The 130,695-nt window shown below is 39.1% G+C and overlaps 3 protein-coding genes, 1 long non-coding RNA gene, 2 other non-coding genes and 1 pseudogene across 7 annotated transcripts; 4 read left to right on the top strand and 3 right to left on the bottom strand.

The window, feature by feature from the left end:
- Positions 1 to 8,202: 8,202 nt before the first annotated feature.
- Positions 8,203 to 17,424, bottom strand: LOC132110377 (transmembrane protein 41B). Of its 2 annotated transcripts, XM_059516941.1 has the most exons (8): positions 17,338 to 17,424; positions 17,132 to 17,231; positions 14,563 to 14,680; positions 14,340 to 14,468; positions 14,046 to 14,139; positions 13,823 to 13,927; positions 13,597 to 13,735; positions 8,203 to 9,782 (listed from the first exon to the last, which is right to left on the bottom strand). In XM_059516941.1, the coding sequence occupies exons 2-8, from the start codon at positions 17,223 to 17,225 to the stop codon at positions 9,613 to 9,615; spliced, it is 849 nt and encodes a 282-aa protein (XP_059372924.1). In that variant the 5' UTR covers positions 17,226 to 17,231; positions 17,338 to 17,424; the 3' UTR covers positions 8,203 to 9,612. The 2 variants fall into 2 exon arrangements, with proteins under 2 accessions (XP_059372924.1, XP_059372915.1); XM_059516932.1 differs by lacking the exon at positions 17,338 to 17,424 and having other exon boundaries at positions 17,132 to 17,331.
- Positions 17,425 to 39,695: 22,271 nt separating this feature from the next.
- LOC132110368 (importin-7-like) lies at positions 39,696 to 62,809 on the top strand. The gene is made up of 25 exons (XM_059516919.1): positions 39,696 to 39,959; positions 41,963 to 42,044; positions 44,471 to 44,624; positions 44,707 to 44,865; positions 46,695 to 46,851; positions 46,955 to 47,044; positions 49,024 to 49,118; positions 49,300 to 49,384; positions 49,471 to 49,605; positions 49,910 to 50,009; positions 50,113 to 50,189; positions 51,777 to 51,893; positions 52,496 to 52,585; positions 52,710 to 52,875; positions 52,970 to 53,130; positions 56,948 to 57,076; positions 57,585 to 57,651; positions 57,734 to 57,859; positions 58,023 to 58,120; positions 60,015 to 60,110; positions 60,222 to 60,442; positions 60,555 to 60,763; positions 61,212 to 61,418; positions 61,500 to 61,616; positions 62,283 to 62,809. The coding sequence occupies exons 1-25, from the start codon at positions 39,876 to 39,878 to the stop codon at positions 62,378 to 62,380; spliced, it is 3,120 nt and encodes a 1,039-aa protein (XP_059372902.1). The 5' UTR covers positions 39,696 to 39,875; the 3' UTR covers positions 62,381 to 62,809.
- On the top strand, positions 48,648 to 48,828 carry LOC132112529 (small nucleolar RNA SNORA23). Its single transcript, XR_009424978.1, has one exon. It is a non-coding gene; the product is annotated as a small nucleolar RNA SNORA23 (small nucleolar RNA).
- LOC132112522 (small nucleolar RNA SNORA23) lies at positions 51,523 to 51,703 on the top strand. Its single transcript, XR_009424976.1, has one exon. It is a non-coding gene; the product is annotated as a small nucleolar RNA SNORA23 (small nucleolar RNA).
- Positions 62,810 to 66,355: 3,546 nt separating the features above from the next.
- Positions 66,356 to 95,561, bottom strand: pkd1l2a (polycystic kidney disease 1 like 2a). The gene is made up of 41 exons (XM_059516953.1): positions 95,155 to 95,561; positions 93,178 to 93,336; positions 92,905 to 93,096; positions 91,740 to 91,850; positions 91,289 to 91,436; positions 86,031 to 86,257; positions 83,728 to 84,135; positions 83,480 to 83,595; positions 80,773 to 80,908; positions 80,255 to 80,435; positions 80,041 to 80,149; positions 78,768 to 78,897; positions 77,709 to 77,999; positions 77,460 to 77,605; positions 76,617 to 76,799; positions 76,400 to 76,537; positions 76,164 to 76,319; positions 75,955 to 76,079; positions 75,485 to 75,602; positions 73,691 to 73,822; positions 73,385 to 73,610; positions 73,108 to 73,298; positions 72,743 to 72,973; positions 72,507 to 72,608; positions 72,239 to 72,417; positions 71,981 to 72,127; positions 71,683 to 71,882; positions 71,178 to 71,422; positions 70,883 to 71,096; positions 70,068 to 70,522; positions 69,788 to 69,884; positions 69,549 to 69,689; positions 69,292 to 69,477; positions 68,848 to 69,178; positions 68,633 to 68,766; positions 68,423 to 68,550; positions 68,176 to 68,336; positions 67,844 to 68,054; positions 67,043 to 67,144; positions 66,819 to 66,950; positions 66,356 to 66,734 (listed from the first exon to the last, which is right to left on the bottom strand). Exons 1-41 carry the CDS (start codon positions 95,537 to 95,539, stop codon positions 66,609 to 66,611), a joined length of 7,530 nt encoding a protein of 2,509 aa, XP_059372936.1. The 5' UTR covers positions 95,540 to 95,561; the 3' UTR covers positions 66,356 to 66,608.
- On the bottom strand, positions 87,771 to 88,756 carry LOC132110394 (uncharacterized). Its single transcript, XR_009424644.1, has 2 exons — positions 88,491 to 88,756; positions 87,771 to 88,137 (listed from the first exon to the last, which is right to left on the bottom strand). It is a non-coding gene; the product is annotated as an uncharacterized LOC132110394 (long non-coding RNA).
- Positions 95,562 to 108,549: 12,988 nt separating the features above from the next.
- LOC132099085 (beta,beta-carotene 15,15'-dioxygenase-like) lies at positions 108,550 to 116,028 on the top strand (annotated as a pseudogene).
- The last annotated feature ends 14,667 nt before the right edge of the window (positions 116,029 to 130,695 follow it).

Raw genomic sequence — 130,695 nt, forward strand, 5'->3', positions numbered from 1 at the left:
TCTTCTGCGCCACCCTGGTGGGCTTCTGTCACGACCGCACGGTTGTGGTGGTCTTCTGCGCCGCCCTGGTGGGCTTCTGTTTCGACCGCACGGATGTGGTGGTCTTCTGTGCCGCCCTGGTGGGTTTCTGACTCAACCGCATGGCTCCAGTTCCAACCTGCTCCACCCTGGATTACTGCCCTGTCGGTTCGGCCCTGGGCCACTGAACTTTCTATCCTTCCTGGACTTGTGTTTTGTTGTTGTTTTGTTTTGTTTTGTGTTTTGCCCTTTTCTCTCTGTTTCCTTCTATGGACCTGGCCCTCCGTTCCTCCCCCTGATCCTCCGCCGGTCCACCTCCCTCCTGGGCTCCCTGTTTTTGTTTTGCACTTCTTGTCTCTGTTTTCCCATTTTTACCTGGCCCTCTATCCCTCCCCCTGGTCCTCCTCCGCTCCACCTCCCTCCTGGTCTCTGTGTTCCTTGGTCTCGTCTTGGGTTCGGGTGGAGCATCTGGTAGTTTCTGGTGTCCACTAGTGGTCTCACTTCCCCATAGGCACCTCACCGCAGGCACTACAATTCCCACAAAGCCTTGTCCCTTCATCACAGTAATTGCACTCAGGTGTCTTCACTTGATAGTCATTACCCTGCCTATATAATCCGGTCTGTTTCCTATTGTCTTTATGGAGTCCTTACTTTCCGTCACCTAGTTTCCTCGCGTTTCCTAGTCCTTGAGTTCCTGTTCTTGTTCCTGTTTGTTTGTTTGTTTGTTTCTGTTTGGATTGATGTTGGTTACGACCCCGGCTTGTTTTTGACTCTGATTTGGATTACCCTTAATAAACCACACTGCACTTGGATCTTCCGTCTCCTGTGTTCCCGTACATGACATCACATTCCTAAAAAGTAAATATGAATAATATGAATAATCAGTCAAATTTCATTTTTGTCACATCTCTGGGTTCTTCCAGATGCTGGCTTTTACAAGTGAGATCTTCCAGGAACCACTTTAATGTTAACAGAGCTTACAGTAACCCTTTTAAAAATGTGAGTTCCTCCAGGAACCTCCAGAGCACTTTGAGGTCTCCGTGGAATGAAAGGGTGACTCCAGAACCTCAGAACTGGAAACAAAGTGCTTCAAGGATCCCATGAGTTCCTGCATGAACTGCAAAGACTATAAGGGTTCCTCCAGGAACCCTATTATTTGAAAAAGAGCTTTGAGACACTTAAAATACATTTTAAGGTTCCTGGAGTACTCAAAAGGATACCTGAGGCACCTTTAGTTTTTACAGTGTAGTCGATCACTCAACTACTCGACTAGTCTATGCAAGCCCTAATATATATATATATATATATATATACACACACACACACAACACACATCCATAAATACATAAACACATACAAAGAAAACAAGTAGATATAATCGAAAAAGAATACAGAAAATGAATGAAGAGTGCCAGAGGGTGCCAAGTGATTTTTCATCTTTTTTTTTTAAATAAAATTAATAAAAATAGATCAAATATAATTAGAATAGACAGTTCTAGAGTTCAAGGGTCAAATAAAGATGGAAGAAATGTATTTTTAGATGTTTCTTGAAGATGCATGTACTGCATGTAAAATATATTTTGCGTTATACTTTGCAATATAACAATTTTAAAGGTAACGATGTAAATAAAAAGGAAATGGTTGACAATGTAATAATGTTTGTAATGGTACTTTACCTGACAATTACTGTATCAGTTTAATATATATTACACACTTTCATTATACTGAACTTATAGAATAGAACACCTTTATTACATAGTTTACTTTGAAATTTATCAGTCAGAAATTTTCTTTCCCATTAAGGGGAACTGATTTTTATTAACCATTTAAACAGAATGTTGTATTAGGCCTAAATAGGTATGTCATCCTTAATGTTAAATTATTAAATGATAATGTTAAATTAGAATACATATAATATGACAATAGGCTGTTACCAATTAAATCAGTATTAATCAATCCTTCAGAGATAGAAGCTGCTTCTGAAGCTGCTTTTAGATGTATTTACAGTTTAATGCTGGGCTGTACATTCATTTACAACTGTATAATGAAATGAGATTAATGTTTAATACAACATTTTAAACACAGAAATATGTAATGACAAAATGAAATGATAGGCCTACTTTATGATACTTATGCAAGTTATATTTCTACTAGGTGTCGGTAAGTCACTGTGTTAATAAAGAAGCCTTTTATTCAATCTATTCGTCCGAGATTCTGATTCATTCAGGAATAAATTCAAGTGTGTCTTTAATAAATTGTCACTGAATTATCTATGATAATGGGTCTTTCAAAGACTGATTCATATCAGTGCTACTTGCTACTTTAACTGCATTGAGCTAATCGAGACTTGTCATAGCATCTGCATTTTATTGCTCTTTTGTTAGTTTTGACTGCTTTTATTGATCTCATTAGTAAAACAATAGTCTGCTAATATAAATGTAATAATTAATGATCTACTTAAAATGTCCCACATACCAAAACAAGTGACTAGCGTTATTTTTAAAGGACATTTAAACCATCTCTGATTTTCTTATATCGTGTTATATTGTTATTGGACAGGACATAAATGCAGGCGATCCGAAAACACGAAGGAACATTGTGCTTCGCGAGCAGTGTTGCCAGATTCGAAATGCCCAAGTGTCATACCAGAAGTTCAAAATTATCGTATTTGGAAGAAAATTATCGTACACGAGTCAAAAGAGTTATTTATCTATTCTAAACCAACAACATTTCGACACGACCTGCAAATTACCACAATATATAACAAGCCGTATTGTTGGACGGAAGCAGTGAGACAAAATACTATTCCCATTTGTGGGAAGTCGTGGCCTAATGGTTAGAGAGTCGGACTCCCAATCGAAAGGTTGTGAGTTCGAGTCTCGGGCCGGCAGGAATTGTGGGTGGGGGGAGTGCATGTACAGTTCTCTCTCTCCACCCTCAATACCACGACTTAGGTGCCCTTGAGCAAGGCATTGAACCCCCAACTGCTCCCTGGGCGCCGCAGCATAAATGGCTGCCCACTGCTCCGGGTGTGTGCTCACAGTGTGTGTGTGTGTGTGTTCACTGCTCTGTGTGTGTGCATTTCGGATGGGTTAAATGCAGAGCACAAATTCTGAGTATGGGTCACCATACTTGGCTGAATGTCACTTCACATTGTTTTCAGTGACTGTCTCCGGCGTGGAGACATATAATATAATATATATTAAAACATATTTAAATGATTTTTAACACTTGCTTTGTTGCATCCAGTGAAGAAGGAATTTAGCTGTTTCTGCGTGGTGCAGTTAACTCCACATCTGAGCCGCTGTCACACGAAGACTGCGTGTTCCCAGATGTTGAAGGGGTTCTTTCTGTCATGGACCGCAACTAGTGCTCGTTGGCTTTAAAGCAGGGCACCCTCCTGCATTCTTAACACACCCTGAGGTGCACACGAATGCATTTAGAGTGTCTGTAATGAGCCGATTCCGTGTATGAGTAAAGAAGCCATATGACTGCAACTACCTTCATTTAAATTTTCATAAAATTCTGAAATTATCGTACATTACGGGATTTTTTTCATTATTGATCAGAGCAATGAGTCATTTTTTAAGTTTGTTCAAAAATCAGACTTTTATCCGTTTGTAAATTATTCCAAAGAAATGGAAAATGAAAGTTTGATGCCAATTTTTCATTTTGTTCATTTTGATAGTGCAAATTGAACAAAGCACTGCAAAGCGTTACACGGACCGACTTCAGTTATTTGTCACTTTTTCAATTATGTTTTAAATGCCAAATAAATTAAAATGTGTTTTATAAGTTGTTTTGCTCTTGATATTATAAAATATTTATTCAGACATTAACATTTATAAGGTCTGTGTTGTAGACAAGATCCAGAGCCATAACAGCAAAATGCCAGGGAATTTTTTCTTTAAAAATATGTCTCTTAACTTATAAAAACATGTATGTATGTATTTATGTATGTATGTATGTATGTGTGTATGTATGTATATATATATATATATATATATATATATATATATATATATATATATATATATATATATATATATATACAGGTGCTGGTCATATAATTAGAATATCATCAAAAAGTTGATTTCACTAATTCCATTCAAAAAGTGAAACTTTTATATTCATTCATTAATCACAGACTGATATATTTCAAATGTTTAACTGAAAACTAGAATATTGTGAAAATGTTCAATATTGAAGACACCTGGTGCCACACTCTTATCAGCTAATTAACTCAAAACACCTCCAAAGGCCTTTAAATGGTCTCTCAGTCTAGTTCTGTAGGCTACACAATCATGGGGAAGACTGCTGACTTTACAGTTGTCCAAAAGACGGCCATTGACACCTTGCACAAGGAGGGCAAGACACCAAAGATTATTGCAAAAGAGGCTGGCTGTTCACAGAGCTCTGTGTCCAAGCACATTAATAGAGAGGTAAAGGGAAGGAAAAGATGTGGTAGAAAAAAGGTGTACAAGCAATAGGGATAACCGCACCCTGGAGAGGATTGTGAAACAAAACCCATTCAAAAATGTGGGGGAGATTCACAAAGAGTGGACTGCAGCTGGAGTCAGTGCTTCAAGAATCACTACACACAGACATATGCAAGAGATGGGTTTCAGCTGTCGCATTCCTTGTGTCAAGCCACTCTTGAACAACAGACAGCGTCAGAAGCATCTCGCTTCAAAAAGGACTGCTGGACTGCTTCTGAGTGGTCCACAGTTATGTTCTCTGATGAAAGTAAATTTTGCATTTCCTTTGGAAGTCAGGTTCCCAGAGTCTAGAGGAAGAGAGGAGAGGCACAAAATCCACGCTGCTTGAGGTCCAGTGTAAAGTTTCCACAGTCAGTGATGGTTTGCAGTGCCATGTCATCTGCTGGTGTTGGTCCACTGTGTTTTCTGAGGTCAAAGGTCAACACAGCCGTATACCAGGAAGTTTTAGAGCACTTCATGCTTCCTGCTGCTGACCAACTTTATGGAGATGGAGATTTCATTTTCCAACAGGACTTGGCACCTGCACACAGTGCCAAAGCTACGAGTACCTGGTTTAAGGACCATGGTATCCCTGTTCTTAATTGGCCAGCAAACTCGCCTGACCTTAACCCCATAGAAAATCTATTGGGTATTGTGAAGGGGAAGATGCGATATGCCAGACCCAAGAATGCAGAAGAGCTGAAGGCCACTATCAGAGCAACCTGGGCTCTCATAACACCTGAGCAGTGCCACAGACTGTTCGACTCCATGCCACACCGCATTGCTGCAGTAATTCAGGCAAAAGGAGCCCCAACTAAGTATTAAGTGCTGTACATGCTCATACTTTTCATTTTTATACTTTTTAGTTGGTCAAGATTTCTAAAAATCCTTCCTTTGTATCGGTCTTAAGTTATATTCTAATTTTCTGAGATACTGAATTTGGGAATTTGGGGATTTTTCTTAGTTGTCAGTTATAATCATCAAAATTAAAAGAAATAAACATTTGAAATATATCAGTCCGTATTTAATGAATGAATATAATATACACGTTTCACTTTTTGAATGGAATTAGTGAAATCAACTTTTTGAGGATATTTTAATTATATGACCAACACCTGTATATATATATACAGGTCCTTCTCAAAAAATTTGCATATTGTGATAAAGGTTATTATTTTCCATAATGTAATGATAAAAATTTAACTTTCATATATTTTAGATTCATTGCACACCAACTGAAATATTTCAGGTCTTTTATTGTTTTAATACTGATGATTTTGGCATACAGCTCATGAAAACCCAAAATTTCTATCTTAAAAAATTTGCATATCATGAAAAGGTTCTCTAAACGAGCTATTAACCTAATCATCTGAATCAACTAATTAACTCTAAACACCTGCAAAAGATTCCTGAGGCTTTTAAAAACTCCCAGCCTGATTCATTACTCAAAACCGCAACCGCAATCCAGTGTCAAGTACCCACAGTCAGTGATGGTCTGGGGTGCCATGTCAGCTGCTGGTGTTGGTCCACTGTGTTTTATCAAGGGCAGGGTCAATGCAGCTAGCTATCAGGAGATTTTGGAGCACTTCATGCTTCCATCTGCTGAAAAGCTTTATGGAGATGAAGATTTCGTTTTTCAGCACGACCTGGCACCTGCTCACAGTGCCAAAACCACTGGTAAATGGTTTACTGACCATGGTATTACTGTGCTCAATTGGCCTGCCAACTCTCCTGACCTGAACCCCATAGAGAATCTGTGGGATATTGTGAAGAGAAAGTTGAGAGACACAAGACCCAACACTCTGGATGAGCTTAAGGCTGCTATCGAAGCATCCTGGGCCTCCATAACACCTCAGCAGTGCCACAGGCTGATTGCCTCCAATCCACGCCACATTGAAGCAGTCATTTCTGCAAAAGGATTCCCGACCAAGTATTGAGTGCATAACTGAACATAATTATCTGAAGGTTGACTTTTTTTGTATTAACTGAAGGTTGACTTTTTTTGTATTAAAAACACTTTTCTTTTATTGGTCGGATGAAATATGCTAATTTTTTTAGATAATAAAAGACCTGAAATATTTCAGTTGGTGTGCAATGAATCTTAAATATATGAAAGTTTAATTTTTATCATTACATTATGGAAAATAATGAACTTTATCACAATATGCTAATTTTTTGAGAAGGACCTGTATATATATATACATATATGTGTGTGTGTGTGTGTGTGATTTAATTCAAAGTGTGAGTCATACCCCTATAAAAATGTATAATTAAAATAATTACATTTTAAAATAACTTATGTCAAAAGGTCTACACTACATGCAGTGATTTGTCTATTAAAATTATTACAATAAACACAGGTTGTCCTTACAAAAAAATAAAATGCATTATGAGAGCTCTTTAAGGAAATTCATATATGATTTAAGTCAATTTTTAGCAGATACTATGGTTTCTTTTATGGTTACTTCATTTAAAACAGCCTTCATTTCAAGGTGTTATTATAAAACACACACAGAATCACCGTGATTCAGTTAAAATGATGAAAAGGCAAATTCAAAAGAGGCAAATGTTACTCATGTATTTAATCATGTCATCATAAATATATTATGTTTCAAGAAGACGGACAGACATGAATGAATAGATTTTAAAAATAAAGGACACAACAATACATTGTCAATTAAATATTACGTAATACTATAATCAGTAGCCTTAATTTATTGATGAGTTCTGTAAAAAAAACAAAATTGCTGGAGAAAAATCAGGATGAGTACAACTTGGTAAATTACTCCTCATCATCATAACAAATACAGCTTGCTGAAGCTTGAAACTGTTGCAGAACAACTGAATAACTCAGTCACTTCCGCTCTCTCGGCTTAGTGCCATGTAACGTCAAGAGCTGCTGAGAACATTTAGACATTTACAGATGACAAAAACTAAATGTTAGGTTTGACATTCAGACAGAAACTGCAAAAATAAATTAATGCAACATGAGAGAACAATTCAAAAGAGGTAACAGGGTAATGAAATCTGGAATAAGAGCCGTCCCTCATCACACCATACCAAGTAAGAGAAATTACAGTGCAGGTGGTTTATTTATCCCATTGTACACATTTCATTTTCATTTTCAGTCAAGAAACTAATATATTGAAGGTTTAATGACTATTATATTCAGAAAAAAAGGAAAACAATATTATAGTCATTTTTTAAGACTGATTTGATTTACTGAAAGGCAAATTTAACTGCAGAGAGTTTAACTGCATAAAGTCCCACTGAGTTGTGTCAATTAAATGAATAGTTCACCCACACATGAAAATGCCTCACCCTCAGTACATCCAAGTTGTAGATGAGTTTGTTTCTTCATTGGAACAGATTTGGAGAAGATTAGCATTACATTACTTGCTCACCAATGGATCCTTCTGCAGTGAATGGGTGCCGTCAGAATGAGAGTCCGAACACCTGATAAAAACAACACAATAATCCACAAGTAATCCACACGAGTCCAGTCCATCAGTTAATGTCTTGTGAAGCGAAAATCTGTGTGTTTGTAAGAAACAAATTCAGCATTAAACTTAAACATTCGCTTCTGGCCAAAATACCAGTCCATAATTCGCAGTAATGCTTCCTCCATTTAAAAAGTTCATCCCCTGTTGTCCTCTCACATTAAAATCCTTCAACATACAACTGTTTTGGACTGTTTTCACTTGGAAACAGTGCTTGATCGAAGCATATTTCTCTCTCAATTCAGACAATACAGGCTTTTCACAGAAAAAAGCAATATCATGGACAGAGGGAGTAAAATAAAATTTTAGCCGGAAGCAACGGTTTGAAATTAAAAATGTCTTAATCTTGGATTTGTTTCTTATAAACATGCAGCTTTTCACTCCACAAGACTTTAACTGATGGACTGGAGTCGTATGGATTACTTTCAGATTATTGTCGTGTTTTTATCAGCTGTTTGGACCCTCATTCTGACGGCACCCATTTATTCACTGCAAAGGATCAATTGGTGAGCAAGTAATGTAATGCTACATTTCTACAAATCTGCTCAGATAAAGAAACAAACTCATCTACTCATCTCTGATGGCCTGAGGGTGAATGAATTCTCAGCAAATTTACATTTTCGGGTGAATTATTCCATTAAATAGACATGCGCTTGATTAAACCGACTGTAACAGTTACAAATCTCATATATTTCCAGAATTTAATACTTCCCTCTGCCACGTGGCTTAAACGAAAAACAAACAAAACCCAATATTATTTTACTTAAATTATAAAATATTTGATAAAAATAAAAAAAAAACTATAATTCGGCATTTTGACTACTTCAAAAACCTGCGTCCAAATAAAAAGAATTAAAAATAGTCTGAAATGCTAAAATAGGTGTTAATGGTTCAGTATGCGTGACATCAGGATATTGGTGCCATTTCTTTTACTTCAATTAAGTTAACTAGTTATATTAAGGCAGAACCTATCAATATGCTTTCTACAGTTTTGATCTGTAATACTAATGTGGCATCATCCATATTTATCAGTTTTGGGGGAAAATAAAGTCTATAACAACAGCTAAGCACTATCATCTACAGTTAGCAGCAGTACACAGGGAACTGTCAAGAGATCGTCCATTCAGATCCCTACTGCAGTCTCAGCTGGCATGAGAAATAAGAAAAAGTAGTAGTAAACCCACAAAGCTCACCCGCAAAAGGTTTCTGATGCATGTAATACCTCATTCTCAAACACATTTGAACATTAAATCAACAGTAAAAAAAGGTTGAAATTGGCACTTTCCATTTTAGCTCAGCAACTTCAGAGGGAGTGAAAATATGCCTCTTCCAGTGTATCTCACATAAATCATTGCTGTTTTGTGGAAAATATTGAGAAACTGAAAATCCACTGAAGACATCAATATTGAAAATATTGCTTAAATGGAAAAATTTTCATTCCATGGAAGTACAGTCGAATCAATGGAAGGCCAGTCCTGACTCTGACAGCCACTGGCTGTCCGTTATATGATGAAATGAGGGTTTGTTGTACATGCATAAAAGAGGAGAAGAAAGCAATGATAAGTTTAGAGGACCAGTATCATTCCTGAGTTGAATCAAGCAGGGGGTGATGATCTCTACTCAAGTTTCTGCTGGATTTTCTTCTGGAAGCAGACAGGAAGGATGGAGACCACAGCTAAAAGCCCCAACACGAGAAGAGAGTTCCAGGACACGGCCTCGCCAGCTGTGGTCAGTTTGTACAAAGTCGTCCCTGCGTTAATCGCCACGAAGGATGGAGGAGCCACTCCTATAGAAGAGATCAGATAACAGCTATTAGATGATTTACTTATACTAGCATGCAATGTCGTAGTTATTTCATCAGTTAAGTCATGTTACCAAAAAGGCAATTAAAGCTGCCTTAAAACTGTGCATGTATGTACGTATTTGTTATATGTATATAAGTCACATTTAAGAACTTGTCTCTGAAATGCAGCGGTTTGCAAAACTGTCTCCCTCCTCTAACACACTCAATTCTACTCGTCAGCTCATTAGTAAAGAGTGAGGTTGGTCAGAATAGGTAAAGAGTTGCATATCAAATCTGTGTCTTGATCACCAGCAGCAGCTCTTAAAGTAATAGCAGCCAAAAAAACTAAACAAATTCCCCAGCTGCTGTGATGTCTGTTAATCAAATAGCAAAAGAAAAACAAGCTTTTATAGCTTTAAGGATTCATCTATTTTTTATCTAAAAAATAAAATTTTGAAAGTTTGAAAATTTTATTCAATTTCTGCATATTTCTTACTTGCTGAAGGGCACATGTAGCTAAATATGAAAATATTACGATGCGGTTATACAAAAACTGAAAATATATTGTCTTTATGTTGTTTGTACATTAATTTGAAGACTGAACGTGAAATTATTGCAAGTATTTTTAAAAACTTTAATGATGTCAGGTGGGATTAATCACGATTAATTTCAGAAAAAAATTGCAATTAATTAGTTTTTTTTTTTTTGATAGACAGCATTAATATATATACCTTTGTATATAAAAAGATATACATGGGCTGCCAAATGGTGGACTTGTGAGATGCGTGCATCCTGACCACGAAGCCTTTTGACATAATGAAATAAATAGATGCCAGACGCTATTTTATAACAAAATCAAATTTATATCAAGTACATCAAGGTCAGCTTGGGTCATACGACGCTACGGGTTAATGTTATTAATAACTTACCCTCATGTCGTTCCAAACCCATGAGACCTCCGTTCATCTTCGGGACACAGTTTAAGATATTTTAGATTTAGTCCGAGAGCTCTCAGTCCCTCCATTGAAACTGTGTGTACGGTCTACTGTCCACGTCCAGAAAGGTCAGAAAAACATCATCAAAGTAGTCCATGTGACATCAGAGGTTCGCGAACGAATCATTCGATGTAACCGGATCTTCTTGAACCAGTTCACCAAATCAAACTAAATCGTTTTAAACGGTTCGCATCTCTAATACGCATTAATCCACAAATTACTTAAGCTGTTAACTTTTTTAATGTGGCTGACACTCCCTCCGAGTTCAAATAAACCAATATCCCGGAGTAATGCATGCACTCAAACAGTACACTGTCTGAACTGCTGTGAAGAGAGAACTGACGATGAACACCGAGATATTGGTTTGTTTTAACTCAGAAGGAGTGTCAGCCACATTAAGAAAGTTAAGAGCTTAAGTCATTTGTGGATTAATGCATATTGGAGACGTGAACCGTTTAAAACGATTCAGTTCGATTTGGTGAACTGGTTCAAGAAGATCCGGTTACATCGAATGATTCGTTCGCGAAACGGATATCACAAACTGCTTTGTTTTGAACTCTCTCTCACAACAGACACGGAAGAGAAGACAATGCTGAATAAAGTCCTAGTTTTTGCTTTTTTTGGACCAAAATGTATTTTTGATGCTTCAAAAAATTCTAACTGACCCTCTGATGTCACATGGACTACTTTGATGATGTTTTTCTTACCTTTCTGGACATGGACAGTATACCGTACACACAGCTTCAATGGAGGGACTGAGAGCTCTCGGACTAAATCTAAAATATCTTAAACTGTGTCCCGAAGATAAATGGAGGTCTTACTGGTTTGGAACGACATAATTTTGCTATTTGGGTGAACTATCCCTTTAACTATTGCTATGGTCAGACATGAGGTTGTGCGTGCAGTGAAGAGAGCAGAAAGCAGAGCACAGAGAAGTAAAAGAGAAGAAAAAAAACAATGGCATTCTTAAAAATTAGGAAAGTTGGCGGGTCTTTGAAAAGTCTTAAATTTAGTTGTATCAAACTGAAGTCCATAAAAAGGCTTAAAAAGATACAAGAAATTCTTTATAATTTCAGGAGGTTTTAAATTTGGGGACGGAGAGACAAGAATTACGATATGGCTGAATGTGACAATTAAACTTGAAAAGGCTGTGATTTAATTGAATAAACATGAGTGCTCCACGTTTCAAAGTCCAGTGCTGTGCTGCTTTGTATACAGCCATTACCAGGGAAACATATTTCTATGGATCTTAAAATATGACAAAACTATTTGAATTTGAACTGTGTAAATTTGAATTATTGACAAGTTTCATATCACAAAACTGAATATTATGTGGCATTTAACCGTTTTGAATTAGATTTTTTTTTTTTTTACTTTAATATTGAACATTTGAAATTTAACACAATTTGATTTATTTTTCATGGTAGGGTTTTATACATTTACATTTAGTCATTTAGAAGATGCTTTTATCCAAGCGACTTACAAATGAGGACAATGGAAGCAATCAAAATCAACAAGAGAGCAAAGATATGTAGAAGTCAGAAGTGCGGGTATGTACAAAAAAGTGCTCATGCATCATCTAAATAGTAAAATATAGAAGTGCTGGTACTGCATAACGGTCCATACAGGCCCACTTCAACCACTGTTGTTCCCTCAACATAAGCTCTGGCCACTAGAAATGGATGTTGTATCCTCAACATAGCATCTCAGGCCACAACTTAACATCACATGGCCAAGACTTAAGGATATCGTTACTACAACAAAATGATCTTGTGGCCATGACCTATTACTATATTCCCACAAGTTGGACATGATAAACTAAGTTATATGTCCTCTCCCTGTCACCTTAATAACTGACCAATTGATTCGTTCCACTATTCGACGATCATCTACTCTTCCCTGTGTATGACCTCTGACCTACTTTCTATGCAATCTGAATTTATGAGTTTTGAATTTTAGAATACTGAATTTGATGTTCTGAATTTCTTCAGCTTGAAAACTTGAAGCTGTATTTTTAAACACCTCATATATGCAGTCTAAGAATTCAGAACAAAAAATCCGTACATACATGTCTATGAAAAAATATTTATTGTGTTAAATTTCAAATGTTCAGTATTCAAGTAAAAAAAAAAACTTAACATTGAATAACATTCAAAACTTTGTTAAATGCCACATAATATTCAGTTGAGTTAAATGCCACTTGTCAATAATTCAATTTTACACAACTCAAATTCAAATAGTTTTGTCCTATTTTAAGCTCCACATATTTCTGCCGTTCCTAAAGCACCTCCTGCTGGCAGAGAATGAGATTTCAATAAACCCATCTGCTGTTTCTGGTCAGACCAATGATGTTTGTACGCTACAAATACGCAGAGTTGTAAATGTGAACTGGTGGAACGAAGAAAATTTATCAGAAAAGTTTTAACAATTTAAACAGCAACATATATTTGTCATATAAAAGATATAATAATCGATTGCTAATATATTTTTAAAAAAAAATGTTTATAGGCTGAAATGTGAAGTATAAAACTTTTAGTTTTTTTATGAAAACCTGTATCTGAACTACAAATCATAATTTTTACAGTCATTTTAATTTAATTTGTGCAGGTCTTAAGAAGTTTTATCTTAAATTTTAGCTTATATATATACTGCAGATTCCCTGGTCTGGTAAAAACTATCAATTCATGTTTTTAGGTCAATATTTTTCTGGACCTCAGCTGGTGAGGAGTGTTCATTAATGGACCTCAAGCAATTTTAGTTACTAGGTAGTATTACAGTACACATATGACTGCAGCGTTACCAACAAACTTGAATTATCTTACCAAGAAAGGTCCCCAGGAAGAAGACACCCAGAGGCACATTAATGACCGGCGAGGTGATGTTGATGAACCAGTTTGGAAGGAAAGGAGTTATTCTCAAAAAAATGATGTAGTTAATGAGGTGCTCTCTGTGCTTGTCCACCTGCAGTGACATTAAACGACATTGGCACAACATTATAACCAGTCAATTTACATACAAAAATGAAAGCTATTCATATGAAAATCTCACCTGTTGTGACCATTTCTGAGCTCTCTCTGTGAGGTACTTGTACACCATCGGCCTCCCGACTAAATAAGACAACATATAGCAAAAAGACGCTCCAAGGCCAGAACACTGTTAACCATAAAACACAACATATTTACAGAACAAAGACTCACTTTTTTGTACTAGAAGATGTTGTTTGGCAGACAGACTGTTTTGAAATGAAATTTACTACAAACAAGGAACATACCAGACAGACCAGGAAGAGAGCTAATGGAAAAGGGTAGAGATAACCAGAGAGTATACTGAGAAATATGGAGCCTGGGATGGCAAACGTCTGAAGGCTGAGTAAGGCTTAGTTAAGGCTTTAACGCAATAGTGAATAAACACGCAAGTCGGGCCAAATGTTTTACGTAGCTTATACAAAGATGAAAAATAGATACTCCAAGAAACTGTTTGTTAACATGGGTCTAATCTGACCCATTTTAAAAAATAAAGTTCTGAAAAAAGTTAATTTTATAATTAATCATGGCACAAAGGATACAAGATGTATGTTGCAAAGTATGCTAAAAGCACTTGAGTGTAATATGTGTCCTTGTATTTGGACAGCACTATGCCCAATGCCTTGGCATCATCCATGTCTTTAGGGATTTTGATTTTTTCTCTCTCGTCTCTGCATGGGAAAAAGAAAGACGTCAAACCTTTGTCGAGTCACCGTAAAACACTCTTTATGTTCAGTACACAAATCTAAGGGGTGGTAGACTTACTCGCTCAGTTCTGGGAAATTTCTGAACAGCAGATACATGACACAAGCCGAACAGGCAAAGATAGTGATGAGGAGGAGGATTGACATGCGTGCGGAGGCTCCTCCTGACGACTGGGCTCCTGAGGGAATAATTCAAAAACACTTCATGAATAACCTCTATCAACAATCATGCAACATACCGCATATATTTGCATCACTTGTTCACAATCCTCGGGGAGATCCAGGCCCGTGAGAGCTCTCGTGTGTGGTGAGCAAGAGAACTACAAAGCCAAAAATCACATATGATAATGTGACATCATCTTAAAGGAGCAGTGTGTAAATTCTGGCCTATTATCAACACCAAACTGATTTACAAAAACAGCTAGATCTTTAAACACAGGAAAATCTGAGGGGCTCTTTCATATGCAAAGATGTTTACAGGCTTAAGCACAAGTCATCAACATTGTGATCTTTACGTTAAACATTAATACAATTAATTGGAAAGAAATTATCATTAGGCTGAAGATGTTTTTTATTTCATTTGCATTCTTTGCATCATACAATCAAGGCATAAATCTAGTAGGTTTAATCTGGGGATGTTTCTGCTGTATTAAAAGACACTCGGTTCACTCAGAATCATTATGAAATAGAAAAATACAATGTTAATTTAGATCAATTCAGTCCGACTCCTAAATGTAAAATCACACGCAGTGTTTTTAATTTGCCCTGTGACGTTCACATGATGTTGAAAGGTTTTGGCCAGTTTAATATCTACTGGGACAAATTATGAAACATTCAAAACTAATTTTGTACCAACAGCAAAATTAATAAAGTATCCTACAAGCATACAACTGTCCACTTGAGCATGTTTTGGAAAGATTTCAGCTGAACATATACCCATGAATTTTGAGTACTGGAAAAAGAAACATTTTTGCATTCGTTTTAACATTGTATTTACTCAAGATTATTTTGGAAGGATTAAGAAACACATATTAACAGAAAACTGTCATGTATGACAGAAATGTATGTATTTGGATGTGATTTTTTGTTTTAAGAATGGCATTTTGAAATGTAAAAAATAATATATTATATATTTTAAGTAAATAAAATTCATAAGTAGTTTTTACATTTTAAAGCAATATTTGTTTTACATTTTATATATTTTAAATTACTTCAAATTTTAAATATACCTTTTTGTTACAAGCTCTGTCATTTATCAACTGTATTTTTTTTCCCACTAGCAGCTAATCTAATTAATAATGTGACTAAGCAGGCCCGAAGCCAGCTATGAGGTAAATTTTTAATGTTCCAAAATAAAAATTGTTCTTTGATTAACTAATTTGCTGCTAAACTCCTCATATGAATGGCTGCATGTATAATTCAGAATGTTTAGCGTCCGTGGTATGAAAATGATCATTGCGAGACACTTCCGAAGTGAACGAGTCTTTGAAAAGTTCGAGAGATGCAGCCTCCGTGTCGCCAGATCCAGCTATTATAAGCGTTTTTTTACTTATAATAAAATAAAAAGTAATAAAAAAAAGGCAGCGGCTATTTACACTAAGTGAAAATAACAGCATTTTTTACTGATATGCTATTTACACTAAGTGCAAATAGCTATAGATTCTATTTATACTATGTTAATTACATTATAATATACATTACATTATAAAAGTACATTATATAACAATATGCAATAATAACTTATTGAGTGTAATTAAATGGGTGCCACCTTATTGGGTCAATAAAGCCCTCCCTACACCTACCCACCCAATACTTTATTTTCAACTTTTTGAGTACATACTTCATTTACTTCAAAATGCTTTTCTGATGTGATTTGAAATTTGAAAAGGGAGAAAAGAAGTTCGCCAAAAGGCAGATTCGAATATGACATACGTTTGACCTTGACGTTTGGTGGGCAGAATGTATGATTGCATGAATAATAAACAACTAATAAATTATCCACCCCATAAATATAGTATTAACAAACTTTGATGCAATAAATAGGGTATGATTTAAAAATGAGCATCCCTCCAAAAACATCTACATGTCTCTCTTTTTTCAAGTGTTAGTGTATACAATTATTTGTATTTATAGGGGTTATTATAGCACTATTCTATAGTATTCTACGGCCATGTGACTAAGTAATAGCTCTTGTTCATGTGGCATTGAACAAAAAGATCAGTTTAAAGGTTGAATGCTGAAAGCATGAGTAATGCGAATTAAACGAAGCAGATATCACTGCATTACACAATCCTTCACTCCATTTGACTAGCCAAATAAGTCATAACATGTCATGAATCAAAACAAGTCACATTTAGATCCATTTCCGATGAAGGTTTGCTGTAGATTGTGTTGATTTCTATAATTGTAAGCCACACTTCAGAGTCTATTATTAACCGACAAAAGCTTTGATCGTTCAACTGAAGTGTTAATCAATATTACATTAACCTTAGTCCTGGATGTTCAAGCTCCAGCTGCCAGGTTGTCTGGTCTTCGTAAACAACAATTTCTCAGTGAATATCTATTATTCCGCCTCCGGATAATCGTGGAAAGCTACAACTGTGTGAGACTGATATTATATATAAAATCACCTTTGAGGACCGGAGTTTGTTTGGAGGGCCTCGGCTCCGGCTCTACCAGCGGACTGCTCTCTGTCTCGCGGTTTCCGCTTCTCTTCTTGGCCATGATTATCTGTTTTGAAAAATTAAAATAATGAACGTCGATCTCAGATGTCAACCGAGAACATATGTCAATGTAAAAGCTGAACGCAAGGCTTCAGCCGGCTTTCTCCTCCTACTTCTTGGGATACCGGTGACCTGTGACTGTTTTCTTCTTCCTCGGTGCTGTTTCAGTTCTGATCAACGTAATTGTTGTGGCGCTACTGCCATCTAGTAAAGATATCGAGACATTAGATGAATGGATAATAAAAAGTACCATGGTATTTCTGAAGCAATTCTAGGTATACAAAACTTTTGTTTATTTTCAGCTATTCGTATGTCGACCTGATGTTTATTATCGATCACTTTGGACATTCTTATGAATTGTCTGGTAGGCTATATAGTATAATTCAAGGGTCAAATGATGAGTCGACTCGTCTGTCCCTAATATTATCCCAAATTATCATCCAGATGCTTTGTGGAAAAAAATGAGATTAACTACTCTTTATGATGTGTAGTGGTTTTTGACTTGCATAGGGAAGTCCACGTCACAATTATAATGATAACAACAAAGAGGAATTATATCATTGGAGTCACTTTCAGAAGTTTAATTTGAGCTAATGAATGATACAAATGTTGACAGCCGATCAGAATCTACCTAACTTCAAAGCACTTGAGTATTTTAAGCAGCAGTTGACAGAACTGTGTATGCTTCAGATTAACAGAATGCTTTTAATCTGTTGATGTAAATGTTAATGTAGATATTATTATAGTAATCATAATACTTATCGTTCTTGGCACGAACAGGCCTTAAAGGGTCATATAATGGTGCTAAAAAGAACATTATTTTGTGTAATGAAATTTATGGGGTTTAAGGTTAAAAAAACACATTATTTTCCACATACTGTACAGTATTGTACATGGTCCCTACACAGTGTTCATTGCTCCCTACTCCCTGAGCAGGGGAAATCTGTTTAAATCTGTACTTCACTTCCGAACATTCATTCACGGATGTATGCTGCATAATGTCTCCACACACGGGCAAGTGTGAATCATAAACCCCTGTAAATAAATACAATTAAAATTCACGTCTCACACACTTCAATGCTCGCTTCAAACTGGAATCATGGATGTATATCCATTGATGTCCACATCCCAGGGCACTTACGTTCGAATAGAAGAAACGCCTGAAGCCATAAGAGAAACATACAAAATGTGCAGAGCACAGGACTGAAATTGAGCTGCTCTACATTGTTCAAAACATGCGTTCATGTGTCAGTGGCAAATCCTTTACATATGTAAACATACTTACAGACTGTCAGAACAGAGTCAGAGTCAGAACAGAACAGGCATTGTAGTCTTCTCTCCCAGGATCAGGAAACAGTCCTCCATGAAATGAGTAGGCTGAATTTCTGGTTTAAATTGTTCTGTAAAAGTGTTGTAAATACAACTTAAGCACTGATTTCTAGTTGTGTCCAATTTTGGAAGGCCAAACAAAGTAGTTTCCCTTTTACAATGAAACAGCGTCTCCACAACATGGCGCCAGTGGCAACACCGAGAATTAAAGTTATGCATTCTTTCTTTGCCTGAACATTTGGGCGGTGTTATGCAAATCTTTCCACATTGTGACATAGACAACTGGGGCATGTTTAAATTAGGCATTTCAGGAGGGTGTGGATGATTCTTAACATTTATAAAGAATTTGAGGGTATGAGATTTCAGTTTTTGCCACTTTAGGGATCTAATCTATTCACAAACAGCTTGTAACCCTCCAAAGAGAAAGGAAAACTTGAAAACCTATCATATGACCTCTTTAAGCCAGGGCTTCTCTTTTGAACGGTCTCTCCCATTGCATTGCTGACGTTTATGGGGAAACTCCTGTTTACTCTGATACTGAAGCCTGATTTGTTCACGTTCTTGTAGCTGCAAAAAATTCTCCTTCAGTAACAAAGATCATCTCCTCATTGACTCTGCAAGCAAAAAGCCAAAGAAGAAAGAGAGAAGAACCTAAGCCTTCTTCTTGCCATCGTGAGAAGAAGACACATGCAGCAGAAGAAGCCAGAAGCCTTCCTTTGTAGCCATCCCATGCCTATTAGAGCAAATTTCTGAGCAAATTCACCAGCGACGTTGTTGCGATTGTTGTGCTGTGAGTGTGGTCTCATGCAGGGAAACTCTGCATAATGCAGCACCCACAGCGAGGCTGCACTCACTGGGATAGAATATTCTCACTGCAAGAGCATGAGTCTCACCCTTATCTGCTCACATATTGTATTCTTCCACAAAAGCAGTCCTCCCCGGCCAGCAATTCCATTTCCTCTCATCTTTGGGAGGAAGAAACGTCCGAGCAGTGAGGCTCAAACACCGGACTTGAGTGAACTCATGCCGGCACAGGTCCCACGTGCTTCACTTTCTCTGCAACGACTCAACTCGCCTGTGCCCACCCATCTAAGCACTGCAGGATTACTTAGGCCCTAGCGAACAGGCCTTTTTCAGTGACAGGCTAGCTCAGTGCTTCACACGATGGCAGTGCTCCAAGTGTTCCAGGCCAAACTTCTCCACACCATGGACTTATCATGCTAGAGTTCTGATGTCTTCAGAGTGCTGTGCACAGTGACTGACTTGGCTCTGTGCACTACTAAGGCTACAGCGCAGACGATCTGCAAGGCCATTGCCAACTTGGTGGTGCTGGAGTGCCACCTTTGGCTAAATCTAATGGAGATCAGGGATGCTGACAAGGTCACCTTACCAGTTTTTCCCAAGAGACTGTTTGGCCCAGCCGTGGATGGCATTGCTGAGTAGTTTACAGTGACACAGAAGTCATCGCAAGCAATGCATATCTTCCTGCCACAGTGCTCCAGTGTGGTTGCTGTTTCAATTTACCAGAGGGCTCCATCCTTTCAGCAGCCTCCCAAGCCAGTGCCACCTCAGCCCCAGCCTAAATCAGAGCTTGGGCTTCAGCAGTGCCCCCAGATGACAAAACATTACTTGTTTCCTACCTTGATGATTGGTTGGTTTTAGCCCATTCAGAACAGGAACCTGGAGTGGCTGGGATTGAGAATCAATTTAGCCAAGAGCTTTTTGTCTCCCAGCCAGAGAGTAGTATTTCTAGGCACAGTTATTGATTCAGCCTGAATGCGGCATGGATTACGCAAGAACCTCTCTGAGCTTTCCAGAGGATGCTCAGCCTCATGTCAATCACTTCCTCTGTGCTTCCTCCGGGCCTGCTTCACATACGGCCCCTCCATTATTGGCTCAAAGCCCATGACCCATCCCATGCTTGGAGCCTGGGACGTTTTCATTTCAGGATAACCCACCGCTGCATCAGAGCTGTGGCCCCTTGGAAAACTCCTTGTCTGTTTCACTCAGATGTCACGTTGGGAGCTCCAGAAGGATGGTGATCATGACCGATGCCTCCAACTCGGGTTGGGGAGCTCTGTATGAGGGTAGACCTGTGTTCGGCTCCTGGTCAAACCTGGAGCAATGCTTTCACATCAACTGTCTTGAGATGATGGTGGTTTTTCTAGCCCTGAAAGCTTTCCAGCTGGCCTTAAATGGGCACCCTGGTCCATTCAGACAAAAAGATGGTGGTAGGCTTTATCAATCAGCAAGGCGGTCTCGCAAATCCGGTAAATCTGCAAACAGCAGCGTGCTTGATAACATCAGTCGGCTGACCATGGCTACTGCAGTTTTCCTCACTGTACATTTACAATAAAATGAAACAGGATATCAAATACCACTGCCTCCTTTCATTTTCATTTAAACATAATAACAGCTGCAGAAATGTACTTAGTTCAGGGAAATGTATATATATACAGCCATTACAATGAAAAGAAATATTATATGAATTGCTTCTTTTTATTTTCATTTTAACATATAGATAAATTGAATACAGACCAAAGATAACCTGTTAGATTTACCCAAAACGAATTATATTTTATGTTTAACCACTAAAGAAACATCAGACCCAGCGGCACATACTAGAAAGTCTGGCCAAGGTGAGGCTGCCCTCGGCGGATACATAAGGACTGAGCTCCCGCTGATCGCGTGGAGCTCACCGTCTCCAAGATTGGCGAAAATAGGCGCTGTATTATAAATAAACCACAGATTTGAGTTTTAAACAACTACATTCTCACCTGAAATACTTTTAAAATTACATTTCATGACACAATAACAGTTATATTTTGAAAATGATCCGAATAAATGGTGGTTGAACTCAACCAATGCTGCGAGAACTCAACCAATCAGGATGTTTAGCTCCCAAGTCCTGCTCCCGAAAGTTCCGGAACTTGGAAAAAGTACTACCTCGCCAGAAGGGACATTCTGAGGGGCATTTTTTAACCCGGAACTTTATTTAGTTCCTGGTTCCTGCGGCGGAAACACACCGAGTACCAGGCCAAAGTCCCTAGTTCTTGTGTAAAGTTCCTGCGGTGGAAATGCGGCAACAGCTGCTATTGGCAGCCCCCTGCCCAATACCACTTAAGACGGACATTCTCTCGCTAGAACGGGGGATTTTGGCATTCCCAGCCAGAGCTGTGGAGCCTTCAAGTTTGGCCCCTCGACAGGAGTCTTTGCAGCTCCCTGCGAGTGTAACTGATACCATTTTTGAGACTAGAGCCCTGTCCACAAGACTTATGTATGCCCTTAAATGGTCAGTCTTCTCTGACTGGTGTGCAGTGTGGTACGAGTCCCTGTCCTCTTGTGACGTGTCCTACGTGCTAACATTTCTACAAGAGCTGCTGGATAAGCGCACCCCTTCAACACTCAAAGTATATTAGGGTGACCATATGAGCCATTTTCCCAGGACCCGTCCTTGCCAGGATTTCTATATTGCCTAAAACATCCAAAGTAGTTTGACCAATAACATGCAGGTATGTTACATAATCAACCAATCATGGCGTGTGAGAAGGTGAGATCTACAGAGAATGATCAAAGCAATGCAAATACATGTACATGTTAGGTGTCTGTTCGTTCATTCAACTTGAAGCGTCGCTCCGCTCTGATCATTGTATGACACCAAAGTACCAAGAGAGTGATTTAAATGCATAAGGAGCCGTCTGCTCTGCTTTCTGTAGCTCTTATGAATGTCATACAATGATTGAACTGCATAGCACAAACAGCCAAAATCTGGATATTTTAGGCAATATAAAAATCCTGGCAAGGACGCGTTGTAATAATAAAAACTCCATAATCATCGGGAAGAAGGAGGCGGGAACCGGCGGACAATCAAATGAAACTTTAATAATTCAAAATAAACACAAAACATCGCATCAGCCCCTAACGGACGACTGATGCGCACAAAATAAAACCAAAACATAAAATAAAGCCCAGGCCTGGTCCTCTCTCGTCCTTCACTGTTGTCGCTCCAGTTTTATATCCTTCCATCTCTTCTGTGGGACTCAAGACCGGTGGTGGGTCGCAGGTGTCGCTGATTTCCCAATCACTCCACTGGCCTCGCTCGTGTTCCCACATCCCTCGGCCCCGCCCTACTTGTCACATACCCCCATCGCCCCTCGCCGGCCTGGGGGTACCCTCGAGACTGCGCTCTACTCCCCCCCCCCCGTCCCTGGGGGTAGGACAGACGAGGCGAGAGAAAAGGAGATGGAAGGAGGAGCGACAGAGACGAGAGAGGGGAGAGAGGAAAAAAAAAAATTCCGGTTCCCAGACGCACTGCTGCTCGGCCTTCCACCAACTGGGTGATCTCCTCCACGGTGCCTGGCGGTGGCACTGGACGGCCCTCGGTGGACGGCACGACACTCCTCCGCCGCCCGGTGGACGGCGACGGCGACGGCTCCTCCGGTTTTGGGCAGCCGGCAGGAGTCCCCCGTTCCCTGCTCCTCCCCGTTCAAGCGGACGGCGCCGACTCCTCAGCTCCCTCACAGACGGCAGCCGCCCCTCCACATCGCGGGCGGCCGGTAGCGAGCTCGCCCGTCCCCGGCAACTCTCTCCAGTCCACTGCCTCGAGCGTCCATGGCGGCACACTCCTCGCCTGCTCGATGGCACCGCGGATTCACCACAGCGGCGAGGGATCTTCAGCAGCACGTCCCTCCTTCTCCCGAGTTTCGGCACCACTGTAATAATAAAACCTTCACAATCATCAGGAAGAAGGAGGCGGGAACCGGCGGACAATCAAAATGACATTTTAATAATTCAAAATAAACACAAAACAGCGCATCAGCCCCTCACGGACGACTGATTCGCACAAATAAAACCCAAACCATAAAATAAAGCCCAGGCCTGGTCCTCTCTCGTCCTTCACTGTCGTCGCTCCAGTTTTATATCCTTCCATCTCCTCTGTGGGACTCAAGACCGGTGGTGGGTCGCAGGTGTCGCTGATTTCCCAATCACTCCACCGGCCTCGCTCGTGTTCCCACATGCCTCGGCCCCGCCCCACTCGTCACACGCGTCCTGGGAAAATGGCTCATATGGTCACCGTAAAGTATATGTGGCAGCCATCGTGCTGAATCATTCTCTCGTGGCTGCCCAGTCAATCGGCAGAAAGCAACCTAGTCATTACATTTGTGAAGGGAGCTTGAAGATTGAATCTGCCTTGCCCTCATACCGTGCCAACTTATCTATAGTCCTAGGAGAGACTGTTCGAAAGGGAATGCTCTGGTTACTAATGTAACCTTGGTTCCCTGAGATGAGGGAATGAGTATTGTGTAGGCTGCCGTGCCATAAGGTTGCTTGCAAATCTATAACTGTCGCTTTAGTCGAAAGATTCTGAAAGATGCCACTCAGATCTGACCTATGTAGTGGACCCCTTTTGGCAGATTGAATCTAAATTGGTTTGTGCAGCTACAAGAACTTGAAAAAATCAGGTGTCAGTATCAGAGTAAACAGAAGTTTCCCCATAAGTGTCAGCAACACACTGCTTGTTTCCTTATTCAATTCAAGTTTATTTGTGTAGCGCTTTTTACAATACAAATCGTTACAAAGCAACTTTACAGAAAACTATGTTTCTACAATATTTAGTAATAGCTTATAAGTGGTGACTGTCAGTTTGTGCACGTATGACAGGATTTGTAGAAAAATTTATACAAGTTGTAGTCAGCTAGATGATGAACATTATTAATATTATTAATAATTAATAATTATTATATGATGCAGTCACACTTGTAGCAATATGTGTTAGTTCTGTTGTTGATTCAGGGTTAGCATCATCTGGGGTCCTCTGAGGGTCAGCATCATCTCTTCTCAGGTGTTCTGGATCCAGACTGGAGCTTGTGTAAATCCTAGTTACCACAGGATGTAAATCCCGTGGCAAAACATAGAAACAAATAGAGACATCATTAGCACAGCTTCTGTTCCAACAAAGTAAAATTAATTAGTTTAACCCAAGCTAAAGAATAGGAATGCACATTTGATCAGATACAACTATACTCACAATTTAAGATACATTATTCAAATGCTTGGCGAAAGAGATGCGTCTTTTAATCTAGATTTAAACAGAGAGAGTGTGTCTGAACCCCGAACATTATCAGGAAGGCTATTCCAGAGTTTGGGAGCCAAATGTGAAAAAGCTCTACCTCCTTTAGTGGACTTTGCTATCCTAGGAACTACCAAAAGTCCAGCGTTTTGTGACCTTAGGGAGCGTGATGGATTGTAGCGTGGTAGAAGGCTAGTTAGATACGCAGGAGCTAAACCATTTAGGGCCTTATAGGTAAGTAATGAAAATTTGTAACTGATACGGAACTTAATAGGTAGCCAGTGCAGAGACTGTAAAATTGGGGTAATATGATCATATTTTCTTGACCTGGTAAGGACTCTAGCCACTGTATTTTGGACTACCTGTAGCTTGTTTATTGAAAAAGCAGGACAACCACCTAGAAGTACATTACAATAGTCCAGTCTAGAGGTCATGAATGCATGAACTAGCTTTTCTGCATCAGAAACAGGCAACATGTTTCGTAGCTTGGCAATGTTTCTAAGATGGAAGAATGCAGTTTTTGTAACATGGGAAATATGATTTTCAAAAGACAAAATGCTGTCTAATATAACACCCAGATTTTTGACTCTAGAAGAAGTAACAGTACATCCGTCTGGTTGCAGATTGTAATCTACAAGATTCTGTATAGTGTTTTTTGGTCCAATAATTAATATCTCTGTCTTATCCGAATTTAATTGGAGAAATTATTGGTCATCCTATTTTTTCATTTTTAACACACTCTGTTAGCTTAGATAATTTAGAGGTTTCATCTGGTCTCGTTGAGATATATAGCTGAGTATCATCAGCATAACAGTGGAAGCTAATTCCGTATTTTCTAATAATATTACCAAGGGGCAACATGTATATTGAAAATAGAAGGGGACCTAGGACCGATCCTTGTGGCACTCCATATTTTACTGATGATAAATGAGATGACTCCTCATTTAAGTAAACAAAATGGTAGCGATCGGACAGGTAGGATCTAAACCATCTTAGAGCCTGCCCTTGAATACCTGTATAGTTTTGTAATCGATCTATGAGTATGTCATGATCTATGGTGTCAAACGCAGCACTAAGATCAAGTAAAACTAGAAATGAGATGCAGCCTTGATCTGACGCAAGAAGCAGGTCATTTGTAATTTTAACAAGTGCAGTTTCTGTGTTATGGTGGGGCCTGAAACCGACTGAAATTCTTAATACAGATCATTTTTGTGCAGGAAGGTGCTCAATTGAGCAGACACAACTTTTTCTAAAATTTTAGACATAAATGGAAGATTTGAAATAGGCCTATAATTTGCCAGTTCACTAGGATCTAGTTTTGGTTTCTTAATAAGAGGCTTAATAACCGCCAGCTTGAATGGTTTTGGGACATGACCTAAAGATAACGACGAGTTAATAATATTGAGAAGCGGTTCTTCGGCTACAGGTAACAACTCTTTCAGTAATTTAGTGGGTACAGGATCTAATAAACATGTTGTTGGTTTAGATACAGTGTTAAGTTTATTTAGCTCTTCCTGTCCTATAGTTGTAAAGCACTGCAGTTTATCTTTGGGTGCGATGGATGAAACTGAAGTGTTAGACGCTGTTGAATCTACATTCGCTTTTGTATATTTCTAATGTTATCTATTTTATCAGTGAAGAAATTCATAAAGTCATTACTATTTACCGTTGGTGGAATATTTGAATCAGGTGGCGTCTGGTAATTTGTTAATTTAGCCACTGTGCTAAATAAAAACCTTGGATTGTTTTGGTTATTTTCTATGAGTTTGTGGATATGCTCTGCCCTAGCAGTTTTTAGTGCCTGTCTATAGCTGGACATACTGTGTTTCCATGCAATTCTAAAAACTTCCAAGTTAGTTTTTCTCCATTTGCGTTCAAGACTACGAGTTACTTTCTTGAGAGAGTGAGTATTACTGTTATACCATGGCAGAGTACGTTTTTCTCTAACCTTTTTCAGTTTGATGGGGGCAACAGCTTCTAATGTATTAGAGAAAATAGTGCCCATGTTGTCAGTCATTTCGTCTAATTCATGTGTATTTTTGGGTACAAATGGCAGTTGAGATAGATCAGGCAGGTTATTTGCGAATCTGTCTTTGGTGACTGGAACAATAGTTCTGCCCAGACGGTAACGCTGAGACATATAGTTAATATCAGTGATATGCAGCATGCACGATACAAGGAAATGGTCTGTAATATCATCACATTTAGGTACGATATCTATAGCAGTAAGATCGATTCCATGCAATATAATTAAATCTAGTGTATGATTAAAACGATGAGTGGGCCTGGTGATATTTTGCTTGACTCCAAAAGAGTTTATTAGGTCAGTAAACGCAAGTCCTAATGCATCATTTGTATTATCAACTTGAATATTAAAATCTCCCATGATTAGCGCCTTATCAACTGTAACCAGAAGGTCTGAGAGGAAATCTCAAACAAAAGTCATCATAATAGTTATTTGAGAATTGTCTTACTAGTCACATGGAGCGAAGTGTCCTGGAGATGTTGTCAGAGAGCAGCTCCGCTCCGACTCTGCTGGGGTGCAAGCCATCAGCGCGAAACAGCTTAGGACACTCCCAGAAAAGATTCCAGTTATTAACAAATAGCAGTTTCTGTTCTTTACACCATGACAACAACCATTCATTTAAAGCAAAAAGTCTACTGAACTTTTCGTGTCCTCGTCGATACGTTGGCAGTGGTCCTGACACGATGATCGTCGTCGCGGGTGTTGTTGTAGCACGCCTGCAGTCCGGCTGGCGGTACTGCAGTAAATGTTCTGTTTGATTAAAACAAAGAGACACAGACAGTTATGCTGTTGTTAGCCACGAGTCGCTCTTGTAATCTTTATTACAATAATTCAATATTATATGTATTGTATAATCAAATCACAATATCTTGTCACCATACATGTGACTGACTCAAACAAAACACCAATAAAACATGTGTAACATCACTCTTGTGACTTGAGTCTTTCTTCTTATACTCAATTAGTATTTTCCTCAGTTAACTTAATACTTTCTCTGTAGCCCATTCATCTCAATGTATTACCGTCTTTATAGTCTGAGCAAAAGTGTCATAGTACATACTGTATAACTAAGTAGTAGAGCGAACCATAGATTAGATCCTATAACCATTTAAACTTAATTCCTAAATACAGTACTCAGGCTATACTTAATCAAAAGATCAATAAAACATATTATAAAATACAAATATCAACAATAACCAATCTTGTATGCAAATATTATATAAGTATAATATTAAACAATTACATAAACTTCAGTCTTTAAACCCAGGCGATTGCTCAAAACATCGCTCTTTCTACTATAAACACAATTATGACACTATTAACATTATAAACATTACGCTACCTTAGGGATTCAGTGTGTTGGAGCCTTAAACCATTCAGATTAAATTATATTAATACAAGGCCGGCCGCGGCACAACCGCGAATGCACCGTCATTTTCATAAACATATCACCATCTCTATTCGACGTCTTAACTACTCAGGAAATGTATATAACCCTCTTAAAACAGTGTAACCACGTTATCAACACATTGTTTCATGTTATATTGTCCATGGTGTTTGACTTCACCCACCTGTTTGATTAAAACAAAGAGACACAGACAGTTATGCTGTTGTTAGCCACGAGTCGCTCTCGTAAAGGCGTCTTCTTCCACGCGACTCAAAGTTACCCTCAAACTTTCCACTCAGCACATGGTCTCCCCCTAATGTCCGCTGAGGGTATTACGCACCAACAGTACGGCATACCTAATTGTCTCTGAGCATACTCACAGTAGTTGAAACAATATCATCAAAATAATAAAATAAATCAAACACATCAAGAGAAAATAATTATTCCTGTGACTATACATACAGGGTGTCACACTCTCCCCGACAAAAGAAATGGCTCCAAACAACACTGACCCTTTTAAATCTTAAACATCTTTCTCAGTAACACAAACATTCTCCTCACATTGTAAACAATTTAAAGACCTCTGTGCCAATGCGCAATGTATATGTGTGTGTGTTAACCCTGTTTTCTTTTAGGTACTAATTCTCTAGTATCCACTAAAGGCAGCATAAGATTGTAAAGTAGGATAGGACCCTATCTGATAAGGCAGTGTAGGTGGGATGTGAGCACAAGTTACATATACTGGCCCCTGTACCCCAGAATAATACGGTAACTGCTGTGCCTGCATAAGTTGAGCAGCCCCTATCTCCGTAGGCAGTTCATAATTAGGCTGACCCAATGAGGGGTAAGTGAAGACCCGTGTGGGCTTTCGTTCTCTGCTAGATCTTCTGACATATCCATCTCCTGCAGCCTTTCCAATTGGACTAACCATTTGTCTTTCTTCCTCACTAGGTACCATCTCTCCCATCTCATCATTCATCCCATCAGATTCTGGTGCAGCAGGTAAGTCAGTCAAGGAGTGAGTTGTCACTGGCTCAGGTAAGTATTCTTCCTCTACCCCTCGAGCAATCTCTCCATATCTCGCAGGTCCATCCTCACCACTTCTCCGTCTCCAACCTCCTCTTTCGTAAGTGTCAGATATAGTCCTTCTCTGCTTAGATCTCTGCTGTCCAGAGGACCGCAACCAGTAGTAAGCTCTCGGAGCATCGCTGTCATCTGAACATGAATCACTTGAATTTGCTCCTTCAGGTTCCCTTGCTGATCTTAACAACCTCTGTTTTCTTCCCTTAGGTCTACACGAGTCATTTGTTCCAAGAGGTGGCGGGTCTACAGGTAGGTCATTAACCAGATGGAGCAGGTTCCGATGCAAGGTACGTATCACTGCTGGATTTTCACCTCCACTAGACTCAGGGTACACTTGATAGACTGGTCCATCACCTATCCTCTCTTTGACCACGTGCACTGTTCTCTCCCAGTATGATCTTAGTTTTCCAGGCCCGCCCCGTTCACTTAAGTTACGGACCAGAACTCGATCTCCTGGCTGCAGCACAACACCTCGAAGATGCCGGTCATAGTAATTCTTGTTCCGTGCGCTCGCTTGCTTGCTGTTGTCCGAGGCTAGTTTATACGCTTCAGCCATCCGTTGTGCCCACTTCTCTGCATAATCCCGAGGTGAGTATTGGTCTTCCTCTGCTCTCAGACCAAACAACAAGTCAACGGGCAAACGCGGATGACGTCCATACAGGCGGAAGAATGGAGAGTACCCCGTCGATTCATGCTTAGTGCAATTATAAGCGTGCACAACCTTCGGGAGGTGGTCTTTCCATCGATCCTTTTCCTTCTCTTCCAGCGTCCTCAACATCTGTAACAAGGTGCGATTAAACCGTTCTGCCGGGTTTGCTTGTGGGTGATAAGGCGTCGTTCTGGAGATACTGACACCTGTTAACCGCTGCAAAGTCGCCAAGAGATGATTCTCGAATTCACGGCCTTGGTCGTGATGAAGCCGGCAAGGGTAGCTGAATCTCGGGATAAAGTCGTTAAATATCCTCTCAGCCGCCGTCCTTCCATACTTATCTCTGGTCGGGTACGCCTGGGCAAATCTGGTGAAATGGTCCACCAGCACCAGAATATATTCATATCCACCCCGACTTTGCTCCAGGTGCAAATAATCAATGGACACTAGATCCAGTGGACAACATGAGGTAAGACTCCCCATCGGAGCTCTGATCTGCACCACAGGTTTCTTTTGTTTCACGCATCGGCATTGCTGGGTGACATAGTGCTAGATCTCCTTCTTCATAAAAGGCCAGTAGAATCTCCTCCTTGCTAAGTCTAGAACTCGTTCTGTCCCTACATGACCCATGTCGTTGTGCAACTGTTTTAATGCCCACTGCTTAAACTTAGCTGGGAGAACAAGTTGAGCTCAGTGGTTGGACTTACGATAGAGCAGTCCCTCTTCAAGATAAAGTTTTCTCCACTCATACAACAGTCTCTTTAGGCCTCCCTTAACAGTTTTCGTCATCTCAGATGTCAGTTCTCCACCACTCTCCTTTAATTCGATCACCTTCCCAACAACAGGATCTTCCCGTTGGGCGGCTGCATTCTCTAAACGTGCATTCAGAGCCGCCTCCCAGGCAACTTCATTCTCTTGGTCAGCCTGACTTCCTTCCCATGTAGCCCTGACCACCTCCTCTGTGATAACTTCGGTGCACGCGGTCATAAACTTAGTGATGTCAAGGGGACAACGAGAGAGCATATCTGCATCCGCATTCATTTTGCCTGGTCTGTAACGAATGTCAAATCTGAAGTCCGCCAATTCTCCTACCCACCTATGTCCAACAGCATTGAGTTTAGCCGTTCTGAGGACATACGTCAATGGGTTGTTGTCTGTCAAGACTGTAAAGTGTGGCGCATAGAACAGATAATCACGGAACTTCTCGCAGACAGCCCATTTAAGTGCCAGGAACTCCAGCTTTCCGGAGTGGAGTCTGTAACTTTTCTCGGCGGGGGTCAAGGTTCTGGATCCATACCCAATAACTCTGAGCCTTCCCTCTTGCTGTTGGTACAGCACCGCCCCAACCCCATGTTCGGACACATCTGTATGGAGCACAAATGGGAGTTCGAAGTTTGGGTAAGCAAGTATCGGAGGAGTAGTTAGAGCCTCAATGAGTCTTTCCAACACACATTGGTGCATACTTGTCCACTCTACTTTCGTGCAAGATGGTAACTGGTTCCCCCTCTTCTCAGCTTTACTCAACTTATTCTGCTCTCCAGAGGCTACTGATCCCCGGTACTGAAGGAGTTCGTACAGTGGTTTCGCAATTCGTGAAAAGTCCTGGATAAAAGCATGGTAGTAATTGAGGAACCCCAACAATTGCCGCAACTCCCCGACAGTAGTGGGCTTCTGGTCTTTCAGAGAGGCGACTGCTTCTAGATCTTTTGGGTCGATACGGATACCGTCCTTCGAAACTAGTCTCCCCACATACCTGACCTCTCTCTTGAAGAGTTCGCACTTTGCTGGTCTCAACTTTACTCCATGACTCCGCAGTACCCTGAGGACTCTCCTTAATCCCTGAACATGGTCACTGAACGTTTTGCCAAAGCAAAGTATGTCATCGAGATACGGGATACATAACTCATCTCTCAAGGAGTCCAGCATTCCCTCCATACTCCTCTGAAACGCCGCTGGTGCATTCGCCAATCCGAAGGGTATGCGCACCCACTCATATAGGCCCCAAGGAGTTGTGAATGCCGTAAGGTGTCGATATCCCTCCGCCATGAATCCTTGATGGTAGGCCTTCCCCTGATCCAGGATTGAAAACCATCGGTAGCCTCCCAGGGTGTCAATGAGGTCCTGAATCCAGGGAAGTGGATGTCGGTCTGGAACTGTCTTCTGGTTCAACAACCTGTAGTCTATGCACAGTCTCAGCGTGCCATCTTTCTTCCTAACACACACCACCAGGGCTGTGTAAGGAGACTTTGACTTGACTACCCACCCTCGAGCCAGTAAATCCTGAACGTATTCCTTCACCTCTTTATATAGGGGTTTCGGGATGGAGGCATAAGCTCGCTGAACAGGGATGTCGTCCTTCAGATTAATCGTCATCTGTAAGCTCGGGATGCACCCAATATCATCATCTCCACGAGCAAACACGTTGGATTCTTCATACAGCATGTCTTTGACTAATTTCTGCTGTTCATCTTCCAGATGACTCACATCGACTGGCGGTTCCACAAGCTGTCTACCCTGCAAGCGTTCTCATGTTCTAGGGAACCTGGTTCTTCTCCGCTGTTCACTGGTAAGTCGTCTCTGTTTACCGTGTCTTGCTGCTCCGTTTCGATAATGCTTGAGATTGGCTGAATACTCCCTAAAGGTGTATGTCGTCTGATCGTAACCTCACAAGCAGTAGGGTTTCCCAGGGGAATCCTAACATAAGGCCGGTCTGTCCCCTCTAATTCCATTAGACCTACCACGTCTAGCTGATTTAACAATGCACTCTCCTCACTGGTCTCGAACAAGACTACTGGCTCACTGCATTCCAAGCCAACCGGAACTTCACACTTCATATGAGTCACCTGACCGGGTGGTACAACAACATCTCTAGGGCCGACTGTGACAATAGCTCCTAGCTTCACATGGGGTAGTTCCTGAATGAAGCTCACTATCGCATTAGCTTGTTCCTCTTTGATGTCAAGGGCCATCTTTAGGAGTTCTGCAAAAGCACATAGACCCTGTTCAGCGTCATTCTTTCCTCTTATTATCTCCTCGACCACATTAAACCCCAGCAATGGTCGTTCTAACGGCATCTTCCCCACGAGGAAAGGTACTTGAATAGCCATACTTGGGTCATTATTTCCAGGCAGGTTCACTGTCAATTCTACCCATCCCTCGAATGGCAATGGTTCTCCATTAACAGCTGAGACATTGACGTTGCCCCCATTGACTATTTCTGACAGTGGTCGCAGAGCTTGATCTGGTAAGTATTTACTCTTCCAATTGCAGTCAATTATACTAACTTGTGCTCCTGTGTCTAGTAGAGCGGTTACTGCGAACCCATGAATGTGGCACTTGAGAGCGGCTTTCTTCCCAATGAGCTGGGCTACTCGATCACAGGGACTTTGTCTTTGGTTTGGTGTATCAACGAACCTACCCATACGTGCTGCTCTCTCCTTAGGCTGGGACTTTGGTTTCTCGGTCACTGGTCGCCCCTCTACAGTGGCCGCTGATCGTTTCCAGACACCTTTTTCTCTTCTTAGACAGCCCACCGCACGATGCCCTTCCTCACCACACACGAAGCAATGACTGCAAGAGGTGACATCCTTGTTAGTACATTTGGGACACATTCGTCGGCGTTGCCTTCGCTGCAGCTGGGAATCAACTTGGCACTGATCCTCTGTCGTTCTCGCCTTTGCAAGTGATTCAACAGTCTTTGTAAGAGCTTCAATTTGTGCACTCAACCGACGAATCGTCTCAGTTTGGTCATGTTGTCTGCTTCAATCTACCTCTTTACCTCGGCTGGACTCACACTGCGTGCTGAGGGCATTTGACACTCTCTGCCGTGCAGCTTGTCCCAACCGACGTTGTCGTTCGCTCTCGTCACTGGCTATCTGGGTTACTTGGCGCAAGAGTGCCTCATCTGTCACCAGGCGGTTTGTAAGTAAGGGTTTCAATTCAGTGCGAAACTGGTTGTACTTTGCACCCATGCCCTGATAAATTGTCCTTAAAAACACATTTTGAATGGTTTGTTCATCGTACTCCAGATCTGTGACAGCTTGTTTGGACAGAAAAATTAGTTTCTGTTTTAGTCCGATCAGCCTATACAGGAACTGTTGAGGAGTTTCACTGTCATTCTGCTTAGCGCACATTAATTCCTGGAAGAGCTCAGAGTTACTCCTCTCATTCAGATGCGACTGAAGGAAACTTTTCAGTTCTGGAATTGTCAGTCCTTCCTTGTTCACTAACATGTCCTTGAAGTTTCCTGGCTTAATGACTCTCAAGACCCCTCTGATAATGTCATTCTCACTATGGTTAGCTGCCAGTCCCTCATCTATCTGTTTGTTTACACTTGTGTAACTAATATCAGAAGTACTATCACCAATCTGCCCCCCTTGAACTTTGAATTCTCTATGCTGAAATGGCAGAAGCTGTAGGTCACGGAGAGAGATCATACTTTCCCTTTTTCCACTACTGGGCTCACCAGCTACATTCACAGGTAAGCTACGGCTACTTTTGGGAGATTTTGCTCTATTTGGGTTAACTTCAATCTTGTATTGTGCTAATTTCCGCCCTAACTCTTCATAGCAGTCTACCAATCTGTTATACTCCGTTGGTTGTGTCTGTGTGTCAGGGGTGTGTGCAAGTAGTTGTGGTGTAAATGACTCAGTGTCCTGCAGAACTGTTCTAACACTCTGTTTCTGAATCAACACATTCACATTGTCTTTTAACAGTAACAATTGAGACAACCCTTCATCTTCTAACTCCATGAGAACATCACTGTTCATGTACTCAACAATGTACTCGAAACAACACTCCTCATCAGTTGTATCCAACCTGTGCTTTCCGGGTGCTGCAGTTGGCTCCAGACCATCCAACAGGCTGATCAGTCCATCATGGGTGAGTTGATGAAGTCTTTTCTTGATTTCCCAAACCGTTGCTTTTCTCTCGCTCTAAGTCATCTCGTCGACAATGCAGCTGCTGATGGGTTTACACTTGGCTCGTACCACACCGCACTACTCCTCAGCCAGGAAAGCTTCTCACTGCCGTGCTCTGGTTCTCCTGCCGCCGTTAAGCTGCCCTCTGTGGTCCTCACGCTGATCACCCGTCACTCAGCCGCTCTGTGGTTCAATTGGATTGGATCTGCATACCAGCAGGTGGCGCTAGATCCCGGACGAGCCCCCAAAATCTGTAGCACGCCAGCCGTCCGGCTGGCAGTACTGCAGTAAATGTTCTGTTTGATTAAAACAAAGAGACACAGACAGTTATGCTGTTGTTAGCCATGAGTCGCTCTTGTAATCTTTATTACAATAATTCAATATTATATGTATTGTATAATCAAATCACAATATCTTGTCACCATACATGTGACTCACTCAAACAAAACACCAATAAAACATGTGTAACATCACTCTTGTGACTTGAGTCTTTCTTCTTATACTCAATTAGTATTTTCCTCAGTTAATTTAATACTTTCTCTGTAGCCCATTCATGTCAATGTATTACCGTCTTTATAGTCTGAGCAAAATTGTCATAGTACATACTGTATAACTAAGTAGTAGAGCGAACCATAAGTTAGATCCTATAATCATTTAAACTTAATTCATAAATACAGTACTCAGGCTATACTTAATCAAAAGATCAATAAAACATGTTATAAAATACAAATATCAACAATAACCAATCTTGTATGCAAATATTATATTATAATATAATATAATTATATAAGTATAATATTAAACAATTACATATACTTCAGTCTTTAAACCCAGGCGATTGCTCAAAACATCGCTCTTTCTACTATAAACACAATTATGACACTATTAACATTATAAACATTACGTTACCTTAGGGATTCAGTGTGTTGGAGCCTTAAACCATTCAGATTAAATTATATTAATACAAGGCCGGCCGCGGCACAACCGCGAATGCACCGTCATATTCATAAACATATCACCATCTCTATTCGACGTCTTAACTACTCAGGAAATGTATATAACCCTCTTAATTGTTTCATGTTATATTGTCCATGGTGTTTGACTTCACCCACCTGTTTGATTAAAACAAAGAGACACAGACAGTTATGCTGTTGTTAGCCACGAGTCGCTCTTGTAATGGCGTCTTCTTCCACGCGACTCAAAGTTACCCTCAAACTTTCCGCTCAGCACATGGTCTCCCCCTAATGTCCGCTGAGGGTATTACACACCAACAGTACAGCATACCTAATTGTCTCTGAGCATACTCACAGTAGTTGAAACAATATCATCAAAATAATAAAATAAATCATACACATCAAGAGAAAATAATTATTCCTGTGACTATACATACAGGGTGTCACATTGTGCTGTGAACCGTCTCGATCAGGCTCCTGAAGTCCCTCTTCAGCATCTCCGTCTGCCGCAGCATGGTGTCGTTAACCCCGGCATGAAGCACGACCGCTCTGGGGCTCTCGTCGCCCTTCAGGATCGCGGGTATCTGTGCAGAAACATCGAGAACACGAGCACCAGGGAAACAATGAGTGTGCACTTTACCTTCGGCTAACGTAGCACGGACGTGTCGGACGATGGAGTCTCCGATGATCACAGCGGCGCGTCCTATCTCGCGGAGGGGAGCGAAGCGGTTCCGTGTGGAGATCTCGAAGACTGGAGGGGGAGAAGTTGTCGCCCAGGGCCTGGCTCGCGTCCTCCACTGTGGATGCACCCAGGGTCCGTGGTGTCCCGGCGCAGAAGTGAAGGACATCTGGGAAGATCGCGTCCTGGGTGCACCGGACCTGTGCAGAGAAACACACGGAGTAGACGTGGTGGGACTGTTAACAGCATGCTGTATACTTACCCCGGACTTGTGAGCGTCAGCCCGGGATGATTCCAGCGCGGCTCTCCGCTCTCTCAGCTGGGCCTGCCTCACCTCCAGGTCGCAAATCTGCTTCCCCACGGCCTTGAGCTGTGTCCTCGCCTGCAATCTAAGGTAGACATTCATCCGCAATTAAAGCAAGTAACAGTGAGTACAGCAGTGATAATGTGTGTGATTAGAGTATTAGCAATGTAAGCGCAGTTAGCAGCAACCATGCCGCTGATGCTAACGTGCTATAAGCTAATAGCGGACCCAGGAGCTCAAAATAAAACTAGTGATAACGAGGCGCTCTGATTGTTTTTGTTGTAGAATACAATAGAGGATATATTCTCATGTTATATAAACGGAAACGATGGTGTAGAAAATAGATTTTTAAGATAAAAATAGTAGATAAAAAGAATATAGTGACGGAGCTCAAACGCAGTACGGGCGCCAACAACAAACTCTCTCTCTCTCTCACTCTCCTTATCTCAGGGAAGCGAGGTTACATTAGTAACTGGAGCGTTTCAATAAATTTTCATGCCAAGTCTTGCATAGAAAAAGGGTCTTAGTATTCTTGGCCAATTGATAAAATTTCCAACATTTTGACACAACTTAATTCATAACATGCGTCAGACTGGTACACTAGAATTTAGTGTACCAGTAGTAAACTAATAATAGTGTTTTTTTAATTGATCAAATAAAATGTGGACTGTATATGAGAGTGATACCTATGAAAGGATGAAAAGATGAAAAATTTACTAAAACCAAGTTCACAACTAAAATGCTGAATATGTGATGTAATCTGTGACAGGATGATTGACAAGTCAGTCACGGCTAACTTTGAGACAAGCCATAGAGGTTTAGTATTCTCGTCTGAAATTTTCTTGTAAGTTAAGTTGAAGGGGGGGTGGAGAAGCATCCATAATTATCGGAACTACTTTGTGTTATGTAAATTATCTATGCAAAGGAGGGTGGAGTTAGTGAAAATATCCTTTATTAGCCCATTTAAATAGACCCCCCCCCCACGTGTGTTGTCGAGTGGTTTTTGCATTGTTACTCTTCCATGAATTACATTTGACTCTTTCATATTGCTATTAAAGGCTGACTGAACGGCTGATCACACCAAGGACAATAAATATATATTTTAATAGTTGTATTAATAAGCTTTCTAATTCCTAACAGAATAAAGTGTAACAATAACTACTCAGAGGAACAATATCAATGTAATCACTTTTATTTATTTATTTTTCTCAGATGATGAATTGACAGTTCAGAATGGCCTAATGGTTAGAGAGTTGGACTCGCAATCGAAAGGTTGTGAGCTCGATTCTTGGGCTGGCAGGAATTGTCGGTGGGTGGAGTGCATGTACAGTGCTCTCTCCACCCTCAATACCACGACTGAGGTGCCCTTGAGCAAGGCACTGAACCCCCAACTGCTCCCCGGGCGCCGCAGCATAAATGGCTGCCCACTGCTGTGTGTGTGCACTTTGGATGGGTTAAAAGCAGAGCACGAATTCCTAGTATGGAACACCATACTTGGCTGAATGTCACGTCACTTTCACTTTCATAACTTGAGCCAGAATGGTACATTGGAATGTACTTATTGGGTTCATCTGCCAAGGCAATATATATATATAATATGGGTAGCACTGTACCTATTGGGAAATCTTGGCCTTCCTAGAAGCTGGTTAAACTTTAAACTAAAAGCCCCTGCCAACATACTGGCACCACCCTGCTCAAAGCTTTTAGTAACTTAGGACATGGCATGATAGGTGCCTACCTAGCATGGCCTTTTTGGAGTTTGAAATGTTTTTTGGCATGCCATTAATGCATAGATTCTAAAATGCAACTCCAGAGCTGTGCCCGCAGCCCCCCACATGGACATCTTGGAAATAAGAGTGCTTTTGAATCCAACAGATTATTGTGCTTCAGCCCCCTGTCATGAGATGAAGGGATTTTACAGGAGTGAAACAAGAGCGTTTCTTTCCAAAGAGCCTTTTTGGGCTTCACAACCAGAATTGCTGCAGCTCAATGAATATTGATGACACTGAGAGAGCTTCATTTCACAAATGTACTCCAAAATCTGCACTTTGACTTACCATCTCTAATAAGCTCAATGTATGTGGTTGTTGATCATGTTTAGGTGTGAATAAAAACCAAAATTAAAGTTGTACGTCATATAAAGCATCCATGTCATTTCATTTTTGCATGAAGTGCCAGTGTATGTTCCAATCATTCACAACACAATTTATACACTATGTGTATAAAAAGTCCTACGAACATGAAGCTAATGTCAAATGATATTGTAGAGGGCAAAGGAGAAAAAAAAATCATATAATAAATATGTAAACTGTATATGCCCACCAACAAACATGCTAATTACATTTAATAACTTTTTCATCATAATGCACCACTATTTTAACACATTTGATGAAAGCTCACCCACACACACCTACATCTTTCTGGGAGATGTTTATATATATGGTGTAAAATGGTTGTTACACTGTAAACTGTCTGAAGTTGTTACTGTACAAAGCACAGTAAACTATTTCTATAAAAATATCATTGCACTACTGTTATTTTGCATAGAATACATTGTTTAACAATACTATTGCACACTCATCCAACTGTATTTATTACCACTGTTCATAATGAATATATAATCCTTCATTGCTGCTGTTCATAATGTACATATAACCCCTACATTGCATTCCTATTTATATTCTGTACATATTCTGCTTAATACTGTACATAGCAACTCCACTGTACATTCTATAAATCATACCTTCACTTACTCTGCACTTATATGTATATAAAACACTATATTCTTGCACTTCTGGTTAGATGTTAACTGCATTTAAGTAGCTCTGTAACGTTAGTTGTATATATATATTTTTTACGTATCTTTTTTATACGTTTTTCGCATTAAATCCAACATATTAACACATTTATGATAGGGATACGAAAACAAAATGCATAAAATAAATTGTTATTGTGTACGCAACTACAGTGCAGTCACCATGGTAACATTTGTTTTTGTTTTGCATTAGGTGTTTTGGACCACTAGTGACGCTAACCAGCGCTAACGAGTCAACGACAAAAACTACAACTCCCTGCACGGTCTACCGTGGAGCGGAAGCTCGCTGTGGAGAAATTGGCGCTGATCTGTTCGGCCCATCTCCACTGTTCTTCCTTTCGCGCCGGTAGCCGAAGAACCGAGCGTCCATGTGCGCAGCGCCCGGGACTTCATAGATCACCGAGCCTTCCGCATCCGAGCCAGACCGCGACCTTGTGATGGATCTCAACTCTTTGATCGAGGCCCTTCGGGGCACGATGGACGCAAATCTGCGTGAGGCCGCAGAGAGACAACTGAACGAGGTGAAGTGATCTGATGATAATGATGGTGGTGGCGCGCCTCGGGCCTTGCGTAGCAGGGTGGCTGTAGCCGCAAGTAAATCTGTTAAAAATGTACTTTTGAAACAATTTTTGTTGGTGTGTAGCACTTCAGTAACACATTATATGAGTTGACACTCTATTAAAAGGCGAAGATAACGTATTTTTTAACGTTCTGTAACGCGCGCTAGCAGCTCGTATCCGTGTACTACGTCACCGCGATAATCGTTCGCGCAAATGTGATAATGTTAAACAGACGATACGGCGCTTAAATGTTACATAAATTAGAAAAGGTGTTTAGAACAGACACAGTTCGATGCGTCTCTATGTTTTGAGGTCCAATTCTGATGCGTCTGAGACTCTGAGCGTGTTAAAGCGGTTTATTTGGACTGCGCGAAAGTGCTAGCGCCTGAGATGCTAGGTGCTAGTCTCTCATGTGTCAACATGAGGCAGGAGGCTTGTTGTCATTTCTCTCTCTTCGTAAACCATTTAACCAATTTAACTCGCCAGGATATCCGATGAACACGCTAAACCTTTAAACCGACGTGACGATAGATTTCGATAGCTACTAATGTGTAAAACATAGGTGTAAAATCGATGTTTTGACACTGTTTGGGCCCGTTACGTTACAATAGTGACCTGCGTCAGTTTTAAAAGTATTGACGATGTGTACCATGTTTTTTTTATTTAATGGATTTCTTCGAAGTGTCAATACACAAAGGTCATATTATGCCATCGCTGTACCGCCACAGTACTAGTTTGTAAATAACATTAGCTAACTTATTAAAACCAAAATGTATGATGTAAGTTAAGGGTATTTTTAATGCAGTTTGTCATGAGCAAATTTGTCATGAAATGTTAATTTATTACAAAGCAGTTACAAAAGTGCTGATTTTCCAAGGACAGGGTTGTCTACTTTAAAAATTTAATTTGTTTTTTATTCACTGAAATTGATTGTCATTGTCATGTGTTCCTGTCTAAAGTAATAGCTGAGCTGGTGCTCTTGATTTCTGTGATGTGTTAGTTTGAGACCAGACATTTTTGGTATTTATGAGAGAGCGAGCATGTTTATTTAACATTTATTTATTGAAGAACATGAAGTATATAATTTTAATCAGAAGTGTTTATACTTCTAGTGTAACAACAATTTTTTTTAGGGCCTAGCATGAATTATTTAGAACAATCAAAAAAAAAATTATATTAACTTAATTGTCATGCAGTTTGGAGGTCTATGAGTCAAAAAAGGTTGATAACTCCTGAGGTCCAGGATCGATGCCTGCTGCGAGCTCCTGTGACTCAGTCACAGTCACATGTGGACGGCAGGCTCAGATTCCTGTGTGCTGACGCTTTGGTGGTTGGGTGAGAATGCTGTCATGGCATTTCAAGCTGTGTCCATTTATTCAGAGCTTGTTACAATGGAGTCACCGCAGGACATGTTAATCTCGGGACACGCTGTATTTAAAAGAATATATTCGAAGGAGAGAAAACACACTGAGATGGCCATAAATGGTGACGCTTCAAGTTGGCTAGATGTCAGCGGTTCTTTCCACAGAAATATTTGCTGACTAGTTCATTTTGGTATGTTTATGGGGTTTGGTATCAGAGGCCAGAAGCAGATGTGGTGTTTTTTTTGAAAGAGAACTGTCAAGGAGTTCCCTGAAATGCCGTTTCGTTTCATCCAGTGTAGCAGTACAGCTCTGTTTGCAAACCGTCCACCCTAGCAGTTAATATAAAGTCTGTTTCATGCCACACACTGAAGAACAAAAGCTGTATTTATACAATGGAATATTTCCTTGAACAATTTTTTTAATATTTTTTTTTTAATTATCCGGGTATCACAAACTTAATTTTCATGCAACCTGAACCACTTTTGCACATGATTGGTAGTAAATGTTTACAGAACCCAAACTGTACTTTAAATGATCAGGATTCAGTCAAATGCTGCATTGTACATTTCTCACATTTGTGATTTGTTTTCCGCTCCACAGGGCCATACCCAGGTGCGCTTTATGTCTACACTACTGCAGGTGACCATGTCTGATCAGTTGGATTTGCCTGTGCGGCAAGCAGGTATGGTTTATGGCTCTTTAAGACCTACATCCTCGTCCTCTCCTCAGCAGAAACCATTGTTACACTCAATGCTGCTGTCATATCATTTAGCATATTCAGTGGTTAAACTGCACACACAGACCTCCTCCTGTCAGTCTCTCTCTGTCCCGGTTCCATCTTTAGTATCAGATGTCATATGTTGACACAGAGCTGAGACATTCTGTCACCGTGTGTTTGAATACAGATTCAAGGGTGGAGTTGTTGCATTGGGTCTTGACAATTTCTCTTTTTCTATTTATATGCATCGGAAATGTTTGTTAGTGATCTTTCGGTTCTGTATGTGTGTGTACCGAACAAATAAAGCATTGTTTTACGTAGCATTTAATTTACCTCGAGAAGTCATCCATGTGCACAGCTCATTAGTGCGCTATAAATGAAGTCTAGAGAAGAGCGTGTTGCAAAATATTAATTATGCTCATTACATTTTACTTTACCTGTTATTGATGTCTTAGTCATTTAATGTATGTTTAAATATATTTTAAATATATTTGTTATGAGAGCCACTGTGTGAATCAATATATTTCAAATAACAAATATAATTTTTACAATATAGAAAAAAAAACTATTAAAAACTGCATTCTGTGCAATTTAAATGATTGAATAATTTTTTTTACGTGTTAATTATATTTTAAAATAGTAATGGGGTTTGGGATCTGTTGTTAATTGTAACCTTATAGTAATATAAAAGGCAATCCTATAGTTTAGAGTATAAGCTGAGGTTGATTTTTATTCCTAAGAAAATTTAATTCTAATTGAATTTAAAGAGAGCAGTTTGCTCAGTAAACAAAAAAAGTTGTACAGTTAATCAAATTGACATCTGATGTCTTCTTTAGAACTTCATTAGAAGTTTAAATTTTTTTTATAAACTTTTAAAATGATAAAAATAAAAAATGTAATTTAAATATCTATTATTTTTGTGAAATATAGCAGCAGTTTATTTGATGAAAGATGGTATAATCTAAAGGAATTATTTTCATTTAATTACATTTTAAAGATTCATTAGATTCCTTAAGTTTAAATTAATTTGACTGCCAGTGTTGGGGAAGATAAATGTTCAAGCATTTAAAAAAAATAAAACTGAATTTGATGCATAAAATAAAATGGATTTTCTAAAAAATAAAACCGTTCATGGAGTCTTTTAAATAAATTGTATGATGTTCAGGTGGTTAGTTTGTTCATATTAAATTTAATAATTGAAACTGAACCTAGAATAAGTATGGAAAGCACAAAATGTGGGAAATATTGCAGTTGTATTATTTCCTTGGAATCTTGAGTTGCCTCACAAAGAAAACTTCTAAATGTGAACAGACCTCTAACAGTCCTTTAGAAAAAAATCTGAAATATATTTAACTGGTTTTAAAAGAAAATTTACGAAAGGAAAGAATCATCTTTGCATTCTCTAAGTTCTTTTATTTATTGCATTATGCTGCATTTGAGACAGTTATACATCATGTGACTTAAATTTACTCCAACTATGTGAAGTTGCTCTAGTTGGTGAAAATGCCATTTAAAATGAAGTATCACCTGACTGCTATTTGACAGTTTGGCGGTCACATTCCCAATTTGTGGTTCACACCATTAGATTCGGGATAGAGGGAGGCATGAGAGGAGCTGCTGATTCAGCAGCAGCAGGCAGGATTACTGGTTTCCGGCTTTATAAACCTGTATTTCATCAGTCTGCTGTTTGTCTCTAGTCTAACTCGACCTCCCTGTCAACTAATGCTGGTTACATATTCAGCACTTGTGCTGGCAACTTTGTGTACTGAAACGCTTTATGGTCTGGCTGCCTGTGATGACTTTTTATTTCATTTAATTTTTTTTTTTATAAACCAAAGGAAGAGACTGTTGCTCCAGATGCTGAGTGTTTCTAAATATGTGAGCGTTTGTAGTGAAACTGAGTGAATAGAATTGAAAAAGCTGCTCTCTGGAGAGGCCTGAAGTGCACCTGCTGGGATTTTTCAACAGCTGCGTTGAGTGCCTGACATAGTTCAGGCTTCCTTGACATCACATGGGTATTCAAACAAAGCATGTTAACCTCAACCTTTCTTTGTACGAACTGGGATTGGTTTCAGGGCCAACAAGTTTTCAAATGTGTTCAGAATAACAGGCATTCATGCCACTCATACTAAATGTATTGGACAGAAAACATTATACTAATATTCCAATCTTAGAGACCCATTAATTTGTATTTTTTTTCTGGTTTCCATTTTGATGTTTGAATAATTTTTGTAATTTTAATTTAATCATTAAATGCAAATTCTGTGACTTTCTGCAAATTACGATTTTATGACTGGATTTGGCAATTGGCCCTGCAATCCAAACATAGCCTTTAGGACTCTAGGATCTCTAGGCCTTTAGGATCTCTGACCTCTTTTGTTGTTGTTCAGGTGTGATCTACCTGAAGAATATGGTGACACAGCACTGGAGTGAAGGAGATAATGCAAACACCGAAGGCCCTACCAGTAACATCCCAGAAGAGGACAAGCAGTTCATTCGAGACCACATAGTGGAGGCCATCATCCAATCCCCAGAGCGCCTCAGGTAACACAGCGGTACACAGTCGGGGAGGGGGTGAAAGACCACTTTCTTTTATAACCTTTTTTTTGTCTTCTCACTTTCATAGAGTGCAACTCACAACTTGCATTCACCACATGATCAAGCATGACTACCCCGCTAGATGGACTGCTATCGTGGAGAAGATCGGCTTTTACCTGCAGTCTGATAACAGTGGCTGCTGGCTGGGCATCCTGCTGTGCCTCTACCAGCTGGTCAAGAATTACGAGTAAGAGAGCCGTGAAACACTAACAGGTGGTGTTAAAACTGAGCATAATTTCTGAATGGATTTGAGAAACCAGGATTGGCACTGAGGGTCTGATTTAGATTTTTTGAGGTTGCTTAAATCGGATAAATTCAGACAGTGCATTTAGTTTGTTTGGCCATCCTAAAAAATATTTTGGTTTGCAGTGACAGTAATTAAAAAAAAGGGTCGGTCTATATATATTTTTTTCAAGTTTCAATGTAAAAAAAAAAAAAAAAAATTATGGTGACGTAGGTATGAATTTAAACAAATTAGCATATCGTGACGTCATTGACTGGGTCTTCAACCCGTGCCTTTGGGCACATAATTGCAAACCTCATTTTGATGCAGGCTTTATAGACCACAAACAAATTTACCGTATTTTTCGGACTATAAGTCGCATTTTATTCATATTTAAGTAAAAAATTCGAATTTAGTTTTTCAGCTATTTTGACAGCCCTAGGCGATTCTAGCCCACATCTGTATGAGACTGAATACCGGCTGAATTCACATTTCTGTTGTAAAAAGAGAAACATTGTGCAGAAGTATTATTTGCTGTTATGCGTGTGTGTCCGAAGCTGCAGTTGCTGTGTGACGCATGTTCAAAAAAAAAAAAAAAAAAAAACTAGATGCGCTCTGAGAGAGGATCGTTAAAATCAATTTCCTATTTTCGTTTTCGAAACTTGTGTTGGTTGATTTGTGCAATAGATTTTCGAACATAAAGTGACAGTCGACACGGTCAAGGTTTTAGACTAGACGGGAGAAGGGATGGGAAATGATCTGGGCACAGTTTTTCCAGAACTTCGTAACGAGTTAAAGCGGTGTCGAGCTGTTGAACAGTGACTGCGAACATTTTGTTTACTGCAGCCGCAGCCATCATTACCAAACATACATGACGTCACGGGGGTTTTTTTTAAAGAAAGAACGTAGTCTTCGTTTGTAGGCCTAGGCAATTTATATATTTACAATACTTAAATATAATTAATATTATTTTATTGCTCTTGTATAAGTTGTTTGAAGAGTAAAAAAAAATTGGTCAGTCTTAATGCAAATTTACAATCGGCAAGTCGGTCGGACTAAAAGCAAAAATAAATAAATAATTGAGTCGGTCCTAAATTGACAGGGTCGGTCGGGTTACGGCAAACAAGAATATTTTTAAGGATGGCCTTATGGGAAAAAAGTGTAGCCATCAACATTGATGCCAAGTGACATGGTTCTAAAATGGAAATTTGTAAATTTTGCTCTGCCAATACCCATCGTAGCATAGAAGACTGTTTACATGTTGCATATTGAGATGAAAATCATTCTGGATTTGTTTTAATTGGAACGTTGACCCATTGGATCTGCACAATTCTGACAAATCATAATCACAATTTCCACTGAATGATGTTTATACCATTCTTTGAAGCAAATGCATACCATATTGTTATATGAAAATAAACAAGCTGAAAACATTTAAGCTGAAAAACTTTAATTGCTTTTATATAGTATTAAACCTCAAATGTCAACTATACATTGGATTGGTTTCTTCTAAAATTAAAATAAAAAAGTAAAACTGAATGGTATTATAATGTTATAATGGGAAAAAAACAGCATCTTAAATGTGCAGAATAACATAAGTAAACTGAACAATTAATTGCCGCTTTGAACGATTATGTAGTTGTAATCTTGATTTAGAAATTCGATTCATTGTGCAGCCCTATGACACATACACTTTAAATAAGCAAATAATGTATTGCATTTGCTTTTCTGTCAATGCAAAATTTAGGTAATAAGCCATACTAACTTTTTTTTTCTTTTTTTTCTTTTTCAAGGTACAAGAAGCCTGAGGAGCGCCAGCCATTGGTCGCTGCCATGCAGATCTTTATGCCCATGTTGAAGGACCGATTCATACAGCTTTTGCCCGACCAATCCAGTGATTCTGCCCTGGTGCAGAAACAGATCTTCAAGATCCTTTACGCTCTCTTCCAGGTGTTACCATCACTTCTGATGCCTATACTAAAGGAGCTTGCAACTTTTTCACAATGAAGCTTTTGTGGTTTGGTCTCATGAATTGATTGGTCTGTTTTTACAGTATAACCTCCCTCTGGAACTGATCAATCGGCAGATTCTGACCGAGTGGATGGATATTCTGAAGACTGTCGTGGACCGAGATGTTCCTCCAGTAAGACGTTGTTTTGTTTATAATGCCTGTTGTGTTTGGGCTCGCATGAGAGTTTTGCATAATTGAAGGGTTGGCTTTAATGGGCTCATAGTGTGTGTAGATTAGTGTTGCATGGTGCACCGATACTTCAAAAGTATCGCGATTCTCGGAAATGAAAAACGTCACGATTCCTAAATTTATAAGTATCGATACTTCAAAGAATGACTGCGTTCCAGATTTGTAAGAGACGAATTTCAGGTTGGTGTGTGCCACACACGCTTCCAGTGCCTCCCTATGGGCGTCTGTGTTTTTTCTCCTCACGCAAGCAGAAAAAACATTACAGCGTGATTGCTGCATTACTGGCTTTACTAAACTGATTTGGCTTTACTAAAATGTGTGCATAATCGCATTAAATAGTTTAAATAAGTTGTTCAGATGAACAAAGCACATGTTTTCTTGCATAATTAGCATTTTAATTGTTTGGTCAGACAGTTAATATATAATGTTCACATTAATCGGGGATTAAACGTGGAGTTATGTTTTGTATGCTAAATATGAAAAAGAGCATATCTGCACAGCACCTATAACTGCGCTTTGTATCTGCTGATTGCTGATCGAGATTTACATGCTTTGCTCACTGACCCTGTATACTCATTCATTTCGTTCATAAACGAGATGTATCAGTTCATTCAACTCTTTCACGAATGAGAAGATCTCTCGATCTCGTTCAGTGAAGGGCGTATGGGTTCACTACATTCAACAAATCACATGCTCCGTCACATCTTGAGTAACTCTTTGACAGGATTAAACCGTTCACAGAGCTGTTCACGAGCTGCGCATGTGCTGCTAATAGCGCCTCGCTCGCGCGCTGCTGTTGAGGGAGGAACTTCAGTGAACGAGAAATGAGAAAATAAATTTGACTTTATTTGCGGGCTGTGGCGGGCCAAATAATTTCATAAAAGCGGGACCCGTCGGTTGGAAAAAAAACCAGATCCGCGCATCACTAGGCCGCATGTGCGAGCACAAGTGATACTGTGGCCGCCGTTCGACGACTGGTAGAAAAAGATGACGCTCATTAAAGCTCACTGGCTGAGTTTTCTCCTCTGAAAGAAAAGGTTGCACAACTGACAGAATAAGTTACAATATCTGAGATATTGCTGCTAAATTTTATTTGCTTTTTTTTTTTACTTGAATGCCATTGCTTAAATTGATATTATTTATCTTTTGACATTTAATCTTCTGAGTTCAGAAACATTGTTTAATATAATCGCTGTTCATATTTTTATTCAAAGTTCAGAATCAAGATAAATTTATTACTCTTGTGTTTCTTATGATAACTGAGATAATGCTGCTAAATTTATTCTTTCTTTACCTTGAATGTCATTGCTCTAATTTATTTCTTATATTTTGATATTTCATATTTTGTTAAAATGTTAAATATATCTGCTGTTCATATGTTCATTTATTAGTGCGTTATATGATTAGAATGTTGTCCCGGTTTTAAAATAAAGCACAGCAATGATATTTGAGTGTATTTTCACGTTTCAGGAAAAGTATCGAAAAAGTATCGAAATCACAATTCTTGACTAGGTATCGGTATCGAAACAATAATTTTGGTATCGTGGGTGGATGGTGTGCGTAGTGTCAGTCTACATCTAGAGCCGTCTCCAGTCTGTCTCTTACAGGCTATGAAATGGTTCTTACACCACACTCGCAGCCACAGAACCAATGGAGATCATAGTACTGGCCCAGTGACGTCTAAACTACTATCCACCACTGGCCAGCCTCCATAGTCTCCTACAAGATCCAGTAAACTACTTAAAGATCAAAAATCAATGGCTATGTTCAGGAAAACATACTACCATACAACTGCATTATGTATATTGTGAACAAAATACCTGGGTGTGGCATACTACAGTTTGGAAAGTTTGTATAATTTCATGCATTGTCAAGTTTTGTGTCTCTAATCTTCTGAAGTGCTTGTGTGTGTGGTTTTGCAGGAGGCCCTTCAGGTAGATGAAGACGAGAGGCCCGAGCTGCCCTGGTGGAAGTGCAAGAAGTGGGCGCTTCACATCCTCGCCCGGCTCTTTGAAAGGTGCAGTACTAACACAAAATCACTTCCTCCCATGAACACTACAGATAAAGCGTTTACAGATGACTTGTCCATTTGAATCCCGGCCCACGCTCAGCAGTTGGAAACACTTTAGTTATTTTCAGCACAAGGTCTTGTGTGTTTGAAACGGTTACAGGATTTTCATGCATGTCTTTGCCTTAAGGTATGGAAGCCCTGGCAACACAACCAAAGAGTACACCGAGTTTGCAGAGCTTTTCCTCAAGGGTTATGCTGTGGCTGCACAGCAGGTAAACAGGAGACTTCAGTATGTTGTTCAGTTGGCTTTGACATTTGTAGAGATAACTGATGACCTTTGACTGTTTGGTTCTGATAGGTACTGTTGAAGGTGTTGTATCAGTATAAGGAAAAGCAATACGTGGCTCCCAGAGTCTTGCAGCAGACACTCAATTACATCAACCAGGGAATCGCACACGCCGTCACCTGGAAGAACCTAAAGCCACACATCCAAGTATGTAGATGTTCTTTTACATGTTTGCTTTTCATAATGAAATTCTTAAGTAATATTAGGATCAGTATAGTAAAGTTGCAAATTAATGGAAGTAGCAATGCATCTTTTCTTCCGTATTGTTATACATATTTTTTTCTTTTTTAATATGCATGTTGGCAGATTGGAATGAGAGTTTGTAGCTGATCATAAAAAGAGTGTGGGGTTTGAGCAGATGAAAAGATTGGGGAAGTGCGGCATACGTTGACAGTGTTTTCTTGACTTTTTACTGGACATTTTTGATTTAAAAAAAATTGTTTGGTTTCAGGGAATCATTCAGGACGTGGTGTTCCCCCTCATGTGCTACACAGACAGCGATGAAGAGCTCTGGCAGGAAGACCCTTATGAGTACATCCGCATGAAATTTGGTTAGAACACCACCTTATTTTTCTGAACCACCAAGTTTATTGGAGTAGAAGACTAAAGCCAGATAAATCTACTAATTCTTTCTTTCTCTCTGCTGTCTCTTAGATGTTTTTGAAGACTTCATCTCCCCCTCCACTGCAGCTCAGACGCTCCTCTTCACCGCTTGCAACAAAAGGAAGGAGGTGGGTGTTTGGAGGCGCCATCTGGCATGAGTCCTATCATGTGATTGTGTTTGGCTGAGTTTCGTGTATCTCTTACTGCCAACCCTCATGTATCCAATCAGCACCCTGTGGCTCCTTCAACAGAACTGTTGGATGCTTCTGACGCCAGGTGGAAAGAGTTTCTCCGTCATCTCAAAGAGCTGTGTCTCTTATTCAAATTAAGCCGTTTTTTCCATTGTAGTTCTTTATAGTACTTTCTTAGTTTTTATTAGGGCTGCAACTAATGATTATTTTGATAAGAGGTTAATCTGATGATTATTTAGTCTGTTAATCCGACTTTTTCAAAAGATAGTGACACCAGTCAACACTTTCACTTCTGTAAGGAGGTCTCTTGTTCAGGCAGCAGCATTCAAGCATTGTCTTATTCGACTGTAAGTGCCCTGCGAAGTGGACTCCACATGAAATTCTGCCATGTTTCCAGTTCCAAGGGAATGTGTGCGTTACATTCAAATGGAATTAAAGTGCGTGAGACGTGAATTTATAATGTATTTATTTACAGTGGTAGGGGAGCGGGGCACAATGAAAACTTTTTGACTTTCTCAGTTTGTGTAAATCTACATGGGGTTCAGAATATTTTATCCACGAAAATATTACACTTGACTAGAAAAAATGTCACTTTGTTTCATAATTAGAGTATACGTTTTTCTTTTACCCTCAAAAAATGGAAGTTAAATGTGACATGCCCCGTAGGTGAAGTGCATTGTAACAAGTTAGGGGCACATTGTAACTTGACCATATGACAGCTTAAAATCTTATCTGATCGAATGAAAAAAAATATACAAGACATATTTTATAAATATTTTGTTAATAAAATAATTGACTTCGTCAAATAAAACAATGGCTATATATGTATATGTATCTATGTGTGTGTGTTTGTATATAGTGTATTATTTATAGAACCAGTCAAATGTTTGGACAGACGAATGGGAAAGTGTCCAAACTTTTCACTGGTACCGAACTATAATGTACATAAAGAGTTAGCTGATATATCAGTATCAGCCTTTTTTTACTCCCCTAATATCGGTATTGGCAATCGGTCATGCACTAATCGGTTACACCCCTACAAATTAATTGTTGGATTTCATCGAGAAGTTGTTGCAGCCCTAGTTTTTATGATTGGTAGGAATTACCCGATTCTGCACTAGTTTAGGGTTACTATGCTTGATTTGAAAGTGTCCCACCTTTAAATTGGACATTGCATATTTGTGCACATGCTCTGTCAGAGCTTTCTCCGGTGTGTAAGTAACTTGAGAGTTCCAGCCTGTGCTTTGAAAGAGTCCATTGATTGGCTGTGGGTGGACGGTGTGCGTAGTGTCCATCTGCGTCTAGTGCTGTCTCCATTCTGTGTCTTACAGGCTGTGAGACTGCTCTCATGCCACACTCACAGCCACAGAGCCAATGGAGATCATAGTACTGGCCCAGTGACGTCTAAACGACCATCCACCACTGGCCAGCCTCCATAGTCTCCTACAAAACCTACACATTACATGAGTCATGAGGTGATTCGGTATTTTGAATCCTATGTTAACCACCTTTGTTGTATAACAGGTGCTGCAGAAGTCCATGGGCTTCTGTTATCAGATCCTCACAGACCCTGCCTGTGACCCCAGGAAAAAAGATGGTGCTCTTCATATGATTGGCTCGCTGGCTGAGATTCTTCTCAAGGTGACTATTGTTTTATTTTATTTTTAATGAATATTAATTATAATAAAATATTTAATAATAAAAGACAATAAATAGTTTGTTTTGATTTGTTTTTGAACTGTTTAACCTTATTCTAATAGCTTATGACAAAAATGGTAAAGCTTATGACTCCACAATGTTTCAATACTATAGCAAAAACTACTACCACAATTAATATTAAAGACAAATGAATGGTCTGTAAAAAAACAAGAGTTAATAAAGAAATTACAAGTATTAGTGCAAAGAAATACAAAAAACAAACAAATTTATTTAATATCAAAAAAAATTTCCAGGTAGTTTTAACCGTAGTATTCAGTTGCAAAAATTGAATGATTAATGACGCAGATGGCAGCATATAGGGCTGCTGTCACTTTAAGACCAAATTCACTATCCAATATTATGATACACGTTCACTTGAGACATAACTGACTGTGTTTAAGAATACTCAGCAGGATTAGGATTTTCATGTGCTTAAATGGTCTAAAATCACTTGAAAGTTTAGATTGGCGAGACTTAAAAAGCCAGCATTGGTTATTCTAGTATTGAACATTCTGAAAAGTTGTATGGATTTTTTTTTTTATTAGAGGAAGATCTACAAAGACCAGATGGAGTTCATGTTGCAGAATCATGTCTTCCCTCTGTTCCGCAGTGAGCTGGGTTACATGAGAGCCCGGGTGAGAGATGTGCTCAGTGCAGCCATTAATCTTGTTATTAAACAATAGTTCAGACTCTGGATAAAAGCATCTTGAGTGCTGCAAACTGTCCACTTGTCTTAGTTCATGGTAATTCTGCCTCTAGGCCTGCTGGGTTCTTCATTACTTCTGTGAGGTCAAGTTCAAGATTGACCAGAACTTGCAGACAGCCCTCGAGCTCACCCGCCTGTGTCTGATCAACGACAACGAGATGCCTGTTAAAGTGGAGGCTGCCATTGCCCTCCAGGTCCTCATCAGCAATCAGGACAAAGGTAAGATTTCACTCATTTGTCTTCCTTTTTCTGTTTAATGCCTTCGTCTTGCATTTGCTGAATTTGAGATGACTTTGTGTGGTTTTCCCATCAGCCAAAGATTACATCACCCCCCACATCCGGCCCGTGATGCAAGCCCTCCTCCACATTGTGCGCGTGACAGAGAATGACGATCTTACCAACGTCATCCAGAAGATGATCTGCGAGTACAGTGAGGAGGTCACACCAATCGCTGTAGAGATGACCCAGCATTTGGTGAGAGCCATTTCAATATTCGTTTTTAACCCTGTTAAAGCCTGACATGAAATAACAGTTCTAAAGATGTGTTTTTTTAAAATGGAAGTTTACTGTACCTTTAGACAAAATCTTTATATATCTCGATCTACAGGTCCTTCTAAAAAAATTAGCATATTGTGATAGTTCATTATTTTCCATAATGTAATGATAAAAATTAAACTTTCATATATTTTAGATTCATTGCACACCAACTGAAATATTTCAGGTCTTTTATTGTTTTAATACTGATGATTTTGGCATACAGCTCATGAAAACCCAAAATGCCTGTCTCAAAAAATTAGCATATTTCATCCGACCTATAAAAGAAAAGTGTTTTTAATACAAAAAAAGTCAACCTTCAAATAATTATGTTCAGTTCATTTTATGTTCAGCACTCAATACTTGGTCGGGAATCCTTTTGCAGAAATGGCTGCTTCAATGCGGCGTGGCATGGAGGCAATCAGCCTGTGGCACTGCTGAGGTGTTATGGAGGCCCAGGATGCTTCGATAGCAGCCTTAAGCTCATCCAGAGTGTTGGGTCTTGTGTCTCTCAACTTTCTCTTCACAATATCCCACAGATTCTCTATGGGGTTCAGGTCAGGAGAGTTGGCAGGCCAATTGAGCACAGTAATACCATGGTCAGTAAACCATTTACCAGTGGTTTTGGCACTGTGAGCAGGTGCCAGGTCGTGCTGAAAAACGAAATCTTCATCTCCATAAAGCTTTTCAGCAGATGGAAGCATGAAGTGCTCCAAAATCTGCTGATAGCTAGCTGCATTGACCCTGCCCTTGATAAAACACAGTGGACCAACACCAGCAGCTGACATGGCACCCCAGACCATCACTGACTGTGGGTACTTGACACTGGACTTCAGGCATTTTGCCATTTCCTTCTCCCCAGTCTTCCTCCAGACTCTGGCACCTTGATTTCCGAATGACATGCAAAATTTGTCCAAAAGTCCAGTGCTGCTTCTCTGTAGCCCAGGTCAGGCGCTTCTGCCGCTGTTTCTGGTTCAAAAGTGGCTTGACCTGGGGAATGCGGCACCTGTAGCCCATTTCCTGCACATGCCTGTGCACGGTGGCTCTGGATGTTTCTACTCCAGACTCAGTCCACTGTTTCCGCAGGTCCCCCAAGGTCTGGAATCGGTCCTTCTCCACAATCTTCCTCAGGGTCCGGTCACCTCTTCTCGTTGTGCAGCGTTTTTTGCCACACTTTTTCCTTCCCACAGACTTCCCACTGAGATGCCTTGATACAGCACTCTGGGAACAGCCTATTTGTTCAGAAATTTCTTTCTGTGTCTTACCCTCTCGCTTGAGGGTGTCAGTGATGGCCTTCTGGTCAGCAGTCTTACCCATGATTGCGGTTTTGAGTAATGAACCAGGCTGGGAGTTTTTAAAAGCCTCAGGAATCTTTTGCAGGTGTTTAGAGTTAATTAGTTGATTCAGATGATTAGGTTAATAGCTCGTTTAGAGAACCTTTTCATGATATGCTAATTTTTTGAGATAGGAATTTTGGGTTTTCATGAGCTGTATGCCAAAATCATCAGTATTAAAACAATAAAAGACCTGAAATATTTCAGTTGGTGTGCAATGTATCTAAAATATATGAAAGTTTAATTTTTATCATTACATTATGGAAAATAATGAACTTTATCACAATATGCTAATTTTTTGAGAAGGACCTGTGTGTGTGTGTGTGTATGTGTGTGTTATATATCTGCGTTTATTTGATCAAAAATACAGAAAAAACAATAATATTGTGAAATATTACAACTTAAAATAATACTTTTCTATTTGAATATACTTAAAAATAATTTATTCCTGTGATGCAAAGCTGAATTTTCAGCATCATTACTCCAGCCTTCAGTGTCACATGTAACATCCAGTCTATCACATGATCATTTAGAAATCATTCTAATATTCTGATTTATTATGAGTGTTGGAAAAAGTTCTGCTGTCTAATATATTTGATGAATAAAAGGTTAAAAAGAACTGCATTTATTCAAAAAAAAAAAAAAAAAAATTCTAATATATATTCTAATAATATATTTTCTTTACTATCACTTTTTATCAATTGAACACATCCTTGCTAAATAAAAGTATTGATTTTATTAAAAAAAAGAAGAAAAAATTACTGACCCCAAATTACTGACCAGTAGTGTATACTGTTATTACAAAATATTTATTATTTTAAAAACATAACTTCTTTTTTTTTTTTTTTTTTTTTTACTTTTTATTCATCAAAGTATCCTAAAAAAGTATCACATGTTCTGAAAAAATATTAAGCAGCAGAACTGTTTCCAACTTTGATAATGAATCATCATATTAGAATGATTTCTAAAGGATCATGTGATAATGATCCTAAAAATTCAGCTTTGCATCACAGAAATAAATAATTTAAAGTATAATACATTTAAAAACAATTATTTTAAATTGTAATAATATATCACAATATTAATATGATCAAATAAATGCAGGCTTGATGAGCAGAAGAAACTTTTCAAAAACATAAAAAATAGTAATGTTTCCAAACTTTTGGTCTGTACTGTATGTGTGTGTGTGTGTGTCTGTTTGTGTGTGTGTGTGTGTGTGTGTGTGTGTGTTCTTTGTTTGGTATCATATTTGGTAAAGGAAAAGTATGATAAAAGGATATAGAGGAGGAAAAAAAAACCCGAAATTGTATTAATTAGACTAAACTGCATATAAATATCAGTAGTCACTTTTTCTCCCAATATGTCTTTAGATGATATTTAAATACTTAGTTTTATGATCATAGCTCTGTAGTTTTTATTATGGGGCAAAGAATATAATGCAATGCAATACAATGATTGGTAGGTAGACAAATAAACATTCCTCAAAAAACCTGATTTTTTTTTTTGTCATTTGATACATTTTACCATGCTTTTTCTGAAAATGAGAAATTAATAATCAAGTGAAAGTTACTTCAGTCCAGTAAGTGTTCATCTTGAAATATTACTAACAATATAAAAAGTTTAATTTATGAAATTTAGAAAAGATTTCACAGCAAAGGCGGACATATTTACTAAAAGACCTTTTACTTGCCAAAAAAAAGTATTATGGTAACTATCAATCAGACGACAAGGCATGTAGTCGATTGCTGGAAAACATGTTGTACACAATGTTTTGATATCATTTAGAGGTCTTGGAAATGTATCAGATATTATAAGGGCCTTTCGCACCACCGGAACCTTTTCATAGAACCAGAACAAATTGTGGAACTACCCACTTTTGGGCGTTTTTGCACTGCAGGAACTAGATGCTATTTTAGTACCGGACTGCCTTTTTCAAGAACTAAATTAGCTCCCACTCCGGAGCTGGGTCTAACCAGCGCAGCTGCTACTACCCGTGACGTGAGTAGACATTGATTGGCCAGACGCGTTCGAAAACATCCCGCAAATGTAGCACTACCAGTTGTGGTTGGAAATTCTTAGTCCTCCTTTCTGTTTTTTCAATCGCTTGACGTATATGTCGACATTCCAAGTCCATTATTGTGAAACCCACGTGAGGCAACAAAAACACAGCTCTGTTCACAGCGTCCTCCATCCTCCTGTTGTTAACAGTACACACTGACTGTGCAAATGCAGCCCTTTAAATGGTACTGGGACATAGTTCGCAGAAAATCATCGTCCCAGTACTTTAGTACTGTACATTTAGTTCTGGACCTAAAGCGATGTGAAAGGCCCTATAGTGTAGGTTTTATAGGGTTCTATTAATATGCACGAAGAGCTGTGGTGAATCATCTTGGAAGTAAACAGACTTGATTCCGCTCTCCTAGGCCTTGACCTTCAACCAGGTGATCCAGACAGGGCCTGATGAGGAAGGAGGTGATGATAAAGCAGTTACGGCCATGGGCATCCTTAACACCATTGATACACTGCTGAGTGTAGTGGAGGACCATAAAGAGGTGAGAAAATAGAAACTTGGGCGGCAGAAGTTCTTTGTGTCTCTCTAGCCTGTAGCACCCTGCTGAATTACTTCCAGCTGCCCACAAATGCAAAAAAATTAAATAATAATAATTATATAAATAAATGTACGCCAACTTCTGACAAAGTGCCTCAATGGCTGGAGAGCAGAACTGGCTTTTAAATAGCCTTTTGGAAATCTATAATTTTTATTTGTGCTTTCTTTGCACTGTATGTGATTTCATGCTAATCCCTTGTGCTATGAATTTGATCTGAATGCTTCTTTAAAAATGTATGAATGTCATTTATTTATGGAAGATATTGAACCATGTGGAAATTAAGTAGAGATGGCACAAGCACAGTTTGAAGTAGGACATTAGATATGAAATTAGCGCTTTATTTACATGCTGCATGTTAAAGTGCATTGGGTTTTGCCTATACAGTTGAAACTCTATTATATCTAAGCAGAGATGCCACTGTGCATTAACACTGCTGATTGATTGATTTCAGATTACCCAACAGTTAGAGGGCATCTGCCTGCAGGTGATTGGCACAGTTCTCCAGCAGCATGTCCTGGGTGAGTTTCGTACGCTAATGGACAAACCCGTTTTATATGACCTTATATTTGTGCATTGATTGTTTTGGGTTAATTTTCCCAGAGTTCTACGAGGAGATCCTGTCCCTGGCCCACAGTCTGACGTGTCAACAGGTGTCCCCTCAGATGTGGCAGCTGCTCCCTCTGGTCTATGAGGTCTTCCAACAAGACGGATTTGACTATTTCACAGGTAGTGCAGAGGCCGGCGTTTGCTTCGCATGTTCACCTTTTTAAATTGCAAACAATGTCAGATGATTGTGCAGATTTTCTTTGGTTGAGAAAAGTGACAGCTGTTTACTTTAACTGATAGATATTAAAATATGAGTAACACTTCCTCATGCTACTTTTTTCAGATATGATGCCACTTCTCCATAACTACGTCACCGTTGACACAGAAACACTCTTGTCTGACACCAAATACCTTGAAATAATCTACAGTATGTGCAAAAAGGTACAACTAATTTCATGCAAACCAAAAATGAAATCGGTTGAATTTTTTGGTAACACTTTATTTTAAGGTGTCCTTGTTACAAATTACATGTACTAACTATTATTATAACAATTAATTGTGCATAATTACATGCAAGTAATGTGTTCCTGTGGCTCAGTGGTAGAACATTGTGTTAGCAGCACAAAGGTTGTGGGTTCGATTCCCGGAGGAACACATGTTAGGTAAAAAAATGTTAGTTGTAAGTTGCTTTGGATAAAAGCGCCTGCTAAATGCATAAATATAATTTGTATTTAATTTAAAGTAATCCTAAACCAAACTCAAATCCTAATCCTTAAGATTAACCATCCCCCCCCCCACAGACACACGTTTTTTTAAATTTTACAGTTTATAATTTTTTTTGTAAACAGTGTATGTACAAAGAAAATGCTTAACCCTCTGGAGTCAATTAACATGGAAATGCGTTAGGAGTCATTTTTCCTGATAACCCCGAAAAGAATTTAAATTACAATTTCAATTTTAATCGTACAGATAAGAGCAATACATCAATCGAATCTGTAAAGGGTCTACTTTTTTTGGATACAGATATAACAACAAAACTTTGTGCACTTATAAAATAAAGATAACAAACAAGTTGTGCTGTCTGCAGCCTTTGTCTGCGCTGATCTTCATTTACAAACACGTCATTAAAATGAACTGTAACTCCGTGAATACATGAGAGAAATATCTATAGAAAGCTTGACATGTCTACTTTTTAAACTAAACAAGTGCCGCCGAAAACAAATATTCTGTGATAAAGTAATCCATATGAAAACCACGCGATGTCCGTTTTTCACGTCTCCCTTCATTATATCTAATGTGACCACGCCCCCGCGCTGAACGCGCTATTCAGATTCAAACTTAAGCGCGCTGCTTGAATACGCCCATAACAGAAGACAACGCAGCGAGACAGTTCTTCAAGTTTTTTTTATTTTACTGTTTGCTTCGCGATGAGAGGAATAAGAAATAATTCACCCCAAAAAGATGTGATGTGGTTGAGGATTTGAGAAATGGATTTCCTCAGAAAAAAAAGAATGAAGCACTTTATTCAGCAGAGATCATAAACATGAGTAAGTCTCTTTTTATTTATTTATATACTTGTACTAGTTTTCACATAACGTGTAAACATTTTACTAGTTAGACTTTTTCCAAACTATAATTCCTGACTAAATGTATAATCAAGTGAAATATTATGAAGTTTCAATAACAATATACACTACTATACCGTTCAAAAGCTTGATGTAAATAATATAAATGTAACAAATAAATGTAACTGTAACAAATGTAACAAAAAATGGTGTTCTTTTAATTTATCCCCCCTAAAAAACCTGAAAAATATTCTCAGCTCTTTTCAACATTAATAATGGTAATAATAATAATGTTTTTGTTGTTTTTGGGTGTAGGCGGTTGCGATGGGTCGGGTATTGGTAAACATAATGATCGCTCACCGCTGTCAACGTTTTTTGTGCCTTTGAATCATGTCGTCATGTCACTCCGAAAGTAGTCCAATAATTTGTCACGATTGAAGTTCAAAGTGTACACGCACCATTCTGAATGCGCACACACCCAACCATCTACTCACGTGAACAGCTTCAGTAAGTGCACCGTATAGTTTCCTGCTTTTTTGTCCTTTGTCGATCACACCTATGTTAATAATAAAAGGTCACTACTTCATATGGGTTAAGGTTAGGTTTTGGGTTCTCTTCAGGGATAGTACCTTGTTGCTCTAGAATGTATATTGTACATGCATTTAGAACAGGACTAAAATAAAGTGCTGCTGTAAAGTTTCTATCTTCCTTTGACTTGAAGAAACTGAGGCGATATGACTTTGTATTAATAAGACTGTGTGCTCAATCAGATTTTGTCAGGAGACCCAGGGGAGGACCCAGAATGCCATGCTGCCAAGCTGCTGGAGGTCATCATTCTACAGTGCAAAGGTCGTGGTATTGACCAGGTGTGTTTAGAATGCTAATTAAGTTTCTAGGTTTTAACCACTGTATTGTGAAAACTTAACGGGAATAATGAAATGTAATGAAAAAGTTGATCTTGGTGCCTGTTCTTGCAGGTGGTGACCTACTTTGTAACAACTGCTTTGGAGCGTTTGACGCGTGAAGTGAAGACCAGCGAGTTGAGGACCATGTGTCTGCAGGTGGCCATCGCTGCACTCTATTACAGTCCTCCTCTGCTCCTCAGCGCACTGGAAAATATGCGTTTCCCCAACAACACCGAGCCCATCACCAACCACTTCATCTCCCAGTGGCTCAAAGACATCGACTGCTTCCTCGGGTACACACTTCATACCATTTTCTGGGATGAGATCAAAAGAGTTGCTTGCTCAAACATTTCTCAGGAAAAAAGTGTCACAGTCATTGCAACATGCAATTGGTGTTTATTGCAGGCTCCACGACCGAAAGATGTCCGTGTTGGGACTGTGTGCTCTAATGGATCTGGATCAGAGGCCACAGGCTGTCAATCAGGTCGCAGGTCAGCTCCTCCCCGCAGCTATCCTCCTGTTTAGCGGCCTGAAGAGGGCCTACGCCTGCAGGGCTGAACATGAAAAGGAAGATGAGGACGAAGAAGAGGATGGAGAGGAGGAAGAGGAGAATGGTAAATGAGATTTACTAAATCATAAGTCTTTTATCTACGTAGCAGCTGTATTTGTCTTCAGTCAGAGTAGTTGCAGTAATATTTAGTTATACATTGCATTTTATACTATGTAGAACAAATAATACAAAAAAAGAAAAATTTCAAACATTAGTGACGTCTTTTTTTATTTCTCTTTATACAATACAGAAGGCAGCATTATAGTAACAGGAAAATAAATTGTTGAAATTCTTAATCTTTTTTTTTAATCAATTTTTATTTATTACTTTTTTTACTAATCCAATTGAGTTGGAGCAAATAAAGAGTCAAGCTTGTATTCTTTCCATTTAATTGAAACAACAGCAGGAAATGGAGCTCTTTAATCAAATACACCAATTCACTCATTTTGATGTTCTATTTTCAAAGTAATGAACTGTAATTTTGACGTGTGACTCATTGTGTATCCATGCAGTCGAGTTAGGCAGTGATGAAGACGACATAGATGATGAAGGCCAGGAATACCTTGAAATGCTCGCTAAACAAGCAGGAGAGGATGGTGACGATGAAGACTGGGAGGAAGATGATGCAGAGGAGACCGCTCTTGAGAGTTACACAACCTCAGTTGATGACGAGGACAACCTTGTTGATGAATACCAGATCTTCAAAGCCATAATACAGAGTATGGCTTTCACATATAGTATGAATTAAACAAGCTACTTTTAAAGGGTGTTTTACTGACAGACTGCTCTCTTTCCTCTAGATGTCCAGGCCCGTGACCCAGTGTGGTACCAGGCACTCACACAGTGCCTCGATGAGGAACAAAGAAAACAACTTCAGGATATTGCAACACTTGCAGATCAGCGACGAGCAGCACATGGTGAGGCAACAACAACAAAAAAAAATCTATGTGAGGAAAGTGGTTGCGCAGCACTTTATCTGACTTGATGACCAATATTTTGTAATATTTTTCTGGCAGATATTGGACCCAAAACCTACTTTAAGCTAGTCTGTAAAAAAAATTATGTACACATTAATCCAGATATATTTGAAAAAGTTCCACACTAGTGTTTTGTAAATGTTACTAGTCTGACTCTTAAATCACTGTGCATGTGTAAATCATTAATATTGAGATAATACAGAGAGGCCAGATGTTATTCTTCTGGAAAACATCATTTCAAAATCAAAAACTTTCTATGCACGGTCAAAGGACAGCAATTCCGAGTAAATACTTTAAGGTTGTACAAAGTACTTGTGCATTTTTACATTATGCATAAAATATTTGCCATGATTAAACATGCATTGTTTTAAAATACCCCAGGTTTCAGTCTACTCTAAAACGCAAAAACTGATATTTCAAATTTAGCAACTTGGCTTCTGTTTTTGCTGTACAAAAATACACTTCAGTGTGAGCGAAAGGCCAACATGTAGAGAAAATAAAAGATGTTTCCGGAAGTTTTGCCTTGATATGCTGGCAAAATGTTACTTTTTTCACCCTGCTGATTTTTTTCCCCAATTTTTGCTTATGTTTCTGATTGATTTTTAGAATCAAAAATGATTGAGAAGCACGGAGGATACAAGTTTGCAGATCCGGTGGTGCCATCCAATTTCAACTTTGGTGGCAGCGCCCCTGGGATGAATTGAGTCCTCTCTTTCCCTTCCCCTTTCTAACTGTGACTGAATGTAGTGAAATGAAAACACTTGTGTGGCTCCCTGAAGTAGTGGTTCCAGAACTGGTTCTTCTCTCTCACTCTTCAATCTGACTATCAAATTCAAACAGCACCAGAAGATGTGGGAAGGCAACCAAACGCAACCAATGCCTGGGAAAACAAACCAAGAACTTGAACGCTAAGCAAGAGGGGGGGAGCTTTGAACAACGTTGTCTTATGGAATCCAAAAATAAGAGGGATACAAGAATGGCAGCTCCCACACACATACTATGGTGGCTAATGAATTGAAATTGAGACATAATGTTAAATCGTTGTCACTGTATGGGCCAAAGGGCCTTTTCAAGATTATACCTCTGGCAGTAGTGTGTCAACGTTTTTCTTCATCAAAAAACAAAAAAACAAATCTCATATTGTATATAACTAGCCAAGGCACTTGATTTTTAAGTTGCCTGGTCAAACAACCAGAGGCATTTGTAAGGTTGCAACGTGTATTCAAATGTAGCATATTGGATACTTGTGATAGCACTATGTGATGCCTAATCTCTGTAAATTAATGACTAGCACTTTCATATTATTCAGGTCTCTTAGCCTTCTGTATCAGACTGCAAATTTTTTAACTCAGTTGAAAACTATTTAAGAATTGGAACATTGTTACCTGAACGGTGACTTTCAGAGTTTTCAGAGGGCTTCAATAGTAGTGTGTGGCAATCATTTGCTGCTTGTAATGATAATGTTTTAGGCTCCAAAAGAAATGCACTTGGTGTTCGATCTGGATGAAGATATTGTTACAAGCACTGTAAGTCATTGGAGCATGATTTAAGGATGTCTCAAGCATTTGGTTGATGTATGGATGAACCATCAGTATACACATTAAAAAAAAAAACGCTTTAAATTTGATATTTTTTGATCAGTTCGCCTTGAATTTGTTAATTTGCCTTTAATGCAATTTGCCAGTCATTTGATATTAGTGGCATTTCTTTGCTATCTGGGCTGCACTTCCCAAAAGCTTCATTAGCGGCCTATGGTCGCAGTTTCTGTCATTACTAGCATAGTTCAACGATTCTGTTTCCCGAATCTGATGTTCCAACAAACATTAATTTGCAAACGTGTGGATGGAACTACAGCATGTTCCATTCTCTTGAATTTCATCTAAATAATATACATTTTAATTGATATATTCTAGCATGCAAATAATCAGGCCTTGTTTTAAGAGTCAATAAATGTCAGTGACGAGGGAAACTGTGATGAATAGGACATCAAGTAATGAAGCAATACAAATAGGTTCAAAAACAGCAATAGTGTTCAGAAGCCACGTTCGTAATGGCAGCTTCTCTGCAAAGCTGCTGACTGAACGAACCATGTTTGCAATCAAATGTCTTAAAGTGATTAAAAAATTAACCGCTTTCTGTTTGTGTAATTGACATTGATCTGACGTCACTATCTGTTCTGTCATTAATCTGACTTTAATTGTGATTTCTAATCAGTTGGGAGTTTATTACTTCACCTATGTGACATCATTAACATAAGTCCTTGTTGAACCAACATTGTGCAAATGACAGAGGTGCGACCATGTTAAGGAAAATAGTTGTAACTAGCTAATTAGTTTCTCCAAGAATGCTTTATACTGTTATAGTAAAGTGAGTTGGACCCCATGTGTGTAAGAACTGAATCAAACAGAAAACACAGCAGCAAGCAACAATAATGGGGCCTATAAAGAGTCCCTTAAGCCATGAGCTTAACTTCCATGAAAATGTGTCATGTTTTTGACTTCGTCTTAATCTGATCCAATATTTTTCGAGCTATTCCTGGACATTTTGGATGTTTCCATTATTTTACACACTGTGACATGACTGGGTATGTCCAATAAAGGAGACATCCGAAAGGTGCACTGCTTTGGAGGCTCCAAGAACAGTTTGAAAACTCCTGATCTTACCAAACTTTGGACAGTTTGGACAGTTCTTGTAAGATTAGCAAAAAGCTGTGAAAAAGTTTATGCCATTGTTTGGAACATGTGATGCACTGTTTTGCATGTACGTGGTGTTATATGGTGATAAGCAACATGATTTAAGGACAATTTATTCTATATTTTTCATGGTCCTGTTTACTTAAGTACACCAAAGCTTTAAAATATATCCTCACTTCCTGATTTCCATTCCTGTAGCTCTTCAAGATCAGAAATTAGAATCCCTTTGTTACACACATTATTTGGTGTATCAAAAAGCTTTGATAACTATAGATGTTATCTGACCCAAATGTGAAGCAAAATAAAAGCTGTAGGATAAGTTCTCATAGTGATGTACAGACTGTCCATCTTTATTATTACAATAATGGCTTTCATGTATTAGTTATGGCATCAGAGGCAACCTATTTCCTCTTCCTTGTCTTCTATTCTAAGTGTTGGTGCAGGTCAGCTCTTTAATGGATAACTGAAATAGGATGGTGCATCAGTGAAGCCTATAATGAGCAATATCATCTGTATTTAATAGGACAAACTGATGAAACGGCACTTTCAGAAAGTGGCTCTCCAGCATTAGAAATGGGGATCCCAGAAGTAGACAAATTATTTGGTGTATCAAAATTATCCAACCCAAATGTGGAGAAAATCAGATGCATCATGAGTGTTTAAAATGTGTGGTTTGTTCAAAATGGCAGAAAATGTGTGGGTGAAAATTGAAACCAAGTGCACTGAATATATTTCCAGGCCACACTGTTCAAAAATTATAAACCAGAATGTCAAAACTCAGTGGTGCTGGAATGTTTGAGAGACTTTAAAAATTGCTACCAGTAATGCCCTGTCCATTAAGTATACCAAATATCACAACCATTTTGCATATGGTTTTGAAGGCTATTCCTAAATTTGTGAAGCATGATGGATTTAATAGGTTTGTTGCCAGACCCTCCAAGTCCGAGGCCATGGTTCTCAGTCGGAAAATGGTGGATTGCCCACTTCAGGTTGGGGGAGAGTTCCTGCCTCAAGTGGAGGAGTTCAGGTATCTTGGGGTCTTGTTCACGAGTGAGGGAAGGATGGAAGGGGAGATTGACAGACGGATCGCTGCAGTAATGCAGTCGCTGTACCGGTCTGTCGTGGTGAAGAAGGAGCTGAGCTGTAAGGCAAAGCTCTCGATTTACCAGTCAATCTAAGTTCCTACTCTCACCTATGGTCATGAGCTGTGGGTCATGACCGAAAAGGCAAGATTCCGGATACAGGCGGCCGAAATGAGCTTTCTCTGTAGGGTGGCTGGGCACTCCCTTAGAGATAGGGTGAGAAGCTCGGTCACTCGGGAGGAGCTCAGAGCCGTTGCTCCTCTACATCGATAGGAGCCAGCTGAGGTGGCTCGGGCATCTATTTCGGATGCCTCCTGGACGCCTTCCCAGGGAGGTGTTCCAGGCACGTCCCACCGGGAGGAGGCCCCGGATAAGACCTAGGACAAGCTTGAGGGACTATGTCTCCTGGCTGGCCTGGGAACGCCTCGGGGTCCCCCCGGAAGAGCTGGAGGAAGTGGCTAGGGAGAGGGAAGTCTGGGCGTCTCTGCTTAGACTGTTGCCCCCGCGACCCGGCCCCGGATAAGCTGAAGATGATGGATGGATGGATGGATGTTTTCATGTTTTTTTTTTTAAGTGATTTTACTGTCCTGCTTAAGCAATATGAGGTTGAGACCTGAAAAACAATCACAAGCCACCTTTTTAATGTAAGTCCTTGAGGCGATTGACTGGGTGAAATTTTCCTAGAACAGAGACATTTAGTGCATGGCAGCAACTTTGTTTATGCTGCAGGGCATAAACAATGCCATGTATGATTCAGATCCCTTTATGAATAAATACTTGTACACAGGGTGTTGGCTGAATTAACTGTAAACTCCCCAGATTATTTTACTACAGGTTGTTTTTTAAAATTACCCTTCAAGAAAATAAAAATATATTTTCATCTTATCTACTCAGAAATGCTAATACCTTGATAGATGTAATGCATTAATGTAGTAGGACAAAAACTTTCAGAGTTGCATATTTCATGCTTAATATTTGTAATAATAGCACTAACAAACGTACAAATAAAGCTAATGGAAACATTCTGCAAGATAAAAATCCAGGGAAAAAAGCATTTTGAGATGTACAAGAACAAATACTAAGCATCCAAACACCAAAAAGGCATTTTACAATAAAGCTTACACTGACTGTCATGGTTATAAAGATGAGGATCATTTCTATGATATGACAGAAGCTGTAGTCATAGAAGCATCTGCATCAATTTGCTTTTTCTTGCACTTGATGCCAAGAAGACTGCAGATCTTCATCAGCATCAGTTCTACGATCTCCTCTTCTTCAGAAGGCTAAGGGTAAAAAGATAAAGACTGAATTAATTTAGAAAGGCAAAATTGTGGCACAGCACTGGATTAATTGATTATGAGATTTACAGTGGGTTGAAGTTGCTCTTCATTAAAAGCCACCAAAATCACAGATATAAAGAGGTTAAGAACTACGAATGTCATAAAGATGATGCAGGATCCAATCAGGAAAGCTCCCAGGATTGGATTGTAATCTAAAACCTGTAGGTAGAAGGAAACGATACATTGAACAATGTTAAGTTCTTAAACACATTAGCAGTGAGTACAAATTCAGTATAGGTCTTTATGTTTACCTCATCATAGTTAAAGATACCCAGTTGTAGACAAATAATGGTCTGTGCAGCCTCAAGCAGAGTTCTGTATGAATAGAGCTTCCAACCATACATCAAATTGCACTAATGGGATACAAAATTGAAAACTTTCAGACAAATATGAGTACAAATTTAATGTGTGTAGCCTACAAAAGAGAGATATGGTGGCAATCAAGATCTCCAGCAAATAGTGTGCATTTCAGTCTGTTCCTCGAGTTATTGACCAGTGGTCTCAAACATAGTTCCTGGAGGGCCACAGCTTTGCAGAGTTTAGCTTCAACCTTAATTAAACACACCTTAACAAGGTCGTCGAGGCCTTCAGGATTACTAGAAACTTCCAAGCAGGAGAGTTGGAGCTAAATTCTTCAAGGCTGTGGTGCTCCAGGAACTGATTTCAGGAACTTGTAGGCCAAACTCAGTTTCAAAAGGGACACAGTCCTGCAGAGTTTAGATTTAACCCTAATTAGACTCACAATGCAGCTAATCAAGTCCTTCAGGATTACTTGGCTGTCTCCAAAAGCAGAAAAATGCTGCCTCTGCAGGTAGCATGCAAAAGCAACAAGGCACCGTATCCAGTGATGGCGTAACATGCTGTCAACTGAAACCTTCATCTGATTTATCTTGTCATTGCCTGATAGGCCAGAGAAGCAACAAGTCAAATTTTGGATGCCACCCTTGAAAACTACAGGTAGTTGTGTTGGAGCAGGGCTAGAACTAAACTCTTCAGGACATCACCTTTTCTGGCTTTTTTTTATTTTATGTTAAAGAACATCACATACTCACAGCAATGGAATAGGCCAGAAACATGATGGTCATGACCACAATGAAGCCAGAGATATCTGACCATGCCCGCTGCAGCGTAGATGTGATCATGTGTAGTTTGGGGTTGAGTCTCAGCAGATGCCACAGCTTTATGGTGGCCAGCAGGACTAAGAAAGCTATCAGATAGCCCAGTACAGCATCTGCTGTGGCAGTCTCATAAAAACTGGCAAACCTGTTAGAGAAGCAGATGTATTAATTCTCAAGTATTTTGTGTATTGTGCAGGAAGTACAAGTCTAGTATTCCATTTCAAACATGCTGATTGACCTAGAAGAGCTGAAAGAGTTTCACTCACATGTCTTTGTTGTTTTGGTAGTACTCAATGTCCCGGTTACCCAATATTGTCCTCTTGACAAACACACATAATGCACTCCAACTTAGAATGATAATGGCCAACTCTAAGAGATTCCATTTGCTTCTGAAGTATGCCCATTTCTGCTGCTTCATCAGTTTGCCCTGTTAAATCCACAAAATACTGTGCATTAGGACTCCACTGATGCAAATTACGCCATTTTATTGTAATGTTCCATGAGCAAGCGGACCTGCACAAACATGTAGTAGAGAATGAAGAGGAAATAGATGGCCTCTGATGCCATAACAAATATGTGGAAGCCACCAGTAGACTGATAAAGATGGACAGTCTGAACCACACTACGATATTGGAATGCACCTATGAAAAAAACAAAATTACAATGAGTCCAACCTTTGACAACATGAGAATCTTTAAAGGATATAGAGAGGAGATGCCTCACCCACTCCCATCGTCTCAAAAATGAGAGTCACAATGCAGAAGAGGTTCACATTTGCATTATAAACTGTGAATTCCACAAAGATAGCCCGTGTATACACATCCAGCCAGATGTTGTCAAAAAGATACTGAAGAAGACTGTAGGACAGGAACGGACACATTAACTGTTGTAACTTCTTTTTTAAAAACTAGATTGCATGTTGTTATACATTATGCTACCTGCTTGCATTCTTTTGATCCGGGCCTAGTTCCACCACAAATCCTCCACCCTTATAAAGGGCCAGCCCACCCCAAACAGGGTTTGCCCGGAGTTTGGCCTGAGTTTGGAAGCGCCAAGCTGTGGGTACAATCTTAGAACCATTCACATTTTTAATCCGGTTCCACCCAGGACTGTAAGAGCCCATGTCCTCTGCTTCCCAGGAGTATGGGGCATGGCATTCAGGAACAGAGTACTGCATGGTCTTGGCAATTTTACAAGAGTCTTTCCTTACCCTAACCTGGCGGAAACGAGCGTTGCCAACAAGTTTTGAATTTCCATCTGTTATGAAGCCTGAAAAAGTAAAAAAACAAAACAAGGTACATTTAGCTTTATCAGTTCTATAAACAAGCAGTTTTTAACCTTGAACAAGTAGACAATGTAGACAATAAACACGTAAAGAATACCTGGATATTGCCCAAACAGATTACTGAGCAAGGAGGATTTTGCCCAATTTAATATATCTTTGTGGTTCATACTCTCTGAAATGCCATTGCTGAAACTCTGCCGGATATGCCGAGTGAAGTAGTATGCATGTGGATCTCGTTGACCATATGCAACCAAGAGAAGCATCCAAAGGAATCCCACATAAACTGCAATGTAAGATGGTGTGTCAAACAAGCCGTTTTTTCGATTAATGAAAGAGAATTTATGTTCTTCTTACTGAGGATCTCCCTGATGAGTGCAAACACTTTCTGCTCCTTGATCATGTTGTTTCTCATCTTTTCTATGTCTGTGGGAGGAGGGGGCTGATAGAAACTGCATGTGCTGTCTCTCCTGGCAATTCTGATTGCATCGGGATCATCTGTGGAAAGATATTTAAGCTGAGGTTTTGTCACACAAAAAAAGGGATAGTCAAATATGATGCTATAAATTAAGTCATGTAGCTCATGGTCCAATTACCCATGTTGGGTAGAGTCCCATCAATCAGAACATCTCCATAATCTTCTTGATCAACAGTTTTGAGTACCAAAGCAAAGAAGACTGCAAAGCCCAGTACCTAAAAAAACCAATACAAGCACATCCCGTCTGCGTCTCTGTAGCAGCAAAACATCTAATGGACAATGTCATGTAAATACAAGCTGCACGGGAAGTAGTTATGTACAATACACATAAATATAGAATCATAAAATACAAAAAGGAAGGCCACAACAATTTTTTTCCCCTATATTTCATCTCTTACTTTTACAGGCTGGGTGATGAAGAGGCTTTCGAAGAATGACACCACCATTGAGATGAGCCAACTGATGGAACGCTCCTTTCCATAGGTCAACCCATACATCATAGTGAAGTATGCTGAAACACCACTGGTGGCTATAACAAGAAACCAACCAACGAACACAAACCACCAGGGCAAGCCTTTCTGACTACACTTTTTGATGTCACCACTGTTTCTCTCTGTAGGGCTGGAGCTACGGGTATGTAGACCACTGACAGAACAGGAGGAGACATGAGGTTCAAGCAGGTTCTTCATGCCTTGGACCTGCAGTACTGCCTGATTGTAGCTGTTTGGCTTAGAGAAGGATGAAGGCCCCAGCAGTCTGAGCTCTCTCTCCACATTTTGCAGTTGTTTGTAGAGATACTGGCTGTAGACACTGTGTTTTTCATTTTGCTCTGAGCTCTCACAAAAATGGCCCTCTGTGATAGGAACAAAATAATATTGTTTCATATACAGTATATAATAATAATGTTTCTAATCATATGCTGCTCTCCATTCAAAGTTGCAGGTGGGAATACTCAAGTTGAAAATCTTTACTTCCAACCTAAAAGCATTCCAGTCATACTGCATTTAAGACAACTAGAACTTAAATTCTCCCACTTCCACTTGAAAATAACCAATGGAACATTCTTTCGTTCCACCATGCTGGATATTACATCAAAAGACTCTGAAGTCCCTGAAGTCGGGTAGATCAATTCCAAACCAACCAGGAGTTAACATATTTTGAAGTATGAGATGGAAAATTTGAAGTTCTGAATTGTCCATGTCCATGAACTCACCTTTCAGATTTACACACTCCAGGGGAGCTGAGAGAGTTTGCTTCTTTTTATAAGAGTCAGTGTAAAACTCGCTTCCAACTCGATTGTGTTGGCGAATTATCTCTTCAACTAGTGACAGCAGATTGTTGATATCTGTTTTGGTGGAGTCCAGTTCTGTCCTTGGAACAGGTCTTCTCATGACCTTATAGAGTGACTGTGCTATCCGTTTGATATCCTGAAAAGATATTACAAAAAATGTCTTAACACCACATCCATTATGAAAGAGAGATGGAACTATTCTGGGCCAAACTCTTGCCTTTATCACAGTGTCAGGTGTGATTTCCTTGTGATTGTTGTGTGGAGGCTGATTCGGAGACACACGTCCCATTTTGCCTTGCTTTTTGGGATCTATCTTTGACTGTTGCTTTAAAGATGATTCAGACTTTTTTTCTCTGGGACGAGCATTTCTGAAGATGCTCACAATAAGGAGATTGATAGGAAACATGATAATGGAACTCTGGATGCCAATCATGACCTGTTGCCATGTGAACTCAATCTGACCTGTAGCCCATTCAAAGATATAAATCACATTATTATGAATGTACATATGTTTGATTCAAGCAACAAATTTTTTTTTAATATTGTCAGTTTTTTAACCGTTAATGACTGAATCACTAAAATTATGGAGCTGTCTAGTATATAAAACAGGTGTGATGTGATGGTGTATGATTGTCATTCTGTGCCCAAGAACGACTTTAGCAAACTGTGTTTGAGTACAGTATCCTGTAGTCACTGTTAGATTAATGTTTTATTGGTCATACCCATGTCCATTGTCTGCTCCGAGGGGTCTGATGGGATACCCCAGAACATGATACTGGTCAACATGGTGCAGAGCAGCAGTGAAAAACAGCAGGAGACACGCTGTACTCGAGTAAAATTACTACTTGGGGGACGACTGATTACAGAGAACCAGATGTGACCATCACGGAAATCTTTTGCAGTCTTCATGAAGAACAAATTACTGTAAAGTTTAAAGACAATAAATTAAACATTAATGAGAAAATACCCATAATTTTGTACCACATATATTTATTACCAAACAATCTCTCAGCTACATACCTAAACCTTTTCAAGTCCATCTCTGTTGCTACAGGAAAAACTTTATCTAGTATACATTCTCCCAAGTCAATGGACAACCATGAGTTGCACAGGAAGTGCCACTTCTGCCCAGTCTCCAGGTCCTGTACCATTACCTTGTTAACATACCTGTAACAAATCCAGAGGGTCACATACAGAAAGTAATTAAATTACAGGCAAAAATCAACATGACTCCAAATAATCTGACAAAGTACTATGTGACATTTCTATTTATTTTACCAAGCAGGATGCTGTCCTGAATTGTCATGCCACAGCCTAATACTTTGTAGCTCTCCCAGTGAGAAGGGGATGGTCAGAATAAACATGTCCATTCCTCCCCTTTCAAACACTGGTTTTTCAGGGTCAGTCAAATGATGAGGTTCACTCTCTCCCTCTGTGCCCTGTAGAGTCACTGTCACCTGGAGCAATTTTATAGCAGTGTTAATACTGAATGGCACAATAGTGTTCCTGTAAAAAAATGCTGGAACAAAAGCTGGATGAAACTTACCTGAGAAGAGGTGGAGGCCCCACGACGATGCCCTGTGTTGATACTCAATAAGTAACGATATTCAGCTAAGGGATCATTGTCCTCCAGTACTGTGACCTTCACCTTTAAGTAGGAAGATTAGCATGAAAGTTTAACAATGAAGTTTTTATTTTATTTTTTTATTTTGTTTCAAACAAGATAAGGAATTACAAGTGTCAAATTGGATTTTCAACAGAACCAGGTTTCTAAAAGCAAACCTTGACTGCATCCTGAATATCCTTTCTTCGTGCCCACATCACAACCAACAGGTAAGCCAGGATGATGGCGCCTACAAAACACACCACCACTGGGTTATTGACGAAGGTTGCAAAGAGTTCAGCAGTGCGGGACACATCAACCATGTTGGGGATGACGAAGAAAGAGCTTCCAAAAAAGGTCAAATGGGTACATAGGCATTGAGTAACCAAAGTTGTAGTACGAGGGCCAACCTGAAAAAAGGTAAAAATCCTGTATAAATTACATGCTTATTCAGTTTAAAGGAGCTTTCACACAGGCAATGATTGCAGTAATAAAATAACTGTCATTGTGGATGGCCTTAAAAGACATTAATTGTTCGACTTACCCTACAGCCATCACCACTCCAATTGGCCTTTGTCTCATCCCAATACAAACAGTCAGCAGCAATGGTTGTGATGAAAACTGAGGTGTTTGTTGAATTCACCCCTGGACCAACAACAGGCCTCACCAGAAGGTAGTAAAGGCCTACTTCTATTGTCATTTCCGTAGGGTTAAGCACCCAAGTGTACCTCTCCTCTGCATCACACAAATATAACAAAATAATTCTCAATCTCTTTCCAAAAGTGTTCAATTCTGTTCATTTGTTTTTATTTGTTAATAACCTTCAGAGTTGCCATCTTGAGGTAGCTGGATCCAAGCTTCATAATTTGTATCGTTAGGGTAGTCCTGAAAACCCAGGAGCAACTGCAGAGGTGTCTCCTCTGAAGGGTCTAACTTGAAAACCAGAGATATATTGGGTGCGGTCACATTAATGACCACAGTGCTGAAGTTTGCCAATTGCAGAAGAGTTTGGTTAACCTCTGCCACCTCTGTCCTTGGTAAGAGAATCTAGGAAAAGAAGAAAATAAGTTCTGGGTGTTTTATGTTAGCCAAGCTTTTGGCCTTTATTGCTGGCAATCTCCTTTTACCTCAATCTCTTCAGTGAGGTTTGCCACTGGAATCACAGAGCCATTCATTTTGGTGAGAGATAGAGATCCCACTGATCCACTGATATGCACGCCCTCATGCTGTGAAAATGGATTTATCCCGAAACTTGTCATCTGTGATAGGTGAAAAGAGAAACTTAGTCTAATTTTTTAATCTTACCTAGGTGGGAGAGGCGTCCAAATGTTTCTCCTACTACTATTAACGCAGATTACATGCAACTCTACTTTTCATTAAAAAAGGGTGTGCCTTGCACGTCCTGAAAAGTGAAGCTGCGGGCTCTTTGAATGCCCCCTGGTAGCTGGCTACAGTACAGGTCATAAACCTGCCCTCTCCATGTAAACTAAAGGGACTTTAGTAAAAATAAAAAAAAAGAAATTACACTTCAAATAAAGTTTGAAGACTTTTTCCAAAAGTCGTTTTTTTTTGTCATTTAAGGCAGTTATCACATTGATATAAGTTCAATTGTTTATTTTTGTGATAACTTTTTTATCTAGTAATTTGATGCTATAAAAACGGGGCGTGTTGTTATGGTTTATTGGGTCTGTGGGAGTTTGGGTGGGAGTTTGATTCCACAGCTCCACCTCATGAAACTACTGCTCAGTCCCTGGCTCCAAACGAATCTACTGTGCAGACTCTGGCTCCAAATGACGTCATTTACTCAAGATGGCAGCGACCATAATGAGATGCTTTGGCTTTTTAAAAAAATTTTTATAGTGGAAAGAAGTGGAGTCGCATATTTCTTCTTTTTTTACAGTCTATGATTACAATCAGATGGATTCCACAGTAGCTGTGTGGATTTTGGCCTGTCTAGCAGACATCTCAGCATGGCTGAAAGAATTCAACCTAGCAAAGAGGGAAGTTCTCTACCCAGCCACTCCAACATTTCAGCACAATTCCACCATCCAGCTTTTCAATGATAATTTCAACCAGATCAGTCAGAAACCTTGGAGTAACCTTTGATGGCAAGAGAGCCAATGTAACACTTCTCTTAATCTCCCTTATTGGCTACTGTTTCAAGACACTGATATTGGGCATCTTTTTACCTCTACTCCCTCTTTACATTCCCTCTAAGAGCCTATCACAGAAAGGCACAAAAATCACTTTCCCAAACATTAACTGTTACATACTGGTGGAATGATCTTCACAACCATATCCGGACAACCAAAAACTCTTATAATATTCAAGAAACAGCTCAAATACAAAAACAAATTTTCCTTGAGCACCACCAGTGTCCTTTTAAAGTTGACTCTTTAAAAGAAATTCTATGCTTTTTCCTTATGTCTCTTCCCTGTTCTAGACTATGTTTGAAACTTTATTTATATGCACTTGTTGTGTTATTGCCTCCTCAGGATGAATCACATTTGTCACTTTGGATAAAAGCATCTGCTGAATTAATAAATAAATTCATGTAAATTTAACCTAAATTCAAAATTATGTTCTCATCAATTAGACTTCCTGTAAGTGTCAGGATTGGACCTGTTGTCAGGTGTGTCAGTTCCCGTTTTTCCTTATTTGGTCTTTTTCCGTTTAGTTTGATTATAATTGATTCCCTACACCTGTCTATTCCTCATTATCCTGCCTTTATAAGCCCATGTCCTTTTCTGTTCAGTTTTGTCGGGTCTACCAGTTCTATACATGTGTCTTCCTCCTGTTCTCCCATTTGGATTTACTCCTTTGTTGGATTAATAAAGACAATTTCGATTGTCCTCGGCTCCGTGTTCCAGCAGCATAGTGCGACAATAAGAGAAGAAAGATTAAATTGTCACTCAACTCACCCGTACATCTACTGGTTCATCTGGAGACAGAACAGAGCCCAGAGATGGGAGGATAAAACTGGCAGAGCATTTCTTCTGAATGTTAAAGGGCTGTTTCTGAAGTTCATCCGATGATATTCTAAAAAAAGAGCAAAATGAGTCATTTTATTTCTTTCTGACTAGCAATACCATGTCTTTATTTTAACACATAATAGAAAATGTGGTAAAATAAATATTTAATTTCATTTCCATTTCATGGCTTTTTCATTTCCTCCCCCAACCACCCGTAAAAAAGAAATCACTTTTCACGATCCAACAATTTCATGACCCATTTGTCTCACAGAATATCCTGTTTTGGAAAAAAATTTACAAATCTATGTTCATTGTGACATACAAAAAGTTACAGAATATGTAAAATTATGGAAGTAAAATGTGTCTTATGTTTGAGTTGAGACCATAAAGTCCTTGACCTACCAACGTTATTTGTTTACCTGTTGACATATAAACCAAAAACTGAAGAGCTGAGTATGATGGGCTCCTGGTTCACCTTTTTCCCAGCCAACAAGGCACTTTGAACATTGTCCACAGTGTTTAGTAAATGACTGGAGATCTCTTTCTGTAGTACAGGGTAACGAAAACAGTGTCAAGAATGATGGCTTTCAGTCAGAATATGGACTAAGGCTTGAGTGTTGTGCTGTACCTGCTTAGAAGTACTGGAAGAAACTTTGATGATGTTACTGGCCGCATCAATAATCGGCGTGGATGCTTGCAGTATCTTTTCAGTGAACTCCTTGCCAGAAAGCGTCAAGGAGACCAAGGACTTACTGAGGTTTGTTAGCAGATAACTAGCCTGTAACTGTAGCCAGGGTGAATGCGTTAGGAGAGATGTATTAATACCAATGTATATTGCTACCATCTGGATGGTTAAAGAAGTACCTGAGCAGTGTCGGTCAGCTCATGTCCCTTTGTGGTAAGGCCTGAAACCACAGTAGCACTCATCTGCACCTCTGCTGTATTCTTTGGGGGGAAGGAACTCGTGGCAGCACTCAAACTCTGCAACATCTCTTCTCTCATCTTCAATTAGAAGAGGAATACTTGGTTAAAAAATGGGTATATAAAACATTTCTGAATGTGCATATTACCTATGGACTACCTCTTTTTTTACACTGTCATGCTGTCCTTCCGGCAATGCATTATTTAGTTTGTCGGACACAGACTGGAACATCTGTGCCAGTGCTGCCCCAGTGAGTCGACCTTGTTGCTGCAGCTGAGACACGTGGCTGGAAACCAGCACCTGGAGATCTCCAACTGTGTGATTACTACTGTTGTCCTTTACCTGCAATGTGATGCACAATTTTTATTTCCACAATTCTGTTGTTCTGTCTATCTTGACTGTCATTCTTTTTGTCTGAATTTCACTCTGTCATTTTATCTGTCTGACTAATTTCACGGTCCCCATAACCTGGTACTGATATTACTGACATATTACTGAATGACTATTAATCACAATTATATATTAAAGCATTAAAAAAGGCAGTCAATGGCACAATTATTATTATTAAAATTTTTTTGGAAAGGAAAGTCTTATGTATTTATTTTATAATGATTTTTATCATTATAAATTTATTATGAGAAAAAAATCACCAAAATGTACCTAGATGTCTATTTATATTATCAAGTGTAACTTAGTATATAGATTTCAAACTTGTTTAAAGTTTGAAAAGTTTTATGATTTTGTCAATGAAGAACAAGTATCTATGCTTTTTGCTTACTGTGTAGTGGTTACAGATCTGGTATTTTGATCCTGAAGTGGAAAAATATAATGTCTTAAATTTTGGCAGTGATTTATTAAATTTCCACAGGACAAGTGACATAGCTTTCTGAGAATGAACCATCTGTCTAATTAATTCAGCTGATTTGTTTTGAAGTGTAAATTTTTTTTTTTTTTACATGCTTTTGAAAAGATGGACATAAACAAATCAACTCGACTACAAACCCGAGTGGTTACAGCAGTGCCAGCAGTAACGCCTGCTGCGTTCTTAACAGTGATGTCCACCATCAGACTGTAGTTTTTATGTTTATCACCTAGAGGGAGGTAAAGCGACTCCACTGTGGGCTCGGCACCACAATAAAAATAATGACCTGCAAAACAGGTCAAAGTACACAAAGTTAACCCTTATATACATAGGTTGGATTTACCTTTACAGGAAGAGCCAAATTTAGAAATATAAATCACATTTCTTACCCCTGGCAGTTTTGAAGCAGAAAATACAGGACCCAGCTTGGCAAAAAGATGGATCAACAGAGCAGCTGATCTTAAAGGGAGAGAGAACATCACCCACAAGAGGACTAATGGTGCAGGAGGGAGGACTCAAGGTGACAGGGGGCGCTACAGAGTTGAGTGATTTAGCAGTAGTATGAGATGATGGAGAGACAGTAGTCGACAAAAGCGGCTGGACTGATGAATCCTCAGTACTGGATGTATCAACAATTGGAACAGTGTATCTAGCAGATCCAGATAAGCTATCCTTGATAGCTAAGAGAAAACACACATGGCATCAAATCCACTATAGGGTCTTAAATTTGATTAAAGTTGTACAAAGTAATTTGGGGTTACACTTCATTTTTCTCACTAATGGATCCTCTGCAGTGAATGGGTGCCATCAGAATGAGAGTCCAAACAGCTGATTTAAATATTATAATATTTGTTTAGAATCTCTTAGTATTGTTTTTGCTTGTGAACAGTGCTTGATCTTGCATTTTTCTCTCTTGGTTCAGATGAGACGACTTTTTGCAAAACTTACAGCAAAGTTTTGTATTATGGACTCTTATTTTAGCTGAAAGCAACGGTTTAAATTAAAACGCCTTAATAATGGATTTATTTATTTCAAACACACAGCTTTTCACGTCACAAGATGTTAATTGATGGAGTGGTGTGGATTACATGTGGATTATTGTGATGTTCCTCATTCTGACGGCACCCGTTCATTGCAGAGGTGAGCAAGTGATGTAATACTACATATAAGTAAAAATATCAATTTTTATTTTGAGGTAAACTACTTCTAATACATCTAATACATTTAAAAATGTATGAACGTCACCACAATAGAAAATAATATCAAACCAAGCAGCATTTATTTGTATTTAAAGATTTTTTTTTTTTTTTTTTTTTTTGTGATATCTGGCTATCTGTGCATTGAAATTCATACATTTGTAAGTGTGATTTCAGTGCCCAAGCTCTTTTTAGGGCCACTATTTACTTTTCAGAAGAACGGGTACAATTTAAGATTAAAGCAACTCCTACCATAAACCACCACTGTGATATCCCGCTTTGCTTTTCGTAGTGCACCGCTCTCTATTGTTAAAGAGCTGCCCTCTGCCTTCTGTATCAATGGCTTTTTCACTGACTCTGAGTGACAGTGGCTTAGTGAACCCTGTGGGAAGATAATGTATTAGATGAATACACCATAAAAGCACATGGTCACATTTAAAAAGACAGAGGCATATCCCTTATGAAAAAGAAGTGTGCTTAATCATATTGAATGTGCACATGAAGTGTAGTTTAAATATTCAAATTGCATTTTTACAAAACTTGCAGATAGCCTAATAAATTATTGGAATTATAGGCCACTTAAGTGTGCTTAAAGAGTGTCCAGTATCATGACTATGTTTCTTAACATCTATAAGTATACTTTTAAAAAGTTAACTTTGTAATAATGTAAAATTAAAGGTTTTACTTAAACATTGTAAATAATATGTTTTAATAGTCTTTTTTCATGCTTTAGACACTTTAAAGTTACTTATTTTAATATGTTGACAAACATACAAATGCATATGCAAAGTATTTTAGAATTTTTACAGTAGTGTACTACTTGATTGCAGCTTCAGCATTACAAATGTGTAATTCCAAATATATATTTACAGTAAACATGGGTTTCAATGGAAACAACACAAGTATATTTTAGTGCTCCATGAATGCTTGTTAGTATTCAGCAGTACACTAACACATATTTCAAAGACAATAGAAGTAACTATGTAGTCACATATAAAAATGTGCCTGAGTCCTACATAAAGGTTTAGCTCAACCAAAGTTTTAAATTCCAAACAGTTGCATTGGCAATGGGAAGAAATGCTATGGAAGTCAATGGGGACCAGAAAATGTTAGTTTACATACATTCATCAACAGAAGAACATATTGAGGGTGAGTAAATGATGAAAGAATTTTTACTTTTGGGTGAACTATCCCTTTAAGTGGCTCAAAAAAGCACTCTAAACTTCAGCTAATTGCATTTAATATGAATTTAAACTAGAATATATTTTAAAAGAATTGTAATTAACATGCAATTATGTGTTTGAAAACATTACATTCCGTTCACATTATTAGTACATTCATTTAAAGCATATTATCATGCAAAAGTATTTATTTTAAAAGCAAACTTAAACTAAGTAAACTTTTTTTTTCCACAAGGGGTCACATGCAAAGTTGAACTAATTTTCAAGAAAGCACTCTGCAAGATCCTCCTAAAGCTACAGGTTTAATGACATGGCACATCATAACATAACATAAAAACACTTACAGTAAAATCCTTTGTGCTCTCAAAGTACCAAACAATTTTCTGACATCCTTCACACTGCACCTGTAGCTTAACAGTCTCAGCGACGTTCACCGGACTGCAGTTGGAACAGCTAAAAAGAGTATTCACCGATTTTAAAGCAGGCTACTTAGTAAAATGACGACAAATATGAGCATATCATTTGATCAAATCAAATTGCAATCAGTTAAATTCTTACGTAACAGAAAGCTTCATATTTTCTCTAGGAATGACAGTGATGCATCTGCTTCCAGTCTGTGTGACACCATGTGACTTGGTATGAACAGTATACACAGAGAAACTGTAGACTGGTGGTAGGCAAGCTTCGGATATCTCATGATCTCTATTTTTCACTTCACTGGGACAGGGGCAATCCTCATCTATAAAGAAAAGAGAAAGAAAGAAATAAACACCAGATTATTATATCAATTCTTTAAAGATATAAACAAGATGACAATTTTTGGATGGTTAGCATGGTTTCGTTAGCGCCTGTTGGTAACTGTCCTAACGACACACTGGCAAAAAGCATCTTTCTCTGCTGACAGCTTCAGAAGCATAAACATTTCTGACTAAACTAATTGCAAGCATCCTTAAAATCATGAAGCTGACCGAGCAACTGCAACTGAGATGAATGAGAATGCTAACAGATTTCTCCAGGTATTATAGACCTCCTTGGAAATAACACATTATTTGTGATTTAGCAATAGTGGTACTTACGGCATTTCCAGATAGAGTCGTCATCTACTAATCCATCAACATATAGTTTGATGCTGGTAGTGCCGATGACTGGGACCTCTGGATCTACTGCGATATTTAGATTATTGGCTCTGGCAGTTCTCATTTGCTCACTGATCTGGAGAAATAATAGAGGTGTAAAGATGTGCTGCTTTTTTCAAACAAGATAAGCACTATTGACGGTATCTGTGGCATACTATACAGAAAATAAGTTTGTTAAAAAATGTGTCTACAGTAAGACACTTACAACAGTAAGACACTTACAACAGATGTCTGTAATGCAAGTCATTGCACTGAAATAATGCTAAAATACACATTATTTCAAAATACATCTGCAAGTAAAGTCATCATTTAAAATTTTAATTTTATATGTTCAGGGATAACACAAAAGTATTTTATAAGTTTATATTTAATGTTTACAATAAATTCCCATAAGTTAACATTAGTTAATGCATAAGCTAAAATTAACCAACAATGTGTAATACATTTGTTACAAAATTAAATAACATTTCTTAATGTTAGTTAATAAAAAATATAACTGTTCATTGTTAGTTCAGGCCCATTAAATAATACTAACAATTCTAAACATATAACATATCAGTTAATATACACTGTAAAACCCGACAAGTTAACTTAACTCAAATCGTTTGAGTAAACCGATTGCCTTGACTTTAAAACCCGACAATTAAACTTAACTCAAACGGTTTGAGTAAACAGATATCCTTAAGTTATTTTAACTCAAACCGTTTGAGGCAACCGATTGCCTTAAACCATTTAAGTTGAAAAAACTCACAGTTATGAGTACTCTGAACTTAATTCAGTTGAGTTCACTGAAAGAAGATGTACATTGCAATTAAGTAATTAAGTGATTAACTAAGTGCTGATTGTGAATTAGTGATGAACAGCTGCTGTTAACAAACAGAATCACTGAAGAAAAGAGAAACACAAGAACTACTACAACTGACTTCAGACACAGCCTTAGATGAAATCAACTGAAATAAAATACATGAAATCTCTCAAGATCTGATTAAACAACCCCACAAACAGCATCACCAGCTCCACTTATTAATAACCAGACTTTATTTCTGTCAGACGTCTACAGAAGATCTTATTGAGAATGAACTAAGGTTTAGATGTTGATTTATTGTTTCATTTGAAGTAACCATGTTAGAGATCAGTGTTTGCTTTAGTTGGGCCCTTGACCCTTGACTTCTGTCTTAGTCTTTTCTCTGGCTGTTATAACCGTGTGTTTCTAAAACACATTTGTTGTAATTCAGAAGCCCAGAAGAAATGCCATCAGGTGTTAACCTGTACCTAGATGTAGGTTGTTATACTTTATATAGGTGATGATAGTTATTCATTATTATTCACAATTATTGATCCGTACAGAGTCTAATCTCTGACTAAATAAATGTGCAATTAGTAGAAGTGGACCTAGTAAAAATGACACTAAGATTCAGTTAATATAAAAATGACTTCATAAACATTTTGTACACATACATTTTTCTTCTACACCAGTAATTGGTCAAACACAGACATTAATAATCAGAATATTAACCTCTACAATGGTGACGAAAAAAACATGCTGCAATGAATGCTGGGTACTATTGTAGTACAAAACTCATCCATGGCTCCCACCATGCTCTGCAGCATTTTTTTTTATGGTCACCATTGTTGAGGTTCATATTCTGATTATTGATGTCTTTGTGTGACTGTTTGACTGCGTAGAAGACCACACGGTTTGAAAAGTCATTCAGATTAACTGATTATCACAGAACCACTTCCACTTAGAATCACTTTCACTATATAATCAATCAAATTTTACAACACCTATTTCATCAGAGATTAGACTCAGTACAGTTCAATAATTGATGATTATCATCAACAATATAAAGTATAACAACCTACACCTAGGTACAGGTTAACACCTGATGGCATTTCTTCTGGGCTTTTGGATTACAACAAATGTGTTTTAGAAACACACGGTTATAACAGCCAGAGAAAAGACTAAGACAGAAGTCAAGGGTCAAGGGCCCAACTAAAGCAAACACTGATCTCTAACATGGTTACTTCAAATGAAACAATAAATCAACATCTAAACCTTAGTTCATTCTCAATAAGATCTTCTGTAGACGTCTGACAGAAATAAAGTCTGGTTATTAATAAGTGGAGCTGGTGATGCTGTTTGTGGGGTTGTTTAATCAGATCTTGAGAGATTTCATGTATTTTATTTCAGTTGATTTCATCTAAGGCTGTGTCTGAAGTCAGTTGTAGTAGTTCTTGTGTTTCTCTTTTCTTCAGTGATTCTGTTTGTTAACAGCAGCTGTTCATCACTAATTCTCAATCAGCACTTAGTTAATCACTTAATTACTTGAATGCAAAGTTTTAAAACTTACATGGTTTAAATCAAGGCAATCTGTTTACTCAAACGGTTTGAGTTAAGTTAACTTGTCGGGTTTTACAGTGTAAAAATAAGCATGAACTAATAAATGCTTTACATTTTTAGTTCATGTTAACTGATGGGACCTTATTGCAAAGTGTTACTATTTAAAGAAAGTATCAGAAATACATAATATTTTCCTCCACCTTAAAAAGTCAACAAAATTTCACATTAATGAATGAAGCATAGCTTATACTGAGTGCTTATAATGAAGCATTTGTGTTTATGGACAGACTCTGGATCACATACCGTGTTTTCTTCATGTTGGTTCACAGTTTCATTGTGACAATACACTGTTGTGTTTCCACCATCCATTTCCATGCTTGAGAAGGAATTCTCTGCTCTGACCACAACATTTAATTTGCCTACAGAAGATGGAGAAATTTTTTTTTATATTTAATAATGTTCAAAATCCTATCAACGCCCATGGTTATGAAATCAAACAATCACTTACTTTGGGCCTTCTAATGCATGTGTAAATAAGTTAAAGGCAGTACCTTGTATTGTGTTTGAGATTACGAAAACTTGTGGACTTCCATGCAGCATCTCATGCATCTCAGAAATGGTGTAATTGGCTCCAGACACCAGAAAATGTAGTTGCACTGGAGCCCCTCGAGCCAGAGACACATTGACATAGAGGGCATGGACCGGACACTGCTCATGCTCAAATTCAATGTCCACTATGAGTCCTTCCACTGACTCCACCAAACACAGCTCCAGGACAGTAGAGCGATCTACAGCCGTCACCCCATTGAGAGCCACAACAGTAAGCTGTTGGCATCCTGGTCCTAGTTGCTGCTGTACTTTTGGAGATATGGTGATGTTATGGGGAACAATCCCTCTGATAGCGGAAATGGAGGCCAGCTCTGAATTTTCATGCTGAATTTTGTATGTTACATTGGTTCCTGGAGGAGTTAAACATTCATTTAGTTTGGTCCATTTTTTTAAAACTTAAAATACAGGTGCATCTCAAAATTAGAATATCATGGAAAAGGTCTTTATTTTTTGTAATTTAATTAAAAAAGGCTAACTTTCTTATATTCTAGATTCATTGCACACAAACTGACATATTTCAAGAGTTTTTTTGTCTTAATTCTGATGGTTACCACTTAAAATAAAAAATCAGTATCTCAAAAAAATTGAATATTCCATTTTGAGCTTGATTAGTTTGATTAATCTTGAGTATAAATACATGGTACCTCTTGGGCTAGTTTAGAACATGCAACCACAATTATAGGAAAGACTACTGAGTTGACAGTTGTCAACAAGACAATCATCAACACCCTCCACAAGGAGGGTAAGCCACAGAAGGTCATTGCTGAAAGGGCTGCAGAGCTGTTCATAGAGTGCTGTATCAAAATATATTCATAGTAATTTGACTGGAAGGAAAAAGTGTGGTAGGAAAAGGTGCATAAGCCACAGGGATGACCAAAGCCTTGGGAACACTGTCAGGAAAAGCCGATTCAAGAACTTGGGAGAGCTTCACAAGGAGTGGACTGAAGCCAGAGTCAGCGCATCAAGAGTCATGACACTCAGACGTCTTCAGGAAAAGGGCTACAGCTGTCACATTCCTAGAACCAAGCCACTCCTGAACCAGAAAACACGTCAAAAGCATTTTACCTGGTTTAGGGAGAAAATTAATTGGACTGTGGTTCAGTGGTCCACCGTTGTCTTTTCAGATGAAAGTAAATTAAGCATTTCATTTTGAAATCAAGGTCTGGAGTCTGGAGGAAGACTGGAGAGGCACAGAATACAAAGTCCAGTGTGAAGTTTCTGAATGATCTGGGTGCAGTGACGTCTGCTGGTGTTGGTCCATTGTGTTTTATCAAGTCCAAAGTAAATCTACCAGGAGATTTTGGAGCACTTTATGCTTCCATCTGTTGACAAGCTTTATGGAGATGCTGATTTCATTTTGCAGTAGGACTTCAGCACCTGGCCACAGTGCCAAAACCACTTCCAAGTTGTTTGCTGACCATGATATTACTGTGCTTGATTGGCCAGCCAACTCACCTGACCTGAACCTCACAGAGACTCTATGGGGTATTGTGAAGAGGAAGATAATTAACATCTGATTAACAATACAGAGGAGCTGAAGGCCATTATCAAAGCAACCTGGGCTTCAATAACGCCTCAGCAGTGCCACAGGCTGATCGCTTCCATGCCACGCCACATTGAAGCAATAATTTCTGCAAAAGTAGCCCCAACCAAGTACTGAGTGCATAATTAATCCTGTTTTGGAGATCTTGAACATTTCTGTTTTGTAAATCTTTATTTTTAATTTTGAATGTTCCTAAGCTGTAAGTCATAACCATTAGAATTAATACAAAAAACTTTTGAAATATTTTAGTTTGTGTGCAATGAATGTAGAATATAAGAAAGTTAGCTTTTTTGAATGAAATTACAAAAAATAAAGAACTTTTACATGATATTCTATTTTTTTTAAATGCACCTGTATGTCCTTATAAATTACAACAAATATTTGTGGTGGGTGAAAATTTAAGTAGGCCTATATGGGTACTAAAACCGAATATAAATCCCAATAAAATTCAGGAAAAACTGGTATATTTATATGGATGTGATCCCTTTTTAAAAGTTGTCTTTTGCTCATTGTGTTGCTGTTTGTACAGAACTATGGTCAACATTTTTTTATTCTTTGCTTTGGAAATAAATTTGCATTTGAATTATAATTTCTGGAGAGAAAAATCACAGGCCATGAAAAACAATAAAACTTTCTAGTGGGCCTGTGTCGAACACTTGTGCTCATGCAATGTAATGTGCTTTCAAATTTATCTATTTTTACCTGCGTCTAACTCCACTTGGATTCTCAGAGGGTTATTATAAAGTACTTTGCAGTTGGAATAGCCTGTGGATTTATTCATGCTGTGGCACTTTAAGGTCCCAAACTCTCCAAGCGGTTCCTGGATAGTGATGCTTTTGGAAGCGGTCACATGCCACTCACTAGTACTGCACTCTACCGTGGCAGTGTATTCTCCAGCATGGCTGTACTTATGCACCACATTCTCCATCCTAAAAAGAGTTTCCACAGTCAATCATTAAAATTACATTGTGCTTAATTGTATTGAATATGCACTTGTAGTGTACTTGCAGATAACATAATATTAATAAAATAAAAGGCAACTTAAGTGTACTTAATGAAAGTACACTTTTATGAGTGTCTCTTAACATAGTAGTACACTTTTTTACTTGTTTATCATTATATTTTAATAATCTTTTGTCATGCTTAAATGTTCACTTGTTTTGATGTGTTGACTAACATATAAAACCACATGTAATATACTTGATTATAATTCTAACGGTATTGTGTTACTCACTATTACAGTTAAGGTGAATATATTTAAATGAAATAAATTACAAATGTGTAAATACACATATATGTATATGCATAAACTATATATTTAAGTAGAAAGAGTATTTTACTTTACGTAAATTCTTGTTAGTAAATTCAAAAGTACACTTTGATATCTGAGAATATATAATTATGAACTTATATTTAAAGATAATATAAATAATATAATATGAGTCTCCCCCCATTCCCCATTGTTTTACTTCAATGATAGGTTAGAATTTAGTGATTTTTTAAAATGAAATATCAAAAGGATAAATGGTGCAGATTTATTTTCACAACCACCTTTGCTCATATTTATCAAGTGTGCCAATATTAGTGGAGGGCATTGTATGATATAAAAATATTTTTTTATTCTGCAGTTTATATTGTAACATTTATATGCTATACACTTTTTTGGCACACATAAATTATTTATTTATTTTCCTATTTTCTTAACAAATTAGCCAGTAAAAATATCTGACTTGCTGGTAAATTATCTTAGAAGTAATCTAATCAGCATAGATGGGAGGAATGTTTCCAAAAAACATTTGGTACCACATTAATCATAAGGTAATGTTAAATTCAGCTAGGGGTATTTGATTGATACAGTTATTGAAATCTCAGTCCAGCTGAGCAACCAAAGCTTGCAACCCTGACAAGAGACTAAACGTGAATCAGTGACCCGATATACTCACGGTGAAATCCTTTTTGTTTCTTTGTTATTCTTTACAAGTGGGAATACCTTTGCAGCAATATACTGTTAACGAACATCTGCTGAGAGTGACCTTTAATTGAATATGTAAATATGTGCTGTTCATGCTTTCCTCTCAATAACCAACTATGAGTGGTTATGAATGAATGAATAAAACCTGTTGTTTGGTTTTAATCCATCTTGAACTGCAGTGTCGAGCAAGTCTGTATGAAATTCATGTTACATGATATGACTGATATTTACGTAGAAAGGGCATGGGCACACAACATTAAAATTATATCATCTTTGAGAGCAAGGGGGCCCCCTGGTGTTTCGGGGGCCCCTACGCAGCTTGCGTATTTGGTGTTAGGGAGTATAGGCTCCGCTATTGACTATATACACTCACCTAAAGGATTATTAGGAACACCTGTTCAATTTCTCATTAATGCAATTATCTAATCAACCAATCACATGGCAGTTGCTTCAATGCATTAAGGTGTGTGTTCCTGGTCAAGACAATCTCCTGAACTCCAAACTGAATGTCAGAATGGGAAAGAAAGGTGATTTAAGCAATTTTGAGCGTGGCATGGTTGTTGGTGCCAGACGGGCCGGTCTGAGTATTTCACAATCTGCTCAGTTACTGGGATTTTCACACACAACCATTTCTAGGGTTCACAAAGAATGGTGTGAAAAGGGAAAAACATCCAGTATGCGGCAGTCCTGTGGGCGAAAATGACTTGTTGATGCTAGAGGTCAGAGGAGAATGGGCCGACTGATTCAAGCTGATAGAAGAGCAACTTTGACTGAAATAACCACTCGTTACAACCGAGGTATGCAGCAAAGTATTTGTGAAGCCACAACACACACAACCTTGAGGCGGATGGGCTACAACGCAGAACCTGATTTTACCAAGTGAGACATGTTCCTGGGACAACATCTTTGTTGACCCTGGAACAACATTGTGATTAACCAATCAGATTTGAAGAACAAGTTAATAGATTTTGTGAAGTTTACGCTTACAATCACTGTTAGGTGCTTGTACATCAGTGTCATTCATCTATCATTTCCTCTGATTTTAAGGATCACTTGGTTAAGGTTAGGTTTAGGTGTAGGGATATGGTCAAGACTACATTTTTTGAGTAAAATGTTGTTCCAGGGTCAACAAAATATGTTGACCTAGGAACACCTCTAACTCAGCAATATCAGGACGTGCGGGCTACAACAGCAGAAGACCCCACTGGGTACCACTCATCTCCACTACAAATAGGAAAAAGAGGCTACAATTTGCACAAGCTCACCAAAATTGGACAGTTGAAGACTGGAAAAATGTTGCCTGGTCTGATGAGTCTCGATTTCTGTTGAGACATTCAGATGGTAGAGTCAGAATCTGGTGTAAACAGAATGAGAACATGGATCCATCATGCCTTGTTACCACTGTGCAGGCTGGTGGTGGTGGTGTAATGGTGTGGGGGATGTTTTCTTGGCACACTTTAGGCTCCTTAGTGCCAATTGGGCATTGTTTAAATGTCACGACCTACCTGAGCATTGTTTCTGACCATGTCCATCCCTTTATGACCACCATGTACCCATCCTCTGATGGCTACTTCCAGCAGGATTAATGCACCATGTCACAAAGCTTGAATCATTTCAAATTGGTTTCTTGAACATGACAATGAGTTCACTGTACTAAAATGGCCCCCACAGTCACCAGACCTCAACCCAATAGAGCATCTTTGGGATGTGGTGGAACGGGAGCTTCGTGCCCTGGATGTGCATTCCACAAATCTCCATCAACTGCAAGATGCTATCCTATCAGTATGGGCCAACATTTCTAAAGAATGGTTTCAGCACCTTGTTGAATCAATGCTACGTAGAATTAAGGCAGTTCTGAAGGCGAAAGGGGGTCAAACACATTATTAGTATGATGTTCTTAATAATCCTTTAGGTGAGTGTACATCTGGCTGTGTGAGACTAATCCCTTTTCTTTGTGTGACACATACATTACGGTACAGAATAAATCTTTCAGCATTATCCTTTTGATTTTCCCAGCAAAGATGCCAGAGTACTTGAAAGTCTACAGGCATATGATCTACACTGTAAAAAATGACTGTGATTTTAACGGTAAAAAACTGTGAAAATGCTACAGTACAAACCTGTTTACTGGTTAACGGTAATTTCCTGTAAACTTTACAGGGAAAAACCGTAAACTTACGTTCCCAGAATTCTCTGCGTTGCATTTCAAATTTTGTTTGAATTTGATGTTTTTTCTTTGAAATAACTATGTTTCTTCTTAATTTTTTCTCATCTGTTATGTTTATTAGGTTTGTATGTTACATAAAATGTTGTTAAATTAATGTTTATTGCATATTTCAGTTTAATGAGTCTCACCATGATGGTGTTTAGTGCTTGTGTGAATGACACCGTGCACCTTCTATGTATCTTATTATCTAAAAGCTGCTTGTGATGGGCTTTGTTTCACCACATGACTCTCTCATCACCACCTGCTTTTGGTGGTTACCAGTGTAATACAAAGGTACAAAACAGATTTCAGTGCTTCAATAAGTTCGTATATTAATATTATATCAGTTAAATTATGGTATTAAACTGTAAATATAAAGTAAAACCGTTAAACCTACAACAATGTAACTGTATTTTTTAAGGTATAAAACCGTTGTTTATAAAAATGTTTTTTCCTAAAGTTAATACTTTTTATTTTACAGTAAATCATTGACTCAAGCACCAGATTTAACCGTAGAAACAACAATGACAATGGCTGCCAACCGTAAAAGAAAAAAATGTTTTACCCGTAACTTTACGGTGGAATTCTGGCAACCCCAGCTGCCAGCGTTTTACCGTAGAATCTACGTTTTTTTTTTTACAGTGTACAGTCATATGATATTTATTTTTTTCCTTTCTCTTTGGAGTGTTACAAGCTCTTTATTTTTTTCCTTTCTCTTTTGGAGTGTTACAAGCTCTTGGTGCATAAAGAAGATCTATGTAAAGTTGCATAGAATAAAGTCTCAAATACAAAGAGATATTATTTAACAAAGTTATTACTCTGCCACGCCCCCCTAAAACGGCTCATTCAAACACGCTTCACATGTCTACGTCACTATGTGGAAATATTTAAGTAATGCCGCCCAAATGTTCACGCAAAGAAAGAAGGCGTGGTTTCAGTAACCACAGTTAGTGTTGAAGCAGTCATGTCAGAGAGATGCTGTGTCTAGGAGAAAGCAAAAGCACTTTATTTGTCCTTCCGAAAGTAGATGCATTTAGGAATCTTTAAGATTACTTACAACAGAACAGTAATGCATTTTATGGATGACTGTTTCGTGAACCTAGGAGAGGAGGTCATTCTGACTTTGCTACCCCAATCTGGCGCTTCTGAATCAGCTACTGTATGTTTTGTTATTAGTTTAAGTATTTGCTATTGACTGTTCAAATGCAGAGTTTTGCCAATAGTATATGTATTACTGTAATCAAGCATCTGTAGTATTATTTTGAAAAGATGAAGCTCGCGATTATGGAAAGTTACATTTCTGACGAGTGCTTGTAAAATTTGGCCAATCACAATGCACTGGGTCAGGTGGCCAATCAGAGCAGGCTGTGCTTGTCAGAAGCAGGGACTTTGTAGAAAAAAACGGGTTTGATAGAGGACCTAAAATAATGTACAATATTTGAAAAAGAATGTGTTTTTTGAACATTAAAGCATGTCAGCATATTCTGTTACACCAAGTATACAAAATAATGATCTTTAAAACCTACATGTATGTCAGTGAAGGTCTTGTTTTTTAAGCTTCATTACACACGCATCACGCATTGGCAATAAAAAATGAAAATTCTTACATATAGCCCCTTTAAGTGATTCCAAAAAGCATTCTTAGGTTCAACTAATTTTATGTAATATAATTACAACTGTAATAAGTACTCCTAAATATATCCTAAATTGCATTTCTTTTTCATATACAGAACAACATTAATAGCTATTATGTGTTATTATAACATGCAGGGCAACACTCACTCTTCAGGACTGTAATTATCAATGATGTGTCCATCCCCAGCATTCAGTGTGCACGTGAGGTTGCCTTGAAATGGATGCAGCAACCATTTCACTGTGATGGGAATGTTGTCAAAGACAGCAGCCAGCTTACTCATTAGCAGGTGAAGAGCTGATAACAAGAAATACAAATATTTAATATTATCCTAAAACCAAGTTGTTAGTATTAAATGTTCTTTTGGCCTACAAGTCTAAATGTATGGAGAATTGTGCAACAGATAAGCTGGCAGACCCACATGAATTCATGCAATCAGACACGTACTGGGTTCATAAACATAATGTCTAAAGGCCACAGTGTGTAATACATCAGAGACAATAATGCACCATATTATCAACATCAGATATGGGCTTTTATGTAAGGGAAATGTAGTGTATCATCATGTGTCATACTGGGTTGGGACAAAAGAGTTCTGACCATCTTTGCAATGATATTCCACTGACAAATAGCTTCCCAGCACAGGGCACGGCTCTCCAAAAGATGAAATATCTGCAGCAGCCTGACACACCTGCAGTCCGTGGCAGTGCTCTTGAAAGAAAACAAAATACAGAATAGTTTTACATTCATTGTGCAAATAATCTGTAACATTAATCACTATATGCTACTGAATACACAATTGTACATGCTCAAATAAATCATCCCTCTGTAAATATTGAACTGAAGCATACATTTGGTTATAATTTCCTTTTCAAAGTTAAGAAGCATGTAATCTGATAGTTGTTGAGTGCTTTTGTAAATGGTGAGAAGCTTTTTGCGGTGTATACCCTGTATGAAAGAAAGAGCGCTCTGAAAAAGTCCATACTGTTCCCCATTAATAAAACACGGTATATGGGTTTGGGACTGGTTGCATAAAACACTTTTTCAAATATATAATAAATCTTAAGTGACAAGCCGGAAATCATCAATGTTCTTTATTGTTTATGGCACTTTCCACAAATGGGGTACAAAAAGGAGCATGCCATTAAAAAAAAAATGAACAAATAAAATCTATTTTTTACCAAATGGTTAGTAAGACATTTGTAACACTTTGCTGTTGATTGTAAACCTGTTGAATTCAAACAAACTGTTATATGCAGATTTTTGGAATTTCAACCCAATTACCAAAATTTGGAAATGTCTAAATACAGTTAAAACTCTGATTTGTGTAACTATAGGGAATAAAACTGTAAGTAAATATAAAAATCAGGGTTTCTGTCATTTAGTTTGGGAGCAAATGTTTGTTTCTAGTTATTTTTTAATAAAAAAAAAAACTATATTTGTTTGTTTATTTTTTTAGCTTGGGTAATAAAGTTGAATTTTTGATCTTAATGCAGTCAGCAACAATATATATATATATTTGGACAAGCCAAAGACCCCATTTTAAGGTGGATATATATATTTAATGTGTTTAAAATAAGCTCCTTTACACTGTATCTTTATTTTGTTAGATATCTTACATATTATATAATAACATAGTTCTCTCAACAAAATGGCACTCCTGGATCCAAAGTTTTTTTAAGATGTCATGGAACACCAAGGTATAACCTACTCATGGAAAGTATCAGATAGGAGTGGAAAAGCTGGAAACTTTCACTGGATGTACCTGAGACAGTATCTACTATATCCACCCAGCTGCACTCCTCCTGCTGTGGAGATGCATGTGAGCGAGCGTGGCTGCTCCTGCAGTAATGCACCGTCTTCCTGCCGTAGAAGCTGTCATCAATCTCTATCACTTGACCAGAGCCACACTGAAGCGTAGCATTATGATCGGCACAGGCTAAAGAGCGCCCAGACTCTAAAAAACACCAATCAAATACCAACTTTAACCAACCAAACCAAATCAAAAAGGTATTTTCATATGAAGAAAGAGACCAACCAGACTCGCAGATGAAATAGAGCTCCTGGCTACAGTTACTGGCACTTTCCCACTGAAATCCAGAATCTCTCTTTATGTAGCCACAGGATGCATTCAGCAAGGGCTCCTGGAGCCAGTTGGAGTAACTAACATCTGAACCATCCAACCAGGACAAGGGACCTGAGAACAAAATGTATCAAAATAAAACAAGTTAAATTTTTTATGTCTTGTTCAGACCATGAAGAAGAATAATCAGGCAACTATTTTAAGTAAAAATACAGGTAACACTTTCTATGAAGCCCGTATTTATAAAACATTATAAGGGTATTCTTAAGGCATTATAATGAATTCATAATGCATTATAAAAAAAAAAGTATAATATGTTAAATCAACTCTTCAACAATTATGATGCATTATAATACTTACGTATTTGTGGTTATACGTTTAAGACTATGATTATTTATAACACACAATGAACACCATATTAAATCTACTTCATTTACAGTATAATGGACTGTATCATATCTTGACATTGTTTATTTAAGATCTGCACAGTATCTTACTACAGCTTGTGAGTGGTTAGATGTTGAGTGTTATTTGAGTGTTTCCTGTGGAGCTAATGTTAATTAATTGATGTGAGTTTAATACTCCAACTGAAAAAAAAAATCATTGTTTTATATGGTTACATTTTATTTTGATGGTACCCTTTAGACAGCTGTTGATAAGCAACTTTGCAACTACATGCCAACTTATCTGTTGGTTGACCATCAAAATAAAGTGTTAACATATATTTACAGTAGGAGACATACTTATACTCCATTGACTGCTAGTTGATATGTAGTTGCAGAGTTCAACAGCTGTCTAAAGGGTACCATCAAAATAATCAAACTGATATTACAATAAAAATACTTCAAAGCACATTCATCTGATCTGATATATGATCTTATGGCTGTTTGAGAGAATTTATTATTATTATTATTATTATTATTATTACTTCTACTACTAATCATAGCATCAGAAAAATCGCAAGATATGAGACTTATAATACATTATAACTATGAGAAATATAATCCATTGTAAAAGTGGATGCAATGTGTTCATTGTGTTATAAAGCATCATACTCTTAAAAGCTATAGCCACAAATAAGTAAATATTATAATATATTAAAACTGTTCTTATGAATATTCATGACATGATGCAACAAATTATCATTTTTTTATACATTTTTTATAATGTCTTAAGAATACCTTTATAATGTATTATAAATACGGGCTTCATAGAAAGTGTTAGTGATGTGATTAGTGTATGTGAAAAAAGGTATACTTAAATTTTGCAAATGTAAATCCTGTAAACCATGGAGCTTTCTACTCTTTTATATAATCTAAGGTGTTGGACTTAAACAGTGCAGCAAAAACTGTATTCTCTTTGCCTCAGTGAATAAAATAGCCTTCCACAGAAACAAAAAACAAATCTAACAAAAGGGGACAAAGCAATAAAGGATGCTTTTTATGTGCCTGGTAAGGTCTTTGTAAAGCCGTAGATGGGTGTCAAGCCATAGACCCATTAATAACCTGCTGCTCTGTAGAGATAACACAAGTTAGCTGGTAATAATGGTGGTAATGAAAAATAGTTTGCTTGTGCATGAAACACAGCTGACAAAAGAGATAAGACTTTGTAACAGTCAGAGTATTGTCAGCTTATTCTGATAAGGTATCACTGACAAGCAGGGACACACACATATATATTAAAATATCATTGTTACTATGTGCAAATATTTCCACATAGTGACGTTCATTGTGTCATTTGCATCATTAGACTATTTTTATACAATTCATACAAATTATTTAAAGGTGCAGCTTATAATTAAAACATATTTTTTTTAATAAAACTTAACTTAATGTTTAATTTAATCACCAGAGCCAGAAACATCATGGTTGTAAAACAGTAAATAGCGTATATATTGTCTTAGAGGCATAGTTAGGAAAGTTTTAAACATACCTTCAGCAGCAGCAGAGTCCAGAGTGAGGTTGGTGGAGGCAGGAGCGAGTCCTATCCACCAGTCCTGCTTCTGCTGCAAGTGTTTTTGGAGAAACTGTTGTGTTTCATCATTCTGGATGAAGGATAGATGCCCACCGCCCCGCTCACACCAAGCTTGAGCACTAAAGAAACTGCGCTGCAGAGCCACAAACTCATAGCAGGAGCTCTCAAAGGCCTGCTGGTGCTCTGGACAGGAAAGAACCTCCTCATCATCACTCCAGATTGAGATGACATGAAAACTCACTATTAGAAACAGAGTGTAGAGAGTGTGATTGTCCATCCTCATCCTTAACCTGTACATGAACAGAAGCAGCCTGAGTCCTCTGCATTTAAAGGCCGTTGACATCCGCCCCCAAAATGTGAGTCCAATGTCATCAATAGAATTTAATCACCAACAATAGCTTGATGGCTGGCCTTTGTGATGTCCTCTTAGATGCATTAACATAAAGCAACCCACTTCATTGTGCCCCTCTGTGTAAATAGCACTGCACAGAACCACTGATGTCTGCATCCACAGCCTGGGCAGAGGGAGATAAGACAAGCATTGAATCCTAAAACAAAGCTGGCATTTGATCATCAACCACGATTTCTTTTTCTAACACAGATAGAAATGGAATCAGACTTCAACTTGTCGTTTCCGATGTCCATTCAATAAAAATCTGAAATAGAATTCCATACATCTTCTGGGGAAAAATGCTGTGTGGCTGTGCACAATCAAGTCATTATGACAAAACATAATGGTTGCTAAGGTGCTCTGTGTGTGTTCATCATGTTGCTGTTGCATACCATTTCAAGTCAAAAGAACTCAAGTTTATGTGACATTCTGGTCACTATGGCTCAGGTTCATGTATTAGATATTTTCATCTGTTTTGTTGTCTGCCCTGCAAAACAATCAATCTGACTGCTCGGAAAGCAAATGTTAAAATACTCATTTGAAAAAGTATAAAACGTATTAAAATTATAGCTTAAATGTTTTTAAATGAAGTGAATTTTACTGAAAAACAACTTTCTGTGTAAAGTTATATCTAATTTTATAACTTTGTCATCATTGACAATGCAATACCATTAAACCTAATATCTTTATTTAAACAGCTTCATAGCTCGAACAATAACAGAAAAATAAATGTAAAAAAATAAAAAAGACAAGGCCCCTTTTTTTTGGTAATCAGCAGGAGTGAGATGCTCTGTTTTCCTTTTAACATGCTCCTGATGAGGACAGATACTCCCTGTGGGGACTTGGTGAGCGAATCTGCTCCTTATGACAAACATGCAGGCATATCCATTACCTTTGGAGTCCTCCCTGCGAGCTATTAGCAGGCATAGGTACTTGTGGAGACATGGTGGGAGAAGTACTCTGTGTGGGGAATTGTTGGGAAAAGGCATAATCTTTGAGGTACTAGGGGGCACAGGTGCTCCCTGTGTGGTCTTAGCTGCCACAACTGCTTCATGTGGAGACCTGGCAAGCACAGATGCATAATTTGTTAAAGAGGTCGGAGGCTTCTGTTGCCTCACATGTTGCCTCAGAATTTTAAGAATCAGTTTCTCTCTGTGTGAGGGTGTGTCACGGTTCATAGATCTGTGTGTTCATTCTGCATGTCTGTTTTCTCGTTTCTGTCTGATTGTTCATTCAGCATTGCTCCGGCAATCATTGGGCTGATGAGCTAATCAGCATGGCTGCACCTGATGCTGGTTCTGTCCTGTCTTTATCTGTCTTGTGGTTGTTACTGCATGTTGTCAGATCGTTGTTTGTGTTTGTTGATGCTGGTCTTGCTCTCTGTCCTCAGATCACTCTTCTTGCGCTCTGCCAAGGAGATAGCTCAGTGTGCTTCCACGCCTGTTCCTAGGAGAATTCTCTGGGTTGGTTCGGGTCAGTGCCTCACAGTCTCCGTGTTACAGAGACAGCTCTCCAGCTCACCGATTCACCAGCTCACCTGTTCACCAGCTCACCTGCTCTAGTTTCTTGTTCCCTGCTGTTTGCGTTGTGGCAAATAAACTGTTTTACTTGCAATTGGATTTTGTGTTCTTTTTCGTGACAGAACGATCTGACCAAGATGGATCCAGCAAGTATGGCAGAGCTGAGAGACATTCTTACCAGTAGCAATAGTCGTTTTGCACAGCAAGAGGAGCAAATCATGGCTACTGGTCGTGCAGTGCAGGCACTCGTCACGCAGGTCTCTGATCTCACCACTCAGGTCAGACAGTTAAAACCTGAATCTGCCCAACAACCCACTGCGCTTAATCCTCCGACGTTTCCACCTGTGGATATCACCAACCGACGCATTGAGCCTCGTATACCGCCTCCAACTGTTTATTCCGGTGAGCCCCTGTTATGTCGTTCATTTTTGACCACTTGCTCTCTTCACATTGCTCTCCAGCCTTCGTCTTTTCCTACAGAGGAGTCCAAAGTGGCTTTTATCATAACTCTGCTTTCTGGACGAGCGGCTCTCTGGGGAACAACGGTGTGGGTACAAGGACACTCTTGCTGTTCTTCATTCCAATTGTTTTCTGAGGAGCTCAGGAAGGTTTTTGATCGGGCTGCATCTGGTAGGGAGGCGGCAAGGGAATTGGCGGAGTTACGCCAAGGAGATCGGTCGGTTACGGATTATTCTATTGAGTTTCGAACATTGGCGGCAGAATGCAACTGGAACCAAGAAGCGCAGTGGGACATGTTTAGGCATGGATTGGCCGACCGGATCATTAAGGAGATTTACACCCTGGAATTACCCACTTCACTCGACGGATTGATCGATCTGGCCATCCGAGTGGACACCAGACTACATCAGCGTGACCAGTTTGCAGCCATGGCGGAGAAGACAACTGAACACCGCTTTGATCCAGAACCCATGCAGGTGGGCAGGGCTCACCTTTCTCGAGAGGAGAAGGACAGGCGTAGGAACCTGGGGCTGTGCCTATACTGTGGTGCCGCAGGTCACATCGCTGCACAGTGCCCGGTAAAAACCAGAGCTCGTCAGTAAGGAGGCTACTGATGGGCGGAGTCACCACTCAGAAGTCCTCCTCCCCGGTAACTCTGCTCTCGGTTCAAATACGGAGGGGCCGGGACATTTTCTCTTGTAAAGCACTGGTGGATTCTGGCGCAGAGGGTAATTTTTTGGATTGTGGGACAGCGTCTAAGCTGGGTATTCGTGCAGTTCCACTTAGTCCACCTATCTCAGTCAGTGCCCTCTGTGGTCAGTCGCTTCCACCCATCACTCATGCCACTGAGTCGGTGAGTCTTATCACTTCGGGCAATCACACTGAGACCATTTCTTTTTATTTGACTGATTCCCCTTTGGCTCCTGTGGGTTTGGGTCACCCCTGGCTAGTGTTACACAACCCCAATAAGTCTCATCCTGGAGTGAATATTGTCATACATCATGTTTGTTGTCCGCTTGCTCTTCTGTGTCTTGTTCTGTGTTGCAGGATGAACATGTGGATCTGTTAAACGTGCCCGCGGAGTATCTTGACCTGAAGGGAGTGTTCAGTAAGTCCCGGGCTCCTTCTCTTCCTCCGCATCGTCCTTATGATTGTGCAATAGATTTATTGTCAGGTACTTCTCCGCCTAAAGGCAGGTTATACTCACTTTCCGTACCGGAGAGGGAGGCCATGGAGAAATATATTTCTGATTCTCTTGCAGCCAAGATCATCCGTCCTTCTTCTTCTCCTGCAGGTGCGGGATTTTTTTTTGTGGAAAAGAAAGATGGTTCCCTGCGTCCTTGTATCAACTATCGAGGGTTGAATAGTATCACGGTAAAGAATACCTACCCTTTGCCGTTGATGTCCTCAGCCTTCGAGAGTCTGCAGGGTGCTTCCTTTTTCACAAAATTGGATCTTCGCAATGCCTATCGTTTGGTTCGCATAAGAAATGGGGATGAATGGAAGACCGCTTTTAATACCTCCAGGGGGCATTTTGAGTATCTTGTTATGCCATTTGGGCTCTCTAATGCTCCCGCGGTCTTCCAGGCACTAGTCAATGATGTGCTGAGAGACATGGTTGATCAGTTCATATATGTCTACCTGGATGACATTTTGTCTCTCCAGGAACATGTTCAGCACGTCAGGGTAGTGCTTCAGAGGCTGCTAGAGAATGGGCTTTTTGTCAAGGCGGAGAAATGCATTTTTCACGCACAATCTGTTTCTTTTCTAGGGTACATCATATCATCCGAGGGATTACGCATGGATCCCAACAAAGTTCAGGCTGTGGTAGATTGGCCAACCCCAGATTCCCGCAAGGCCCTGCAGAGGTTTCTGGGCTTTGCCAATTTTTACCGGCGTTTTATTCGCAATTACAGCCAGCTAGCCGCCCCTTTGACTGCCTTGACCTCCGCCAAGATGACGTTCAGGTGGTCTAGCATGGCGGAAGCTACGTTCTGCAAATTAAAGAGTTGCTTTGTTTCAGCTCCCATTCTGGTGGCCCCTGACCCCTTCCGTCAGTTCGTGGTGGAGGTCGATGCGTCAGAGGTCGGGGCTGGTGCGGTTCTTTCCCAGCGTTCTTCCACGGATTGTAAGGTTCACCCTTGCGCATATTATTCTCATCGTTTTTCTCCTGCCGAATGTAATTATGACATTGGTAATAGAGAGTTGCTGGCAGTTAAGCTCGCTTTGGAAGAATGGCGACATTGGTTGGAGGGTTCGGAGGAACCCTTTATAGTCTGGACTGACCATAAGAACCTTGAATACATCAGTTCTGCTAAAAGGTTAAATTCTAGGCAAGCTCGGTGGGCCTTATTTTTCAGTCGTTTTCGTTTTTCAATTTCTTATCGTCCAGGTTCTAAGAACGTTAAACCTGATGCCTTGTCCCATATTTTTGATAAATCTGAACGCCCGTTGTCTCCCGAGTCTATAGTGCCACATGACATCGTGGTATTTGGTATGACTTGGGAGATCGAGTCGAAGGTCCGTAAGGCCTTAGAAGGGGTAACGCCTCCGCCTGGATGCCCACCGAGTAGTTTATTTGTGCCAGAAGAATTACGGTCCGAGGTCATCCGTTGGGGCCATTGTTCCAAAGTAGCTTGTCATCCAGGGGTAAATCATACACTATTTCTTGTCAAACAGCGGTTCTGGTGGCACTCTATGGCCCGGGATATACGTCATTTTGTTTTGGCTTGCTCTGTCTGTGCCACTTCTAAGGTTTCCAATCAACCCCCTGCTGGACTCCTTCAGCCGCTGTCGGTTCCTTCGAGACCCTGGTCCCACATTTCGCTAGATTTTGTTTCGGGACTCCCGCCATCGCAGGGTAACACGGTAGTTTTGACCGTGGTGGACCGGTTCTCGAAGGCAACTCATTTTGTTCCTCTGCCCAAATTACCCTCAGCCAGAGAAACAGCGGTTGCTGTCATTGATCACGTCTTTCGTATTCATGGCCTCCCGCCAGACGTGGTCTCTGACAGGGGGCCTCAGTTTGTTTCCAAATTTTGGAAAGAATTTTGTCGTTTGTTAGGGGCGACTGTTAGTCTTTCTTCTGGGTTTCATCCCCGGAGTAATGGTCAGACGGAGAGGGCCAACCAAGATTTGGAACGGATATTGCGGTGTTTGGTGTCTCAAAACCAGCTTTCATGTAAAGATATTCCTCTCCATTCCGTCTGTAAGAAGCTTGCTCCCAAATTTATCGGCCCGTTTACTGTCACCAAGATTATAAGTCCAGTGGCAGTCCGCCTCAAACTTCCTCCTGCTTACAGGAGAATAATGGGGAACTCACTTATTCGGTAAAACGTATTCTGGACTCGAGGCGGAGGGGACGCGGATTTCAGTACTTGGTGGACTGGGAGGGTTACGGTCCGGAGGAGAGGAGTTGGGTTCCCGCTAGGGACATATTGGATCATTCGCTTATCGATGATTACAATCGCCAGGTAGGTTCCTCTGGAAGCGCCAGGAGGCGCTCCTAGGAGGAGGGGTACTGTCACGGTTCATAGATCTGTGTGTTCATTCTGCATGTCTGTTTTCTCGTTTCTGTCTGATTGTTCATTCAGCATTGCTCCGACAATCATTGGGCTGATGAGCTAATCAGCATGGCTGCACCTGATGCTGGTTCTGTCCTGTCTTTATCTGTCTTTTGGTTGTTACTGCATGTTGTCAGATCGTTGTTTGTGTTTGTCGATGCTGGTCTTGCTCTCTGTCCTCAGATCACTCTTCTTGCGCTCTGCCAAGGAGATAGCTCAGTGTGCTTCCACGCCTGTTCCTAGGAGAATTCTCTGGGTTGGTTCGGGTCAGTGCCTCATAGTCTCCGTGTTACAGAGACAGCTCTCCAGCTCACCGATTCACCAGCTCACCTGTTCACCAGCTCACCTGCTCTAGTTTCTTGTTCCCTGCTGTTTGCGTTGTGGCAAATAAACTGTTTTACTTGCAATTGGATTTTGTGTTCTTTTTCGTGACAGGGTGCTCCCAGTGAGGAATATTTCGGCACAATTGATCTCTTTGAGAACTTGGAGGGCATGACTACTGATTTTGGCATCCTGATGGGCATGCTGCCTCAAATGCTCATGGATCCTCTTTTTTCCTCTGCAAGGGGTTCTGGTTGGCACAGGTGCTCCCTGCATTGTCATGGTGCGCACACGTGATACTTTTAAAGAATATGCAGAAACAAGCATTCCCTTTGGGTTCCTTGTGGGCATGAGTGTTCATTGTGGTACGTGAGCTTTAGGATTTTGCTGCTGTAGTTGAATAGGTTTCCTCAGATATGCTTCCTGTGTGGCCTGAAATTTCCACTGCCTCCACCACTGCCTTCCACCATTGTTGAGAGGTCTGCAGTGTTGCAGGCTCTCCCACTGCTTCAGGGGACTCTAAAGGGACAGGAACTGCATGTCCTGGCATGCACATGAGCTGATTCTGGGGCCAGGTGTGCACAGGTATTGCCTCTGGTGACTCAGCAGGTGCAGGAGCTCCCTCTGGGGATTTGGTAAGTACAGGAGCTTTGGGGACCTGGCAGGCATATGCACAGCTTCTGGGGACTTGATAGGTACTGGTGCTGCCTATGGGGTCCTGGTGTGTGCAGGAGCTGACTCTGGAAACCGGTGTGCACAGGGCTGCCTCTGGTGACTTTGCAGGTACAGGCACAGCTTCTGGGGACGTGGTAGGTACAGGTGCTGCCTCTAGGGACTCAGTAATGTAGTATTGGATGTAGTTTCTTGCATAGACAAGCAGACATCGAAGTGACATTGGGGTTCTGCATTCTTCTATGAAGGAATTCATCTTTGAAATTGTCATTGTCTGTGTATTCTATGTTGTTTTACTTCATTGACAAGAGTTCAGGGGTAAATTAGGACTCTTTGGTGCTCATGGGCACTGACAAGTTAACAAAATCTGGACAATATCAAACTGGCTAAAACATGCCATGGTCCAAGCTTATCATTACCAATTGCCCACTAAAAAGAGCTGCAATGCAAACTTGTTATTGACATTCTGAAAATCCAAATGTTAACCACTTCAGACTCTGTGGCTTTACTAAGAAAGTATGAATAGTCTTTTGTAGTCATTATTGTTATCAGGAGTTATTGATGTCCTCAGCTCATTGCATTTAATTTACTAAATCATTTTCTAATGTTTACACCCTTCAAAGAGAGGTAAAAGGACAGACAAAGGGGCAGCCTGTTCTACATACTTTTGTGAGGTTCGTAAATGAAAACAAAGCAAAAAAAATTAAATAAAATAAAAACTCACTAGTCCACACTAGCCCCCTTTCATATGTGCCAATGGCTGCAAAGTATTTGAAAGTGTGATGTTGATACTAGCTTCATAGCATTTACACATCCATTTCTGAAGCATGTTAATTTAATTGAAAGGGATGCAATACCACACAGCACAATCTCAGTGTGAATGCTAAAATCTGTCAAACTATATAGCAACACTTCTTTATTCTCGGATATAGTGTACAATGGCTTTACAGCTATCAACATTCATTAATATTAATTATTAACTTTTTGCTCTGTGTAATAAACTATGAAGATTGTTTAAATTGCACACAATGGGTAGTACAGATTCTCTTAATGTAATGGATGTTATACTTTTGGGAAATTATGCACTTTTGTCTAGAGATTACATTTTGTAAAATTATACAATTTGTAAAATTTTTGTGTGTGGCTAACATCAGGCATCCAGTTTCTTGGATAAGTTTTGGCTTGATTGTAGTCCTTCTCTCCAACAAAATGGAGAATGTCTCAGCAACACAAAGGAGAATGAAGTCTTGATTAAACTTAGTTTCATAACCAGAATAAATCATTTCCTGTCAACGAGAAACATTCATCTAATCTTTAGAAATCTTAGAAATGTCAATCAATCATTTCATGTCTTTGCAGGTTTTTAGGATACTTGTTATTGTGTGTGCATGGTGAGATTAATGGGTAAGAAATGAAAGGGCGCCTATAGCAGATCTTCAGTGGCTGATCTGAGATTACGGTTATACTAATTTACAAAAACAAGTCAGATCTCATTGATTAAAATCAGTTCAAATCAATTATCACACATCCAAATCCATGGCAGGTTAGGTCAAATAAGACAATATTTAGAAAATGACATTCATTATAAAGATATACTCTCTAAAAATAAAGTTTCCAGAAAGAAACTTGACCATAAAATTATCATGAAAAATCATAATCATAACCAACAACCAGAAATCTCAAATAACATTGTTGGCTTATGGGCCTTTCACACAGGACGCGGTATGTGCGGCGCTTGCCGCTGGGTTCAGCGTTGCCTTCATATACAACGCGATTTGCTCTGCAAATTTGCAGAGTTTTAAAAACTTTTAGCGGGAGCTCTATCATAGTCTGTTGTTCCTTGAATGTAGATATGTCTCCATGACACAGCTTTCCTGACGATGTCCCTATACTACCTCAAACTTGTATCGTACAGCTCAGGAAATTCTGTCACACTAGTGATGTGTCGTTCATGAACGAATCGTTCCTTTTGAACGAATCTTTTAGGTGAACGAATCGTTCTCGTTCACGCTATCCTCTGACTCATATTTCTCGTTCACTGAAGTTCCTCCCTCCACAGCAGCGCGGCGCTATTAGCAGCGCATGCGCAGCTCAGTGAACCGAGTAGCTCCCATGAACTGTTTCATCCTGTCAAAGAGTTACTCAACCTCGAGCCTATAGAGCATCACAGCACCACACCGCCCACAGCTGGTGCCGGAAGTAAAAATTCAATGCAATTTCTGCATTGACATTTGGGGTATAAGCCATAAAAACATAACCATACATGGTAGACTTAAAACCAGCTACGGCTGTACTAAGCGATAGTATATGCTCATATAAATGCAAAAGGATCATGGGGCACTAACCTTGTTTTAATATAAATGCCTTTTTTTCGCGATGTCTTGGCTAAGTACTTCATTACACACAATCCTGAACAATCCCACAGTGATGCATCTGATTGGTGGAGCTCGTGTAACCGTCTGGTTAAACCCCGCAAAGGTCCGTGAAAACTGAAGATCATTAATAAGAAAATAAAATAAAATAAAATCCTGTGTTGCGTTTTTGCACGGTAGACTTATCAGTGCAATCATGATCTCCTTGGCTGCCATGAGTTTTGCAGGGAGGTTGGTAACTTAGCTAGGCTACTGTAGCCTTCATATGGTATGAGTCATATCAAGCATTTTATAATGCCACTGTCAAAACAATATTTAGCCTAGGCATACCTTTTTGTGCATTTACTGAACATTTGTGTAGTGGCAACGACATGTGTTGACGACTGAGCGGTGATTGCAGTCAGGTACAAAGCACTGCACCATGTTGCTGACGTTATTGTTAACAACTTTCACACACGCACACAATATATAAAATACACGATGATAAATATAAAAATCCATACACAATACCTATATAAAACACCATTTATTTACACGATTGTAATTTCAATACATTCACTATATAAAATAAAATCCACTGGAGGAAAAAGTTCGCGCGAGCGGCCATCATCAGATTCGGAAGTCGCTCAAAAGGCTCGTTCGCGGTTGTGGCTTCAGTCGAATTCAATGAGGCGTGGTGGTTTATGGGATGAGTAGTTCCTGCGCTCGAAATGAAAATATGTACACAGTCTTGTACCTTTGACTTTTTTTGGATTTTCTTTTAATTTTTTCACTCGAAATGATATGTTATATGGTTATGAGTTCAGCCGTAGCTGGTTATCCTCACACATGCTCTAAAACTCTTTAGATACGGATTTTTCCGAAAGTCAATGGGAGAAATGAATGGGAAATTTACTTCCGGCACCATAGCTCTCTCGGGCTGTGGGCGGGACTGTGATGCTCTATAGCCTTCGAGTATGAGATGTGACGTGAAAATTTAAAAAGTGACATTAAAAAAGTGGATAAATGCGTATTGGAGACGCGAACCGTTTAAAACGATTCAGTTCGATTTGGTGAACTCTTTCAAAAAGATTCGGTTACATCGAATGATTCGTTCGCGAACCGGATATGACAAACTGCTTTGTTTTGAAGTCTCTTACAACAGACATGGAAGAGAAGACAATGCTGAATAAAGTCGTAGTTTTTGCTATTTTTGGATCAAAATGTATATTTTCGATGCTTCAAAAAATTCTAACTGACCCTCTGATGTCACATGGACTACTTTGATGATGTTTTTCTTACCTTTCTGGACATGGACAGTATACTGTACACACAGCTTCAATGGAGGGACTGAGAGCTCTTGGACTAAATCTAAAATATCTTAAACTGTGTTCCAAAAATAAACGGAGGTCTTACAGGTTTGGAACAACATGAGGGTAAGTTATTAATGACATAATTTTGCAAATTGTGCGAACTAACCCTTTAAAGGCACAATATGTAATTTTTCTGCTTTAAAAATAGCAGATATCACTATATCTATGTTATAAATATTTTTTTGTTGTGTACTTACATTATCCCGACAGTTTCCACGAACTTTAAAATCCGGAGAAAATTATAGTTTAATTAGAAGACACGGAACGTTTCTTTATTTCCGTTTTGACGCCCGTCTATGGCGTCATATAAACTTTGACCCCTCTAGTTTATCTAACTTCCTGCGGAACCCGTCGGAGCCGCCAAATACAAAGGTGAACAGAAGCAAAGACGAGACGAAGAAGAAAAAGTAGTAGCTAGCCTTGATCGAGACTATTATATTTTATATTTATATTGTTTATATTCGTATTTATACCTCAATCAATAACTTAGTTATGGATCATGATTATGCTTTGCCTGCACGTTCTGTGAAGCACAAACGTACGAGTGAAATAAATGACCTGAGAAGGTTTTGGGACGAAGAAGAAACGAGACACGGGTAAATATTGGAGTTGCATTTCCAAGATAGAGAGAGCTTTGTGACAAGCTGAAACTACAGAGAGATGCTTGCATTCTAATAAACAGGTATGCATCCATTCAGCTAACTATATCTATCCGTATATTTTGTGAAACGATGATGTCTTGTGTAAAACGCAGACGGACTAGCTCTCATGAAGAGTATAATGTAAATCTACATGTGTTCTATATCTAGTTGGATAAAGTAGCTTCAAATGCAGTTCACTATCTTGTTCGATATCATAGTATAAACGTAGCCTAATTATAATTATTAACGAAAGGCAACCGTGTTGTTTTTTTTTACATATATTACTACTAACTAGATGGAATATTGATTTGATAGGGGTCTGATAATTCATATATCTCTCCGTTCGAAAATACATGATTGTCAAAATACTAAGGCCGGTGACACAGTGGCTGCGTGCCAGAAGCATGGCGGCTGCTGCTGCTGTAGGTGACATAGAGGGAGACCGCCGACAGACCAGGCTCTTGTCTTCATGACAACAATATCTATACTTCATGTTGAACATAAATATAAAGCCTACTGATAAAGGACACCGTCAACAGTATTGACGGCAAAATAGACTTATGTTTGACAGGTGCAATATTTGAAAATCGATAATTATTTATTTATTTTTTAAATTACATTTGTATCTGAATTTATCTCAACCTATAGACTTTCAAACATCAAAATGTCATCAATTAATATGTATTTGTGTACAAAATTACATATAAACATATTTTCCTATTATATTTTGCCTGGAAACGCTTCCAACACGCGTGCGTGTCGCGTGAAAAATAGGCGTCGGTTCTATTTCTAGCATGCACACATTTTCCGCGCGGCTCAAGCCGCGCCTGAGACACGCGTCTCACGCAGGCAGTCTGCAAGCTCTAACCCAGGGATCCTCAAATCTCGACCTCGAGATCCACCTTACTGCAGAGTTTAGTTCTAACCCTAATCAACCACACCTGAGCATGCTAATCAATGCCAGTTGGTGTCTTCAGGATCATTAGAAAATCACAGGCAGGTGACTTTCATCAGGGTTGGAGCTAAACTCGGCAGTGCATTGGACCTCCAGGGCAAGATTTGAGGAACCCTGCTCTAACCTATTAACATGGGAGCCGAATTAAAAACTGACACGCCACGCAGCTGAGACGCTTGCGCCACGCATCCAGTGTGTCACCGGCCTCAGTTAAAATGAGTGAGGAATGTGGGGAGCGACAGAGCGCGTGTTTCAATGAACAACAACTCCCATGAGCCTACGCTCTTTCCCGACGTCATCAAAGTACGTCTCATGTTATTGTTTTGATTGAGTGACCCCTGGTGGCCAAAAATTCCATACTGCACGTTTAATGTTAGACAGGCAACAATCAAGCCACTTACACTATAGAGGAAAAGGTTTAAATCTTTATTTATTTATGTTTATTAATGTTTATTTATTTTTATTTACTTCATTTAAAAAAAAGAAGTCTCCTATGCTCACCAAGACAGTATTTATCTATTTAATGTAATAAAAAGTGTTATTTTAAAAATCTTTTTTTGTTAATAAATATAAAAAAGGAGAAAACGTACAAACTACGTTAGTGTATATGTGTGTGTGAACAGGTATGCTATATAATTTGTTAAATCTGAACAGAAACACGAATATCTGAAGGCACACTAACTCGACTCTTGACGGAACTCTACAATTGTTATATAATCATCCATAAATGTAAATATACAAAATGTAAAACCCACTTTAACATCTTCAAACAATATATTTATATATTTATTTTTGTGCCTTCTTCTTTTTTTTTTTTTCTCCTTTCTGTCCATTTAAGAATGTTTATATTATATTGCTTTTTCTGTCATCTATTAATCCATAAGTAGTTTATTTAAATGTATTTTGTATGTTTTTACGCACTGTTCTTTCTCTGTTTTTTTTGGACGGACTGTAATGTAGTTTATTATTGCAATAAAAAAAATCGTTCTATAATCTTTCACAAACGCTACAGTGTTCATGGAGTGTATCAGATTGCGCATGCAGCACAGACTATAAGCGTGTGGCAATACAGCCATGTCAGTAGTGAGAGCTCAGCTTCAGCTCAGCATGTTGTCATTTTTCTGGAGAAACGGAGTGGAGACGCCGGAGCCGATAAAAGCAGACGCGACTGGTAAAGTTTTAGTTCAGTGAACATTGTTATGCAAAGTAAGGAACACTGTTGTATCCCCAGGACTTGTTTGTTTGCAAACTATATTGTTTGCGATTTGACATGATCCAGGATTGTTTGGTCATAGCAACAGGTCCATAAGCTCAAACCTGCTCTGGAGCAAATTATTTAATATGAAGAGAAAAAATGATTAAACCAGGAAAAAGTATTTTAAAATTATTTTACTATTTTCTATTATTTTTAATTAGTTAAAATGTTGCTTAATCTGTAATAGCCTAAAAGACAATTTATCTTTTACTCACTGAGATTTATTTGGGAAGGAATAATTATGTAAATTTTATTGCAGTCATATTAGGCTATGAATACAAGTTGTCTGAGTTGTGCATTCATTTGTATGGTGAGCTTTTTTGCGTGTGGCTTTCATGCATTGCTAGAGATGCACACTCACTTCTCAAATCTCAAAATGCTTTTATGATGGACATTTAATTTAAACAGTCAGTTGTGTCAAGATGGTCAAGCCATCCATAGGTTTATATGACTTTCTTCTTTCAAGACGAATACAATCAGAGTTATATTTTTAAAAAATCCTGGCTCTTCCAAGCTTTATAATGGCAGTGGGTGTTACTTTTCCGTATTCCACAGTCCAATAAAGCATGTCCTTCAAATTATTAAAAGTAATTCACATGGCTCTAGGGGGTTAATAAAGGCCTCCTGAATTGAATCGATGCCTTTGTGTAAGAAAAAAAAAAGTTTATACATATTTAAAATTGTATAAACAGTCATCTCTAGCTTCAGCTAACTGTGTCACGATAAAAGGAGCCAGAAGCAAAGGCAAGTCAAAGAGGGGATTTATTGTCCACAAAAGTAAACTTAGGCAGTCTTCCTTCCACTGGCCGTATTCAGCTGTCGCAGACCTGGATAGTAGCACAGGAGAACTGGAACTTAAGGGTTGGCTTGACTTGAGAGTTCGGGGGGCCACCGTGGGCTGCAGGGAGGGCTGGTCGGATCGGAGGATCTCATCCGGAGGAGAGCGAACTGCTGGCAGCAGGTAACTGGGAGACTGGGCAGAAATCCAGTTAAATCACACGACAGGACTCGACTTGACAATACAGGACTGGAGACCACAAAACTGACGGGAAAGAGCTGCAAAGAGAAAATTAGGGAGGGAAGTCAGTGTAAAAGAGGGAAGAGGTGCAGCCCCAATCAGCGTGAGTGACTGAGTCAACAACTAGAGTCAAACCTGGCTCATGACAGTACCCCTTCCCCAAAGGAGCACCCCCAGGCACTCACGAGGATGGAGACTGGCAAGAGCTACGGAAGTCCTCGATGAGCGAGCGTTCTTTAAAAACCTATCTTAAAAAGGGAGATAATGTTAGTCGCACCGCTACCATAATGTGCACCTTAACAATCGAAAAAGGGCCAATAAATTTGGATGCTAACTTGCGAGACGGTGACTGTAGGGGTAGTTTATGAGTGTATAGTCTTGTATCTCGGGGCCTTAGAGTGGTGACGATTGGCAGCCTGACAGATGCGCCTTCTTTCTTACATAATGCATTGTGCACCCTCTTCCAGGTACATCAGCAGCGTTTGATAAGGGTCTGGATGGAGGGGACAGAGACCTCGGATTCTTGAGAGGAGAATAGTGGCAGTTGGTAATATGAAATAGAGATAACCCAGTAGATGACAATGGTAATGAATTATAAGCATATTCAGCCCAAGGCAGCTGCTCACACCAGGAAGTGGTACGGAGCAAACATCCTAAGATCTGATTAACGCGTTCAGCTTGCCAATTTTTCTACGGCTGAAATCCTGACGACAGACTGGTTGTAGCTCCAATCTGCTGACAAAACTCTCTCCAAAACTGAGAGACAAATTGCAGCCCTCAATCAGAGACCATGTCAGAGGGTAGCCCATGGGTCTTAAAAACCTGATCAAATACTGTTAGTGCCATCTCTTTAGCGGAGGAGAGATTGGCAAGGGGGACAAAACGGGCTGCCTTGGAAAAGCGATCAATGACTGTAAGACTTACCGTGTTACCGGTGGAAAGAGGCAGGCTCGTAACAAAATCCAAAGCGATGTGCGACCAAGGACTAGACGGAACAGGGAGGGGGAAAGGCAGGCAGGGAGTTGTTAGACTAAGATTGGGCACAGACTGGACACGAAGCTACAAAATGGCGTACAACAAGGACTAAACGGGCCACCAGAAACGTTGGGTGAAAAACGAAAAACCCCGTGCCGACAGGGGAGGAGGAAGGGAACAATGGTAACAGCGGCCAGCGAGTCTGCTAAATATTTCTCAAGTGCTTCGCGTTCGGGGGGGGACAAGGAATATAGTTTACCATGAGGTGGCATACTACCCGGGACAAAATTGATGCTACAGTCATATGGTCGATGGGAAGGGAGAGAAGCAGCCCGGGAGTGACTGAATACCGATTTCAGATCGTGGTACTCTTTCAGGACAACAAAAAAATCGCTGGGTTCCTCCTGAAACACAGAAACAGAAGACACAGCAGGGACAACTGAGACAAGACACTTGACATGACAAGATAAGCTCCAAGACATTATGGTCCCTTCTACCCAGTTAATTATTGGGGTTATGCTGAGTAAACCAGGGTTCCCTAAAATGATTGCATTTGGGTGAACGAAAAATATAAAAATAAATTGTCTATTAGTAATTGCCGGAAATGGGGAAACTCACCGGAATGAACATGTGTATGACAGTTAGCAGAAGGTAGAGATTATGGTTTATAAAGTTTTAATAACTGTATGAAAGAAAAAAGTCATATACACCTAGGATGGCTTGAGGGTGAGTAAATTATGGAGTAATTAAAATTTTTGGGTGAACTATCCCTTTAATTATTTGATGTTATGTCTTGCCGCCAGTTGGTCGCCACAATGCTGATCATGGTTTTGAGTATTGATATATCTGCCCTTTCCAATGAACATGTCAACATACAGTATTAATCCAGATATTTTTATCTAATCCATTAATTTTTCTGAAGAACCAAATGAGTCAGGGATCAGTTATCATTGTGTTGTTTTCATTTTGATAATCCATTGCATATAAAAATATTACTAAAACTGAATATTACTCAATACTCAGTTTTGGTCCCCCGTCAATAATATACATTTGTTAAAGGCATCAGTATGGTTATTTCATCTTATTTAAAATGTAAATGAAATACGAATAAAATCACATTTTAAAATTGCTTTAAAAACTCTTCTGACAACTGCCAACCATATTATTAAAGAGGATGAATATAAAATGAGAGACTTCTACTTATTATGAAAAATTTTCTTTTTTATTTGCTGTAAAAAAAATAGTTAGAAGATTCAGTCAAACACTGCTGCATAAGCGATGTTTGCTTGCAGAAAAGTTTAGGAAGTTGGCCAGTTGGCCAGAAGAGCAGAGGATATAGCATTCTTACAGGACCATTTGGTTCAAAAGTTATTAGGTAAAATGTACATACAAATTTTGAATTGTCAGAGGCCCTTGAGGGCTTGAGAGACTTGGCACATTGAGACTCACCCAGTATGCCTAATTTCACAATTTGTACAAACAACAGAACTCACTGCATTGTAAACTGATAGGACCATTATTCATCCTTCAAAATGTTGTAATTTTGCATCATCTTGCCTCGTTGAATTGATATACTTTTCAGAGATTTGCTGAAAGCCTCAATGACCTGAATGTCAGAATTCACACATTAAATGGTCTGTTTTTGTTTCTTAGGCTCCATACCACCATGGCTTCATTGGACACTTTTGCGAAATGGTCCTGGTCTGTTCTCAGTTGACTTCATCATACAAGCACTGGTTTGATGGAACGACACTCATCCACAGTTTCACATTTAAAGATGGTAAGTTGGGTGAGAAAGAACCTTTTAAATGACATTTATTGAAAATACTGAAAACACTGTTGCAAAATCTGCAAAAAAGCACATATGCTATTTTACTATATCTAGGGGCGTATTGACAGAGTATTGGATGCACCATTAACAATAAAACTCGGATTATTTTTTCAGGGGAAGTATTCTACAAAAGTAAATTTTTGAAGAGTGAAACATACAAAAAGAACATAGTTGCCAATAGGATCGTGGTGTCTGAATTCGGAACCATGGTTTATCCAGATCCCTGCAAGAATATATTCTCCAAGTAAATGATCATTCCTTCTGGACCTTTTTAATTTTCTATTAAGAGTCCTATAAAAATTATGTGGTTAATTGCTTCATATTGCTTTGTAGATGTTTCAGTTACTTGATGAACGCCATTCCGGATTTCACAGTTAATAATTTTATTAACATCATAAGATATGGTGAAGATTATTATGCATCATCAGAAGTGAACTATATTAACCAAATTGACCCTTTGACACTCAACACATTCGTTTTGTCAACCATATCTCAAGCTGTCAGGCCACTGCGGATAAATTGTCTTTTATTATTAATTTCAGACTAACTACAGAAACCACATCGCCATCAACTTGGCAACTGCACACCCTCACTACGATGAAGAAGGGAACACGTACAACATGGGCACAGCCATCATGAACTTTGGCAAACCAAAACATGTTATTTTCAAGGTGCCTGCCAATGCCACAGGTAACAAGATAAATGTATATTATTAAGTAGACCATGTTGAACTTTAATGCTGTTTTTAATCCTCTCAAGATCTTACGTCATTTTAAAATGAAATATTTTACTTTTTTTAATGATATGAATATGATATGAACTATATATATATATATATATATATATATATATATATATATATATATATATATATATATATATATATATATATATATATATATATATATATATATATATACACAAAATATATAAATAAATAACCAAAGACATAATTATTAGAAGAGGAACAAAAAATTGTTTGATTTGTGATCTTCACAGTCAAAAATGACCAGCATAGGAAATAAACAGGAAATAATCAGCCATGATGAAACCGTTTTTAATAATATCTAAATGTATATCCAAATGCAAAACCTAATAAAAGTAAGTAATTATATGTGAAAATATTCTTATAAGAAACACAGCCCTGTATAATGAAATAGTTTTTCTAATACATGTAGGTCTATTATTTTATATACAAATAAACTGTGAATAATTTAGAGATTAATGTAGTCTACTACCATGAAATCCCCTCAAAGTAAAAAAAAATCTAAATATCTTGAAGAACGAAAGTAGAAATGAAATCTGTTATATTCATTTCATTAAAACAAAAAATGTCACGCTAGTTATCTGGAGTCAGTTTTGACCACTAAATGACAAATAACCAGAAGGTTAAATTGTAAATGGGCTATATTTCAGAAAGAACACATACACAATGTATGTGATTCTTAATGCAGATAAAGAGAAGCCAGCCCTCGATAACGTGGAACAAATTTGTTCCATTTCTTTCCGCTCCACCTTGTATCCAAGCTACTTCCATAGCTTTGGCATGACGGAGAACTACATTATCTTTGTGGAGCAGGCCTTCAAGCTGGATATCCTCAAACTGGCCACAGCTTACTTCAGAGATATCAACTGGGGCAGTTGCCTCAAATTTGACAAAGATGATATTGTGAGCAAAACTTCTTCTGTTTTGTCTAAAATAGTACTTCATCCATTCATCTAAATGTTTTAATAACTGTCGAAAATAGTCTAACAACTGTTCGTTTTGATCACCACATAGACACTCATCCATCTAGTCAGTAACAAGACTGGGGAAAACTGTGAGCACGAAGTACTACGCAGACCCATTTGTGGTCTTCCATCACATCAATGCTTATGAAGAAGATGGCCAATGTTGTCTTTGACTTGATCACATACCAGGACAGCAATCTGTATGATATGTTCTATATACAAAACATGAAGCAAGATGTTGACAAATTTATAGAAACCAACAAGGACTTCTCTCGACCTACATGTCAACGGTTTGTACTTGCTCTGAACGTAGACTAGGTAAAACAGGAAATATAAAAAATGCAAATGTATTATTCTGACAATAGTTCAAATTCAAGTCATTATGTAATTTAATAGTTTATCAGAAAATACCATGCGTTCATATCTTTCCTATAATACAATTCTTAAACTGTTTTCAGATTCGAATTGTGATTTTACATTGAAAAACAAACATTTTCTGTCATGGTATCAGGAAACTCCACCAGACACCAATCTGGTCAGGCTGCAGGACACAACAGTCAAAGCAATGCTGAAGCAGGACGGCTCCATCTACTGCACACCTGACACAACTTTTGAGGGTGATTCCTAAATTCAGAACTTTCACATTTTTTAAAAATCTTTTTTCCTCCTCGTTTTCATTTCTTGCATGATTACAGGTTTAGAATTACCAGGGATCAACTACAAATTTAACAGTAAGAGGTACAGGTACTTCTATGGCACCAGGGTGGAATGGTCACCATATCCAAGCAAGGTAAATATTTCTAGCAATTTAGACATTTGCAGTTACTCAAACCTACTATCTTGCTATTGATGACACCCAAAAAAATTCTTTTTATATAGATTGCAAAAGTGGACATAGCTACCAGGACACATCAAGTGTGGATCAAGGAGGAATGTTACCCATCTGAGCCAGTGTTTGTAGCTTCTCCAGATGCTGTTGAAGAAGATGATGGTGAGTATATTAATAATGTTTCCACATAATAAAATAATTAAAAGCAAATAACTAGTTCAGTCAGGATGGTGTAGGCTGATAGGACTTTTAAATGCAATCTGCAGCAGTCACATCATTTATTACATGGCAGAAGTTGATAGGCCTCTACTGATTTTACAGTCAATGAGATTGCTTGCTCAACATTTAAACATTCTGATTCGGTGTTTGCTGTTAGCTGGTCCTGCAACATGTTATCAGAGTTCATTAAAGAAACTCCAACTCCCCCAGCTCCACCTGTCTAGAGCTGCTACAGGATTTATGTGTCTTAGATGTTCATAGCAGCATGTCTGTGTATCGATTGGAAGTAGCAAGCCCATACTTGCTCTGCAGCAGCAGTGTTGCAGAACCAAATACATCTTATCCATTAACATGCTAAAACTATTAAAAGAGTTGTCATGATTGAACTCTGTTTAAATCAATAGCAAGTTTAGTCACCCGTGCTCTTTGCTATTTGTGTGGCGGCCTACAGTATGTAAAGTGATCCAAACTGGCCAGTTGTGAGGTTCCGTGACTATTAGGCAGCTTACTATTAGTGCAAAGATTTTGTAATTATGCTGTCTTGACCAAACGCAAGTGACTTTTCTAAATTTTCAGGTGTTATCCTGTCTTCAGTGGTTTCATTCAATCCCCAAAAGCCTCCTTTCCTGGTGGTCCTAGACGCCAAGTTCTTTAAAGAGATTGCTCGTGCTACCATTGATACTGCTGTTCATGTGGACCTGCATGGGCTTTTCATCCATGATGTCTAACTAAAATGGACATAGAAAATAATCCAACAAATATATGTTTTTTTTGGTAAAAATATACAGTATATTCATAACCCTATGCAAACATTATTGATGATTCTTTCATTATTGCTAATTGAATTATATTTTTTATAGACATTCTGTAAAAAAGGCTATTGTTACATAGTAACATGATTATATTAAATTATCTGTCCTTAACTTTTTTGTGACAATTGAGAATGTTTCAAGCAGGAAAAAAAAGCTTAAAGCTGTAAAATTATAAATTTATTGTTCCTAATCTAGCATGGCATGCTTTGAATAAACCTGGCATTATATGCTATGAATATGCATTTGTATTTTGCATTTGTAAGTCACTTTTGGAAAAAAGCATCTGTTAAGTGAATTATTTTTATAATTTTATAGACCTCCTTTAATCGAGACTATTTTGACACGTATAATGTAAACGACTAGTAAGAAGATCTCTCCTGAACTGTTCATTGGAATACGTCAAAAATCACAGCATTCTTTTACCCTTATTCTGCATATCCTGGTGTCCGTATGGACTATTGTTCCTTGCATTTTTTTTACTGTTTTCACAGTCATGTGAATATTTGCTGAATATTTGCTCAATATTCAGATATTTAGCAAATTTTTCGCATTTTTTAATTACAGATCACCATTGATCATATATATATATATATATACATATATATATATATATATATATATAAATTACAGTGTAGTTGGTGGTCATTGGTAATATCTCATAAAATAAATATATTTCAGGCAGAAGCTAAATATATAATTTACTTTGTAATGTCAAAATGACATTTTTGTTTTTATTTTCACATTGAAATTAAGAAAAAAAAAATCCTTAGTATTTAGTTGTAGTATATATATATATATATATATATATATATATATATATATATATATATATATATATAAAATAAAATAAAATAAATATATAAATATATAAATATATATACACACTGGTATAATGTTATTCTTATTTTTCCGAGGACAATACTGCCACCAAGTGACACCAAGAGTGTAATCATTCTGGTTATAGTTGACTTCCATCCTTAAGCCCGAGGACAACATTACTCTGTGTGGTCGTCCATACAACGTTGTAGGCTCTGTTTTTCTGAGAGTGACCACCTACTTCTGATGCTGCTTCAACTTTGGACTAATGTTGAGGGTAAAGTTCAGAAAGGGTAATGTACAGTTTTAAAAACTTTAATTAAATTAGTTGATTTCTTATCACAAATCTGATAAGACTCTTCAATTCAAGATTTCAATCTTATATGTGTAGGTGGTTGCCAGTGCATCACTACAATCTAAAAAACAAAATGTACAAATGTAGTCTCTGGTACCTTTAAAAAGTACACATTTCTAATGTATTTACCCCTAAATGGTGCATTATAGTACCTTAAAGGTTTTTCAGGATTGTATGTGGTATCCACATGGAGGTTTTGTCAAGTCCCCCTTCATACGTTTATCTTAGGTTCTTACTTGAAAGTGAGTCTATAGGAGTCTAAGCTCATTTTTCCTTATCAAGCCAAATAATTTGAGACAATATTCATGTCACAAGTTATGCACCGAACTTAATACTTAGGGTTGGCTGTTTGTTCAAATAGGTTTTGTTTGTTTGCCACAGCCATATAAACCCAAGACTTGTTGCCCACTGAAGCTAAGCAGGGTTAAGATTGGTCATAATCTGGATGGGAGACCTCCTGAGAAAACTAGGTTGCTGATGGAAGAGGTTGTTAGTGAGGCCAGCAGGGGGTTTGAAACAGAGATACTCAAAGGTATCAAAAGCACCCATCACTACATATAATCAAAGACTTTAGATATACCAAGATACTTATATTACTATCAATGGGAGGAAGTAAAGGACAACATGGTAAACAAAATTATGAAATCTAAATAAAAGAACCAATCGCCAATTGGTAAAGTTATTATGTCACTGCAAATATGGCTGCAGAGTGAAAATTCCTTTGAAGGGACTTGATATAATACTTAAAAGTGATACATATCATTTAGTGACCACTAGTGGCTATAAATAGTATTGCAAAAATAGTTTCTCATTGCAAATTGTCTCTGCAACACTCAACAGCACAGTCTTAAGGTGTTGTGGGTGGCTGCCAGAGCTTTGGTACGCTGTTGCTAAGGTGTTCTGAGTAGTTTTAGCACATTGTTATGCAGTGCTATAGTGTTCTGGGTTGTTGCTGACTGGTCCAAAATAAACTTCTCTCTAATCTCTATGAAGTGCAAACTGATCTCATTTTAATACTTGGGATTATGGATTTGAAAAAAAGATGAGAAATAGTAAGATGCAACAATTATAAAAATAATAATAATAATAATAAATTATACCTCCTGGAACCTGCAATGAGTATTTAATTTTGCCCTTCTCTGCGGTGCATGTTCCCATGCTCTAGCTATTTCCCTCTTTATCATAATTAATGTCACAATATTTACAGGAAGGTACTTCAGGTAGTCCACCTTGAGCGAATAAAGCAGCAACAATATTTTTTTAAGGACGAGCAGATGTCATAACAATTGTCAGTAAATCGGGAAGATTGTAAAATGATTGGCTCATTCATACTGTATAATCGAGCAACCTTCATGCAGTGTAAATGTAAACCAGAAAACAGAACGAGCACAGTGTTAATGGGCAGGGCTACATAAGGTCTATAGGTTTATCAATTCATAATCATTTATTGCAGGGGTTCTCAAAATCTACATTCAAAGGTCCAAATCTGAATTTTCATCAGTCAAAGGTCTGGAACAGAACAATTGGTTATTACAAAACTTGTTTTTAATAAACATAGATCATATGCACAACAAATAAACATTAATAATAAAAAATAAAAAAAGTGCCATTTGCATTCAAAATACATAACAAGTGCAAACGTGGCAAAACAATTAATTTAAGTGTCAGCAATAGAGGTTGACCAACAAGGGGTTTTCTCTGGCGGATGCCGATATTTAGAAATCATGGCAGCTGATGGCCAATATATGATGTGATTTTTTTTTTTGGACAATATATTTGGCCGATTATCTTTTTTTCTCATTTTATTTAATAAAAGAGAGTTTGAGTGTATATATATATATATATATATATATATATATATATATATATATATATATATATATATCATGATTATATGAACAAATATAATCATGATTATATGACAATGGACTGCAGTGCTCTTAAAATACAAAATGGAGGCGAGTCTGAACTTTGAGAAGCACTGATTTATTGTGTCTTGTAAGCTGTAATACATGGTGTAGATCCTTTCATAGAAATTGGTCATTTCAAGGAGATTTATGGTCGTGATCAGGTTTACGGCATGAAACTGAATGGATGACCTTTGAGAACCAGTTTTATTGCTTCGCTCAATGGACTTGTCAGTTAATTATGTGCCATAAGACATTAATTCTTGTTTGAATATAGGCTACTCAAATCTTCTTAGGAACACTGCTCTCATCTAGCAGTTTCCTAGGACTTTATCATATTTGCTAAAAATTAAGCAGTAAATGTTTTACTTGTGCCTAAAGGAAACAAAAGATAGTTTGTGTGTAGGCTATTCCTTTTTACTTTACCACAGTTACCAAATCATAAATACAGACTTTAATCAGATAGAATGGAAAGATGTGTTTTACGGAAAATCGTTATTCCAAATTGCAAACAAGTATGAAAACAAATGAAATTGCTGAAAGTGTAAGTTCTTTCTAATGTCTCCAAATTCCAGTAATGAAGAGAAATGAACAGCAGCTTTGCATGCATTCTCTGTAATTATGTTTAAAATAACAAGCTCTGTTGATGCTGTGGTTTAGAGGTTAGGACAGTGGCTCTCATGTGGTACAAATGGGTTCGATTCAAAGTCTTTTCTCCTCTGTTGGTAACAAGAGAGACTGTGTACTGTCTGCATATGGTTGTGGATCATGAAAGGCCAATTTTTACGATCTTTCAGTGCAGCAATCATGTGTTCTTATTCCCCTATCTGCATTATTATGGTAGTTATCCGTAAAAGTTGAAGATCAAGAAGGTATTAGCATATCAGTGAATGTTACATGGTTATATTCTGTAAAGCTTCAAAAAGCGTTTTGAATAAGTTGGGCTGAAAATGAAAAATGAGAAATAATAACAACCTAGCTGTTTTATCAGCAAATAGGGCTAAATTATTTGTAGCACCTCTCATGGTTATTGAAAATTAAAACTAAAACCTACAAATAAAGAAAATTATATATATATATATATATATATATATATATATATATACACACTAATTTTCAAGTAAAGAAACATTCAGAATAATTTTTTAGGCAAGGCAAGGATGTCACGCTGCTGCTAGGAAGATGATGATAATATCCTTTAAGGGAAATCCAGAAGATGAAGACAATAACACACATTCTGCATAACTGCATTCCATTCAGAATGGCCCATCCCTTCAAAGGGTTTAACATCTGGACTGAGAGTTTCGAAGGGACGGAGGGTGTTGGGGTCAGAAAAATGCTGTTTTTTTTTGGAATACACTTCTGCATTATTTTAAGAAGGCTCCTTTGTCACACATTTTGTATGCTGGTTGACCCCCAATCATCGTTTTTGTTAAAATGTAATGTATATTTGTATATGTAATGTGATATGTACTTGTAATGTATATTGTGTCTATGTATTTGAGTGATAAAGGCAGCTGTGAATTATTTAAGCTGAAGTACAATTTCGGTTTGATCATGAAAATTTACCAAATCTAAATTTTATAAATATTACAGTAATTATATACAGTCGTGGCCAAAAGTTTTGAGAATTACATGAATATTTTTTTTCAAAAAGTTTGCTGCTAAACTGCTTTTAGATCTTTGTTTCAGTTGTTTCTGTGATGTACTGAAATATAATTACAAGCACTTCATACGTTTCAAAGGCTTTTATCGACAATTACATGACATTTATGCAAAGAGTCAGTATTTGCAGTGTTGGCCCTTCTTTTTCAGGACCTCTGCAATTCGACTGGGCATGCTCTCAATCAACTTCTGGGCCAAATCCTGACAGATAGCAACCCATTCTTTCATAATCACTTCTTGGAGTTTGTCAGAATTAGTGGGTTTTTGTTTTTCCACACGCCTCTTGAGGATTGACCACAAGTTCTCAATGGGATTAAGATCTGGGGAGTTTCCAGGCCATGGACACAAAATTTCAACATTCTGGTCCCCGAGCCACTTAGTTATCACTTTTGCCTTATGGCACGGTGCTCCATCGTGCTGGAAAATGCATTGTTCTTCACCAAACTGTTGTTGGATGAAGTTGCTGTTGGAGGGTGTTTTGGTACCATTCTTTATTCATGGCTCTGTTTTGGGGCAGAATTGTGAATGAGCCCACTCCCTTAGATGAGAAGCAACCCCACACATGAATGGTGTCAGGATGCTTTACTGTTGGCATGACAAAGGAATGATGGTAACGCTCACCTTTTTTTTTTTTCTCCTGACAAGCCTTTTTCCAGATGCCACAAACAATCGGAAAGGGGCTTCATCGGAGAATATGACTTTGCCCCAGTCCTCAGCAGTCCATTCACTATACTTTCTGCAGAAGATCAATCGGTCCCTGATGTTTTTTTTGGAGAGAAGTGGCTTCTTTGCTGCCCTTCTTGACACCTTTCTTGGACGCCTTGAAGCCTTCTTTACAAGAATTGAACCTCTATCCTTGAAGTTCTTGATGATCATACAAATTGTTGATTTAGGTGCAATCTTACTAGCCACAATATCCTTGCCTGTGAAGCCATTTTTATGCAACGCAATGATGGCTGCACACGTTTCTTTGCAGGTCACCATGGTTAACAATGGAAGAACAATGATTTCAAGCATCACCCTCCTTTTAACATGTCAAGTCTGCCATTCTAACCCAATCAGCGTGACATAATGATCTCCAGCCTTGTGCTCGTCAACATTCTCACCTTTGATAACAAGACGATTACTGAAGTGATCTCAGCAGGTCCTTTAATGACAGCAATGAAATGCACTGGAAAGGTTTTTTTGGGATTAAGTTAATTTTCATGGCAAAGACGGACTATGCAATTCATCTGATCACTCTTCATAACATTCTGGAGTATATGCAAATTGCTATTATTAAAATTTAAGCAGCAACTTTTCCAATTTCCAATATTTATGTAATTCTCAAAACCTTTGGCCACGACTGTAGTTGTTGTGAGAACAGCACTGAGCAACAATATTTGTCCCATCCATATTTAAAGATATGATCCGCCCAACTCGGAACCTGATATCAAAATGATTTCCGAATTTCCCAGTTGTAAATACGATTTGAGAGTACTTCACGTTTAATTACCGATTAGGAAACTCGTATTTATGATAATTCCGATAGCACGTGAAGGCAGCATGTGTTAAGCCTGGTTCACACGGGACGATTTTAAAATTGTCGGCCGATTTTCCAAACCTGAGAGACCCCACACACGGCGATAAAAAAAATCACGGGTCTAACAGTGTTGGTCGTACAGTGTGTGGTGTGCAGCCACACGGCAAAATCAACACATCACACACGAACCGATTTGACTCCCGAGCATTACCAGGTCAGACGGGAAATCTCGCAAAATCCCTCGAGATCAAACGTGACTTCAGAGTAAACAATCATGGCGGACGAAGAGGATGCAGTGGCCATAGTTTGTCCTTTGTTTGTAACCGAAAAAAAAAACATAAGAAAAAAAAGAAAAGGCGATGGTCAAAGAAGTAGAGACAAAGTCCTCCATCTCCGATGTCCACCGGACTTTCTGGTGCGCCATGCTGCCGGCTGTTTTGATTTTGTTTCCCGGTACTTCCTCGCCGCCTCGTCAGCTCGCTTTCTGATTGGCTACACGCCACAGTCCACAGGCTGCGTGATCGTTTGTCCTCGGGGGAAACCACACACGAGAAGAAATCGGGCCAAATAAATCCAACATGTTGGATATCCCCGATTTGAGATCGGAGCGGTCCCAACGTCCTTCCGAGCAGAGGAGAGCAGTCTTAACATACCACACACGGGAGGAGTATCTGATCAGATTATTTTACGATAATCGGAGCATCCTTAATATTGTCGGAAGGTGTCAATCGGGGCTAAAATCGGCCTAATTATCCTGCCGTGTGAACCAGCCTTTAAATACAACCAGCGGTTTTAAATGCAATCACCTCAAATGTGGGTGGATCCCCATTTGCTCACTATGGACTGATTCATTGCCCGAAGACGTGTATATAGGCCAAATTCTTCAAACATTTAATCATAATGAATACGGTCTACAATATAGAGTTTTACCGTTCGCTGAATATAGAAAACATACATTTTATTGTTGCATTTATTAGGATTAAAAGAATTTGAACGTGTTGTGCTGGCAGCTGGTTCAGTGTTCTTTGTAGATGTTGTCTGACAGGAGTCTGGGGTGTAGCAGGCCATTAGCATTGAAGAATCTAGGAACATAAGCAATTTGTAACCGAGACAACCATATTTAGTGTACAATGCCAGTTTTATTACAAGGAACAAAGCTAAAGCAGAGAGGAAAATAAAAAGAAGAAAATAAAGAAAGCTATTTCTTAACGTAACAGAATTTGTTTCTAGGTTTTCTTATTTAATATTGCTTACTTATGGATGTCAAAGCCTTCTTAAAAATTTAAGAAGCTTTCACAGTTCTTCTGCCTTCAGAAATTGCTAAATCTTGGAGCTTCCCCTGTTGCTGAGGTTTTTTTCCTCTCCTGAAAGGCTGAAATCTATAGTTTTTGTCAATATTTGTTTACCATGAGAGATCAAAACACATGATTCAGTTTATTGTCGCGCTGATGTAAGTGATGTCACCGATTTACGGTTACCTTACAGTTTAGATGTTTAACTTTAGGGTAAATAAATGAGCCTATTTCCAATCACCCATTTAAAATAAATAAATAAAACACAGCAAACCTTTCATAGACCTGTCAAATGTTCTCATCTACACATAAAGATGTAATAAAAATCCCAAACTTTAATAAAGAGTTCCGTCTATGGAGTTAGCTTAATGTTACCTCCTCTGAAACGGGTAAGATGCTAACGGACTGATTCGAAGACATTAACCATTTCTATGAAGTAAATTCAACAGAAGCGAGACAAAAAAAAAAGCAAGAGAAATGTCAGGAACAGTTGTATGTAATATCTGTGTGATTTTAGGGATTAAACTTACCGAGAGCTTTGAAAACAGCAGCAAAAGTCAGTGATTCTCTGCTTGTCAGTTGTTGTGTTGGCACGCCGTTTCTATGGCAACTCCCTCCGCTCCAGGTTTTGAATGAAACTCGAATGTTCAGCACGCACGCCCATTTAAACACGTCACAGACACGCAGAATTTACATGAATAAACATTTAAAATTAGAACATAACTTAAATAACTTAATTATTAAATCATCTATTCTTTTGACTAATTTATCACATTATGGGGACCAAATGTAAATATAGTAAGTATAGTAAGCCTAATACCAGTACTGTACTGTTCTCGCTGAGGTGTAACAACTCCAACTAAACAGTGAGATAAACTCTCTCTATTCATGAACATGAAGAAATCCGAAGTTCTTTTTATGTAGATTTATTTTCTTCACATTGAACTGAATCCATACATATGAGATGACTGATGAAAAAATGAGAGAGTGAAACTAGAAAACAAACAGCAAAATACTGTAATTAGCTAAGCCATTTAGCTTTCATGAACATTACTTTTACAGCACAAAATCAAATGCTTATAAGTTAACTTAGTCAGAACACAGATTATTACATACAAGCGATGCTTCTGCTGGGGAATCAACATGCAGGATGAATTTTCTCTGAAGAAATTACGGTTTTCATTTTTATCCAGTCTGCCGTTTCTATCGCGTTCTTTCATGCGGTTTTTTTAACTTCTGGTTTTTTCTCAGTAAACAAACGTCAAAATAAGAGTCTGCATGAAACTGAAAGTATACCAAATTAAAGCATAAACTTTAAACTAATTAAACTTAAATGCCTGAAGGGCAGAACACTCCCCGTCTGACCTTAAAGGTCACTATTAACTACCAAATGTCTCTGAACAGTCAGTGATTGGGAACCTTGGAACCCAGAACCTTGATCTGATGTCCTGAGCTCCACCTTCCTTACTTTACTGTCTCTCCCAGGGAAGACAGCTGTGATCCTTGACATAGGCCACGTGTTATGTGCAGCTTGACTGTCCTTCAGGAGCACAATGTCCCCTTCTTTTAGGTCCCGTTGAGAATCTCTCCATTTCTGGCGGACTTGCAGGGTGGGGAGGAACTCCTGATGCCAGCGACGCCAGAATCTGTCAGCGAGAGCTTGGACTTGTTTCCATTGTCTGCTGAGAAGATCCTTGTCTGTAAAGTCTCTTTACGGTGGGGCAACCCCAACCTTCTGGGTAAGTATCATTGAAGGAGACAATATGAACGGTGACTCTGAGTCGGTGGAGACTGGAACAAGAGGCCTGCCATTGATTATCGCAGTCACTTCCATCATGAGTGTGCACAGGACGTCGTGGGTAAGTTGAATGTTCTCTTGAAGCAGGATTGCATCCAGGATCCTTCTTGATAAGCCTATCATATGTTCCCATGATCCACCCATATGGGACGCATGAGGAGGATTAAACACCCATGAGCACCCTTGTTGACTCAAGAAGTTCTGCACTTTGAAGTCAGGTTGTTGTTGGCTTAATCCCAGTTCCTTTGCAGCGGCCACAAAGTTTGTTCCGCAGTCCGATCTAATCTGCTTTGCAGGTCCCCGTATGGCAAAGAACCGTCTCATTGCATTAATGCAACTTGACGTGTCTAGGGAGTCGATGATCTCGATGTGCACGGCTCGGGAGCTCATACAGCAGAAGAGCATCGCCCATCTTTTGCTTTGGGCCTGTCCACCTCTTGTACGCCTGGAGATGATTTGCCATGGTCCGAACACATCCACTCCTACATAGGTGAAGGGTGGACATGTGTGCAAGCGTTCTGGAGGCAAGTCTGCCATAAGTTGTTCCTCTGTTCTTCGACGTAACTTTCGACACACTACACATTTGTGCAAGACAGAGGTAATAAGACGTTTTCCACCTATGATCCAGAAGCCCGCTGCTCTCAGGGCCCCTTCTGTGAAGTGGCGGCCTTGATGCTTTACCTCTTCATGATACTGTCGCACCAACAGCAGAGAAATGTGGCTGGTCTTGGGCAAGATGATGGGGTTTTTTTCCTGAGTGCTCAAGTCAGCGTGCTTTAATCTGCCACCAACACAAATCAAATCACCTTCAAGAACAGGTCTGAGCTTGTGAAGAGAACTGTCCTTGGTTACAGCTTGTCCATGCTCAAGAACTGCGAGTTCTTTTGCATAAACATCTTCCTGTGCTGCTCTGATGATAATGTGTCTCGCCTGAGACAACTCATCCGGACTACGTGGGAAGTTGCAGTGATGCCACCCTTTACATTTACTGGACTTGTTGTGTCTGTAAGCGCTGGCTATGTGGAGGAGTAGGGCAATAGCCCTGATGAGGGAGCGCATACAAGAAAAGCACTGAAACCGTGCAGCGGTGAGGCCTCGGTTTTGAGTCGGAGTAAGAAAACTACTCACTTCAGGTTTGGCTTGTGTAAAAAGGCTGGTCCAGTGAACCACATAGTCTTTGTCAGTTGGGACGCAGGAACTGACCTGGATGCGTGGTCAGCCGGGTTGTCCTCTGTGTTGACGTAGAACCATTGGTTAGGTCTTGTTGATTGACGAATTCGTCTGACTCGATTGTGAACGTAGACGTAGAAGCGTTTTGTTTGATTGCAAATGTATCCAAGCACGACCTTGCGGTCACAATAGAACTTGATTTCATCCAGCTTCAGGCCCAGTTCATCTTGGATGAGTTCAGCAACTTCTACGGCTAATACTGCGGCGCACAATTCCAGCCGAGGAATGGTAGGTTCGGACTGTGGTGCCAGCTTAGCCTTCCCTAAAATGAATCCTACTTCGACTTGTCCCTCAGCTTGAATGGTCCTGAGATATGCCACAACTCCAATGGCTTTTGTGGACGCGTCAGAGAACACACATAGCTCTCTGTGTACAGCATTGGAAAGTGACGTTGCGGTGTATGAACGTGGGATATGCAACTTACTTAAGTCATGGAGTGACTCACGCCATGCCTCCCATTGCTTCAGCTTTTGTTCTGGAAGAGGAGCATCCCAATCACTTGTATTGACACTGAATTCCCTCAAGAGACTTTTGCCCTCAATAGTCACCGGTGCGACCATGCCTAACGGATCGAAGACACTATTCACTGTTGACAGAACTCCCCTGCGAGTAAAGGGTTTCTTGTTTTTTGAGACTTTGAATGTGAAGGTGTCTGTCGTTGTCTCCCACAGCAGTCCCAAACTGCGTTGGGCTGGTGTTACTTCACCGCTTAGGTCAAGGTCTGTCAGAACAGCCCTGTCCTCTGGTGCAAAGGCCTGAAGCACAGCTTCTCTGTTTGAGGCAAACTTATGAAGCCTCAGGTTCGATTCACTGAGAGAGATCTGCGTTCTCTGTAGCAGACTGATGGCTTCAGCTTCAGTAGGCACACTGATGAGACCATCATCTACGTAGAAATGATGTTCAACAAACTGGACCGTGTCTTCTCCATATTTATGTGCACCTTCATGGATGGCTCTCCTTAGTCCGTAGATGGCTACAGATGGTGACGGACTGTTGCCGAAAACATGAACCCTCATCCTGTAATCGATAATGTCCTTAGACATATCATTGTCTCTGTACCACAAAAACCTCAGGTAGTCCCTGTGGTCTCTGCGGACAAGAAAACAGTGGAACATCTGCTGTATGTCAGCGATCACTGCTACCTGTTCCTTGCGGAAGCGGATCAGCACCCCAATGAGTGAGTTATTGAGGTCTGGGCCTGACAGAAGAACATCATTTAGAGATGTGCCAAAATACTTTGCGCTGGTGTCAAACACCACGCGGATGTTTCCAGGCTTTTGAGGGTGGTAGACTCCGAAAGTAGGCAGGTACCAACACTCATCATTCTTCTCCAGTGGAGGAGCCACTTCTACATGTCTGTTGTCAATTATTTTCTTCATGAATTCTTGAAACTGGTCTCTCATCTCAGTTTTTCAGGCACACGTCTCCTATCAAGACCCATCCCAAATCCAGTTTTTGTGCAAAGGGGGCGTTGTGAGGTCCGCTCACTTGCTGTCGGACTTTATGGACTCTTACCATGTCTCTGCCTAGCAAGAGGAGGATTTCCGCTTTGGGGTCGAGTTCTGGAATGTGTGCCGCTACACCTTGTAGGTGTGGATGATGACGGGCTGCATCGGGAGTTGGTATTTCAGAGCGATCAATGAGAATGTCATTACACTCAATTAGCGGCGGTAGTAATAGGCTAGTCTGCCCATCAAGCGATTCGACTTGGAAACCCTCTGCCTTTCTGCCGGACGTCTGAACCAATCCGGCACAGGTCTTCTGTGCATAAGGGAATGATTGGCCCTTGATGTTGAAAAGCTCGAAAAACTCTGAACGCATCAGTGAACGGTTACTTTGATTATCCAAAATAACGTACATGTTGGTTGCCTTTTCACGTTGACCTTGAGGGTATATTCGTACCAGACAGATCTTAGAGCAGGATCTTGCGGTATGATCTGGACCACATACTTGGGTGCAGTGTGAGGAGATGGCTTTGCTGTCGCTAGCATGTTCCTCTACCTCCCCGCCGTTGTCTGGTGGGGGTGTAGGCCTTCTGTAGACTTGAGGTGGTGGACCTGGATGCATAGCAGCATGATGTCGTTCGCTGTTGCACTCCAGGCACTTTACTGCTGCTTTACAGTCTCTTGCAAGATGACTAGCTGATATGCAGCACTTGAAACAAATACCATTCTCCTTGAGAATGCTTTCTTTCTTTAAGAGTCTTCCCTCTAAATACTCTGCATTTCCTTAGCGAATGTGGTTTGTTGTGAATGGGACAGTTTTTCTCTGGCCCACCGAGCCTTCTCTCAGGTGAGTTCGCAGGTGGATCTTTACCTGAAGAGATGTCTGTCTTGTGAACTGATATATTTCTTCCATAATTATTTGAAACTACCCTGTCTGACTTCAGTCCGTTATTGCTGGCATATAAAAGGATGAAACTTGGATCATTCCTCCGCCGTGCTTCGTCGCAGATGAAATCGGCAAAGTAATCGAATGGAGGGAAGTAGCCGTTATTATCTTCCTTAAATTTTGAGCCAACTGAGAGCCATTTCTCCTGTAGTCCGTGAGGAAGTTTCTCCACGATGGGCCCAATGCCTCTGGCGGTATCCAGGTAGGCCAATCCTGTGAGGTAACCTTCTTTTCTGGCACCCTGGATTTCCATAAGAAGATCGCCTAAGTCTCTCAGCTTCCCGTAATCTTTAGTTGAAAATCTTGGGAATTCATCCAATCTCTTAAACAGAGACTTCTCCATTACTTCAGGCGCAGCGTAGCATTCTTGGAGGCGATTCCAGGCCTTTTTAAGTGCTGCATCTGGGTTTCCGATATGCACAGAGCGAATCCTTTTAATGTGTTTCACAGACTCTGGTCCGAGCCATTTAATCAGCAAATCTAACATTTCGGGGGAGGTGAGTCCTAAGCCTGTAGTAGCATTGCTAAATGATGACTGCCATGCTAAATAATTTTCAGGTTTATCATCGAATCGGTAGAGACTTGTACTCACTAAATCACGACGAGCCAGGTACCGTGCCAGGTGTTCCGTTTCAGGTATTACGCTTGAGATGGGTGGTGCATACACAGGCACATATGATGGCGCTGTTGCTTTAAGTGGTGATTTGTGAGGATGTTGTGTTGTCTTGGGTTTTGTTGGGCATCCGTTGTCTCTAGCAGGTGTTGTGTGAAGTCCACCGCCTCCAATGGGTGTTGTATGATGTCCATCATATCTTACCAAACCTGTATGACCTCCATTAAGTGGTGTGCTGATTTGGGTTTCATCCCTGAATTTAGCCTGGTTGCTGAAGAATGACTTTGTCGGCGCTGTGTTATACTCAGATGGTCTGTTAAGGGTTTTTACCCTTTTCTTGCCCATCCACTTCTACAGGAGGATTCCATGTGACATAGCTCTCTTCTGACAATGTTGCCTCGTGTAATGTTGCATGTGCAGATAGTTGAGTTTGTGGTACGTTATGTTTAGTTTGTGCTTCAACATATTCATTAGTGCGCGTTACAATTTCATTTTGTAAATTTGCTTGGGAAGATACATCGGTCTTACTTGAATCTTCTATATCTAACTCGGCTGCTTCTAATGCCTCAGCTTGGGCAATAGCCGCTGCTGCCTCTCTTTGAAGTTCAAGTGCGCCTAGTTCAGCTTCCAGCTTTGCTTTTCCTAATTGTAGCTCTGCTTCCTTCTCTGCCCTTTGTACCTTCAACTCTGCTTCTTTCTCGGCAAGCGCTGCCCGTGCCTTCGCCGCCTCTGCTTTAGCGCGCGCCCTTACTGCTGCACTCGACGCTGACGAGTGAGAGCTCTTTGATCTTGTGCGCGCAGATGCATTGTCAGTCCTTTCTGATTCCATTTTACTCTTTCTTGCTTCTCAAGACGTTGAAACTTCAGCTGGATTACGCTTTTTCACTGTACTGTTCTCGCTGAGGTGTAACAACTCCAACTAAACAGTGAGATAAACTCTCTCTATTCATGAACATGAAGAAATCCGAAGTTCTTTTTATGTAGATTTATTTTC

Source organism: Carassius carassius, chromosome 2 (assembly GCF_963082965.1).
Source record: "Carassius carassius chromosome 2, fCarCar2.1, whole genome shotgun sequence".
In the NCBI taxonomy this organism is placed as follows: domain Eukaryota; kingdom Metazoa; phylum Chordata; class Actinopteri; order Cypriniformes; family Cyprinidae; genus Carassius; species Carassius carassius.

Bases quoted from the DNA above. Each gene is read 5' to 3' on its own strand.
- pkd1l2a (XM_059516953.1), bottom strand. From the start codon at position 95,539: ATGTCAACGGCCTTTAAATGCAGAGGACTCAGGCTGCTTCTGTTCATG. The intron at 76,538-76,616 runs GTAGTCCATAGG...TTCTAATTGAAG, and splicing joins ATGACAGTGTAAAAAAAGAG to ATGAGAGAAGAGATGTTGCA. The intron at 68,337-68,422 runs GTCCGCTTGCTC...TGGATTTAACAG, and splicing joins TCTACTACATGTTTGTGCAG to GGCAAACTGATGAAGCAGCA.
- LOC132110368 (XM_059516919.1), top strand. From the start codon at position 39,876: ATGGATCTCAACTCTTTGATCGAGGCCCTTCGGGGCACGATGGACGCA. The intron at 42,045-44,470 runs GTATGGTTTATG...GTTGTTGTTCAG, and splicing joins TTTGCCTGTGCGGCAAGCAG to GTGTGATCTACCTGAAGAAT. The intron at 47,045-49,023 runs GTAAGACGTTGT...GTGGTTTTGCAG, and splicing joins TGGACCGAGATGTTCCTCCA to GAGGCCCTTCAGGTAGATGA.
- LOC132110377 (XM_059516941.1), bottom strand. From the start codon at position 17,225: ATGGCCAAGAAGAGAAGCGGAAACCGCGAGACAGAGAGCAGTCCGCTG. The intron at 14,681-17,131 runs GTGATTTTATAT...TTATTCCCTCAG, and splicing joins ACAAACTCCGGTCCTCAAAG to GAGCCCAGTCGTCAGGAGGA. The intron at 14,140-14,339 runs GTATCCTTTGTG...AGCCTTACTCAG, and splicing joins TACTTTGCAACATACATCTT to CCTTCAGACGTTTGCCATCC.